The sequence below is a fragment of the Phyllostomus hastatus genome, unplaced genomic scaffold (assembly GCF_019186645.2).
Source record: "Phyllostomus hastatus isolate PE091 unplaced genomic scaffold, TTU_PhHast_1.1 phas_scaffold_216, whole genome shotgun sequence".
Lineage (NCBI taxonomy): Eukaryota > Metazoa > Chordata > Mammalia > Chiroptera > Phyllostomidae > Phyllostomus > Phyllostomus hastatus.
Genome location: NW_025334018.1, coordinates 5,160,255 through 5,304,433, shown reverse-complemented (window position 1 = coordinate 5,304,433; position 144,179 = coordinate 5,160,255). Strand labels below are relative to the sequence as shown.

At 44.5% G+C, this 144,179-nt stretch overlaps 3 protein-coding genes and 2 pseudogenes across 6 annotated transcripts in view; 1 reads left to right on the top strand and 4 right to left on the bottom strand.

The window, feature by feature from the left end:
- The window catches only part of SNX27 (sorting nexin 27), an 85,188-nt gene extending 66,377 nt beyond the window's left edge, over window positions 1–18,811 (bottom strand). Inside the window, exon 1 of the mRNA XM_045816647.1 lies at window positions 18,408–18,811. Within this exon, the coding sequence (XP_045672603.1) occupies window positions 18,408–18,715 (308 nt within the window). The 5' untranslated portion in view covers window positions 18,716–18,811. The remainder of the gene's footprint in view (window positions 1–18,407) is intronic.
- Window positions 18,812–48,409: 29,598 nt separating this feature from the next.
- Window positions 48,410–83,266, bottom strand: TUFT1 (tuftelin 1). 3 transcript variants are annotated; one of them, XM_045817305.1, is made up of 13 exons: window positions 83,119–83,258; window positions 67,314–67,388; window positions 66,832–66,933; window positions 63,561–63,647; window positions 62,923–63,012; window positions 61,352–61,417; window positions 58,944–59,057; window positions 55,528–55,656; window positions 54,647–54,741; window positions 52,654–52,759; window positions 51,680–51,763; window positions 50,669–50,769; window positions 48,410–49,887 (listed from the first exon to the last, which is right to left on the bottom strand). In XM_045817305.1, the coding sequence occupies exons 1-13, from the start codon at window positions 83,176–83,178 to the stop codon at window positions 49,824–49,826; spliced, it is 1,173 nt and encodes a 390-aa protein (XP_045673261.1). In that variant the 5' UTR covers window positions 83,179–83,258; the 3' UTR covers window positions 48,410–49,823. The 3 variants fall into 3 exon arrangements, with proteins under 3 accessions (XP_045673261.1, XP_045673262.1, XP_045673263.1); XM_045817306.1 differs by lacking the exon at window positions 67,314–67,388 and having other exon boundaries at window positions 83,119–83,266; XM_045817307.1 differs by lacking the exon at window positions 62,923–63,012 and having other exon boundaries at window positions 83,119–83,259.
- Window positions 83,267–84,482: 1,216 nt separating this feature from the next.
- CGN (cingulin) lies at window positions 84,483–107,344 on the bottom strand. Of its 2 annotated transcripts, none has more exons than XM_045816695.1 (21): window positions 107,240–107,344; window positions 100,708–101,588; window positions 99,982–100,082; window positions 99,796–99,865; window positions 99,586–99,681; window positions 98,017–98,144; window positions 97,237–97,369; window positions 96,736–96,948; window positions 96,178–96,326; window positions 95,800–95,932; window positions 93,189–93,389; window positions 92,640–92,846; window positions 92,021–92,278; window positions 90,944–91,114; window positions 90,262–90,423; window positions 88,946–89,035; window positions 88,386–88,469; window positions 88,154–88,272; window positions 87,714–87,822; window positions 87,163–87,326; window positions 84,483–86,233 (listed from the first exon to the last, which is right to left on the bottom strand). In XM_045816695.1, exons 2-21 carry the CDS (start codon window positions 101,572–101,574, stop codon window positions 86,092–86,094), a joined length of 3,597 nt encoding a protein of 1,198 aa, XP_045672651.1. In that variant the 5' UTR covers window positions 101,575–101,588; window positions 107,240–107,344; the 3' UTR covers window positions 84,483–86,091. The 2 variants fall into 2 exon arrangements, with proteins under 2 accessions (XP_045672651.1, XP_045672650.1); XM_045816694.1 differs by lacking the exon at window positions 107,240–107,344 and adding an exon at window positions 106,743–106,900.
- A 10,314-nt stretch (window positions 107,345–117,658) lies between these two features.
- LOC123804717 lies at window positions 117,659–117,850 on the bottom strand (annotated as a pseudogene).
- Window positions 117,851–119,847: 1,997 nt separating this feature from the next.
- LOC123804588 lies at window positions 119,848–120,563 on the top strand (annotated as a pseudogene).
- The last annotated feature ends 23,616 nt before the right edge of the window (window positions 120,564–144,179 follow it).

The window sequence follows — 144,179 nt, the reverse complement described above, 5'->3', positions numbered from 1 at the left end:
CATGGAAAGGCTGACAAGCTGTCATAGCCAAGATGAGCCTACGGAGACCTGGCAACCAAATGTAATGTTATCCTGGATGGGATCCTGGAACAGAAAGACATTACAAAGGATAAAAACTAAGGAAATCCCAATAAACTAAGGGCTTAGTTAATAATTGTCAACATTATTGTGTATGGTATGAGTGGCAAAGGAATATATGGGAACTCTCTGTACCATCTGTTCGATTTTTCTGTAAATCTAAAACTGTTCTAGAAAATAAAATCAATTTTTAAAAATTAGATTATAAGTTATATATAAAAGTATGACTTTAAAGAACCAACCATTTGGGAAAACATATTTGCCAATGATACCTCAGACAAGGGTTTAATCTCCAAAATATGTAAAGAACTTATACGACTTCACTCTAAGAAGACAAGCAACCCAATTGAAAAATGGGCAAAGAACTTAAACAGACGCTTCTCCAAGAAGGACATACAGAGGACCCAGAGACAAACGAAAAGTTGCTCAGGTATCGCTAGCTATTAGAGAGATGCAGATTAAAACCACAATGAGATACCACTTCACACTGGTCAGAATGGACATCATAAACAAAGCAACAAACAACAAGTGTTGGAGAGGTTGTAGAGAAAAGGAAACCCTAATGCACTGTTGGTGGGAATGCAGACTGGTGCAACCACTATGGAAAACAGGATGGAATTTTCTCAGAAAACTAAAAATGGATCTTTTCGACCCAGCAATTCCACTGCTAGCATTATATCCTATGAACCCTGAAACACCAATCCAAAAGAACCTATGCACCCCAATGTTTATAGCAGCACAATTTACAATAGCTGAGTGTTGGAAGCAACCTAGGTGCCCATCAGTAAATGAATGGATCAAAAAACTATGGCACATTTACACAACAGAATTCTATGCAGCAGAAAGAAAGAAAAGAAAGAAAGGAAAGGAAAGGAAAAGGAAAGGAAAGGGGAAGGAAAGGGGAAGGGAAGGGAAGGGAAGGGAAGGGAAGGGAAGGGAAGGGAAGGGAAGGGAAGGGAAGGGAAGGGAAGGGAAGGGAAGGGAAGGGAAGGGAAGGGAAGGAACTCCTACTCTTTGCAACAGCTTGGATGGAACTGGAAAATATTATGCTAAGCAAAATAAGCCAGGCAGTGAGAGACAAATACCATATGATCTCACCTTTAACAGGAACCTAAACAACAAAACAAACAAACAAGCAAAATATAACCAAAGACACTGAAATAGAGAACAGGCTGACAGTGACCAGAGGAGAGAGGGAAGGGAATTTCAAGGAAAAAGTGGAATGGTTTACAGGAACAAGTATAAAGGACACATGGACAAAAACTAGGGGCGGGGGGTGGGGTGGGGTGGGTGGGCATGGAAATGGGAGAGAGGTGGGGAAGGTGGGGGGGGCTGGGATGGGAGTAAAAGAAAACTGTACTTGAACAACATTTAAAATAAAATTAAATAAATAAATAAATAAATAAATAAATATGACTTCAACTTCATAAAAAATGTGTAAATAAGCCCTGGCTGACGTAGCTCAGTGGATTGAGTACGGGCTGCAAACCAAAGTGTCGCAGGTTCGATTCCCAGCCAGGGTACATGCCTGGGTTGAAGGCCATAACCCCCAGCAACCGCATATTGATGTTTCTCTCTCTCTCTATCTCCCTCCCTCCCTCCCTCCCCTCTCTAAAAATAAATAAATAAAATCTTAAAAAAAAGAAGCTTTAAAAAATGTGTAAATAAAAGACAGCCAAAACACCAAAAGTAGTTGTGTTGTGGTGATAAGACGACAGGTGAATATTCTTTTCCTTTTCCTTGGTCTCCAAATTTTCTCTAACATATTTATATTACTTTTATAACTTAAAAAATGAATTTTATACCACCACACACCTATTAGAATGGCCAAAATCCAGAACAATGACAGCACCAAATGCTGACAAGGATACAGATTAAAAGTAAATGTCATTCATTGCTGGTAGGAACGTAAAATGGCACAGTCACTTTGGAAGACAATCTAACAGTTTCTTACAAAATTTACATACTCTTGCCACATGATCCAGCAATAATACTCCTCGGTATTTAGCCAAAGGAATTGAAAACATGTTCACACAAAAACCTGCACACAGATGTTTACAGCAGCTTTATTCAAATTGCTGAAACTTGAAAGCAACCAAGATGTTCTTCAGTAGGTGAATGAATAAAGGACCTGTGGCAGATCCAGACAATGGTGCATTATCCAGCACTAGAAAGAAATGAGCTATCAAGCCATGAGAATACACGAAGGAAACTTAAATGTGTATTACCAAGTTACAGAAGACAGTTTGAAAAGGCCATACACTTTATGATTTCAACTATATGACAATCTGGGGGAGGCAATATTAGGGAGACGGTAAACAGATCTGTGGTAGCCAGGGTTTGGGGAGGAGAAGGAACGAATAAGCAGAGCACTGGAAATTTTTATAACAGTGAAACGACTCTGTGTACTATAATGGTGGGTACATGTCATTATAAATTCATCCACAAAGAATGTATAATACCATGAAAAAACCCTAAAGTAAACTACAGACTCTAGATGACAATGATGTGTCATTGTAGGTTCATCAATGATAATAAATGTACCCCTCTGGGAGGGGATATTTATAATGGGAGAGGCAATGCATGTTGAGGGGGCCGGAGGTATGTGGGAAACCTCTGTGCCTTTTGCTTAATTTTGCTGTGAACCTAAAACTACTCTAAAAAAAGAAAGGCTGTCAAATTTTTCATGTATTGTAAAAATTAAAAAGGAAATATATATATATACACACGTGTGTATGTATACTTCAAAGGGGATCTACCTGTTGTCAGACACTAAAATTCATGATTCCTTAGTGAACAGTTCAAAACAAGATAAAGCTGTTTTTCTGCCATGAAAATCAAACCAAGATCTGAAATCTTCAAATCAGAAAAATGCCATAGCTTTAAACAGTTAAATAGTACCTTATTTTCACTTAGGAAACTAGATTCACAAAATAATTTCACTAATTGCCATTTATCCCCATTTCTTTCCCTGTCCACCAACTAAAAAAAAAAAAACAAGAAATACCTGGCCTCTCTTCAGGTATGATTTAATGTAACCATTTTCTAGCCTGAACAAATGCTAAATAAATACAATTGAGCAGAAAACTATTAAAGTTGTATGTTCTCAAAATTACAAATAGTTTGCTTTCTCTTCTTGGTTTTTTAAGACCATTGTCATATATTGTAAAAATTCTGACAGACTATTCTTTACCAGAAAAAGAGAATATAAAAAAATAAAGTGTCTTGACTGAAACTATAGCCAAAAAATAAAAATGAAAAAAATTTCATCTTATTCTAAGCCTCATCTTTAGCAAATGAAGGGAAACAAATGTCAACTACATGTATAGACCAGATTAAATTTTTTCCAGCCGTAGTTCACAAATCTTCCAGTGACTTCTTTTAAGCTATCATCTCCTTCAGGGCAGGAAGAGCTCTCATCATTGACCTCCAGTGACTTCTTTTAAATATCAAAAGCAAAATCAATGTTTATACCAATATTTAAACCACCTACATCCAAAAATTTAACACTGAGCAAAAGACAGTATTAATGACAATGAAGTACGGCCCTGGCAGGGCTGAAAGATTGCAGAACTATGTCAATTAGTTTCTGATCTTCCCCAAGAGGAAAAAAGGAATAAATAACTTGTCAAAAGAGCTGCTTACCATCACTCCAACTTGTTACCCTTGGCTGGGTGTTCTAGTGACAAAGAATGCTGCCCAAGGCAGGAAAAGTAGGAACAGGCTTATCTGTCTTTCAACCTGAATACCTCCAGCTAGAAGCAACAAGGGTTTATTACTTGGGCAGAAGGAGTGCTAGGTTCCCCAAACCTTTAATTCCAAGGCAATCAGTTTACAAATATAATCTACACAGGTAGATTTACTTCTAAATAAATGAATCATATTTGTCATTCAGGAAAAAAGTGTACTAAGGCTTAAGGCTTTAAATTTTAAAAAATAAATATAAAATTATATTCAACTATTTAGAAGAAAAGTCCACTTGTTTTAATCATCTGTAAAGCCAAAGTAACCACTGGTCACCAAGAATAAAAACAAACTTGTTCATCTCCCTCCTAATAGAATACAAAATTCCAGTCTTAGCATGCTTTTTCAAACAGCCTGCCATATTAAAATTAATAAGGCTATAAACCTGTGTTCCAGGGTGCCAGGGCACACCTAGTTTATACCTGTTGTCCTGGCATAATTAACAGGCCCCTTTCATTTTCAGAAGTGTCAATAAACTACACAGTCCTCCTAGTTTTAGTACATTTTGTGTCTGGAAGATTTCTGTTAGGATGTACATAGTCCCTGGGCACTTGCATTTACTAGTGTAGATAACTAAGGGCAAAGAAGTGCTTAGGGGACTTGGAGAATTGCTCTAAGTTTATTCATCCAGTGGGGTCGGGGAGCTGGGTACCATCTTCATTATCTCACCCTCCCCTGGGTCTACTCCAATACTGACATGGGCTGTTATCTGCTGGACTCCCCACCAAATCATAAATTTCCCAAGGGCAAGGGCTACTACATATCATTCAGCTTTCCATCCCCGGTGTCCAATCCTGCATTGGTCATGTCGTAAGCACTCATTACATATTTTCCCTGAATGAATGAAAAAACATTAAGGCTAGCAAACAAACATAATAATGGTTTCTCCTCATGCACTTGCATAATCTCATTCCTCATTTTTAATGTTTATACTAGTGTCACTATTTAAAGGGAAATATTAAAAACATCATGTAAGCTCTACATTTTCAAACTTTACTATTAGTGATCATTTTGCTTTCTATTATGGGAAATAGCAGAAATAATGCTTACAAGTAAAATTTGGCACTTAATTATGTAAGCAATTTCAAAGTAAAGTATGTTTCTTATTCAAATATATTGGAAAGTATATTGTTTCATTAATTTTTATAAATAACACTAATTCCAAGGATAGTAAGAAATAAATATGTTGACATTTAAAAAGCAAGTCTTTATTTCAAGTGAATTTTGGGAGTAATCTATTGTAATTACACAGTTTCATACCATGAAAACTAAACACACCACACTTAATGAAAAAATGTAAGCACAGTGGATTTCCTCATATGATAGAGGCTAAAGAATTACCAGTAAGGTCTTACAAGGTTCTGTTACTAAAACTATAACAATATTGACTTATTTTGTTTTGATAAGATTTATTTTTCAATTTTTGACTTTAAAACTTGATCAGCATATAACGACTCTATGGTTCTATTCAAATGTAAGGCTGGATGTGAAAATGGGTTACTTTATACTGTGGGATAATAAATGTTAATTATGGGTAAGAGAGTTGCTTATAGCCATAATGGTTTCCGTAACCTGTCTTACTTCCCTCTTATGTACAACCTTAGTTGGCAAGTTCGGTAAATTACCAAAGAAGAAATTTCACTTTCTAAATTTCTATTTCCCTACTATTTCTGAAGTACTATATAATGTGATTAAAAGAATGATTCCTTGTGTGATCCGGTAAGTTTGTTCTGGGGTGACAGCCTGTACCCTGAATCTCAATACCCATTTCCTAAATATTCGTTTAGCCTCTGGAGGTATTATAAACTAGTGTGAAGACAACTGTTAATCTATCGCTACTACTTAAAAAAAAAAGCAAAACCTAACAAACCAGTTCAAAATACCATCCTCTGTGAAAGACAGTCTATAAAAATTAATAACAAGAGATATACTTTTGAAGGGATATGGTCCTTTGTCAATCAGATATCATCCTTTAATTCAAATGTGGGCAATTTCTTTTGGAGGTAAGGAACAAAGACTGCAGTTTCTGTAAATTGTAGTCTATTTCAACATGCTAAACAAGAAGAAAAGTACATAAAACCTTTTCTGAATCCCCAATATAAAGGACAAACTGGATAGGACAGAGAAACGTAGAATAATCTATCAGTACATAACACATAAAGGAAAACTTCAGTGTCCTATCTCTTTAGATTCAAAACACCAGGTAAAGAAACTCATTGCCAGTCCTGGCTGGTATGGCTTACTTGGTTGGAGCATCTTCCCATAAACTGAAAGGTCGCAGGTTCAATTCCCAGTGCATATGCCTGGGTTCTGAGTTCGGTTGGGTTTGGTCCCTGGTTAGGGTACCTACAGTTGCAGCAATCAATGTATCTCTCCCTGCTTTTGGGGGGGGGGGGTAGCTCCACCCACAGAGGGCCTCTCCACCCTCCATGGATGAGAGTAATTCTACCAAGACATGATCTGCTTGGGGAGGAAAGGTGGCCAGTCTCTCAAAGGAGAAGCACCTTGAGCCTGTTCCTCAGTGGGCTTTTATTGGGTTCAATGTGCACAGGAATACAGGTAAAACTCATCAACCATTGTCAGTAAAGATCAAACAATAGATGACATTCAAAGAGCTATGAGGGCTTATTCTGAGTCAGGGTCAGATAGCTAAGGGCCATAAAACTTTGGGAAACAAACTCATTGTATGCGTGGACCCGTAGCAGAAAACTGAGGGCATTCTTAGCAAAGCAGGTTTCACAATATTTTATGCATTCTTTCTTAGGCCTGATTGCCTAGGAAACTGCCTGTTCCAGCACAGGGCCACACCTGCCTCCAGCATTGTTTTAGGATTAAGTCAGGTGGGGGAAGTAAGGCAGCCATGAGATTAGGAGACTTCTTATAGACAGAATGAAGACTCAGGCTATCTTAAAGCCGAAGGGTGAGAGTACATTACCCCCTTTTTCTATAGCTCCCCTAAGTCCTTCCCTGAGGGCCCCATCGTGACTGTGCCTGTCTTAGGTCAACCCTCCCTTGAGGAATCTTACCTGAAATTGGTTAACCAGTCATTCGCCTGGGGCCAAGCAGGGTGAGTTAAAGGAGGCAGAGGCAGTGCCCCTGCCGGAAAGATAAGCTTTGTCTCCTGAGTGGCTTATGGTCCCAAGGTCTTTTTACTCAGCCTTAGTCATGGGGGGTTACAGCTTATGAAACCAGGCAGGGCAGTTCCCAACATCTCTCTCTCTCTCCCTCCCTTCCCCTCTCTCTAAAATCAATAAGCATGCCCTTGGGTGAGGAGAAAAAAAACAAGGAAAAAAAAAAAGAAATTCACTGCCCTTTCCAAGTAAAGACAAATGCAGGTTACATATCTTGAGAAAACAGGCCCCAAAAGTAGTTTTTTAACCCTACCAAAATCAAAATGACCATAATACTGGATGAAAAGAATTAAGTAACCCTGCAATGGTATATTTAGTAGACAAACTACACTGATGACAAATTACAAACATAAGGGATGATTAAACGGATTAGGAAAATGGAAGAAATTTCCAAAACTTTCACAGAGCTCATCACATTTTCCAAGATCTCTAAATATTAAGTTAATCAATCTCCCAACTTTTAAAACATATTACAACTAGACATAGCTACAACTAGACAAACACATGGATATAATAGTATTGTAGTATTGGGGGGCTGGGGGGACAACTTCCTGGTTATTCTCACTGAATAGTTCCGTAGGAGTAATCAGCCTTCTGAACGCAGCTGGGAGAATTTCCACACAAGCAACTGACTCTCTGCAGACCGCTCTGTTACTTTTCCAAAAAGAAGTAAATTAATTACTTGTGTTTCAAAGTCCACAGAATACATAGATTTGTCATACTAGTCTTCATTGAAGACATTAGAATCTGCAGTTTCAGATAGTTTAAGCAAAAACAAATCTTTTTTTTTTTCTTTTGGAGGGACTGGTTCTTTATTTTAAAAAACGCTTGTCAATTTTCAGTATCAAAATAGCTGCATTGTTGGTTTCTCTTTCTCTCAATCGGCCCCCAAAGAGACCACACCAAAGGAGAGGACATTTTAAGCCAGGAAGCTGCAGGATGTGAACCTAACAGACCTCACAGAAACCTCACCAATAACGGGAAGGGTGGGGGGGGTACTGGGTAAGGAAAGAAACTTAAAGATCAGCACACTGCCAGCCAGAGTTTTCACATCCAGATGGAGTGGCCAGTGCGTCCCAACCCCAAAGAAGCAAAGTTTCAAAATAATACAAAATTTAAAAAGTTTTGTATATGAACTATTCAAGCTTTCTCCAGCACTAACTGATGTAAAGCACAACGAGATGGCACTTTTAGACACAGCACCTTCAGAGGTGTCACCACCCAGAAAAGGGTGATGACATGATTTCATATGGCCAAATCAGTGGCAAAAACATAATTTTCTTTCCTTCAAGGAGGCAGGAGGCAAACAACTGGTCACTTCAACACAAGGGGCATGCGATCCATTTTGTGAACCACTGAGAAGGGGGTAAAGATAGGGCAAGGACTTGGTGTCACACAGAGGTCTCACCATTTTAATTTGTTTGGTCACTTCTGATTTTTTTTTTAAAAAATTGCTCCCAAACACCTTAAAGCTAAAACCTGAATATCACTTTTTTTTTTTTTAATTTTTATTTTTTGCTGGGGGGAGCAGGAGCTAACTTCTCCTGGAATCACCTTTCCAGTTTGGCAGGTACTCTGCACAAAGCAATGACCCCCCCCCATAGTGGAGTCTTTCTCTAGGCTCTGTTTGGCTCTCAATAAGGTAGGCCCTTCCCTATTTCCCTCCTCTATGGAGAGGGCAATATGGATGAAGTTGAAAAATTACCTTCAAAGAGTGAGAAAGGGATTAGACTGCTGCTTGAGAACTGTGGAATTATTTGGAATGAAAATCATTTTTTAGACTGCCAGCCAAGATGGAGGCATAGGTAGATACACTTTGCCTCCTTGTACAACCAAAAGAAGGACAACAACAAATTTAAGAACAAAAAAATAGCCAGAACTGCCAGAAAATCAAACTGTACAAAAATCTGACAACCAAGGAGTTAAAGAAGAAACATTCATTCAGACTGGTAGGAAGGGCAGAGACAGGCAGCTGGGAAGGAGAGGATGGATGCACAGCAAGGCAGTGGCTGGAGGACTGGCTGGTCTCACATTTGTATGTGGATAAACCAGGAGAACAACTAGGGAACAAGACAGACCATGCAACCCAGGAATCCAATGCCAGGTAATAAAGGCTAAAACCTCTGGCTGTAAAAACCAATGGGTATTGCTGTGGTAGAGAAACTCCCAGACTCACAGGGGAGTTTCTTAGAAAGACCCACAGGGTCGTACAATGTACACAAACCCACCCACCCAGGAATCAGCACCACAAGGGCCTAATTTGCTTGTGGGTAGTTAGGGAAGTGACTTAAAGCCAGCAAAGAGCTGAGCAAGAAGCATTGTTCCCTCTCGGGCCCCTCTCCCACATTACAGCACCATAATGCAGCAACCTGGATTGCCCTGCCCTGGCAAATACCTAAGGTTCTGCCACTTACAACATAACAGGTGAGCCAAAACAAAAAAAACGTGGCCCAAATGAAAGAACAGATCAAAACTCCACAAAAAGAACTAAGTGATGAAGAGAGAGTCAATCTATCAGATGCAGAGTTCAAAACACTGGTTATCAGGATGCTCACAGAAATGGTTAAGTATGGTCACAAAATAGAGGAAGAAGTGAAGGCTATGCAAAGTGAAATAAAGGAAAATAATACAGAGAATCAACAGTGACAGGAAGGAAACTGGAACTCTGGAACTCCAACGATTTGGAGCAGAAGGAAGAAATAAACAGTCACCCAGAAGAGAATGAAGAAACAAGAATTCAAAAAAATGAGGAGAGGCTTAGGAACCTCTGGGACAATTTTAAACATTTCAACATCTGAATGATAGGGCTGCCAGAAGGAAGAGGGGAAGAGCAAGAAATTGAAAACATAATGAAGGAGAACCTCTCCAATCTGGCAAAGGAAACAGACTTCCAGGAAACTCAAGAGAGTCACAAAAGAAGTTGGACCCAAGGAGCACACACCAAGGCACATCATAATTACATTACCCAAGATTAAAGATAAGGAGAGAATCTTAAAAGCAGCAAGAGAAAAGGAGAGTGTTACCTACAAAGGAGTTCCCATAAGGCTCTCAGCTGATTTCTCAAAAGAAACCTTGCAGGCAAGAAGGGGTTGGAAAGAAGTATTCTGAGTCATGAAAGGCAAAAGGACCTACACCCAAGATTACTCTATCCAGCAAAGCTTTCATTTAGAATGGAAGGGAAGATAAAGTGCTTCCCAGATGAGGTAAAGTTTTAAAGGAGTTCATCATCACCAAGCTCTTATTATATGAAATGTTAAAAGAACATATCTAAGAAAAAGAAGATCAAAACTATGAACAGAAAAATGACAACAAACTCACAACTCTCAACAACTGAACCTAAAAAAAAAAACAAAAACAAAACAAACTAGGCAAACAACTAGAACAGGAACGGAATCACAGAAATGGAGATCACATGGAGGGTTATCAGTGGGGAGGGGGAAGGGGGAGAATGAGGGAAAAGGTAATAAGGAAATAAGAATAAATTTTAGGTAGAAAATAGACAGGGGGAGGTTAAGAACAGTATAGGAAATTGAGAAGCCAAGGAACTTCTATGTACAACCCATGGATATGAACTAAGGAGGGGTGGAATGCTGGCAGGATTTGGGGTGGAGGGGAATAAAAGGGAGAAAAAAATGGGACAACTAGAATAGCATAATCAATAAAATATACTTTACTTGAACAACAATTAAAAAATATCAAAATGGCAATAAAAATCGTTGAATAAAAGAATTTGGGCAGTCAAATGTTTTAAAAATCATTTTTTAAAAGAAGTTGTTTTTTTTTTTAAGATTTTATTTATTTATTTTTAGGGAGGGAGGGAAGGAAGGGGGGGAGGGGGGGAGAGAGAGAGAGAGAGAGAGAGAGAGAGAGAGAAACATCAATGTGCGGTTGCTGGGGGTTATGGCCTGCAACCCAGGAATGTACCCTGGCTGGGAATCGAACCTGGGACACTTTGGTTCCCAGCCTGCGCTCAATCCACTGAGCTACGCCAGCCAGGGCTTAAAAGAAGTTTTTACTAACAATGGAAGTTTCTTGAAGAAGTTCACATAAAGGTACTCAAACATAGTTCCTTACTCTTCAACTTTTAATACCTTGCAAAGATGTGTATCTCCTCCATTATGAGAACATTATTTAGTTAGCAGAAAGCAATAAGTAATAAACCAAAGAGACTACATACATACTACCTAGTATTTGAGTAATATAATACCTCAAAAAAAATTTTATAGTACCCCTTATATTACTGAGAGGAAAGAAAAATTCAGTTTGTAGTCACCATCAATTCTTACTTATTTAAAGATCTTTGAAGGAATTTGGAAAGTAGACCACAGGTATAAAGCTTAGTACTATATTAAGTTCCCTGTCCTTAGGGCTGTATTAAGTTACTCCCAACTACATGCTGAATGCAGAAACAAAAAATATAAATTAAAGAAGGCATCTTCACATCAGAGGAGCAGACTTGGAAGAACGGACAGTTAAAACAGCACATCACAGGTAAGGGGTAGCACAAGGAGGCTTGCAGCATATCAAGATCCAACTTACCAACTGTAAAAACAACAGTAAGTTCAGCCATTTAAAAAATAAGAGAAAGAGCCCTGGCTGGTGTGGCTCACCAGCCACTGGTGTGGCTCAGTGGATTGAGTGCTGGCCTGTAACCAAAGTAGTTGGTTCGATTCCCAGTCAAGGCACATGCCTGGGTTGTAGTCCAGGTCCCCAGTGGAGGGTGCACAAGAGGCAACCACACATTGATGTTTCTCTCTCTTTCTCCCTCCTTTCCCCTTTCTCTAAAAATAAATATATAAAATCTTTTTTAAAAAAGGACTCTTTAAAAAATAAAAAATAATAATTTTAAAAACAATAAAAAATAAAAGAGAAAGGAACATTTCAGAAGCTGGATTGGGTTGTGAGGTAAAATACATATACAATGAAAGGCAGCCAGCCCCTCACCAGTTGTTCCCAGCTCTGGGTATTACAGCTCAGTTGTCCTTCATTCCCTTCTTTATATAGTACAAGACAGCCCAAGAGACTAGATGCTCTGAAATTCTTCTAACAGTAATTTTTCTTTGGCCTTGGAAAATATTCAACCTCTTTGGGTAAATAATTAAATAAAAGCTAATTTTTCACAGGGAGTCCTGGGTACTAATACACATACAACTATATTCTGAGCTCAGAAACAGAATAAAATCTGAACTTCTTAGCACTGCATTCAAAGTCCTTTTTGATCTAACCTCAAGCACAGTTGTCTACAAACAGCAATTTCAGGTTCCTTATAGGTATCCTAAGAACTTTTCCTCCCAGTTTCCTGAGCCAAAAATCCGCCCCCATTCTCTGCCTACTGAAATTATACTTGTCCTTCAATCACAGATTTAAAAGGCCTCTATGACCTATCTACCCATCAATTTTCTCAAGCATATTCACTCTTTCTTCTAAACTCCCATTGTTTTTCATTTATCTCCATTATTTCATTGCCTTCACACACAGTAAACTGCTTACACGTCCCTTCCCCACTGCAGTGTAAACTTCTTAAGGGCAGGGATGCAGGCAATCTGTGACTCGCACAAGCCCAACAGCACTTCACACAGTTTGTGCTTAATTGTGGGACCAGACTGAATATGCTGTGATATTAGTGGGCCAACAGCAGAAAAGTGAGGCCCTAAACCACTGTTTTTCAAACGGTGGATCACAACCTAATGAGTCATGAGATTCATGTAGTGGACCACCACCAGCATTCAAAAAAACAAAAACAAAACAAACCCCCCCGCAAACCACTAAACAGACTAAAAAATACCAGAGGGTATGTATGTTAGCAGTAAATAGTTTTGTGAAACTTGTTTCTGGTGCTTTTTGTATCCATATTGGGTTGTAATACAAAATGTATCTCTTACTGTGAATTGCAATTAAAAATATATTTTAAAACTGCCTGAATATTTTTTTCCAAATGTGAGGCTGGAATTGTGCCGCCCATATATAGGCTCTTACTGGACTGCCAAAGTGAGGCACAAAGAGGTCATCTATATAACTGACTGTTGAAGAAAAGAATGACCCTAACTGGCTCTAGCCTAAACCACCACAATATCCTTTGTGCCAGTAATACTGCCATTTAACAAATGAATTCACCACAGATCATGTTTCCAAAGTACTATCCAGTGATCACAAGTTATTTATTATACGTGTCTGCTTGTCAACTGAGTCTCTCTGCTTATCTACTAGATCATAACAATTATTCCCAAAGGGACTTACCTTAAAAATATAATTATCCTTGACAGCATGGTAACAAACCCTCACCTGCAACTAGTCAGTGGTGGACGGAAGAAGAATTGTTCTTCACAATAACTTATATGACCCAGTCAGATCTTCATATTACTAACAAAAGATCTTTTCCGTTCATAGCCATGCTGTAGAAGTGATTTCCAAGGAGATGATAATGGTATTTTCTTTCTTTTTTTTTTCTAGTCTCAAATTTAGTTTTATTTGTTTGCCACCACAACTACCTATGGAATTAAAAGATTTTCTTTGGGTTACAATTATGATTGTCATGCTCTCTTTGCCAATAACCAATAGATTAAAGATAGCAACAAGTAAGGGCAAAGAATGACTGCTTTGGTTCCCTATCACCCACTTAATTTAACAATAGAAGAGACAGGGTAAGTAAAGATGTAAGACGATTACACTTCACAGTAACAGAACCAAAGCTCAACTGCTATCCAAGCTAACAGAGATGTGACTGAATTTTAAGAATTTTAAGTGACTTAAATTCTTGATCATACAAATTCCTTGATCAAAAACCATGATTTCAAACCATTTCCAAAAACTACCTAGAAAATCTGAGCCAAATAGAATAGAATTCTGTTACAATTAAGAAAGTAGCTCTTCAGAAAGTACTTAGCAGTCAATGTTACATGAATCACACTTAACTCGTGAAAATACTTCTTATGGCAGCAACCTCTTTTTATTCAATCATTTTCAAGCTTCACATAAAGGAAGAAAAAAAGAATGCCCATGAGATATCTGTAAGTTATTAAAATTAACTTTCAATAGTCAAATACATGGTGATAGGAGACTAAACTTTGGGTGGTGAACACACAATGCAATAATCAGATGTTGTATTATAAAATTGTACACCTGAAACTTACAAGTTATTAACCAGTGCCACCCCAATAAATTTAATTTTTAAAAAACTCAATAAACAAATTTATTTACATATGTATGACTTTAGTTTTTCTTATGGTTTAATTTTAACAAGGTAAAGTTGATGGATATAGAGAAAAAAAGACATAGACTCTCTGACTAGCATAAATATAGTATCATAATTTTGAATGGTTGCAAGCCAATCTTAGGAGTCCATGCTTATGAAAGACCACAATACCCCAATGCCAAAGAGACAAATAAACCAGCCAACAGACAAATCTAATCCCTCAAAAATATACAGTACCATATCCATAACCACTGCATACTTAAACCCTCCTAAGGGCATCACTCTAGAAATCAGTCAAGAGCCCTTGGAACTGCTTTAACCTTAGGAAAATTAACCTGAAGTTAAATGTTACTTCACATACTATATAATTAGTGCAAAGATATACTTATTTTGGTTCTATTTGTTAAAAGCATCCTTCACTCATTAGCCTCCAGGTACATACACATCAAAAGGAAGACACTCAATATATGTTACACTGGGGAGAATTACAAGGTGGAAACTAACATTGCTAGTCAAGAAACATTCCATGTGCAGTAAATTTAGTGCCCAGGGCGCCTGTTCTTACTCCAGTACCAAGCCCTCCAACATGACTCTTTCCCAAACGAGTCGGTATCTAGTCAGTTTGGAAGGGAGAAAGGACAAACCGAACCATACTGAATTTAGTTTAACAACTGTTCCAAGAATCAATGAGGACAGGACCTTGGTAAAGACTTTGAAATACAAAGAAATTGATGCTCTTCCTTTTGCCTAAGCTTGTATTGTCTTAAATCTCAAGTTACTCTGCTTTTTCACACCTCTACAGTTGTCCAAACAACTGCAATATATGAAAAATTGGAATAAAATTATTTGTGCACAGGAGGAAAACATCCAAAATAGGAAAGAGTCTTGGTTAAAAAGGCAATTATCAAGGTCCATACCTTTGACTTCATACAAACTACATCTACATAACAATAATCTAACTATGCCAAACCCTGACCCCACTTAGCACTTAATCAACTTAGAGAACTTTCCTGGGACAAAAGAGGTTAATTTAAGGAACTTGGGTGAGAGAGAAAAAAGCTCTAAGGAATGCTGCCTAAAGAATGCTTTAGGAAAATTAGTATCAACCTCACCAAGATCAACAAGTAGCGGACACAGATATCCCTGAAGAATCAACCATGTCTGTTTGCTTGCTGATTTCCTTCTCTCACTTGAAAACCTAAGGAAAAGATGCAGACTTTGTTTGGAAGAAGGGAAGGAAAGAAACTGTATGCAGCTGACCCCTGAAGGTAGAGGGTAAGGGAACCGACCTCTGAGTATTCGAAAATCCACATTTAACTTTCAACTTGCCAAGAACTTAAGTTTTCCCTCAGCATCCTTGGGAGTTTGGTTCCAGAACCCTCCTCCCCGCACAGATGTTAAAATCTGAGGATGCTCAAGTCCCCTGTATAAAATAGTGCGGGTCAATGAATGCAGTCGGCCCTCCACATCTGCAGATCCCAATGGCAGAATGAAAACAGTACAAGTACTTATTGCATATAAATGGACCTATGCAGTTCAAACCCTGATGTTCGGGGTCAACAGTAGTTGAGGTCTCAGGGAATTCAACAACTAGCTTGGTTTTGTATTGCAACTCTCACTATTTCCACTACAGTAGCAGAGAAACTTCAAAGTTTTAGAAATCAAAATACAGTTGGAAGGTGAGTAACCAATGTCAAGAAGATCATTACGACCTCCCACAGAAAGAAGCAAAAAGTGCTCTCTTTTGCCCTGCCCAATAAAAGAAACAAAGTTCTCTACTCGCCACCAAGGATGTGTCAAAATGCAATGTTTTTCCCTGTGAAAAGGAACAGACCTAGGCTGGAACCTGGGCCTGAGCAAGCCCTGTCTTAGAGGGTTATCTGAGCAAGCCCTTTACAGCACCTAGTGTACATCTGGACTCTGCTGCAAAAACCACAATAAAGGCAAGAAGCCAGCAACTATGTTAGTTGATATAGATATATTATATATATATATATATGAATGAAATTATCAATCACGTTAGCTGTAGTCGTCTACAAAATTGTTTTAGTTTAGTTCCTTTAGCCCCTGCAAAGTGTAGTAATTTTATATTTTAAATAAATATTTTATTTTTATTCTCACCTAAGGACATGCTTATTCATTTTAGAGAGGGAGAGGGAGGGAAAGAAACATCGATGTCAGAGAGAAACTTCGATCACTTGCCTATCACACGCTCCTGGATCAGGGACTGAACCCACAACCTAGACATATGCCTTGACCAGGGATTGAACCTGCAGCCTTTCAGTTTACAGGACAACACTCTAACCAAGTGAGCAACACCAGCCAGGGCAATAAAAATAAAAAGCTGGATCCAAAGTTAACTCTCAAAAGGAAAGGAAAATGACAGTTCCAAGTGATTCTATCAGAAGAAAGTATCAGCCATAGAATTTGAGTTATTTAGAAAGAAAAGAATTAGATGCCCCAGTACAAAGCAAAAGGTCACTATTGTACTCTATATCTGAATGCCCTTACCACCAAAAGATTAAGAACATTCTATTAAAGTAGGACATTAAGAGAAAGAGAAAGCATCTATTTACAGGAGGATAGAGGAAAGTTAGACTAAAACTCCAAACACTTGCTTTTGTGAGCTACTCTTTTTTGAGGTGGAACGTAAGAGGAAATAGAGTGAGTGGATACCACAGAATAAGATCGTCAAGGATAAGGGCAGGAGGGGGCATAGGTGAGTAAGAAAGTATGAGCTCTTCCATATGCTCATCTTCAAGATCCTATTCTCCTTGAAACCTCGAGCAAACCTGCTGTTTTACTAGAGGAAAGTCTACAGGTTGTGAAAATCATAATTAAAATAACATTTACAGAAAATGAGGAGGACTTCAGGAGAGCACTGAGGAAGAGGGCAGAAGAGTGAGAAAGAATACACAAGATAGGTTCAGTAAGGAGAGAGATGTGACACTGAAGACTACTGAGAGGAAGATGATGAGAGCATACACCACCTACCAGCCAACCAGCAGTCACTATGTACATTTTAATACGATGTACAAAAACACAAATGTAGCTCCTGGATGAAGGTTGTGGAGAAGGTCTGCACAGAAACCAGAGACAAGGCAGCATCTTGCCCCAGCGTTAAGGGATGCAGTGGGCAAGTAAGGATGAAGGAGCACACAGGGGTAGGGACTGAGTAGACAAGAGGATGGATTATAGCAGCAGAAGGAAGCTAAGACGGGCAGGAAGAAAAAGCTACCCAGAGGCGAGAAAGAACAGGATAAAAGTCAGGCGTGGGACCACAAGAGGATAGAGTAGGACATGGAATGGCAACAGCACGCCCAAAAACGTGGGGAGGTCAAAGACCCAAACGGGGATTGTAATTGTAGACTGAAACAAAAGTATGCGTGTGGCGCAGGAGTGAACACAGGGGACAAGAGGGATGCTCTCGGAGGGGTGTGATGAAGACACTAGATCCAACATCATGGTGTAATATGGAGACTACTGTGAAGACAAACTACAGTGTCAAAGACCCCACCACCACCACCACCGCCACCACCGCCGCCACCAAAACAAAACAAAACAAAACAAAAAACCCCCGCAAGAGTCTGCAAAGAAGGTATACTAGCAGAATGAATACAAAAAGGGAGGGAGGAAAGGGGCACGCTGAAGGACAGAAAAATGTATAGGGGGTGCTTAACCGTAAGGAGAGGGTAACTAGGGAAAGAAAAGGAGTGCAGTGTGGAGGTTTCCGGAGGGAAAGCAGGAGACCACCGGAGGTTCTGCCTACTCGGGCCAGCGCGTAGAGGACGGTCCCCAGGGGCTGAAGGGGTGGTGGGGAACAACTCTGCTGCTGCAGATGAGGACTTGGGGATGACACACGGGGACGGGTCGGAAGGAGGTGCTGTCAGTGGGCAGCGGAAGGTTTATCTAGAGCAAAGCGAGGGGCGGCGAGGAGCGGTAAGCCAAATGCCCAAGGGGGAGGCAAAGGGGTAGAAAAGACGCCAAAGGACTGCGGGCGGGGGTAACAGCAGTAGGGGCGCAGAGAGAGACACCACTGAAGACTGACGGGAGCGAGGTGGGAGGTGCGGAGGGCCGGGGTGTGGGAGGTGAAAGGGTCAGCCCCAGGCGGTGCAAGGCCTGAGGCAGCCGGGGTCCCGAGGGCAGGTTCAGGGTTGGGGGAGGTGCGGCCTGAGGGTGACAGGGGTAGAGGGGACGTGCGCGGACAAGCAGAGGGGACAGGACCGGGTGGGGTGGGGCGGCGGGCAGCCCCGGATACTCACACTTCCAGAATGCGGTCCCCCTTGCGCACCCCGGCGCGATCGGCCGCCCCCCCGGGCAGCACAGCGCTCACATGCTGCAGCGGCGCGTACAGCTCCCCGTTGATGCTCCGCAGCTGCCCGCCCTCGCTCACTTGGCCCCGCACGTTGAAGCCGTAGCCGGACTCGGACTTGACGATGCGCACCACCCGTGGGCCACCGCCTCCTCCACCGTTCCCGGCGCAGTGGAGCCCAGAGCCCCCACCACCACCGCCACCTCCGTTCCTGTGAGGGGCTGAGGGGTGAATCCCTTCCCCGTCCTCGTCCGCCATCTTGGAACAGGCGAGCTGTGTCCCCGCCCCCCTACGCCTCCACTGCCCCCCCCCCTCGTGCGCTCTGGCCCTTCTCGGCAGCTCACGCTCCGCCGGCCGCTGGGTCCGCGAGTGGGCCGGGGAGCTGCCGGCAGGGGTAAAGGGAAGGCAGGGGGCGGAGGGAAAGTGGACGGTGCACTGTGGGGCCTCCTGGGAGATGTAGTCGTGGACCGTGGGGGCCGGGTGGGTGCAGGGCCAGCGGAGCTGAGGTTTCCTGACGCGGTTCTGGAGCAACGCCTGCTGGAAGTTGTAGTTTGTCGTTTAAATTCTTAGGTGTTCAATTTGTTGGGTGGTGAGAGTGTGGCAGACTGATTTAGCGGTTGATGTGGTGCACCTTCCCACCCCCCTTATTTTATAGCCTCTAAAACAATAATATTAGGACAGGTGAACATCTGTGATTCAGTACAATTGTAAATTATAACGAATGATTTGCTCAGTACCTTGTTCACATACATTATTTTATTTCATGGCCCCATCAATCTCGTGAGACTACTGGATCACGAATTAGTTTCTCTAATTCTTACATTAGGAAACTGAACCTTAGAATGCCCAAAGTCATCCAGTTATTACGTAACAGGAACTAAGGACCAGTTATGTTTGTGCAACTTTCTTTTCCTGTATTGCAACTACATAAAAACTATGCCCCAAATATACAAAAAAGATATATAGAAGACCTATGATCTCAGTGATTTAAAACTAGGTATTAGAATAGCCATATAATTTCATTTGAGCAATGATTTTTGAAGTTACCTTTATTTCTAATTCATTTTGTTTTCCCCAACACCATAGTAGAATAACTTGGAAATGGCAGCAATTCATGTATTTTCACTACTTACTCAAACACAAACTTAACAGATACTGCCCAAAATGCCTGGGAAAAGCAAGTAAGAAGTGCAAGAGCAAGTGCAAAAATAATGTAAATATCTTAAGGATTAATACTCAAGACTGGTATTTGATTTTACCCTAGTGGCAGTCCAATAAACTAGTCTGTTACTGTTTCATGGGTGTTGATAAAAGACACAAGAATCTTGGGGCAGAGACAAAGGACTCATAACACCAGAAGCAACATAACCTTCAGAATGTTTGTGTCAATTCCTCTTGCCCCTAAAGTTTCACAGGGATGACACAAAGGGCTCAGATAAATGCTTTGCCCTTAGTAGATTTGCGTCATGGCTAAGGAACACTGAACTTTGGGAGCCTGCCCTTTTATAGGATGAAGTAAGCAAACCTGTTCTTTGCCCTGGAGGAAGACATTACTTCATCCTCAGTTGCTCACTATAAACACAACCCTAAGCAATGACCCTAGAAAAGAGAAGCCTTGAATTCTTGGCATTCCCAGGAAGATAGGTAGAAGCATGAAAGACCCTTGAAGGACCATCTGCCTCATTATTACCATGTGCCAAACACTATACTAAGCCTTTGACATATGTAATCTCATTTAATCCTCACAACCCAATAACATCCCTATTTTACAAATGTATAGATAAGCATAGGGAGGTCACACAGCCAATAAGCAATGAATCGAGAAGAAGCAACAGGGATACAAAGTTAAAAGACAGTAAAAGTTAACTTACAGAGGTCTCATGACTTACAAAAACAACAAGAAGCCCCCCTGAAAAGAATTTGTGAACTATGGAAGGATTTTCAGGAATTGCTCAGGGAAAGGGGAAAAAAAAACAACAAACAGTAGAATAATTAAGGCATTTCACAAAATGAGGGATGAGGACTCAATGTTATTATATTAGAACATAAAAATTGCTCAGTGGATTGAGCATGGACTGCAAATCAAAGGGTCACTGGCTCCATTCCCAGTCAGGGCACATGCCTGAGTTGTGGGCCAGGTCCCCCCGTGGGGGCTACACGAGAGGCAACCACTCATTGATGTTTCTCTCCCACTCTTTCTCCCTCCCTTCCCCTCTCTTTAAAAATAAAATTTTTAAAAAAGAATATAAAAATTAATGTGACCTTATAACCAACCTAATGAAGGATTTTGATTAATCCACAAATATGGGAATTAATAAAAGTTGGAATAAGAATTGTGCTCCAAAATAATGACATTTTGGTTGAACATGAATCATTTGGTTTGAACTTACCCACTAAAGCACAACATCAGAAAAAGGAAAAAATGAGCTTCCACTAAAATTTGTGTATTTGACAAAAATGTACTGAATGCCTGCTCTGTTTTAGGGTTTCCAATAGTATCTAGGGATTCAAACATCAGTAAGATGATATCTACGTACTCCAAGAAGGGCAATGTGACATGGTGACACTTAATGTATTTTTTGGGCTTATAGCACTCCCCCCCCCAAATTTGGGAGGAAAATGGGGGTGTGTCTTATAGTCCAAACACAGCTTACCTGGCTCACTGTGGGGGCACAGGGGCGGCCCATGTTATTTATGTTATAAATATTTACCGCATTTTTTGCTTCAAAATTTTTTTCCCTAATTTCCTCCTCTAAAACCTAGGTGTGTCTTACAGTCTGAAAAATTCAGTAAGTGAATTCATATACTTCTCAATCTAGGGGTTCCACTTTCAGGAGTTCATCCTACTCTCACACTTGCACATGTGCGAGATGACCTTTTTGTGAAGTTAGTAATTGCAGTATTGTTTGTATTCACAGAAGATTGGAAGGAACCAATGTTCATTGGTTAAATTATGATACATCCCCAACAAAAACGGAATAACTAAATAAAGAATAAAGAAGCTGTTTATGTACTGAAATGGAATGGCCACAAGGATACTGTATGTAATTAAGTGACAAGGAAGTGCAGCACAATCTGTAGGACACGGTACTGTCTTTGTATGAAAGGGGGACCATAGTTATGTTTGTGTCTGTGGAAATATTAACAAGAAACTGGTAACTTTGTCTCTGGGGTAGAGAACTGGACAGCAGAAAATGGGATGAAGTGGAAGGGAGATTTTTTGTAATTTCTGAATGTTTGGACAGATGAATATGTTGCCTATTCAAAAAATAAAATATATAAAAGCATTTAGAAAGGATCAGATTGGAAGAAAAGGTGATCAGAGTGTCTATGTCAGAAAGTAAGCCCTGGCTGGTGTGGCTCAGTGGGCTGAATGCTGGACTGGGAACCAAAGGGTCAACAGTTCCATTCCCAGTCAGGGCACATGCCTGGGTTGTGGGCCAGATCCCCAGTAGATGGTGCACAAGGGGCAACAACACATTGATGTTTCTCTCCTTCTCTTTCTCTCTCCCTCCCCCTCTTTCTAAAAATAGATAAAGTAAAAGCTTTTTTAAAAAAGAAGACATCGTGACGGGTCTTGGGAACTCACAATCTAGCAAGAGAGTCAGCAGGAAAAAACGCAATTATAATACAGACCTTGGCACTCCTGAGTAATGAGAACTGTGATAGAAGCCTCCATAAGTGACTAAGAGTGTGCTTAGGAGGGGTCTTCAAGGTGAAACAGCTAGGCTGAGTAATCATCAATGAGAAGAGTTAGTAAGGCAGAGAAGGATAGTGGTAGAAGGGCATTTCTGACAAGGGGAACAGTGTATTCACACTGAGATGTGGAACAATGTGATGTGGGGTGAAAATAGCAAGTGGTTCAGTAGGACTGGAGCAACAGGAATGGGAGGAAGTGGGCAGGGGAGTGGACGGGGAGGTGGGCAAGAATCAGATCTGAAGATATTCAATATCATGCCTAGGAGTTTGAATTTCATTCCTATTAGGCACTTCTAAATACTTTTAAGCAAAACAGCGGTATTATCAAATTTGTGCTTCAGAAAGTTCATTCTGCAGTAAACTTGGAGAACAAAATTAGATAGAAAGACCAGTTAAGAAGCAATTGCAGTGATTCAGATGAGAATTGATGAGATTCAAACTAGGGCAGTAGTGATGGGAGGGGAATTCCTGGAGAGAAAGGACATAGCCACCACTTAGATCTCAGGCATGAGGGTGGAGAGGAAAGAAATGTCAGACAATTCCTGACTTGATCTGTGGTTTCCCCAAGACCAGGCCTGGAAAGGAAGAGGAAGAGGTTTGCTAAGAGGATAATGAGTTCAGTTTTGGGTATGTTGGATTTGAGGGTCCTACAGGAGATCCAAGACGAAATCAGCAATGGGTCAGACACATGGGAGAAAGGGGAATGGGCCAGAACATAGAATCTGAGAGCCATTGGCTCTGGGTTATATGCAGGGCAGATGAGAGTCCCAAGGCAGAGTGTGTAGTGAGATGACAGGAATGCCAAGGCCAGATCCCAGAGAATGCCCCCTCCCTCCATTGAGGAGACTTTAAGAGAAAATGGGTCAGGTGAAAGAGGGGTCAGAGAGCTGGGAGACCCAGAGAGAGGGAGGTCTTGGAAGGTGGTGAAGCTGCTTTTGGAAATAGAACCTGGAGAGTTAGCAGAGCATGTCCCATCCAGGAGCTTATTTAGTCCTCACAATAACATGTAGATAGAAGCATTCACAAGAAGCTAGGCTCAGATAACCAGCAGGCCCCAATCATACTGCTAGTTAGTAGCACAACCGAACCTTGAACCCAAATCTTTTGACACCAGGCCAAGACTATCTCCATTACGAAGCTTCCTTTCAGTTAAAGAAAAAAGTTTCTCCTACCCTTTGTCATGTATGAAGTCAGCAGGTTTCAATGGCCTTTTTGTGTAGGAATTATTTAGGTGAGAACTCCCTCCCTGCACCTTTGCTCATGTCCTTTGGTTCTAGATGTCTTGTCTCCTCTCATTCACTCTTTGCTGGTCTAAATTCTACTCATTCTTTAAACTCTAGCTTTAAAAGCCTGTACGTAAAGCCTCCCATGAGGATTCTACTTCACTCTGACATTCCTCTTTTCTAAATTCCTTCAGCAAATACACCTTCCAGTGACACCCCCCAACAAACCCTCAGGCATGTCATGTGTAATCTCCTCCCTTGAGTCTGGGCAAGACTTGTGACTTGCTTCTAGGCAATAGAACATGGCAAAGGTGATGATGTGTCACTCACATGATTACAGTCGCATTATATTACACTCCCTAGCAGAATGGAGCAAGAGAGTCTCCTGCTGGCCTTTAGAAAGAAAGCTGCCATGTGAACGCCTATGGAGAAGCCTCCAGCAACTGAGAGTTGCCCCCAGCTGACAGCAAGAAAGTAGGACCCTCAGTCCTACACCTGCAAGAAATTCTGCCCCAAAACACATGAACTTGGAGGAGGATACTGGGCTCCACTAAGAAACACAGCTCAGCCAACACCTTGATTGCAGGATTGTGAGACCCTGCAGACAGCCCAGCTAAACTGAACCTAGCCCTAGCCAGGCAACTCAGTTGGTTGGAACACCATCCCACACACCAAAAGGTCATGGGTTCAACTGCAGTCAAGGTACAAGGTTGTGGGTTTGATCCACAGTTGGGGTGCATACAGGAGGCGATAGATGTTTCTCTCACTTTTTCTCCTTCTCCTCCCCACCCCACCCCTTCCTCTCTCTCTAAAGTCAATAAATATATCCTTGGGTGAGGATTAAAAAACAAAACAAAACAAAACTGAGCCCAGACTCCTGACCCACAGACACTGAGATAATCAGTGTGTGTTGTTTTAAGCTGCTAAATTGGTAGTAGTTTGCTACATGGCAATACAAAACGAATGTAACTTCTATTGCAGTTATGGTCAGTGCCACTCCATTTAGACCATAACAACTCAATAGTTTTACTTTTCCAATCTCAGCATAAGCGTCTTGAAAATGAGGAACTTGACACGTGTGACTTGTGCCTTCCAAGTGTATGAGAAGCACAAGGGAAGGAGTTCAACAAATGCCAACAGGATGTTAGTCCTGCAAAGGACCATAAAGTGGCTAATAACACCTGCTGCATAGGAACATTGTGGGGATCAAATGAGTTATGTGGAAAACACCTAACATAATGCATAGCACCTAACTTTTAATAATACTTATTAAATAAACATCACATATAGACCTATTCCCTCATTGTGCTGATAAAGAAATAGCTCCCTCCACACCACCATGCAAGAGAAGGTCATATACATAAAAGAAAGCTTGCTGGGTAGACTATAAAGAATAGCTGCTATAGGGCTCTGGCCAAGATGGAGGTGTAGGCGAAAACACTTCACTTCCTCACACAACTGAAAGAAGGATAACAACCAATCTAAAAACAAAGAACAACCAGAACTGCCAGAAAATCATTTGCATGGAACTCCAACAATCAAGGAATTAAAGAAACATTCATCCAGACTGGTGGCCAGGATGGAGAGGACATGTGGCATGGCGGCGGACCACGTGGATGATCCCACATTCATTCGCAGATAAGCCAGAAGGAAAAACTGGGGAGTAAGACAGACCAGGAAACCCAGGGTTTCAGCATGGGGACCTAAAGACTCAAAACCCCTGGCTGTAAAGTATCTGTAGGGGTTGCAGTGACAGAAACTCCCAGTCACACATGAGAGCCTGTTGGAAAGGCCCACAGGGTCCTAAAACATACACAAATCCACCCACCTGTGAATCAGCACCTGAAAGGGCACAATCTGCTTGTGGGAAGCAATGGAAGTGAGAGAAAGTGAGACAAGAGCTGAGCAAGCAGCATTGTTCCCTCTCTGGCCCCTCCCCCACAGACAACGCCACAACACAATGATGTGAGTTGCCCTGCCCTGGTGAATACCTAAGGCTCCACCCCTTATATGTAACAGGTGTGCCAACACAAAGAACTATGGCCCAAATGAAAGAACAGATCAAAGCTCCAAAAATAGAACTAAGTGATGAAGAGATAGACAACCTATCAGATGCAGAGTTCAAAACAGGGTAATCAGGATGCTCACAGAATTGATTGAGCTCAATAACAAAATGAAGGAAGAAATGAAGGCTACACAGAGTGAAATAAAGGAAAATATACAGGGAACCAGCAGTGAAGAGAAGGAAACCAGTACTCAAATCAATGATTTCAAACAAAAGGAAGAAATAAACACCAACTGGAACACAATGAAGAAACAAGAATTAAAAAAAAAAGAAGAGATACTTAGGAACCTCAGGGACAACCTCAAACACTCCAACATCTGAATCATAGGGGTGCCAGAATGAGAAGAGGAAGAACAAGAAATGGAAAAGCTATTCAAACAAATAATGAAGGAAAAGTTCCCCAATCTGGTAAAGGAAATAGACTTCCAGGAAGTCCAGGAAGCCCAGAGTTCGAAAGAAGTTAGATCCCAAAAGGAACACACCAAGGCACATCATAATTAAATTACCCAAGATTAAAGATGAGAGAATCTTAAAAGCAGGAAGAAGAAAGGAGTTACCTACAAAGAAGTTCCCATAAGGCTATCAGCTGATTTCTCAAAAGAAACCTTGCAGGCAAGAAGGGACTGGAGAGAAGTATTCAAAATCATGAAAGGCAGGGACTTACATCCAAGATTCCTGTATCCAGCAAAGCTATCATTTAGAATGGGAGGGCAGATAAAGTGCTTCCCAGATAAGGTCAAGTTAAAGGAGTTCATCATCACCAAGCTCTTATTATATGAAATGCTAAAGGGACTTACCTAAGAAATAGAAGATCAAAAACTATGAACAGTAAAATGACAACAAACTCACAACTCTCAACAACTGAACCTAAATAAAAACAAAAACAAACTAATCAAACAACTAGAACAAGAACAGAATCACAGAAATGGAGATCACATGGAGGGATATCAGTGGGGAGGAGGAGGAGAAGAGGGGGACAAGGTACAGGGAATAAGAAGCATAAATCGTAGGCACAAAATAGACAGGGGGCAGGTAAGAATAGAATAGGAAATGGAGAAGCCGAAGAGCTTATATGTATGACCCATGGACATGAACTAAGGGGGGCAGGGAATGCTGGAGGGGGGTAGGTGCAGGGCAGAGGGGCATAAAAGGGAGAAAAAAATGGGACAATTGTAGTAGCATAATCAATAAAACATTTTTAAAAAGAATAGCTTCTATAGCCTTGGCTGCGTGGCTCAGTTGGTTATGGCATCATCCCACTGTGCCAAAGTTGTAGGTTCGATCTCCAGTGAGGACACACACAGGAAGCAACCAATGAATGCATAAATAAGTGGAACAGCAAATATTCACCTCAAAATCAATCAATAAATTAATTTTTAAAAAAGAATAGCTAGTATAATCTACCACAGGTTTAACCTAAGTGAGCATTTATATCTGCTTAGTGTGTAGTTATAATTATGTCAGTTTCCTATCAGCATTCTGTAGTTGTAGAATTTCAAAGCCCTTCATCTCATCATCTGCATCTCACGTCCTTGTCTCGCACTTGGCCACACACCACTTCTCTGACTTTGGCTGGGTTTCCCCTTGGGAAGAGGATCTCTGGCTCTTACAACTACACTGGCTGGCTTTTTTCTGTCACTCCCTTCCTCTACACTTTGCTGTCATGTTTCAAAGGGCCATTCCCAACTGATGTTTTTCACTCTCCTTCCAGTTGTGAATCCCTAGGCAATTGTCCCTCTGTGAGTCATCTGTATCACTCTTCATTTTTCTCCATGCCCACCTTTTTCCCCTCAAAATCAAACTCAGTTTTCCATGGGTCTTGTCCTAGAAGTTACCTCTCAGAGCTAACAGTTCAGAAACAATGCAGTAGGTTGGGAGATCTACTATATGAGATCTACTCATGACAAAAAAAAAAAATAGGGATTCCATGTCATTAGCATCATCCAGTGGAAAGAGGTGGGAGACTTGGATCCTCTGCATTGGTTCCTGTTTAGCTTTAATTCTTAATGTGTCTTTTAATATGCGTTTGGCTGCAAGTACAGAAAATTCAGAAGCATTTTAAACAATAAGGAAATTATGATCTCACATAAGTAGCAAGATTAAAAGTGGGCATTCCAGAGTTAGTTAATTCACCAACTCGTTCATACCATAAAGGATCCAGATTTCTTCCATCTCTATCCTCTGCCATCTTCACTGTATTATTTGGGTTGTTTGGATAGTTCTTCTCATGGCGGCGAGGTGGCTGCTGAGATCCAGGCATCACCCACACACGGCCACCACATTGAAAAGCAGGAAATAACAAGTTTCTTCTTGTGTCTGTTTGTAAAAGCAGAGAAACCCTTTTTATTTTTATTCTATTTTCTTTTTTAATTTATTGTTGTTCAGTTACAGTTGTTCTGCCTTTTTCCCTATTACTCACCCCTACCCCAGACCCCCTACTCCCATTATCCATGCCCATGAGCCCTCTATTCGTGTTCCTTTGCTTGCCCCTTCCTCTTCTTTCCCCCATTATCCTCCTCCCCCTGCCCCTCAGGTCACTGTCAGTTTGTTTTTTATTTCCAAATCTCTGGTACTATTTTGCTTATTTGTTTTGTGGATTAGGTTCCACTTACAGGTGAGATCATATGGTATTTTTCTTTCACTGTGCATAATGCTCTCCAGATCCATCCATGCTGTTGTGAAAGGTAGGAGTTCCTTCTTTCTGCTGCTAGTATTTCATTGTGTAAATGTACCACAGTTTTTTTATCCATTCATTTGCTGATGGGCACTTAGGCTTTTTCCAGCACTTGGCTATTGTAAATAACACTGCTATGAACATTGGGGTGCATAGATTCTTTTGAATTAATGATACAGGATTCTTAAAGTATAGGCCCAGCAGTGGGATCACTGGATCAAAAGGCAGTTCCATCTTTAATTTTTTGAGGAAATTCCATGCTGTTTTCCACAGTGGCTGTACCAGTCTGCATTCCCACCAACAGCGTATTAAAGTTCCCTTTTCTCCACAGCCTCGACAGCACTTGTTTGTTGATTTCTTAACAATGGCCATTCTGACTGGTGTGAAGTGGTATCTCATTGTGGTTTTAATTTGCATCTCTATAATGGCTAGTGATGCTGAGCATCTTTTCATATGTCTCTGGGCCATATGTATGTCCTCCTTGGAGAACTGTCTGTTCAGGTCTTTTGCCCATTTTTTAATTGGATTGTTTGTCTTCCTGGAGTGGAGTCATGTGAGTTCTTTATATATTTTGGAGATCAAACCCTTTCTGAGGTATCAATGGCAACTATGTTTTCCCATACAGTTGGCTCCCTTTCCAGTTTGTTGATGCTTTCTTTAGCTGTGCAGAAGGTTTTTAGTGAGAAACCCTTTTTAGAAGCCTTGCATCAGTCTTCTCTCATGTCTCATGCATCAAAAGTGTACCCCCTGCTGATCCTCTAAACCAGTCATTGACAAAGGAACTGAAATCACTATGGTTGATTCAAACTAATCAACACTCCTCAAGCTAAGAGTAGCCATTTCCCTATGTGCATAGCTCACCAGTGAATCAAAAACAAAACTGGGGCTCTTCCAAAAGAAAGAAGGGGTTCGGGGGGAGGGGGTACAGGGAGGATAAATTTGGATTAAGCAGCCAATTGTATCTGATGCACTTACTTTTCTTCAACTTGGTTTCTCCAACTATAGCCTAGAGATGGTGACACCTACTTCATGTATCTGTGGAGATACTTCAAGAAATAAGATTCTGAAGGGCACACTTATGAAAATATTTTAATTAGACAACAGTGAGGCAAATGCTATAGCATGGATGGACCTTGAAAAGACATTATGTTAAGTGAAATGAGTTGGCCACAGAAGGACAAATATTGTGTTCCTTCTACATGAGGTTCCTGGAGTAGTCAGATTCATACAGAAAGTAGAATGGTGGTTGTGGGGGGCTGGGAGGAGGAGGAAATGGGTAGTTGTTGTTTAATAGGGACAGGGTTTCAGTTGGAGAATATGAAAAAGTTCTGGAGACAGATGACAATGATGGTCACACAACAGTGTGAATGTACTTAATGCTATAGAATTGTACTCTTAAAATTGGTTAAAATGATTTCACGTTGTGAAAATTTCATCACCACAAAAAAATTAAATTAAACAGTGAGGCTATTTCAGATATAGTGAAAAGGAATGGTGCTAAACTTGAAAAGTGTACAATATAAACTTACGGTTCCAGTAACTATAACGTCAAACTTTCATCCACGTTAACTTGTGGATGGTAACTCCTTCCAGCCTCAGCTGTCACTTCTTTCCCAGGCGTGTGCCATCTCCCGCTTGCTCCTTAAACCCATTGTAACAGGGTGCAGCCAAGGGGGGCGCCCAAATAGGGATTTGGAATGGGATTCAGAACTTGGTGTCCAGGAAATATTAGAAATATATATATATTTCTAATATTCATATATTAGAAATTTCATATATTCTAATTTCATATATATATATATAAATATATATATATGTATATATATATGTGTGTGTATATATATATATATATATATATATATATATATATATATATATATATATATATATATGATGTCCTCACCCCCACAAGTCAGCTGGAGGATGGGATGCATGGAGCAGGGCCATTGACAGTTGTTTTTGAATAGCAACAGTTTCGCAGATAACGTCTACAATGGTCATTTAACATATCTATAACCTTTAACTGGTTTCGTGGATATGTTAAACAGCTGTGGCCATGCTCTGAGTCAAGGGAATGGGAGTGACTTCAACCCAGGATGTGACTGGGAGGCAACTCCCCCTGGTTACAGAGCCTGTGTAAGAGCTTGGAGATGATTGGCTCCACACCACAGGGCCACACCTGCCGGCGTCACAGGTGGGCACAGGTAACCAGGTTCTTGGTAATCGGGACAAAGAATTGAACCAAACACCCGGAGTTTATAGCAGAGAACATGGGAGCAGGCCAACTCCAAGCAGACATTGACCTCATGGGCTGGGGGGGACTCTATTCTTATAGAGCAGATCCTTCCTGGCTAGTTTCAGTGGGCTTTTATTGCACATGTACAAGTAATAGTATTACTTTAAAGCTACTGCACATGTGGTATCCCATGATTTCCCTGATTGGCCACCAGGGAAGAGGGTCCCACAATGCTACTGAATTGATCCCCCTTTTTCCTGGGGTCCCCCTGGACTAGGTTCACCTTTCCCTAAGCCAGAGAATTATAGCTCTCCATGTTAGAGATTGGTGAAAAGGAAAGAAATTATTTATTCAAGTTATACAGACTTAAGAGTAATGACTTAATGTCTTCATCAAAATCCCAAAGTCCCTTAAAACACCCACACACACACAGTCCTTCCTTCCCCCCTTTGCCCAGTCTGGGGTACCGTATCTCAGGAAAATAGAAGTTCATGGCTCAGGCAGTCCCCAGTTCTTCCCAGTAATCCATGCTCGGCTGGTAGGCCTCCCTTGGTTTCCGGCACCATCAGCTGTGTTGCCGGGATCTCCAGCTAAAGCCGAGTGGTGGTTCTCCGCTGAAGCCGCGTGGTGATTCTCTGCTGAAGCTGTGTGGTGATTCTTTGCCAAAGCTGCATGGTGATTCCTCTCATGGCTGCGGGGGGGTGGGGGGGTGTTGGGTCCCCACTCTGCCAAAAGCTTGTGGTTCTCCTCACTGCCACAGCCACACAGTCCTCTGTGCACAATGGGTAGCTGCAGCCATGTACTTCTCTTCAATGGCTGCCAAGTCCGGGTTTAAATCCCTGCACCAGTCTTCCTGTGCAGCCCCATTTCCGACTCCTCCCACAATTGGCTACACTTGCCAGCACTCCCATATCCTTCCAGCTTTACTGGGCTGCCATCATGAGTCTGGGCAGGGGTGGCCCCATGTCGTGGAGCCAGTCATCTCCAAGCTCTCACGCAGGCGCTGTAACTAGGAGGAGTTGCCTCCCAGTTACATCTTGGGGGGGAAGTTCCTTCCATTCCCCTGGCTCAGAGCACGGCCACAGCTATTTAACATATCTATGCAACCAGTTAAAGGTTATAGATGTGTTAAATGACCAGGCCAGAGGTTGGCTGCAAAGCTGTTGCTATGCAAAACAGTTCTGAATGGCCCTGCTCCATGTGTCCCTTCCCCCAACTCACACCTGTGGTGGAGGGTGAGGACATCCTATATATATCTTTCTAATATTTCCTGGACACCTTGGGTTCTGGACCCCATTATGAATCCTTCTTTGGGGGGCCCCCTGGCTGCACCCTCCTACACCGGGACTTACTATGGCAGCCCAGTAATTTTTCCAGTAAGCTGGAAAAAAAAATACAGTAATGCTGGCAGCTGTGGCCAATTATGGGAGGAGGCGGAAATGGTGCTGTTACAGGGTGCAGCCAAGAGGGGGGATCCCAAATAGGCATTTGAAATGGGGTCCAGAACTCAAGGTGTCCAGGAGATTTTAAGGTGTCTTCACCCCTTTCCCCACAGGTGTGAGTTGGGGGAAGGGGCACACAGAGCAAGAACATGTAGGGCAGCTTTGCAGCTAATCCATGGCATGGTCATTTAGCATACCTATAGCCTTTGGCTGGTCACTTAGATATGCTAAATAGCTATGGCCATGCTCAAGGCCAGGGGGATGGAAAGGGACCTCCCCCCCAAGATGGGACCTGGGAGGCAGGTCCCCTGAGTTACAGTGCCTGCGTGGGAGCTGGGAGAAGATTGGCTCCATGACATGGGGTGACACCTGCCCAGACCCACAATGGCGACCAGAAAAGCTGGAGAAGACAGCAGATTGAGGGCAAGTGTGCCCAAGTGTAGGAGGAGTCGGAAATGGGGCTGCAGAAGAAGATTGGCGCAGGGGATTTAAACCCAGACACGGCAGCCATTGAGGGAGAACCACGTGGCCTTAACAGAGTGGGGACTCTCCCTTCCCGCAGCCCTGAGAGAGGGAGAACCACGCGGCCTGGACAGAGTGGGGACCCCCACAGCTTTAGAAGGGGAACCACCACCTGGTTTTAGCAGAGGTCCCGGCGACTCAGCTGAGGTTGCCAGGAACCCAGGGAGGTCTCCCAGTAGAGATGGAGGACTAACTGAGAAGAACCAGAGGACTGCCTGAGCCATGGACTTCTATTTCCTTTCCTGAGATACGGTACTCTGGACTGGGCAAAGGGGGGAAGGAAGGAAGGACTGTGTGTGTTTAGGGGTGTTTTAAGGGACTTTGAGATTTTGGTGAAGACATTAGGTCACTACTTTAAGTTTGTATAGCATTAAATAAACATTTCCTTTCCTTTTCACAAATCTCTGGCATTGAGAGACATCTTTCCTAGGGTGGCGGACATGATGGACCTGGGGACTTTTTAAATAATAGTATATCGTCCCAGGCCCCCCTTGCTGTGTGTTCTGTTACAGTGCAGCAGAGGAAGATAGGCGCTGGGATTTAAACCCAGGTGCAGCACTCACACGTTGTCTTTTTGGGGACCACGCAGCTTGGGCAGAGAAGAACCGAGGATCTTTTTGGGACCATGCAGCATATTTTTGGTACCACATGGCTTGGGCAGAGAAGAACCTTGGACTTCTACTTCTTTTTAGAGAGATACAGTACCCTGAACTGGGCAGAGGGGAAATGAAGGACTGTGTGTTTGTGGGTATTCTAAAAGACTGTGGGATCTCAATGAAGACATTAAGTTATCACTCTTAAGTTTGTATAACTCTTTAAAGAAATAATCCCTTTCCTTTCACCAATCCCTGGCATTGAGAGACATCTTTCCCTGGTGGCAGGCAAGGTGAAACTAGTACAGGGTGGGGGACCCCTGGAGCACAAGGGTGGGTCCATTCGGTAATAGTATATTGTGCACCTCCCCCTCCACTGGTCTATTCTGTAACACCATGATTGTTTTGACCAAAGTGCAGAGCAAGACATTCCACCCCCCAAAATGCCCTGCAAAGGAACCCTCTGCGCAGAATAGAATCAACTGCCACTCCCAGTGACATTCCTCTTGAAGGTTACCTGCAGTTGTCTTTGTTTCTATAGGGTAAGTGGAGGCAGTCTGGCTTCCTCAAGCAGGTGTCTGGGTAGCTCAGGGAAGCAGTGTTTCCATAGCCTGGGAGGGGCCTGATAACCAGTGTTCTCACCACCTCAAGATGGGTCTGATAAACTCTTCCCATAACATAAAGTGGGCTTGCATATGCAGAATTATGTTATGTAATGTTCTGGCAGTTTGCCAGCTTTGTTCCCCTCTAGTACTTAAAGAGGTAGGGACTCCCTGCTGGGGGCGATGATGATGAGAGAGAGACACACAAGGGGACCAGTGTCACAATGGGTGCCACACTGGGGTGCAGGGGTCACGACATGACACATGCAGATAAACTCACAGCTTCCAGCATGCATGCCTCGCCCACCCGTGAATAAAGGCATCCCAGATATCCCAACAGCTCTGTGAATATTTTTCCATCTGCACGAACACCATGAACCTGCCTGCCCTTGAAGGGTGGCAACACAGTTTCCTAGTCCTCTTTCAGTACAGCTGGCTCTCCCACTTCCATGCCATGAGCCCTGGGGGCAAGGAGGCAGACAGGAGACTAAGAGCCAGAGAGAAGCACAAGCACCAGCGGGTGTTGGCAGCTTTTGCAAAGTCTATTTACTGACAACACATATGTACTAATATTTACCGATCCCTCAGATGTTTGCAAATGAGGCAAAGCTGTGAGGAGCTGTGCAGAGAAGTGGCAACTGTGTGTCCAACACCAGCACCCCTGTTCCGTGGGCCAGGTCACTCCATCTGAAGCTACCAAAGTCCCCCCTGCCCATGTTTGGCGCCCAGTGCAGAGTTCTTTCACATAAACTTGAAATCAGGGGTCTCTATTCATATTTAATCTCCTCATTCCAGTCTATTCCAAATGATATCATGGGTTATAAATATCTTTAACATGGAACACCCAGCACTCCCCTGAATTTACATCCTAGGGTTAGTCACACTATCTCCAAGTTTCTCCTTACATTTGACCTTCGGTGATTAAAACAGAGTCTGGGCAGATGGTGTCCAACGAGAATGATGTGTGGCCTCCAATGCACAAACACTGCATGTTGGCAACCAGGCACTCACTTTCAATTTCTGACACGAGGCAAGAGCCCCAGGGCTCCCGCCAGAAACGATTTTCTTTTGTTCAGTGATCCTGGTCAATCACCTTGCAAAACACCCTGCTGTTTACAGAAAAAGGAATCCATTTTTGTCCAGGCGGCATTCACTTAGTACCCACCACGGGCCAGGCACTGGGCTGGCCCTGGGGACACAAGATAAAACCTCAGCCCCTGCTCTTTAGGAATTCTTGGGTCTGGGGGGAGAGGCAGATGAGAAAACAGTTACTCTACAGTGTGGTAAGTTTTGTACCAGCTGCTTTGGGAGCACTGATGAGTAATAATTAACTTTAGGGGGAAGACTTCACCAAACAGTGTCATCTGAGTGGGTTTTGAAGGATGAGCAAGAGCTTGCTAGAAGGGTAAGGCAGGGGAAACAATTCCAGGCAGAGGGAACAGCATATACAAAGGCAGAGAGGTAAGGAAGTTAATGGTGTGTTTTGCAAACAACTGGCAATGTGTCAAGAGGTCCAGAAATGGGGCCGAGGGGTAAGACAGTGAGCAGCTTAATCCCAATCATCACCTCTCCATGGCCCTGGGGGAGAGGGGCAAAACGGAGTGAAGCTCTAGCTTTCTTGCTGGTGAGTCACTACATCTTTCTACATAAAGTCTTTGTTCTATGCGTGTTCCAGATCTTTTGCAAGATTATAATCTACTAATGGAAACTGTCTTCTCAAGCAATCAAGGTTGTTTTTTTTTATTAGAAAAGGCCCTTGGACAGGTCACCTGGAACCTTTGGGCCATTGTGTGACCTGAAATGTGGTGTTTACTGATTAGAACTCTGAGGAGCCTGACATTTGATAGAGGAGGGAACGGGGCTGGGAGAGGTGAAGGGCGCACTCCGTCTCATCACGGCAGGATGAGCCAGGCCTGCGGCCAGCCCTCCTTCCCACCCTCACTGAGCCCCCTCTCCTTCCTTTCATACCCCTTAAGGTGCCCAGGCTGCTGCTCTTCACTCAGTAAATATATGATAATTCTGGTTATTTCATCCTCTCCAGGGAAAAAAAATTAGCATATGGCTTGTCTGAGCTTTCTGGAAACTTCCAGAACCAATTCTCTCCAGAGCAAGGGCTTATTAAACAGGAGCAAAATGAACTGAAACTTGTCAAGGAACTCTAGGAAACGCCAGTCTAACACAGGAGGCTTACAAATGAGTTTTTAAAATAATCTCTCAGCCTGCCTGTAGGCAACTTAAACTAAGACAGGGATATATTTTTCAATTTTTTTCATAACATATTTACTCTCCTACAATCCAATTTCTTTTTAGTTCTGGTCTTTTACCTTTCTGGTACTAGACTTAATTTACAAAACTGCTTCCCTGTCTCAACCCACCCAACCTGGCTTGGCTGCCCTTTGCCAAAGAATTGAGTTTGTGGCCCTGGCTGGTGTAGCTCAGTGGCTTGAGTGCCAGCCTGTGAACCAAAGGGTTCTCAGTTTGATTCCCAGTCAGGGCACATGTGAGAGGCAACCACACATTGATGTTTCTTTCCCTCTCTTTCTCCCTCCCTTCCCCTCTCACTAAATAAATAGAATCTTTAAAAAAGAAGAAGAAAAAGTGAGTTTGTGACTGACAACAGGAAAACTCCAGGGACCCAGGCCAGGTGTGAGAAGAGAGCCTTCTTGTCTTTTTGGGGCCGCTTGGCCACCTGGCCAGGTGCTTGAGGGCCTGCTGCCCTCTTGTGGCTGCAACCTGTGGTGCAGTAGTTCTTAGCAAATTTTTAAAAACCCTCTTGTTTTCAGGTTCACTGGCTGACTAAATGTGCTCCGGTCTTAGGCAACGCAGTCCCAGAGCTTCACTCTCAACACTGTGACCTATAACCTCACAGGGGTGGCGATGGTCAACACAGAGCCTGTGTGAGGGTCACATACAGCATGTCCGGGACACAGCAGACACTGGCAATGCTAATTATTGGTTGGAAATATTTTTGAGCATCTAATTTGCTAAAGGTATAAGTTAGGTTCCCCCACACTTGCCCCCCCCCCAGACCCAAGTCATTTTAGAGCTGAAAGAGACCTTATCCAACCCCATATTTTGGCTATTTTTTTTCTAAGAGAAGGAACACAAGGATCAAAGAGATTAAGTCTTGTAGCTGAGGATATACCCTAGTTAGAGAAGTAGCCTGGAATGGAGCCCCCTCGTCCTCCTGAGAAAACAGGGAAGGGAGAGGAAGAGGCAGTTGTCACTTGAAATTTAGAGACACAATGGCTCTAAAGTGTGACAGACTGGGTAAGGCAGGTGAGCCGAGGGTTTCTGGCGGAATGGTGGGCTTCTCTCCATCAGTCAGTGGCCCCTCCGTCTTCTGCTTCCCAGGGAGAGCTGCCTTAGCAGTCCACACAGGCCTTGGGTAAGGACCATCTCTTTGCCTTTTTGAACACCTTCTCGTGCCAACAACGCACCTCTGCAGTGTAGGAGATCTAGATTCGTGCCCAAGCTTCAATCCTGAGTAACTGGTCCTCTCATCCTCACTTTTGGGCCCCAGTGTTTTCATCTGTAAAGTGAGGGAGTGGAATTGGATGCTCTCTAAGGTTTCTCTTAGCAGTAATAATCTACGATCGTTTTCTCTTGGCCTACAAATATTTGTTGGCACTATCAGAAGGCACAACTTGAGGGTGGAGTCTGTAGCTTTTTCTCTTTACATTCCTTTAACAAATTAGATGCTTGAAAATATTTCCTACCAATAATTAGCATTGTCGGCGTCTGCTGTGTGCCAGACATGCTGTATGTAAACCCTCACACATGGCTCTGTGTTGACCATCGCCACCCCTGTGAGATTAAGGGTCATGGCACTGAGAGTGAGGTCCCAGGCTCTGGGACTGGGTTACCTGTGACCAGGCCCTGTTTCTTCTGTGCTTCCTACCTGTGCACCCTTACTCGCTCCAGGTATTAATTTCCACATCCGTGAATGGGAATTAAATGGCAGTGCCTGGCACACTGTAAGTACACAGTAAGTGTTGTTATTAGGGAGACGTTATTACCTTCATTTTATGGAAGTGGACATTGAAGAGGAGAGAGATTAAATAACTTTTCCAAACCAGCAAGGGTGGTAAATGACAGATCTAAGATTATAAGCAAGATCCAAGCCCATGCTGACTCTGTAAGCTCAATGCTACACCACCTCCCTATTGTTGAATGGCTAACTAAATGCAAGAACGAATGACTAACTGAACGAAATTCTTCATTGCTGATGGCAGTGCTAATAGTTGGCATTTGACTCTTACGAGGGGAGGATGTTACTACTGAGGATCTGCCTCTTCCTCACTTTCTGGAACAAACTGAGTAGATTAGGACAATTCCTAAAAAGAAACAGAGGTAAGTACCCTCTTCAGCAAAGAAAAATATGGGTTTGTTCTAAAACAATGAGGGCTTACTGAGCATGCTCTTTGTGGCAGTACTAGTGCCGGGCACCCTGACCTTTAAATGCTTGCAACCTAGTTAGGGAGAAAAATATGCAGTGCCTTGATTGTGTTAAAACTATTGCATCCTAAAACAGAGTGAAACAAATTATTTGTGTTAGTTGAGTTCAGAAAGGAAACACACACCACAGGCTTGGGAATTCTGGGGAGGCTTCCTGGAAGAGGAATTCAAGCTGTCTTTTTTTTAAATATATTTTATTGATTGTGCTATTACAGTTGTCCCATTACTCCCCCTTCATTCCCCTCCACCCTGCACACCAAGCATGAGTAACTTTCTTTGATGTTATTTTTCATACTTTTCTCTCCATCTCCTACATCCAATTGGTCACTCACAAAAGCCTATCTGTTCTTTCTAAACAACTCTCACACCAGCCCTTTACTTTCAAGTCCAGTGGCCATTACCCTAGCTCAGTGCCTCATTACTTCTTACCTAGAAGCATCCTAACAGCCTATTAACTCTTTAAAATCGTCTCTTTGTCCATAGCCTTTGTTTTTTTTTTCAGTATATACTATCCTCCTCTTTTGATTAGCCTTCTTAGTTTATCATGTCACTCCTATGATTCATTAATTCCTCCTTTCAACTAATATTTTTGAGCATTTACTGTGTGCCAGGTACCATTCTTCTATGTACTAAGGATGCAGTGTTGAGCAAGACAGGCAAGGACAATCCCTGCCCCCTGAAACTTACATACTAGTTTCAAAACACTCCGCTGGAGACCTGCTGCTTTCAAGATTAGAGTCCAGACTCCCCTGGCAAGGCCCACCTTTTTCGTCTCCCCCTCCCCGTAACTTCCCACCGCTTTCCAGCAGAATTCTTCAGCTGGGCTCACTGTCCTCCACACATACCACCGTTTTCTCCATCTCCTTAGGCTGACCTGCCCAAACCCTTCAGGGCCTAATTAGAGCTCCTGGTCCTCCCCGCCTTCCTCTGACCTCCTCTGACAGCACTCTTTGCCTCTTTCCTGTTAGCATTTTACATGCTACATTGTCATTCACCTATTCTACCTGGTGGTATTTTCCTCCCACCCACCTGACAAGATTGCAAGCTGCTAGAGGGCTGCAACACAGTTCTATATTTTTCTTTAAAATTTTTTAAAAATATGTTTATTGATTTTTAGAGAGAGAAGGGAGAGAAAGAAACATTGATATGAGAAAGAAACATCAATTGGTTGCCTCCCATAAGCGCTCTGACCAGGAATTGAACCTCCACCTTTTGGTGTACGGGATGATGCTCCAGCCAGCTGAGACACACCAGCAAGTGTCGTTCTATATTTTTCCATCCTGACCTGCCCTAGCACCTGGCACAATATTGTGCAAATAAGAGGGTTTTTTTCTCCTTTCCTCCTCCCCCTCTTCTTTGTTTCTTCCTAACAATAACTACTAACATCTGTGAAGCCCTTTACAAAGTGTTTTCATGAACATTATCTTTCTACATGCAGCACAATACCCTTGTATCAATTATCAATGAATATTTAATGGGTGAATAGGTCAAAAAAGAATGGCATTTCAGGTGAAGGACAGAACACCAGCAAACATACAAATACAGAAGTGATCCCAGCATGAACAGTGTGGGAGCACAGCCCTGCAGGAAAGAGGAGAGTGAACCCTGGAGTGAATTTGGAAAATGAAGAATAAAGGAAACAAAAATCGAACAGAAAAACACATCCCGACTCATTAACGTGGTTAGCAGTTAGATGCCTGCCTTTCTCTTTCTTCCTTTTTCTTTCTTTCTTTCTTTCTTTCTTTCTTTCTTTCTTTCTTTCTTTCTTTCTTTCTTTCTTTCTTTCTTTCTTTCCCTTCCTTCCTTCCTTCCCTCTTTCTAAAATATGTTATTGATTTATATAAATACAGTCATTGGCTTCTTATTCCAGCAGTTTGAAAATTAAATAATTTTACTTTATTAAAATGTAGTTGACATACAATATTTTACTTACTAGTTTCAGGTGTATGACAGTGATTCCACATTTATAAACCCTGTTAAGTGATCCCGCAATAAGTTTAGTGACCATCTATCACTGTACAAAGTTACTATGTTATTGACTATGTTGTACCTCTTAATCCCCTTCACCCTTTTTAAAAAAGATTTTATTTATTCATTTTTAGAGAGAGTGGAGAGACAGTGGAAAGGAAGGAGAAAGAGAGGGAGAGAAACATCAATGCGTGGTTGCCTCTCCTGCGTCCCTACTGGGAACCTGGCCCACAACCCAGGCATGTGCCCTGACTGGGAATCGAACAGGTAAACCTTTGGTTTGCAGGCTGGCACTCAATCCACTGAGCTACACCAGCCAGGGCCACTTTACCTTTTTACCCATCCTCTCATCCCTTCCCTAGTGGCAAACATCAGTGTGTTCTCTGTATCTAGGAGTCTGTTTCTGTTTTGTTTTGTTTTGTTTTTTTAGATTCCACATATAGGTAAAATCATATGGTATTTGTCTCTGACTTATTTCACTTAGGATTATATACTCTAGGTCCATCCATGTTGTTGCAAATGGCAGATTTCACTTTTTTATTGCTGAATAACATTCCATTGTGTATAGATACAACATCTTCTTTTTCCAGTCAACCGTTGATGGACACCTAGGTTGCTTCCATATCTTGGCTATTGTAAATAATGCTGCAGTGATCATAGGGCTACATATATTTTTTCAAATTAGTGTTTTCATTTTCTTTGGATAAATACCCAGAAATGGAATTGCTGGGTCATATGGCTTGCAACCTACTTTATTCCACCTAATGCAAAGGCCCCAAAGGCAGGACCACACATGTCTCGCTCACTGTCATAACACTACCTAAATCCTCAGTCCAAGGCAGAGCAGCCTGTACAGAGTAGGCGCTTAATAAATATGTGCAGAAAAAAAGTATATGAATTTGAGGAACTTCCGGCCAAGATGGAGGCATAGGTAGACACACTGTACCTCCTCGCACAACCAAGATAGGGACAACAACAATTTAGAAACAGAATAACAACCAGAACTGACAGAAAATTGAACTGTATGGAAGTTGGACAACCAAGAAGTTAAAATAGACACGTTCATCCAGACTGGCAGAAGGGGCGGAGTTGGGCAGCTGGGCACGGGTCACGGCACGGAGAGCAGAGTGTTGGGACCGGGTGTGTAAGGCATCTTGGGCGCTCAAGACCACAGCAGACCGACCTTGAGTGCACAAGCAGCAGCTGGCAGACCCCGGCCAAGGGGTGGCAACCAGCAGACCCAGCGAGGTGTCAATCGTGAAGCAAGGCACTGTGTGCAACCCAGGATCACAGCACTGGGAAATAGAGCCCTGGGGCACTGATTAAAAACACCTGTGGGGGTTGAGGTGCAGGGAGAGACTCCCAGCCTCACAGGAGAGGTTTTTGGAAAGTCCCATGGTGTGCACAAGCCCACCCACACAAGAACTGGCACCAGAGTGGTCCAATTTGCTCAGGGAAAGTGGCAGAAAGGACTGAGGTCCCATGGAGAGTGGAGCAAGCACCATTGTTCCCTCTCGGATCCCGCACCCACATACAATGTCACAACCCAGCGACTGAGGTGCCCCGCCCTGGTGAACACCTAAGGCTCCGCCCCTCATACATAACAGGCGCGACCAGACCAAAGGGGGAAAAAAAAAAGATGGCTCAAACAGAATGAAAGTCCTAGAGTCAGTACTTTTAAGCGACCGAGAGATAGCCAACCTATCAGATGCACACTTCAAAGCACTGGTGATCAGGATGCTCACAGAAGTGGTTGATTTTGGTCACAAATTAGGTGAAAAACTGAAGACTACAATAAGTGAAATGTAGAAAAATGCACAGGGAACCAACAGTGATAGAATGAAAGCTGGGTCTCACATCAATAGAGTGGACCAGAAGGAAGAAAAAACATACAATCAGAAAAGAATGAAGAAATAAGAACTACATTTTTTTAAACATTTCAAAAAAATGAGAGGCTTAGGAACCTCCAGGACATCTTTAAACGTTCCAACATCCGAATTATAGGGGTACCAGAAGAAGAAGAGGAAGAGCAACAAGTGGAAAAGTTATTTGAATAATAAAGGAGAACTTCCCCATTCTGGCAAAGGAAATAGACTTCTAGGAAGTCCAGAAAGCTCAGAGAGTCCCAAAGAAGTTGGACCCAAGAAGGAACACACCAAGGCACATCATAATTACATTAGCCAAGGTAAAAATGAAGGAGAGAATCCTAGAAGCAGCAAGAGATAAGGAGACGGTAACCTACAAAGGAATTCCCATCAGACTGTCAGCTGATTTCTCAAAAGAGACTTTGCAGGCAAGAAGGGGCTGGAAAGAAGTATTCCAAGTCATGAAAGGCAAGGATCTACATCCAAGATTGCTCTATCCAGCAAAGCTTTCATTTAGAATGGAAGGGCAGATAAAGTGCTTCTCAGATAAGGTCAAGTTAAAGGAGTTCATCATCACCAAGCCCTTATTATATGAAATGTTAAAGGGACTTATCTTAGAAAAAGAAGATAAAAAACATGTATAGTAAAATGACAGCAAACTCACAATTATTAACAACCATACCTAAAACAAAACCAAAAGAAACTAAGCAAACAACTAGAACAGGAACAGAACCACATAAATGGAGATCACATGGAGGGTTAGCAACAGGGGAGTGGGAGGAGGAGAGAGGGGAAAAGGTACGGAGAATAAATAGCATAGATGGTAGGTAGAAAATAGACAGGAGGAGGGCAAGAATAGTATGGGAAATGTAGAAGTTAAAAAACTTATGACACATGGACATGAACTAAAGGGGGGAATGTGGTGGGAGAGGGTGTGCAAGGTGGAAGGGAATGAAGGGGGGTAATGGGACAACTGTAATAGCATAATCAACAAAGTATATATTTTTAAAAAGTATATGAACTCTTATCTTGACAGTTATCTAGAAGTAATTTAGTATTTTTATCAATTTGTTTGAGCTTTCCAATAAAAATGTTCCCTCTTCCTCATATTTGCCACTGATTCCTTATTCTTTTGGCTTTCTTTAGTTTTTTAATGCAGAAATTTCACATTTTTATGAACTAAAATATTTTCCTTTATGACCTTTATTTTTTATTATTAATTCTTCTAAAATGTATTTATTTATTTTTAGAGAGAGGGGGAGGAAAGCAGAAAGACAGGGAGAAAAACACTAATGTGAGAGAGATACATTGATCGGCTGCCTCTTGCAAGTGCCTGGACCGGGAACTGAACCCTGAACCCAGGCATGTGCCCTAACCAGGAATTGAACCGGCAGCCTTTTGTTTTGCCAGATGATGTTTAACCAACTGAGCCACACTGGTCAGGGAAGTTTATTTTTTTATTGAGATATAATTGACACATACCTTCATGATCTTCAGAATACTAAAATTCTGAATGGATCTTCTCTCAGAGTTGATATTCAATTGTATTTTCTGTTTTTTCTAGTTAAGTTGTAATATGTAATTTACCAGAATTTATTTTAGGTGTATGGTTTGAGGTTTGAGGTTTTTGGTTTTTGTGTTTAACATTTTACCCCATTGGTTGCAATGCTCCCTTTGTCCTTTAAACATATTTCTATGAAATTGGCTCTGTTTTGCCTAGCCAGTGTGTTAAACTGATGTATAAGTTTTATAATGTTTTACTCCTGTCAAGGCTAATAATACTCCTCCCAATTAAACTGCCTTCAAAAAAAGTTTCCCATCTCTCCTATTTATTTTTCCAGATGAATTTTAAAAAAATTATATCTAATTTTAAGGGGACTCTATTGGGATTTTTACTGTAATTACACAAAGCCTTAAAATAAATTAAGGAGGAATTTTTAATTTACAATTTTAACTTTGCCATCCAGGGAAGTTTTTCTTCATATTTCTCAACATGAATTACTTTCTTCATGTAGCTCATTTACCCTCAAATAAAGCTTATTTCTAGGTATCTTATATTTTAGGTTGTTTTCTAATTGGGATTTTGTGGATGGTATTGTTTTGCTTTTGAGCTGTCTCCCTACAAGCACCACCCGCAGGTCTGAGCCGCTCCCTCTGGAGCCGGACAAGTGAAAACCGCTCCTTCCTCACGGCAAATGTTCATCTCTACGGAGACTGCTGTGCTGTTTCCCATCAGCCTCCCTCGGGTGCCGGCTAAACAACCCGCTGATAGGATGAAAACTGTAGCTGGGAAGGCTTCGAATGACGCGGTGAGGAGGGCAGGTTTGGGGCAGGTTAGAGGAGGGGGCGGGCCGCTGAGAACTGGCTTCTGCGGTAATCCAGGTTTAACGACTGGCTACAGTGAGTCTGTGAACACGGAAAGGGGAAAGTCTGAGACAGGTTTCAAAAGAGGAAACATTGGGACATGTTGACAAACGGGATGCAAGGGATAAAGGCATGGAAAGAAGAGTCGAAGGTGACTTTAAAATTTCTAGCTTGAATCACTGAAGAGAGTGATTTCTATCCACCAAGAGGAAGTGAGAGAGATCGACTGTGGGAGATAGTTCAGGAGTCAGTCCACTTAGGTTCTCCTGAGATGACTCCTGACCCTGAGATGACCATATATCCGAGGAGAGAGGTCTGTGCTGCAGATCAGTTTTGAGATCATGAAATATACATATATATGTGAATGAGGGGGGACCCCCCCAAAACAGAATTATCTTCTATAGGGTGGGCCCCTTGTAGTACAGGGTTCCCCTGCTGTGGGAAAGTTCTAGGAACCCACCTGTATCAGTGTACCAGCTGGCGTTGTGAGAGGCTGCACTGGGTCTCAATGAATTTTTCTGAAGACTCTTTCAATATGTCTGCCCATTTCATTGCGGGCAATTCACCAGCACACCTGCCCACACTGCATAAGTATTCAGCAGTTTTGACCAAAAACGGCATGACCTCTGTGCCCCACCTTCCCTGTTCACCTGACCTCATCCTGCATGACTTTTTTTTTGTTTCCCCTGATGAAAAAAGTCCTCAAAGGGAAACAGTTTGCCGATGTGGAAGAGGTGAAACAAAAAATGGCGGACTCACTGAAAGGCATCAAAATCGGCAAGTTCAAAAACTGTTTTGAGCAGTGGAAAAGTCTCAATAGGTGTATTGCATCAAATGGAGAGTACTTTGAAGGTGTCTGAAATTTAAGCCTGAAAGAATAAACACATTTTCATAAATGAATTCCAGGTTGTTTTTTTTTATTCCCCCTTGTATATTTTGGTCTCTGCCCCTAGTTCCTAGCACAGAGTTCCTAAAGCACTTGTAATTTCCTACGTGACAAGAACACTTGGAGCATCTTTTGTTCTAATGAGCAGACTCCGGGGAGGGTCCTGGATGGGGGCTGGTCACCCAAAAGACCAGGTCATGAGCAGAACCTTGGAATGTTTAGCCCTACGTGCCCCATTCTCCAGAAAGGGGAGAGGTGCTAGAAACCGAGTTTCTAATAGATCGTACCTACACGAGGAGGCCTTTCTGAAATCCCAATAGTATGAGGTTCAGGCAGCTTCCGAGCTGATGAACCACAGCGGGGAGGTGACACATCCACGTCCACAGGGACAGAAGCTCCTGCATTCAGGATACTCCCAAATTTTACCTTATTTATCTCTTCATCTAGATGTTCACCTGTATCCATTAACACAGCCTTAATGAACTGGTAACTGTGTTTCCCTGAGTTCTGTGAGCAAATTAATCAAAGTCAGGGGAAGGGAGGGTCACAGGAACTTCTGATTTGTAGCCAAGTCGGCTGGAAGTTGTTGGTAACCTGGTGATTTTCTACTCGCAACTGGCACCTGAACGGGGGGTGGGGTGCAGCCTTGTGGGACCGAGCCCTCAACCTGTGGGGTTGACACGGTCTCCAGGTAGACAGTGTCAGAATCAGTGTCAATTGTAAGACACCCAGCTGGCATCACAGAGAATGGTGTGGTGTGGGGGGGGGGAGACCCACAAACATTTGGTGACCAGATGTGCCAGATGTGTTCCGTGTGAGTCAAAGGTACAGGAGGCACACAGGTAGGAAACCAAGTTTTTTCTAAACACCAATGTTTTTCAAATTTTTCCCCCCACAATAATATGTTTTACACATCTGGCCAGTTGACACACAGACATGCAGATAGATATAAAACAGAGAGAAGGGGCCCCAAACTCGTGCAGACAAACACAAGTGAGAGGGGGAAAGGCCTAGGTGTATGATCAGCACTGAACTGATAAAATCGTGAGGATGAACGACTTTCACCCCTGCCCCCAGCTGTCTGAGGTTCTGTGGTCTGAGACTGGGTGACGAACGCCCTGTCATGAAATTAATTACCCTGCCACCATCTACCCTCGGTCCCATGTGCCACTGGGATTGAGGGGAAGATTCCAGCAGAAAAGCCACACACGTTTTAGAGATGAAAATTGGTCTCCCTGCCAACCCCAAAGAGCACAAGGAGCTAGAAATTGCTCACCTTTGAAAAACATTTCCTTTATCCTCGGCCCGGATAAGAATTTTCCTTGGAGAAGGTCGGTGGCAGGGGGTGGGGCAGAGGGTGTTCAGAGTATTTAGGTGTCCAACTTTGAACTGGAGTGGGGAAGATAGGAAGTAATTTCTCCATGCAAAGCTGGAGTCCTAAATTAAAGTGCAGAAAAGAGGCCAAGGGCCCTGGGCTAACAACATCTGCTGGCGGGTCGGAGCCTGAACTAGCTCAGGCCCCAGCTCCACCGCGCTTGGCTCCGAGGAGCTCAGGAGCTCAGGGGATTATCAGAGGCCCCACGAAAAACAGCAACACAACTGGAAGAGCTGATTAAAGAGGAATGCCGCTTTTCTTTCCCTGGGGACGTTACCTCCTCAGTCAAATGATCATGTCAGAGCATCTTTCCAGAGTAAACCTTGGAACGGTTCATGGTGAAAGGTTCTTTTACATAGAGATGAACGTGAGCAAATCAACTTTGGTTTTAGAAACTTAGTTTTTAAATGTCCCAATACACCGCCTGGTTGAAATACCATATCCCTGGCAGGATTTTTCTGTCAGGGGAAAGGACAAAAGAAGAGGTAGGAGGCCAAGGGTGGTTGTTTGGGAGGCGAGGAGTGTTCCAGCAAGCTGGTTTTCCTAGGGCTGGTGTCCCGGGTCACAGGAGGCTGCTGAGGGCCGCGTGTCTGGGCAGCTCTCAACACCCAGCTCAAAGACACTGGCCTTCATCTGACACTGGGCCAAGGTCCCAGCGTGTCAGACTCCATCTCCCCTCCCCAAAACATTCAAGAGGCACAGAAGAGTTGGCTTACAAATGACATAACACAGGCAATAAATAGGCCACAGGAGTCAGGAGCAGCTTACTTACCACACCCTCTTGGGCCCAGTGCCTCTTCCCATTCTGCTCTGGTCCTCCTCCCCCCATCCTACTCCTCTGATTGAAAAGGTCCTTTCCCTCGACTATATTCTCCTCCCAGAGACCCTCCTTAGCCTCTGTGGCAAGCTCCTGCTCCTTTTGGGGGTGAAACAACTAAACTCTGGGAAATACACACCAGAGGCATTTTTTGGTCCAAGGAAGCGCTCCGTGCCCTTGTTCGTCTCCAGAACACTTCACTATCTCCAACTGGAATCTCTGCTTATCCCATCAACGAGGCCCAGGTCGAGAGCCTCCCCTTCCTGCAGGGCAGCACACTCACTCCTGTCTCCCTCCAGCCTGGCAAGTCTTGGCACCTGAGGCAACCCCACCCTGCTTCCACCCTCTTCACATTCTGAAAACAAGCCCACTCTAGATATACCCAGGCCAAGCAAGACTGCCAGGGAAAGAGAACCCAGGACTGTCAGAAGACAAACCCAGGTCTGGATCCGGGTTTCTAATGCATTCTGAAACCTGGGTGTGAATTCCCTGGGGAGTAGAAAGGGAAAGTTATGGGAAAATTTTACACTGTTTCAATTGAGAAAGGGGGCTAGAAAGGAAACGGCCAGGGATGAAGGGCGTTGAAGTTCTAGTTTCTTTGGTCCAGAGAGGATTCGTGTAAATTCAGCTATGTCCCTGTTAGGCCCTGCAGTAAACATACTTGGCAGAAAGAAAAAGATCACTGGACTACTTGAATGATGTCCAGAGACAGCTCAAAACTAAACCCTTAGGTAGTTGTAGTCAGCATTTCCAGAGAGCTGTTCATTTCTTCAGAGGACGTGGAGTTGCTCAGCTGCCTCTGGTGTTGATTAGTAAATCTCTCATCACAGGATCTCCACCTCCGACCAATTCTCCCCCTTCCCTGAGGACACACACTGGCCAAGCTCAGGGACCCCACAAGGCCACCACACCAGATGGGTCAAAGCTCAAGTTAGGGGCTACCTCCTTCAACGACACTGAGCTGCTTGGGCCACGACGCTGAGCTGCTTAACGGGGACATTCTAACTCCTCTGAGTGCTACAGGGTCCTCACCCCACAGTGCTGGGATATCTGGACCCCATTTCCCAGCAGTGGACAGCAAGGCGCCCATCCTCAAGGGGCACTAAAATGATGTTCTTTCATCCTTTCTGAAAAGTGAAAAGAAACCAGACCAGGCCAGGAGCTCAAAGAGAAACATTAACAAATTTATTAAATTTATCATACAAAGAATATAGTACAGGAAAAAATATCAGAACTGGAAAGGTCTGTGGAGATCAACTGGTCTGAACCCTGGTTCAGAAGCTGCATGAAGAAATCAGAACACTGTCACACAGACAAAGCCAGAACGTGATGCACAAACACCCAGACTTAAGGCTTCCGGTCTCGAACACAATAGAACCTGAAGACTTCTGGGTCCTATGGCACCACATTCTGATGCTTTTCTCTCTCTCGGGGCTACAGGAAGAGCCATCAAGAGCATGCTATGAGTAACAGGGTCAGCTGGAGCCAGGACAACAGGCCCACGAGGAAGCAGAGGGGTGCAGAGGAGTTAGGAGAATTCAATTCTCCCCAAGAATCCTGATCGCCCTCTTCCCCCAAACATACAATGTCTCAGGGCAAATATACTTGCCTTCCTGAGGTACCGATCAGGTATGGAAGAGGAAGGGAAAGAAGTAGAGGAAAGAGAGAGAAAGATTTAGAACAGTGTTGTTCTGAAATGAAGTCCTGTGGGAACACTCTTCTCCCAGTGTCAAGAAAATCCCAGCACGGCAAGAGGAGGGTGTAGAACTCTGGTACTGAATCAGTTGTGAGATATAAGCAAAAATGCCAATAACTTAGCAAAATAAATACAAGGAGAGTTTCACTGACACTGATGTAACCCAGTGAAAACAGTTTTCAGGCTTTGAGTTGGTCAAGATGACTAAGGTGCACTTGTACTGCATCTTAGGGGAATCCCTAAGAGATGCTGGGAGTCGTCACAGCGGAGAAGTCACACTAACTGTGGCCCTGCATGATCTTCTGCTCAAAGCTACTCCCGGAGTGACGTTCTCCTCCCCCCAAAACAGGGACTGGCCAGTCAGGGCTGAGGGAACCTGTTGTCTCTCTTTCTGAAAAAGACCCAGGTCAGCATGAGCAGAGGGTGGAGCCAGCAGAAAAACAGTTTGTTGCTAAGAACCGAGCTGTGTTTTTGGAAGGAACGTTGTTCCCCCAGGACACTCTCCAATCACTGTGGACATCTGTGTCTCCATCTTCTAGGGCTGAGGCCAATGTTGTCATCTCTTCACTTCTGACTGGATGAGGGCCTGGAGCAGCTGAACTCCTGGCTACATCGGAAGGGAGGCTCTGCTAAGATAAAACCAGTAACTACAGGGATAAGGGTGGGGCCCTGGCTCCTGCCAGCAGGATACTGTCCGCCAAGGGCTGCAGTGTCCAGAGGAGGCACTCATCCTCCATTCACCCAGCAGGCCGAGGACAGGAGTTCGGAACCAGGGCACACAAACCCCATGCCCTGGGGACCGGTCAGGAGGTTAAAGTCAGCGCTAACAGCCTACAGGGGTGACGAGCTTCCGCAGCAAAAGCAGCATCCGTCTCCTCAGCTCATGTTTCCACCACCCGGATGAGAGGCATGGGCTTGGGGTTGGGGGGCTTGGCTATCCGAACGCTGAAAAGAAAATTGGAAACCTGAGTCCTGAGTTGTTGCCCACCCTCCACAGGGCCACCCCTCTGAGTCCGTCTCTGGAATTGTACACTTTAGGGCTGGCTAAGCTCTTGGGTTCCAAATGCTCTGAAACAGTCATTGTCAGTGACATCCAAGGGAAGGCTTGGGGGCGGGACTAGTCTGGTGGCAGGGGTGATGAGAAGAGAGGGAGCAGTTAAACAACTGTGAAGTGGGTGTGGCTGTGATTCTTGTTTTTTTTCAAAGTCTTAGACCTTGTTGTGAATTTCTTGAGGCAAAAAAGGACCTCTTCCTGGAAATATGCACATACTACACATGCATGATTTTTGGATACAATTTCAGAGGGTTCATACACCTCTGTTAGCTGTTGATGGGCCTCCTGGGGGAGTGGTAGCATGCCCTGGCCTAACCTGGTGAGAGAATGGTTTGGGTAGAGAGTGGGGAGGTCAGAGGCTGAGAGATAAACTTGGATTTAAAAGAGCATGGCCTTGCCCTGGCTGGCGTAGCTCAGTGGATTGAGCATGGGCTGTGAACCAGGTATCGCAGGTTCGATTCCCAGTCAGGGCACATGCCTTGGTTGCAGGCCACGGCCCCCAGCAACCGCACATTGATGTCTCTCTCTCTCTCTTTTTCTCCCTCCCTTCCCTCTCTAAAAATAAATGAATTAAAAAAAAAAGAGTCACGGCCTTGGCATCAGCACTAAAGGTTTGCCACAGCTCTTTCCTTCGCTTGCTCCCTTGGCCCCACTCCACACACATGCGCTTACCTGCCCAGGTTCTCGGTCTTGGCCCAGGTCTGGGTGCTGAAGTTGGCATGACTGACTTGTTTCTCGATCAGGTGTTCCAGCCGGTCGTGCATCTCTAAATTCTGCAGCACCAGTGCTAAGGTTACAATTGGCCTCTGGCTTTCCATTTGTCACATTTAACTGCTCATTCTGGTCTCTCCACCTCTGTGCCTGCACTGCTGCCACCGCGCCCCCACCCTGCGTGCCTCTGCCAGGACACCCTCACCCCTCGTCTTCCCCAGTCCAGCTCGCTCTCGTCCCCCAGTAGCTGCTGCACCCCCCTCCCTGAGAAGTGTTCTCTCAACAGCTCTGTGCAACGCCACTCATTTCCTGTATATCTAATTTCCTGGAGTCAGTTGAGTTATTTATATGCCCTTGTTAATAAGCTATTCCATAAGTATTCTTAGGTCACTTTTTTAAATGTATTTTATCCCTAACTCTAGACTAACAACTCCCTGAAGATCAACAACCCCGTCTTCCACTTCTTTTTATCTCCCCAGCCACAAGGAAATTTCACATGTGGCTGCAAAGCCATCTTCAGGTAGTCAATGGAGAGGAAGGGCTCTGAGGTAAGGCGGAAATCAGCCGAGAAATAACTCATTAGCAATCAAGCCCATTGCCTTGGCCATGGGAGACTCCGCCTCTACGGAATGCCTTCTCCTTCAAAGTCCAGCTCTGTGGTCAGCTCCTCTGCTAAGCCCATAGGCAGAATTAAGGACTCGCCTCCACAGTTCCAGGGCACGGGGCTTGTACCACGATGACATGGCTAGCTCTTTAGAGTGGGGGCAGGTCTTACCATTGTTAGCAACCCCCTGAAGGTTCTCAGACGACGTTCATTCAGCTGAACTGAAGATCAACCAGCCATCCCACATACTCACTTCTGAGCAGCAGTTGGACAAGTTGAGGCCCCTGCCCCCCGGAACCTCTCCCTGCCTCATGCCCTGTCTTCTCTTTGGGAGTCTGTTCCCTCCCCAGGCTACCCAGCACACGCACCTCTGCTTCTAGGTAGGCTATTTTCTCCTTGAGCTCCTGGATGGTGCTGTCCTTTGACTGGATCACAGCCTTCGAATTCTGGAGCTGCAAAGATATGGGAGACACCTGAGCTCATTTTGAAATGACTCATTCACACTCATCAAACTTCACCCTGCTGCCAGGGAGCCAGCAGAGACTAAAGGCCAAGTCTGCACCACCCACATGCCTTGCTTAGCTTTTCTGTGAAAGCCTCACTTCCGTCAATATTAAACTCTGGATCATCCCAGGTATGAGGTAAGGGGTGAGAGGGAAACACCACCCTGATAATCCCAAATAATAGATGATTCTGAAACCATTCCATTTGACTTTGTGAAATACAACTTTTTTATTCATTTAAGAAATAGTTGCTCTGGCTGGTGTAGCTCAGTGGACTGAGTGTGGGCTGCAAACCAAAACATCACAGGTTCGATTCCCAGTCAGGGCACATGCCTGGGTTGCAGGCCACGGCCCCCAGCCATCGCACATTGATGTTTCTCTCTCTCTCTCTTCCTCCCTCCCTTTCCTCTCCAAAAATAAATAAATAAAATGTTAAAAAAGTAGTTATTGAGAGCTTACTATATGATAGACTCTGTTCTAGACAATGGGAAACAGCAGTGAACAAAACAGAAAAATCCGGGCTCTCACAGAGCTGACATGCAGCGAACATGCCCTGTCACTCAGGAGTCTTAAGTTCTCAAAACAATTCTGCAAACCAGCCTACCCTGAGCATGCTACCCTTGAGCGCAGGTGGGGGAAAGCAGAAAATCTGCTATGAGGTGCAGGGTCCATAATCTGCACACAGATAAGTGAATTTATTGTGACTTGGTATGCAAATACAAGCCAAGCTCCCCAGGAGAATAAACAGAAGCGTAGGCTGGACAGGGAAACAGCACTAACTCAATGCAGTGACTTCCAGCGGGGGCAACCCATGGCAGGGGACATCCGACCCTGCTTACCTGCTCTATCATCTGCCTGACTTTCCGCTGCTGGCTCTTTAGCATGTCATCCAAGTGGTGGATCTTCTCCCGCAACCCAGCCACTTCCTTTTCCAGGTTAGCGGCCCTGGGGATACAGAGCAGCAGACTAAGGCAAGGGGTAAAGATGCTTTGTGTCCCCAGTCCCAGGAAGAGGCTTGGGCTCAGGGCTTCCATCTAGTGTGATTCACTCTGCCCAGTTCCCCAGTGGTTTGCCCTAAGATGTGGGGGGACACATTAGAACATCACAATGGAGGCATTGATAGAGATCCGGTGGTCCAAATGAGGAAAATGCGGCTCAGAAAGGTGAGACATGGTCATTCTGGAAAGCTTTAGAGGGCAGAACTAGAACACGTAGGTAGGTGTTCCAGGGAAGCGGTTCTCATGTAAACGCAGGAAGACCGTCTCGTGTTCAAGCTGCCGGATGTGGTCTGCCTTGTGTGCAGGGAGCTCCTCACTCCTGAAGAATTGAGCAAGAGCTGGGACTGTGACACCCGCCACAACCAAGCTGGTGGCAGGATTTTTTATCAAGAGGGAGATCAGACTTGAGGACCCTTAAAGCCTTTTCACACAAGCCTATTTTTAAGTCTCCTGATCCCTAGACACTGCTGTCTCCTTTTTGTCTCCTAAGCAAACTGGGCCCAAATCCCTGAAGGTCAGGTGGCTGGGGAGGGTGTCCTGGAGTGCAAGACCTCTGAAGAATTCTGGTACCCATTCCTCTCCAGTTTCACCAGAGGAAGCTGCCAAGTGCCTGCCGTTAGAAAGGTGAGGGGGTGGGGTACAAATGAAATCTCAGCACCCCGACATCCTCCCTAAGCTTCAAACGTTCCCACCCTCAGCTCCCCAGGCACCTCTCACTCTCCTTTCATTTAGGAAATCGACACTGGTGAGGCATAGCTATCACCTGCCACCCCCAAGCCTCAGTTTTAGATTAGCTGGCTTTTTTTGTTTCTCCTGTTCATTCCTCCCTGTCACTTGCACATGAGCACCCACTTTTAAGGAACCAGGAGTGTGAGTAATTTAAAGCAATTCTTGCTATGGAGTCCAGTCAGAAAGGAGGCTACATGTCTGCATTTTCCGTGCCAGGCAGGCCTAGATCGTGGTTATTCCAAAGGAGAGAAAATGCTCCCAGCAGACTGAGGGGTCCGAGAAGGCAAGGATCATGTCGTGTCTGTTCATCTTTGAAATTCCTTAGAGGGCCTTTCAGGTCATGTCTGTTGAACTTGAAAAGGTCCAATTGATACAATAAAGGTCAGACTCAATACGCTGATGTTAAATTTGATCTATCATTTGAGATCTTATTTATCAATTGCCAAGGGCACAAAGAACTTACAAATTCTTGAAGGTCCAGAATGGCCCAGTATTTGCTCTGTAGGTTTCCCTGGTCTGGGGCCTCTGATCCCCTCTGACCAGAGGGAATATGCAAAACCCTCTAACCTCGAAGTGGAAAGGATCTCAGAAATCCCCTATATGCTGACAGGTGGTTCTCAGTTTCCGAGGTGCTTCACGTGAAAGGAAGATCATTATCTCTTCACGAAGCTGCCAACTGTATTTTTCATCAGCAAAACTGGTGAGGAAGTTACTGGATTTCACTTTCAAACAGTTTACAGTTAGTTGTTGTTTTGAGGGACAGGAAACCGGTGTAATAATCCTGCACCCACATCCAGGGAAACAACCTGTGGGATGATGTGCCGCAACGGCAGATGCTTTTCCAGCTCTTGACCTTGGCTCTTAAAATAAAACCCTTTTCTCAAAGTTATTACTCCACGGAAAATGAACTCCCCGGAGGTGGCAGCTCCCCAAACAGTATCTCCCTGGGCGGGGCCCCACCCTGAGCAGACACACTGACTCAGAGCTGGAAGATCTGACGACAGCACTAGCCTCTTCCCCAGGGCTGGCCACCCTGAGAGCTGCAGGCTGCATGGCCCGCCCTCCCCTCCCTGCACCCCAGCTGCACGGCAGACAGGGCCCTTACTTTTCTTGTTCTGCTCGGCAGTCGGCATTCTTGCTCCGAAGTTCCTCCAGGGCCGTCTCCCCTTCCCTGACCTTCTCCAGTAAGGCCTGATGCTCCTGGAGGAGACAAAGGAAAGAAAATCCAGAATAAGAAGACGGTAACAGATTCTGTATTCAGGGTGAGGTGGCCGGTAGGGCTGGGGCTCAACCCCGACTGGGCCTGGGACAGCTGCCAAAGAGCAGCAGGCCAAGCTGGTTTGATGGGGTGTCCTCCCCTGTCAGGGAGAACCCTTCCCACCCTCCGTACACAGAAACTTCCCAGCCTCACCCAGATGCCCAGACGGAGAGCCTGGCCCTGCATCACCCAGGCCCACCTGCCAGCTATGGCTGCAATCCCTCAGAAACCAGTCCGAGTGGCTCCTTAATAGTTCAAAAGCCCATAAAGAGCAGCTATATAAGAATCCAGCTAAAATGGCCCTGGCTGGTGTAGCTCAGTGGATTGAGCATAGGCCTGTGAACCAAAGGATCGCGGTTCAATTCCCAGTCAGGGCACATGCCTGGGTTGCAGGCCAGTTCCCAGCAGGGGGCACATGAGAGGCACAATACATTGATATTTCTCCCCCTCTCTCCTTCCCTTCCCCTCTAAAGATAAATAAATAAATAAAGATAAAGATAAATAAAATCTTAAAAAAAAAAAAAAAGAATCCAGTTAAAATGGAAATGGACTCCACTCTAGTTAGCAAGGGCTGGAGCTAGATGACAGAAAGGCCTTTCCTTCCTTAAAGGCTAAAATATACTAGATGTGGAGCTGCTCAGAAGAGGAGAGTCTCCACAAGCGTCTCGGTGGACCCCGGGCTCCACCAGCCCAGAGTCTGTGCTCTGAAGGGCAGGGCTCCCCGTTACCGTCTCCATCCCCAGCAGGTGCCTCTGCAGCTCTCCGACTTCCATCTCTTTCTGCTCTGCTCTGTCCTCCGCTCTCTCAAGGGCCAGGTGACTCTGCTCTGCTTCTCTCTGGTACCGGCTGAGTGTGACCTAAGACAAGATGGGGACGTATAAAACAGGGGACAAAAAGACCAAACGTGGATAAAAACCTTAGAAAAGGACCTAGGAACCTAGGCGCGGTGATGGGAGGAGGGGGGCAACCCTGATGAGCATGCAGCCATCTCCCACTCACTGTCCTAGGACCACTTGGGGGACCAGCACACTAACTCCATTTCCGGGGCTCAATGACACGCAGTTGGCTGAGCTCTACTTTAGAGTGACACCTGGAAAGTAAGCACCACTTTCCAACGGCTGACTTCTTCAACATCCCCACAGGCCCTTGATGCCAACCAAGGTCACCCAGCACTGTGGTTTTCAGGTCAGAGAATCCAGGGGAGGATATCTCCACGTCACTCCTTCTGTTCCCCAACTCTTCTTCGCCCTCCCTTCAAGCCATACTGCAGCCTGCACACAAAGGCCAAAGGTACTAAGCACCAGGAAGAATCTGGTTTCTTATCTAAGATGACAAACTAATTTGGAAAGGATAGAAGCGGAATTTTAGAATGAAAAGTAAAGTAGGAATTGCTTCCTTCCCTCCCACATGCACTTTGCCAAACCCTAACTGTCCTTCAGGTCTCAGCTTAGACACCCCTGCTTCCGGGGAGCCGCCGAGCCTGGGTGAGACACCACAGAGGACACACTGCCCTCCCCTCATCGAGAGCAGATTTCGCCCAGTCACTCATGTGCACCCCGCAGCAGACCATCAGCTTCGTGATGGCCGAGACCTTGAACACCATTACATTTCCAGAGTTCAGCACAGTACCCATCACAGTCATTGCTCAGTAAAATCACTCATAGAACTAACTGATGTTCATCTAGTCCAACCCTCTCCTTTCCCAACTAAAGGCCAGATGACCTCGTCGAGATTACACAGCTAGAACCCGGTTACTTCACCATCCATTTCAGTAGCTTCCCAGTTACCCCACACTGACTCCCCAATCAGTTAAGAGAACTCAGGAAACCTCTGGAGAGCATGACCAGCCCTGGGAAATGGAACAGCAGCAGCCAGTTTGTCCAGCTCCTCCTGAAGTCAGAGCAGGGAGGAGAAAGCAAAGTGCAGGATGATGTGTGATGGGACGTGTCGCTGCTGCACACCGGCCCTGTCCCGAGCAAGCTCACTGCAAATCCTTCCTGACAGCCAGCAGCCAGTAGAACGAGAAACCAGGCTTAGTGGCAGGTTGTTTTCATGGTAATTGACAACCTTGCCCTTTCTACCCCCAGGTTCAGAAAAGCAGATCCCAGAGTCTAATTCATTAGGAGACACTGAGAATATGCCACATGAGCCGGAAACAGGCCAGCCCCATGGGCAGGAACGTAAAAACAAGGTCTCTCCCGCTCACTCTGACCAGCGTGGCTCAGTGAACTGGGTGCCATCCTGCAAACCAAAAGGTCACCTATTCGATTCCTGAGTGTGGGCCAGGTCCCTGGTTGGGGGAGGTGCAAAAGGCAAGGGATCGATGTTTCTCTCTTCTCTTTCTCCCTCCCTTTCCCTCTCTCTAAAGATAAATCTTAAAAAAAAAGTTTCTCATTTCTGTACATCAACACTGCGCCCGGGTTGGTGCGTGCTCAGGGCATAGCGTTAACAGGCCCAGGACCCTCCTACCCCACTGTCAGATCAAGAAGGAGAAAGAAAACCAGCATGCTCCCCTGCTGCGCGTGTCCCTGTAACTCTAGCCAACCTGGCCTTAGAAACCTCTTCATCACAACAGTGTGCCAACCTACCCCAACAGTGGCACCAACCCAAGGAGTACCTCCTATTTGCTGGTGGGTGCTGTGTACCACGGGGTTAAAGAGCAGTCCCTTCTAAGAAACTGCGGGCGTGTAGCTAAAGCAGTCAGGGTCCTTCTGGCCGCTGGCTCTCACTCAGGATGCTTTTGCTCAAGCTTTGAAACCCAGGGCTAACAGAGCCCTCTATGTGATGCCGAAACCGACGAGGACTTCACAGCGCCTCTCAGTGCAGAAACTGCTCTCCCAAATGCACAGTCTGGTCAGCACTGCAGCCTCACTCTCCCCTTCCTCCTGTTCTATTCCAGGAAAGCAGGGAACAGCTAGTCACCAAACTAACACATCACCAGCCACATTATCCAAATTGTGGCATCTGAATACATGTGGCAAAGTGCTTTACTGCACAGCTACTTTGTTCTAAGACTGAACTAATCTCAGCATTGCCCTAAGTCCAAACTATTTGGGAGAGGAAAACCCTTTAGAGTAATAAATATGTACATATTATTATCAAACTCAATCCATACAGGAAACATATTTTACGACCACTTTTTTACCAAAGTTGAAACTGAGGCTTAGAGAGGCTAACTCCTTGCTCCAACAACACGTCAGCTGGACCAGAGGCAGTCAGTCGTTCTCAATGCCCTTCTTGCTCCTACTCAGTCCACCCCTTAGATCCCTCAGTCTCATGAAAGAGGAGAGTCTGGGTGGCCTTCCTCTTTCCACCAGCTCTCGGCATGCCTGGGCAGGCTGTAATCCTATCATTACATATTAATGACATAAACACCTTACGTGTGGATGAACAATAGCAGATAGCAGATGGTTCATCTCACATAGGCTAGTTAAAAAAACTATCGAGTATTTGCCCAAAATTCTTCAGATTATACTCAAAGAACTTTCTGGAAAATATGGAAGACCTCATACACTTTTAACAGTAGGAGGCTTTCACTTTCTATTTATAGACTTGTATTTAAAAAATCTGTAATAACCTAGTATTACTTTTATAATAATTACTGAGATATTCATTCAAGATCACAAAGCTTTGCATAATAATAAGGCCAAGACTACAGCCAAAGTCCTCTCACTCCATGGGCACAGTTCCTTCTACGACCACAAAGGTTTGCCCACGCATCCAGACTATGCAGACGAGGAGCCCACCCCCTGTAGGTATTGTGCCAGGTGCTGGGGTTGCCGCGGTGAGCCTGACAGCTACTGTCCTTGCCTACATGGTACCAAGAGCCCAGTAACTCTGGTCATGGCACTTAGTGAAACAGCTTCTGAATGACCTGGATCCCAGACCAGCACCGCCGCTCAACTTCAACAGAGAAGAGAACCAAGAGCTGACCTTTGAACTAGGGGCTAGCCTTGGACAGCAAAAACGGTAAATATCCAGGAGAGGGAGAAGCAGACAGCAAGTGCCCCAGGCCTCATAGCTAACCTTTCCAGTTGATGGCACTCGGCCAGAAAGACATTACGTCCATACCGGGAAAGTTGCTGGTGCCTGTACCCAGCAGCCCAACCCTTGGGGCATCTTCTCCCCAAATCCCAAATCTCACCTCAAAACCCACACGTTCTGACTGGTGCTGCCGCTCAGCCTCCTGCAGCTTGGCCAGCAAGTCCCGCACGGTCTTCCTCAAGCTGTCGACATCTTCACTTACACAGATGTCCACCTACGGCCAGAGCAAGGAAGGGAAGGGGAGACACTATGCTTGTGACTCTCTACGAGAAGGTCCTCCCCCAACACACACTCGTCCGGACCATCTTGTCCAGACCACCCTCACAAAAGAATTCACATCACACAAGGGGTGAGTCAGTTTAAAGCCCCCAGGGGTTCTGAGTCATTCATGACACACTCTCTCCATACCCTAAAAACGTCAACTAGCCTCCCAACGTTCAACTGATTATTTTAGGGGATAGTAATTTTTATACGTGTATCAGCTGACCGACAGCAGTGTTTAGGCCGCCCTCACGTGTGCATCCTGTCTCCATCAGACAAGCTCTCTGGGAGCAGATACCTGGTTCCTCTCTGGACTACAGTTTCCTAAGGCAAGGACTGTGCCGCACCCACCACAAGGGGTGAGTCCCAGAGGCACAGCTTTCGTTGTTCTCTGCGCCTAGCACAGATCGGTGTATAAAGGGTTACTGATGGATGGGCAGGGTTACGGCAAAGGCACCCGATAAGCCCCAGAATCTGAATCCTCAAAGGAAAAGGTGTCTCAGTGGTTTTACTATAAGTCTCTCCTGCAGACACACCCAAGTGTGGGTTGGTGGTTCGGGCTGAGCTGGCGTGTAGGGTCTCGCCCCCATCTCTGCAGCACAAGCATCAGACACCTCAGCTGCCAGCTCCTGTGAGTCTGACAGAAAAACTGCTCCGCGGCTTGCACTGTGGGGAGCAGCAGCACCTTCAAAGCAAAGCACAGTTGGGAGGAGGGCAGCTGGGTCCCAGCTGCGGCGTTATTACTGGGTCCCATGGGCCTTCATTTCTCTACCTGTGAATCAGTCAGAAGACTCCTTGCCACGCCCTACCTTACAGGCTGCCTCAAAAACAAGATAATATCTGGTAGGACTTGGACCTCGTGAGAAGAAACAGGCTGAATAGATACCGGGTGTCATTATAACTTGTTGCCAATAGCATATTTACCAACTATGGTGAGTGACTCAGAGGAAGAGAAAAATCCAAGCTGCACCTCTGAGGTGAGTGCCAGAATTACAGCACTCCAAATCTAGTGCTCAGCGAGTGATACCTGCTCCATTCCCCGTAGTGGGGCCTAGGCTGCGCGGCAGATGAGAGCAATTTAAATAGCTCCTGGAGCAGAATTATGATGTGTTTCGTTCCAATGGAGTTCTCAGAATTTGATTCAACAACATGGGAAATTTTCATGAAGAGAAAACTTTAAAAAAGGGAATTAGAAACCTTTATATGTAGGAGTTAGAAACAACCAACTAGATTTTAACAAAGCCAAGGGAACAGATCTAAAGTACGGTGTCAGGTAAAAAGGAAAACACAGAAACAGCACAAGTCCATCATGAAAACTGAAAACACATTCACTAGGCATATGTAAATCACGTATTGAACATATTAGAGTGAGAGCAGCCAAGGGAGGAAATACTTTGCTGTTATTCAAAAGCATGAGGTAGATCTACCTGTGCTAACACGAAAAAAAAAAGCTATATTATAGTCTTCAGTTTAAAAAATAAAAAGGAATTGTTGTTTATCATGACCCTGTATTTGTGAAAAGTACATATTATATACATACACATATACACAGCACATGTGTATATAATATATACACACATGTGTTTATATACATGTATCTATATAATAACACACACACAGGCATATATATGATAGTTAAATATGGTAGTCTGTATTTTTTAAACACTCTAGAACAGCGGTCCCCAACCTTTTCGGCACCAGGCACCGGTTTTTCTACAGACTGGTGGGGAGGGGGGCAGAAGGTGGAGCTCAGTGAGCTTCCCTCACAGCCTGGGTCCTAACAGGCCATGGACCGGTACCAGTCCACGGCCTAGGGGTTGGGGACCCCTGCTCTAGAACACTGGTACTCACCTCCGGCTAAACATTACAATAACCTGAAGAGCATGTAAAAGTCCTGATGCCAGATCACATCTCAGACCAACTGAATTATAACCTCTACGGATGGCAAACACACTACACGTCTTTTAAAGCTCCCAAGGTCATTCCAACAGGCAGTTAAGACTGAGAAGCACTGCTCTACAAGGACCCACACATTTCAATCTGTTAACAGCAGACACTTCCAAGGAGTGGAATTGAGGAAGAAATTGTTCTGTTTTATATGTTTCTCCATTGTTTCAATTTTTACAGCAAGTAAGTTCTACTCTTATATGTAGTGAGAGAGAAAAAGCAATAAATAAGGGCATCAGGGAGGAGGGTACCTTGCCTCCTGGCTAAGCAGCAGTTAGCATTGTTTTCCTTGTCACCTACCTCAGGTGGGCTGCTGTACAGGGTCGTGGGACTTGGACTAAAACCATTTGGCTTCTCTAGCACCATCTTTTCAAAAAAATAAATAAATAAAATGGTAGTTAAAACAATCCCAAGCAATAGACTTCTAAACATTCTTCTAAGATCTCAAATCATAGATAGATGATAGATAGATGATAGATAGATAGATAGATAGACAGATAGACAGACAGACAGACAGACAGACAGACAGACAAGGAGGTTGGGGCGGGGAGAAGAGGAAGAGAAGGAAAGGGAAAAGGAAGAGGAAGAAAAGGCTCCCAGTGCTGTGCAGAAAATGGAAAGGACAGGAGTGGAGAAAGGTGTGCCACCTTCAGAAGAAATAGTCAAGCCTTGTAGGGAGGATGAAGGAAGCTTCAGGCTAAAACTTTTCAACAGACTGGGAAATACGCAGGCCCACTCCCTGCAGCTCAGGGAATCCAAGCAGCTGCCTGCCACAAACAAAGATGCTCCCATGCCCCTGAGGGGTCCTGACAGGGTTTGACAAAACATAAATCAAAAGGGGAAGCAGTACGTGCTGCGATTCTTTCCAACCCAAAACCTTATTATTCAGCACATGAATTCTGGCTGTGCAAACAAGAGGCCTGGCCTTTGGGCCATTCTCTGAGCAATGGGTTCTTCAGTCACCTGACAAAGCACCTCGCACCAACCAGATGTGAGCTCGGGCAGTCAAAGTCCCACCTTCAGCCAAAGCGAAATGCATTAGGGGGTCCTGGCCACACAGCCAGTGCATACCCAAGCCAAAGAGGAACTTGGCTGGCACTAGGTTCTAGGTCATGCTTCCCCTCGGGAAAATGAGGGCAGGGGCTGCTGGAAAAGACCACCCTGCCCAAACCACATGCAAGTGAAGAAGAGACAACTCAGAATTTAATGGGGGATGAGAATCAAGTCATGGAAGAGACAGTTCTACTTTCCTGAGGACATTTCTGTGCTCAAATTTTAGAAAAGCTGACAAGCAGGAACCCAGGAGTGCCTGTCCCAAGAAGTCTTCTCCAATTAGTCCAGTTGAATCAACATCTACTGATGACTTTCTGCACCCCAGCCGCTGCGTGGCGTGTGGGGATGCGGAGACGAGGTGAATCCTAACCTCGAGGAGCTTCCCCTCCCAGTGCAGAAGCAACGATATACACAGATAAATAACAGGGACCGGAACTCCCAATTTACACTCCAGGTGTTACCCAGATGAGTAAGGTCGACTTGGTGACTGTCTGCTTTGTAAGACTTTGTATTACAAGAAGATGGATCACAGGATCCTTATAGATAACAGGTCCTGCCAATAACTGAACAATACTTTTATTTATATAAACCCAATTTTTGGACAGTGCTTTAGGAACAGGCATCCTATCCCTGGGCTGAGGTGTGTGAATGCCAGTGCCCCTCTGCTGGCTCGCCTTCACACGGCTGAGTGCTTGCAGAGGCCAGCATCACCTTGATTCTCTCCTTTCATGGCAGTGGTGTTAGATTAGGCACCATGGGATGATGGGCACAACCCCCCCTCCTCCGCAGGGACCCAACCAAGGACCATTTCCTATTACCTGTATCTCCTGTCGATGGTGAGACTCTCCTAGATCTCTGTCAAGCTTACTACTTATATCCTCCCGTAGCTTCTGCAGGCAGTTCCTGGCCTGGGAGGGGAGGACAAGGAGCTTCAGCTTTGGGATAGGGAAGGAGAGCACATCAACTCACCCACCTTTGTGTCCATCCCTGACTGTACCCCTAGGAGTCAGGTGCTGTTCTAGGTACTGGCTGGGGGAAGGAGGGTCCCTAGTCCCTCCTGCACAAACAACAAAACAAGCAAAACCCCTGCCCCGGGGTTCTTGTTGGGGAGACACACAACACAAAAGACAAATAAGTAATACATGTAGTAATACATGTATTACAAGTAATACATTATATGGCAACAGGGTGCGGGTTAGGACAAGCTGGGGAAGCAAAGCTGGCAATTTTAGACAGAATGGCTGGGGACTACTGCTGAGCACATAGTATTTAATAAGCTTTGCGGATTAATGGATGGGTCAGAAATTATATTTAACACATGACAGGGCACGGTGGCACTTTGGAGATATGAAGGGGGCAAAAGAGAGAAAATCAGAACCCACAAAAGAAGGGAGACAAAACAATGTGAGTCAGAGAAATGACAAAGGTCATTTCCACAGAGAGAAAGGGTGCCCACCTCCTGGATGTACTGGACCTCACTCTTCAGCTGGTTAATACTCTTCTCATGGGTCATCTTGTCTCCAGACCTCCCCTTCAAGTACACCTGCAAAGAGGAAAACAATACTCGTCAGTTAAGAAAACTCCAGTTAAAACGTTCCACACAGGCAGCCTCATACACTGCTGATAGGAGTGTAAAAAGCGTTACCGCTTTCTGGGTGGCAACTTGGTGATTCAGATGAGAAGACTTACAACTATATTTACTCTTCCACCTACCAAATCCACTTCTGGAAATTTATCCTAATGGAATAAATTTGGCTAAACTGGCAAAACTTTTACACACACACACACACACACACACACACACTCAAGGAAAGAGGGTTGTAAAGGGAATTTACACATTTTTCTCTGTATATACAATGCTTGAATCTTTTATAATTGAGAAAGTGTTTCTTTATTATTTGTGTTATACAGGACATGTTATTAAGTTAATAACAGGTTCAGCAAAATACTGTTTATGGCTGCAAAAAGAGAAACAGACAAATGTCTGACAATGGGGGATTACGTAAATAAATTATGGTATCCCTATAATAGAATACTATGAAGCCGTTAGAATGCCAGATGGACACAGCTATTATAAACTACAATTAAATTGGTGGGGGGGGCAAGCAAATTATAGAATAAAGTATATAATACAATTACATTTTTTGAAAAAAAAAATACATATGTATAGAAAAAAGTCTGGGACAATATATAATAAAGTGTTTGTTAACAGTGATTACATTGATAGAATTATTGGGTAGTTTTATTTTTTTTAAGGACCATGCAATGACTTTGAGTAAGAAAAATAAATTAATTAAAGGCACCCAGATATTTGCCATGATTATGTACACAAAAATACCGCCCTGGCTGGCATAGCTCAGTGGATTGAGCATGGGCTGAGAACCAAAGCATCGCAGGTTCGATTCCCAGTCAGGGCACATGCCTGGGTTGCAGGCCACAGCCCCCAGCAACCATACATTGATGTTTCTCTCTCTCTCTCTCTCTTTCTCCCTCCCTTCCCTCTCTAAAAAAAAATTTTAATTAATTTAAAAAAAAAAAGAATACCCAAAGGAATTCACTAAAAACCTACTAGAACAAATAAAGGAATGCAGAAAGGTTGTAGGATACCAGATCAATATACAAAAATTAACTAGTTGTATTTCTACACACTAGCAATGAACAATCCAAAAATGAAGTTAAGAAAACAATTCTATTTACAATAGCAACAACAAAAAAGATTTAGTCAATTAAACAAAGTTTAAGATTTGTATTCTGAAAATTATAAAACATGGTTGAAAGAAATACAGGATCTTAAAAAATGAACTCACATCTTCTTTTTATGGATTGGAAAACAATATTGTTAAGACAGCAATATTCCCCAAATCCATCTATAGATTCAATATAGTTTCTATCAAAATCTAAGCTGGCTTCTTTGCAGCAACTAACAAACATCCTAAAATTCATATGGAAATGCAAAGGACTCTGAATAGCTAAAATAATCTTGAAAAAGAATAAAATTACTACAAAGCCACAGAAACCAGAGTGAGTGCAGTGGCACAGGGATAGACATGTAGACCAATGGACTACAACAGTACAGTAAGAATACGCTCAACTGACTTTGACAAGGGTGACGGGACAATTCAACAGGAGAGAACAGTCTTTTCAACAAATGATGTTTGTAAAAAGAGAGAGCCACATACAAAAGAGTGAAGTTGGACCCCTTCCTCACACCATCCAAAAATTAACCCAACATGAGTCACAGACCTATTTATAAGAGCTAAAACTATAATTCTTTGAAGAAAAATGGAGAAATAAATCTTTGTGGCCTTGGGTTAGCCAAAGCCTTCTTAGATACACCACCAAAAGCACAAGTGACAAAAATATATATATATATATATATAAAGAAGATTTCAACAAATTAAAACCTTTTGTTTCAAAGGATATCGTTGACAAAATGTAAAAACAAATATCACAGAATAGGAAAATATTTTAATATTTCCAAATCATATACCTGATAAGAGTCTAGCCTTCAGAATATTATACAGAACGTCTTTATGCAATCTTTGTTCCACCTCAACAATTAAAACCAACGGAATTTTTACATGGACAAAGGATTTGAGAAAATATTTCTCCAAAAAAAATATACAAATGGGCAGTGAGGATATGAAAAGATGTCATTAAAGAAATGCAAGTTACAACCACAGCAAGATACCACTTCATAGCCTTTAGGATGGCTGTAATCAAAAAGATGGATAATAACAAGTGTTCGTAAGGATGCAGACAAATTGGAACCCTCATACATGGCTGGTGTGCATGTTCAATGAAGCAGATACTTTGGGAAAAATCTGGTAGTTCCTCAAAAGAATAAATGTAGAGTCACCATATGATCTAGCAATTCCACTCCTAGATATACACCAAGAGAACTGAAAATATGCTCACATGAATATTCAAGTAGTACATGAATATTCATACAGCCTTACTCATAATAGACAGAAAGTAGAAACTACCAGTATTCAAGTGTCTACCAATTAATGGATGGGTAACAAAATATGATATAGATAGCTATGTAAGGGAATATTACCAGCCATTAAAAGGAATAAATATTGACACATTATAACATGGCTGAACCTCGAAAACATGCTAAATGAAAGAAGCCAGGCACAAAAGGACACATATTATATGATCCCATTTACATGAAATGTCTAGAAGAGGCAAATCCATAGAGACAGAAAGTGGATGGGTGATTGGCAGGAGCTGGAATGACCAAAAATGTCTTGGTGTTAATAGTGGTGTTGGTTGCTCAACTCTGAATATATTAAAAACCACTGAACTGTATATACTTTAACTAAGTTGATTGTATGGTATGTAAACTGCATTTCAAAAAGTTGTTTTTTAAAAGAAATCCTAAAAATTGTTTTAATTTTTAAAACTAAATTTCATTAACACACCTCCCAGTTGTCTCCATGACCTCAGCACCTAAACATGGACAGTGAACAGACACCTAGAGAGGCCACCCTGCCCATCCCCCAAGCCTGGGGCCAGGTCGGGTCACACCAAAGTCAGTACAGATGGACTGGACTGTGTTCTCCTGTTGTTCAGATTTTTCCAGAGATAGTCAGGAACTAGCATCACAGGTCTGGTTGTTCTCGTCAAACCATAAGCTCCCTTTGGCAAAGTCAGCCACTCCCTCTCACATGCAGTCTAGAGAAAGAATGAAGGGAGAAAAGGTGGAGGTGAACTAAGCTTACCTTAATGATTTCCTCATGTCCATCGTTGGACTCCACCAGTTCTGAGGCCAGAGAATGACTGGTTGAGTAGCCAGACGCCACTGAACAGGTCTTTCTGCCCACCTGAGAGAGGGAAAGAGAGAGAAAAGTGGCTCGGGACTCATATGACAAGCACAGAACTTCTGCACCTTGACCTTTGCAGAAACCCTCTCCTCCAAAGACTTGAAGGATTCATTAGATGTTCCCTCCAAAAATTCATTTCAGAGCCTGTACCAAAAGCCACATAGCAGCAAGAACACCAGACAGGGAAAATTAGTAGAAACTGCAGGTTAGTTTTAACTTTAGTGGGAGTCTCCCATCCTCCAAAGCAGTGCACCATGCTGAGGTCAGCTGGGTGTGCCTGAAAAGAAATGCTCCCCAACAGCAGCCCTGGGATGGGGGTCCACGGCAGGGAAGGAGACCTGGCTAAGGGGAGGAGGACACCTCACCAGGAACCTCCATACCTTCTGGGCTATGTGTTCAAGTTCATCTCCTATCAGTTCACTCTGGAGAGTCAGTCTGAGAATGTCCACGCTGCCCTAATAATGACAATGACAGCAACAATAACCCTTACCTTTAGTCCACTACTGGTGCAGGTGCACTTTTGCCAGCCCTGTGGAGTGGGCCTTATTATCATCACTTCACAGACAAGAAAAGCTGAAGTCTGGAGAGGTGACATTAGCTTGCCAGAGGTCCAGCCACTCCTGGGTGGCAGGATGTCTCTGGAGCCTCTTTACACTGCACCAGAGACCACACAGCACCCTGCTCCATGCAGCTGCAGAGGGACCACCTTGGTCCCCAGATGGCAGAAAGCACATTGCATGGGCTCCCCTTGCCCCAGCCCTGGAGAGGGCACCCTGAACTGGTCAGCCCCAATCCAGGATTTCCATGCCTAACAGCCAACCAAGAAGTTACTACTGATACACTTTACAAGACTAGGATTCTTTCCTGAATCAAACTGTAGGAAGGTAGCTGAATCCAAACCCCTATTTCTATGAGCCACACAGAAATTATCCAAATGAAAGCAGGCAAGACAATAGGTATTTATTTATCTAGAGATCAGCCCAATTTCATAGGAAGAAGCAGACTTTCTTTTAGAGCTCAAAGAAGGTTTAAAAACCACACTGTGGGGACAATAGAATGCCTGAGGGAAAAACCATGTGGTAAGAGGGAAAGTAGGGACTGGATATTTGGGGACAGAATAACATTGAGAGATGGTCAGTAAGGCAGAATGGACCAAACCCGGCCTAAAACCTGTGTTATGTGTCCACGAAGACGAGAGGCTTAGCCACTCTGGGCCTCTGGTTCCAACCAGAAAAATCAGATGATGTGCTAAGTATCCCTAAGGACTCTTTCACCTTCCATACCCATACCGTGAGAGCAGGAAGGAGGAGTATACGCTCCAGGCCATAAAGAGCAGGTGCTGAGCTACCCAAGGATCAAAGTGACCTGAGGTCGTCTGGTCATCCCCTGCCTTGAAATCCAGAAGTATAAATGCCACCTTTGTCTCGACAGATTTGGAGGCACCCTCTTAACCTTCCAAATGTCTGTGGGGAGGAAACAAGAAGGAAAAAATGGAGTCTGCCCAAGGAGATGGGAGAAGTGTCTGTGGGGGAGCAACAGTTCTTCTTACACAGGAAAGAGCAACTTGGAGAAGCAATCAGCCTCTGTGGCCACTTGACTGCCAGTGTTCTCACTGTGACATGAGGACACTGCCATCCACCTGAGGGTCGTTTCTGAAAATTAACTGAAAATGTGTGGAAGCTGTTCTCTGCCACATGAGATGGAGGTACTTGAGTATTAGCCTCCTCCTGCTTCTTGGAATAAACCCAAACTTAGGAAAGAACGCAAAGACACTCCCACATGACCCTTAAGCCTTCCCAATGCTGTCAATGTAGCTGGTTTTACAAAAGCATTTAATTACTACACATAAAAGCCAGATCTTCATGTGGCACCGAGGGCTGCCCACGGTCTGGGCCGATCCGCCTCTTCTGCTAGCGCTCCTCAGTGCCCCGCCAGTGCGTGCTTCCCGGCTTCAGTGACTTTGCTCTCCGCACACCTTTTGTGTCTTACGGCCTTTCTTCCAGTTTTCAGCTGGGGCATCAGCAAGGCCCTCAAGACTTCACATTCAAATGCCACATCGTCCCAGATGCTTCCTTCCCTCCCTGAGCTCGCAGGGCCTCCTGTGGCACCTGCCTCTGCCTCTTAGTTATTTGTGTTCCATGAGCAACTGCCCCTTCTGTTAACCCCTTGTGGGTGGTCAAAGGCACAGTGAGTGCTCCATGGAAGCTAGATCAAGAGAATATTACAAAAGGAAAGAGAGAAGATGATTTCAAAAGAGCCAGAGTGGCCGTCAACTTTTCCACAGGAGACAGGCGTGCACTTTGATTAAAATGCCATCTCCTCACACCTGGAGGCAGTGGGAAAAACTGGGGCAGCCCAGCCTGTACATGAGTGTTTATAGCAGCTTTATTCCTAACACTCTAAAACTAGAAACAACCCAGATATCCTTTGGTAGGTGAATGATTATACAAACTGTGGTACATCTGTATCATGGAATACTTACCAATAAAACTATTAATTCCTTTTAGCCCTGGCTGGTGCGGCTCAGTGGAATGAAAGCAGGCCTGCGAACCAGGTCCCTGGTTGGGGGCGTGTAACAGACAACCACATGTTGATGTTTCTCTCCCCCTTTTTCTCCCTTCCCCTCTCTAAAAATAAATACATAAAATCTTTTTTAAAAGTATTAAGTACTTTTAATAAAACGGACAAATTCCTGATACATGCAACAACAATTTCCAGAGAATTATGCTAAGTGAAGGATGCCAATTACAAGCAGTTACATGCTGTAGAATTCCATTTCAGTAAGATTCTTGAAATCCCAAAATTACAGAAATGGAGAACAGAGTGGTGGTTGCCAGGAGTTTAGGAGAAGATGGCGGGTGGGAAGGAGGCGGGTGTGGCTCTACAATGGCACCTGAAGTATCTTTGTGGTGAGGGAAATACTCTATATCTTGACTGTATTGATGCCACTATCCTGGTTGTGACAATGACATAGTTTTGCAAGATGTTACCACTGAGGAAAACTAAGTAACAGGTGCAAGAGATCCCTACTATTTCTTACAACTGCACCTACAATTACCTAGGGGGAAAAATGAATACTTTCAAGGACAAAAATTAAAAATATAACAAAGAAAATAAATACTGATAATCCCTATTACCCCAAAATATGCACTCTTAAAATGTCAGTGTTCTTTACAATTTTTCTGTGTATATTTTTAAAAGGCATACCACTGTACACAGTTATATATTTGCTTTTTTCCCCTCTTACTGTTTCATCATTAATTTCCATCACATTAGACATTCTTCAAAAGTGGCTTTTAATGGGTCCTAGTATTCCATTGAATAGATTAAGATAATTTATTCAACCTACCCCCTCATGAAGGTGATTATCAGTTTCTTTTTTCTTAATTCTTATATATATTTTTTATTTTAGAAATATATTTTACTTTGATAGAATGAGGTGATACACAACAGTAGCTAGATCACTACCAGATTTATTGCCTGGCCCATTATCTGAAAAGCCCAACTTGACTTTCTTTCATCTTCACAGAAAAAGAATAGCATTTGGAACACTTTGACCTTGGTTCAAGTACTGGCTCTGGCTTTCCTTTGTTCTGTATAGAGATCTTATTCTGCCTCAACCTTAGTTTATTATCTGGTAAAATAGAATGTGATGCTTCAGTGAGAACACAGTGACTCACATAAAAGTCACTGGTATACAAAAATGCCAGTTCCTCAAAATTTGAAATAATGTCCCCCTTCAAAATATTTTCCAAAAGAATTTCTTACATGCTTATAGGTTAATGTAAAATGCCTTGCTATGAAAAAGACATATATTAACTCATACCTCATACTATACACAAATGTCAATCCAAGTGGATTGCTGAGTTAAATGTAAAAAGCAAAACAATAAAGGTTTTATAGGGAAACACAGAACATCTTTATGACCTTGACAGAGGCACAGATTTTCTTAAATGTGGCACAAAAAATCCTTCCCAGAAAATAAACAGAACTGTATTAAAATTTAAAACTTTTGTTCATCAAGACACCACTAAGAGAGTACATGGCAACCACAGAGCAGAAGATATTCTTTCTACATATATCTAACAAAGGATATTCAGACCATAAAAAGAATGTTCACAAGACAAAAAATAAAAATAAAAAGCTAAATACAATGTGGTATCCTGGACTGGATCCTGGATCAGAAAAAGGACATTAGTGGAAAACTGGTGAAACTTAAATAAAGGCTGTAATTTAGTCCGTACTGTGTCAGCATCAATGCATGAATTTCTTAGTTATGACGTACAGATCATGGTGATTATATAAGATGTTAATATTGGGGGAAACTAGGTGAAGAACATACAAGAATGCCCTGTACTATCTTTGCAATTTTTCTGTAAATTTAAAATGATTCCAAAATCTAAAAAAGAAAAAAAAAGTACTTTAAAAAAGAAAGAGAAAGGGGAAGGAATGAGAAAGGGGAGGGAAGGAGAGAAAATGAGCAAGAGAGCATACCCAGCAGAGAAGTGGACAGAAAAACCCTCAGTAAACACAGCACATATGAGGATATCTGAATGGCCAATAAAAGTAACAAAAGGGTTCAACCTCATTGGTCATCACATAAAAAAACTAGCACTGCAAAGTAACAGTACAAATACACATCAGACTGAAAACAAACAAACAACCTCCAGTGGTGGGGGATTTGGAATCATCGAAACTCATACACTGTCAGTGGGACAGATTTTCCAAGGTCCCACTAGAAGTTGAACACATGCATGCCCTCTGACACAGCAATTTGACTCCTAGCAATCAACCCATATGTTGTTTTCCACAAAAACATACACCAGTATGGTCATAACAGCACTTTAATAGCCTCAAACTAGAAATCACCCAAATGGCCATCAGAAGTAGACTGGATGACTGTGCACAGCCACACAGTGGAATGTCACACACAAAAATAATGAGCATGCAAAAGAGAAAAGCTCACAAAAATACTAAGCAAAAGAATTCAGATGAAAAAATTCAGTATATGCTGGTACAACCACTATGGAAACAGTATGGAATTTTCTCAGAAAACTAAAAATGGATCTGCCTTTTGACCCAGCAATTCCACTGCTAGGATTATATCCTAAGAATCCTGAAACACCAATCTAAAAGAACCTATGCACCCCAATGTTCATGCACCTCATGCACCTCAATGTTTTGCTTTTTACAATAGCCGAGTGTTGGAAGCAACCTAGGTGCCCATCAGTAAATGAATGGATCAAAAAACTACAGTAAATTTACACAATGGAATTCTATTCAGCAGAAAGAAAGAAGGAGCTCCTACCCTTTGCAACTGCATGGATGGAACTGGAAAACATTATGCTAAGCGAAATAAGTCAGGCAGTGAAAGACAAATACCATATGATCTTACCTTTAACAGGAACCTAAACAACAAAACAAAGAAACAAGCAAAATATAACCAAAGACACTTAGAGAACAGGCTGACAGTGTTCAGAGGAGAGAGGGGAGTGAATTTCAGGGGAATTTCAGGGAAAAGGGGAAGGGTTTACAGGAACAAGTATAAAGGACACATGGACAAAAACTGGGGGGGGGGATGGAAATGAGAGGGAGGTGGAGAGGGCTGTGTGGGTGGGCTGGGATGGGAGTAAAAGATAGAAAATTCTATTTGAACGACAAAATAAAAATTTTAAAAACACCACTACAATAGATGATTCCACAAATAATAGTATAAAGACAAGCAAAACTAACATTTGTTTTAGAAGTCAGGAGAGTAGCCACCCTTCAGGGTGGAGGGCAGGTGATGCCAATAATGGGACAAGTGGGGCTGCCGTGCTGCTGGTCCTGGCATGTTTCTTACCGGGGAGCTGGTTAAAGGAGTGCAGCCAGTTTACGCAAACTGCTTGACCGTGCATTTAAGTTACATTTACTTTTATGGATGCACATTATTGTTAAATAGAATGTTTTTTGAAAAGGCAAAAAAATAAAAAACTAATTGTGCCACTGAAGTTCCCTCATCTATACCACATAGTCTTGGCTCCCACCAGTACCCCACCTGTACCCTGCTCCCTAACTTTCCTAACGCAAAGTTCTCCTTCTGAAAGGCACCCAACCCAAAGTTCTCCTTCTGTTCACCAGTCTTCTCATACAATACATGCTCCCACTGCCCCACTGGTGCACACATTGTTTTCTCCCTCGGGTCACCCTCCCCTCCCTTGCCTCCTTGGAAAATTCCCACTCAGCTTTCAAGGCTTAGCTTAGGCATCCTTTCTCTGAGTGTCCTATTCCAGGACCCCTAAGTCAGAGCCCACTCCCTGCACACCACACATCCTATACTATTTTTTTATTTTAATTTTTTTATTTTAGGGAGAGGAACAGAGGGAGAGAGAGACAGACAGACAGACAGACAGACATCAATTTGATGTTCCACTTATTTATGTATTCATTGGTTGATTCTTGTATATGCCCTGACCAGGGATCGAACCCACAACTTTAGCATCTTAGGACAATGCTCTAATCAGCTGAGCCACCCGGCCAAGGCCTACATATCCTACACTGTTAGCACTGACCCACCCCCATTTCTCCATAACTACGTGTTCATTCATCCCCCCCAATAAAATCATGAGCTCCATGACAACACTGAGAGCTTACTTAGCACACACTTGGCCTAGAGTAGGTGCTCAAAAAATGTGTTGCATGAATTGGGGTCAGGCATTTCCCCAATTCCCTTCCTTTTGAGAGACTCAGACTCCTCCGTGTACAAAAGCAGTACGGAAAACTGAAAAAATGCAGACATGAAAAGGAGAGGAAGTAAGGAGGGAAATAAGCAAAGGCCAAGAAAGGCAACTCTAAGAAGAAATAAAGGTGACTAATGAATATATATATATATGGTGCTCCATCTCACCAGTAATCAGAAAAATGCAAGTTAAAACAATAATGAGTTATCACTGGGAGTGGGGGGGGGAGAGGATTTTATTAAACTTATAGATTTAAGAAGTGTCAAAATAAGGCACGTAGAAGTATGCTCACAGTGGCATTGCTCGCAATGGCAAAACACTGGAAACAACCCAGATGGACCACTGACAAGTAAATGCATGAACAGACTCTGGCACATTAGTCTAGGACATACAGCTGTGAAAATAAATGAACAGCTACACACATTGGCATAAATGAATTCAAAATTAATGTTCAGTGAAAGAGTAAGCTATAGAATAGAGATGATACCACATATATAAAGCTAAATATATGTCAAATTAAGCAATATATTACTTGGGCATGTAGTAAATATAATAAAAAGGAAATAAACAGAAAATTCAAGACATTCATCACTTCTGGGCAGGAAGCAGGTTAGAATCTAGAAGGGACCCCAGGGGCTTCAGAACTCTTGGCAAACTGGGCCTTCACTATACAGGTGTCCATACAGGTGAGTCTTCTTTGCTGCTTTTCAGTAAAGCAACTGGCTTTTCTTCATGTAAATCCTGCAAAAATAGCATTTTTAGACCAACTGATATTGGTCTAAAAATATCTTTTTTGGCAAAAAAGATATTGATAATACCCAAGCATGGTGAGAATAAAGGGAAAATGACTAATCTCATGTATTGTTGGAGACAGTGTTAGTTTGTAGAAGTATGTTTGGAAGTTAATTTGGGAATATTAATGGAGTTTTCATATTTTGAAAACCCCTTGACCCAGTAATTTCACGTTCAGGAAATATGCCCTGTGAAAATCCATGTACCTCTGACCAAAGATATATGTGTAAAACTGTTGACTGCAATACTGTGTACAACAGTCAAAACTGGAAAGAACATAAATACCCTCTAGAAAGTGAGTGAGTGAGTGAACAAACTAGTATGGCAACATCGATACTGTGGAGTACTATACTGCTGATAGATAAACCTCTACAGTCAACAGGAGGAGATCTTCAAGATATGTTAAGTGCATAAAGGCAAGTTGCAAATTAATTTTAAAAGTATGACTTCTCATTTAAGTATCTATACTTAAGTACACATATATTTTTCATAGCAGTGGTATTTGCCAACTCCTATATATACAGCAATTGCTATGTGCTGAGCCCTATTGGTTCCTGTTCTAAATGCTTGACATATATTAACTCACTGAATCCTCCTAACAATACTATATGGTAGGTATTGTTATCAATATCCCCATTTTACAGATGAGGAAACTGAGGCACAGAAGTGAAGTATCTTGCCCAAGGTCATATAACTAGTAAGGAGCAGCACCAAGATTCAAACCCAGGCCCTGTGGCTCCAGAGTCTGTGCTGCTAACCATCACACCACATGGCATTTCTTGAAAGTAAGCGCATAGAAAAAGCACCAAACTTCCATACTCTAGAGAAGGGCAGAAGAATAAAGAGACTTTCATCCCATATACTTCCACAGTGTTTTAAACTTGAACAACAAAAATGTATTCATGCCACACTCCTATAATAAAATATATATAGAGAAAAACTACTAAACTCAGAGTCAGAGGTGAGGTCTTAGTCCAGCTGACAGCTAGTCATCCTTCAGCAAATCACTTTCTCTCAGTTTTCTGTCTGCAAAATGGGAATGATGATAACTACCCTGCCTTAGGGTAAAAGTGCTTTGCAAACCATAAATCACTTCACAAAGGTGAGACAGCATTATTTTCCCACGGAGCTCTGGGAGGACTGCAAGGGAGGAGAGTAAATGAGACAAACTGTCTAAATGGAGCCTATGAACAAATCTAGGGTTCTCTCTGGCACCTCATGCTCCACAATCAGAGAACCCAGTCACCGAGGTCAGAGACTTCACCCAACCATCCCAACCCACAGCTCAGGAGGGAAATGGGCACCTCTCTGCTTGGTGCCACTGGCTGTTTTCTGGAGCAAGAGTGACCTCATGGCTGTTAGTGGGCTCCAGAGAGCTTTCCAAATACCCCGAAATGTCTAGCAGAGTGGTCCCCACTGGGGACTCTCAGCAAGGCAAGATACAAAGTGGAGCATTCTTCTCCAGGGGAAAAAAAAGGATCAGAGCTAATCACAAGGTAAGCAGCCTCTAACCCCATAAATAGTCTCGGGGAGAAGCCCAGCCACCTTCAAATTATAGGCAGCCTCTCACTCTGTTCAAACAAATCTCCAGCTGTGTGACTCACTTGGCAGAGCGGCAGAGCGAGCAGGGAGGGAGGGGTAAACACATAGCTGAGGGTTAGAGATCTAGACGCTAGGGAGATAAACAGGGAGGCCCCAGAGGTTCTCCTATCACAGGTTCATGTGAACAGGGGAAGATCTATGGGAAAAGCCCAGGCTTCCCCAAATCCCACTCCCCAGACTTCTGGGGGCGGGGGGGGGGGGGCATGAGGACTGGGAGGTAGAAAAGGGCCAAGAGTCTTCCATAGAGAAAATAAGGGATGTGGAGACTGCCCCTGAGCTGGAAAGGAGCATCCTTAATTCATCTTCACCCAGTAACCCGCTCCTCCATTGCTTTGTCCCTGACTTGTCCCATCCGAATATAGGTGGTTTCTCAAGCTACTGCAGTAACAGCCACCTCAACTGTCCCCCTCTGAGAAATGGGAATAGCTAACCACTTAAAACACTGGCTCCAAAGAGGCCAGGGGGAGGAAAGCCCCAATAAAGTCAAAGAAGAGGGCCGGATGGGGTGTTGGGGGCCTACCGGCTCTCTGCTAAGACTCTCAACCCACTTGGCTTGCAGGTGTCAGGTGCCCAGGTCCTGCCTTCTGCAGAGCACTCTGGGCCAGAAATGGCCCTTTATTGAGAATGACACAAAGAATCATTCCCTCTCCTTCCCATGGATTAGCCAACAAAACAGGTGTTTGCCTTTTGTCTGGCTCCCTGCCCAATACCCTGGGCTGGACATCCCCTATGCAGAGGGCTGACAGGTGGCTGGGAGGTGAAATGAGAAGGAAGGATTTAGGGTGGCACCCTAAGCAGGGCAGGCCTTCTCATCACCTAGAGCTGGGGCCTGGCAGGGAGAGTGTGGACACAGAGGAAGGTGGGCTCCCACATTCTCAGCTCTGAAGGAGACACCCATTTGCTGAGCCAGTCTCTCTCCAGGAATCTGCCTAGTGGCCAGCCACTGTGCATGAAGGGGAGATCCTCAGTGCCCCCTCCCCTCAAAGGGCTGGCACCAGTGACCCTGCCCTCTCTAGTTGCCATCTTGTTTGTGATATTTTGCTTTTGTGCCCCCCATTTCCTTTTTCTTTCTTCATCTACCCATTCCCATCCTGCCCTACATTTTCTTTCCTCTTCCTGCCCCTGCAGGCCAGGCTTAAATGCGGGCCACCAGCCTCCCTAGTACATAATCATTTCCCCAACTAAACCTCCTCACCCCTAGGAAAGAAATGTATTTCATAAGACTCTGCATAAACCAAAGAGGCACACAGCAGAGTAACAGCAGGCAGGGAAGCTCATCCCACCTGCTCTGAGCACACGTGTCTGGAACCGAAACCATTTGGGTACACACACACACCCTGGAGAAATGTGGGCCAATACTGGTGCCAAATGCATGGTGATTGAGTAAGCCTCCTCTTCCAGATCCTCAGGCAGAGCCCAGGATCCCCCAAATTCCTGGTAGGCTTGGAGGCGTCAGCTGCAGTGCTCCTGAAAGTCAGAATCTGGCAATGAATGAGGGAGATGAAATGGTGTGAGGAGGAATTTATGGTGTGAGCATGGGGCAGGTGTCATGAGTGGAAGGAAGAGCCAGTCACCAAACTTGAAAGGTTCCTCTGCCAGGAGTTTCTTCCCCACCCAGGTGTCACCCAGCCATGGCTTCCACCATTTCAGAATTCATTTGTTCGTTTGGTGTAAGCATCAAGGACTCAAGATGAGTCCGATTTTAAAATGCACATATTCTGACCCAGCAGTTCCACTCTTGGGTATTTCTCTCTGAGAGAAATGAAAACAAAGGTCAGCACAAAGATGTGTCAACAAATGTTCATGGCAGCATTGTTCCCCACCCAGATGTAGAAATAACTCAAATGTCCAACAACACTTATCCATGATGAATGCATGTGATAACATATCCATATGATAGAACATTATTCAGTCATAAAAAGTAATGAACTACATATTGATTCATGCTGCAGCATGAATCAACCTTAAAAACACCATGCTAATTGGAAGAAGCCAGTCACAAAGAATCACACATAAAATCTCTGGGATAGGCAAATCCACAAAGAAAGCAGACTGGTGGTTGGGTAGGGTCTGGGGCAGCAGGTGACCACTACCAAATCAGGCTTCCCTGGTGGGGTGAGGGAAATGGTCTGAAATCAATGGTGCTAGCGACTCTGCAACTCTGCAAATATACGGAAAACCCCTGAATTATAATATATCTTAAATGGGTGTTTTGTACTGTATGTAAATCCTCGTACTGTATGTAAATCCTATCTCAATAAAGCTGTTATAAAGAATGAGGTGCAGGGTAAGCCTTCAACAAATCACAAATTTAGGTACATGCATATATTTGAAAAAAAAAGTTTGGGGCTCAGCAAAGACTTGGTGTTAGACAAAGTCAGCTTTCTGAGGTCCTAAAGGAAGAACGCCTACTCCAGGGTGAAGGCAGAGGTTCTGACTGCAGCAGGTAAAGAAACCCCAAATCCAGCACGGCACTGAGAGAACCTCTCTGACTAAGACTGATCAAGATACAAAATTAGAGAGAATGAAAAAAGTGCATCTATCTAAGGAAGGAAAACACTGATAGACTATTTAAAGGGAATCACCTTATCAAAGAGCCCATCACAGGACACCAGCTGCCTTGCCGGTGGTCAGAAAAAGGAGGAGGAGGAAGGGCCCAGAGAGGAATGCCAAAATACGAACCTTGACCATTACTCCGTCCAAGCCTGGCTGAGCTGGGGCTAGCAAAGGTCACTGGGGTCCTCGCCCTGGGTCTACCTACAGGAGCCTTCTTATCTTCAGGTGTCTCCTTCCTCCACTGTCAGAGGAAAGGAGACAGGAACAGAAAAGAGCAGACAAATGTCAGCCTAATGAGATGGAGCTGACCTTGACCAGACCATCAAGTTCCCAGACTCTTCCTCTATCCCTCGGCCGAGGGTCTGTGGGGAGGCTACGACAGCGTTGTCTAAGCCAGTAAGTAGCAAACAGAAAACAATTGCTAATGCCTGAGCATTTTACCACCGGCCAGAAACCATGCTTAATGTTTCCCATGTATTACCTTATTTAATTCTTACATCCTTATGAGAAGGGTGTAATTATGATGCCAGTTTTACAGCTGAGGAAAATGAGACTGAAGAGATTAAGTCATTCACCGAAGTGATCTTGGGCAAAGCCAGCACCGAAGCCTGGACAGCACACTGGGTCTGAGTCCCAAAACCAGGCTTTTAACCACCTGCTATTAACAGAAGTCACAGTTTAGCCAAAAACTGGGACGTAATTACATTAGGAGCCTGGGAGAAGAAAAGGACAGGCTGTAAGGAGTGGGAGTATAAACTTTCCCATAATGCCTACAGCAGGAAATCAATGGATGTCTAAAACCGATAGATTCATAAGTATCACTATAAGCATATTATTTAGAAACATGTGGTAAACACCAGACAAAAGAGCTAAAAGTGCTGAAAGTGGTTACTTCCGTGGAGAGAATTTGGGGCAGGGAACTGCTTGCTAGTTTTCTTCTAAAAGCCTTTTGCTATTAGACCATTTTTAAATCATGCCTATTTTTTCCTTTGAAAAGTGATTTTAAAAGAAAAAGAAAGAAACTCAAGAGATATGCCAACCAAAGTCTAAGGCAGTGAACACCCGCTGCTTTTGCCACACAGCTTCCATCCTCCACTCAGGTTTTGCTTTGGAGAATCTCCCTCCTTCACTGGTTAATTTGTGTCATCCAGGAACCCCTTGCCCTCTGCCAAGGGGGTCAGGGAGCCAACGGCACCCTCCTCCTGGAGTCCTAAGCAGAATGGCAAAAAGACCTAAAACAGCTGGCACTAATTCACCTAAAAGTAGGAACCCTCCATTAGTTCCTTCCACCCTCACAGGCCCCAGGACTCCCTCGGTTCAGACTTTTTAAGCTTTCCCTTAAATTCTTTGAGATGCCCATTTCCTTCTAATAAATTCTTCTCCTGCTTAAGTTAGCTGGAGTCACTCTGTTGCTTATGACCTAAGAAACTTAATGGAAATATCTAATGTTTGAGGTTGACTTGGGCTTTTATTTGCCAGTGTAACTATAGTTGTTTGCAAACTTCTAACCTAAAAAAATACGTTTTACATCACAATCCAATACACACATACGCACACATACATATTATGTATACATATACATAGCTGAAATGAAAGTTCTGTCGAAAATGTCTACCCTAACACTCTGAGAGTGTTTATTCTATTTTTAAGACGATTTTTTAAAGAGCAGTTTTAAGGTTTACAACAAAATCGATGGGAAGGTACAGAGATTTCCCACATACCTCCGACCCCCACATGCACAGCCTCCTGTTATCAACATCACTCAGCAGGATGTACTTTTTTTTTTTAACCAAGGATGAACCTACCCTGACACATCATCACCCAAAGCAGATACCTCCCCTTAAGGTTCACTCTAATGAAGTGAATGGTGTTAAACGTCCTTTCTATAGGTTTGGACAAAAGTATAAGGACACATATCCATCTTTATATCATAGAGGATTTTCACAGCCCTAAAAAGTCCTCTGTGTTCTACCCATTATTCACCCCCCAAACTCCTGGCAACTACTGATCTTTTTACTGTCTCCACAGTTTTGTTTTTGCCATAATGTCATACAGTTGAAATCTATTTCTTTTCTAATATTGGTCCTACCCTACTAAGTTGATTTCAGACCTGCTGGTGCCTATGATCTGCAGTTTGAAATACACTGGCTCCTTACACCTGCTGCATCTGTCCCCAACAATTAAAAACAACCCAGAGAGTGCACAAGCCACATCTCCATGTGCATGGGTGGTATGCTACAGTGCACGGCCTGGCTGGTGAGGAGACACCAACAGAGTCCCAGGGTCCCAGCTCCCACTGGAGCACACCAATCGGCTAAACTATCTGCATTGCTGACAGCAGCAGAATTGTGTGTTCGTTAACTTACTCATTTGCTCATGCGCTGAGCACTCATTCAATGGTATGAATATGTGCCAGTTCATTGGGACTGTTCAGAGCCATAAATTCTATCTGCCATCTGGCTCAGAGGAGAGGAATCTGGGACAAAGCCTGTACCATGATGGAGTGAATGTTTATCATCTTGTCCTGCTTAAGAGCTCGGAATGTCTCCAAGATCAGATCTGAGCAATGATTGTTTCATTCCCACCTTTGAAGTAAAACAACTTTTAAGTCCAGCCTAGGAAGAAGGAATACAAGTGATTTTCTGTCTCCTTTGTTACAGAGGTCTCTTGTTAGCTTCAAACTATGGTTAGAATTCCTTGCTCGTGATTTTACTACCAACTTCCTGCCCCACTGGACAAGCAGCAAAACATCAAGGGATGAAAGAGGGTGTCAATTCATTCAAATTCATCCTAAGATCCCAATGTCTTGGGATCTTAGGACCTTTCTGGATGTCTTTTCTACAGCAAGCAAAAAGGAACACAAATGCCCTCTCCTTTATTTTCCTCATACCCATTGCACTGCCTCAACCATACCAAAACAGTGAGCAACCATACCAAAACAGTGAGCAAGAGCATGGTGTAGGACTTGGGCATGACACGATGGGGAATGGATGTTTCCCATCCTGCAGCATCCCACAGCTGGGGAGTGGCATCCCACAGTGGGGAGCTGGGGAGTAGCTACAGAGACTAGGGACTGGGGGTCTGTGGTTGGGAAGTAGCAAGACCTATATTGTAAGGTCTTGGGCAGAAATTGGAGAGGGGACTATGAACAGTGGTCATCTCTACCCTAACTTGAAATGAGAAACTATTCTGTAAATATATTTTTTAATCCTCACCTGAGGACATTTTTTTTTCATCACTTTTAGAAAGAGAGGAAGGGGGAGAGAGAAAAAGAAACATCAATCATCTGCCCTCTCACACTCGCCTCTATCGCTCGGGTCGTCGGAAGGATGCTCCAACCGACTGAGCAGGCTGTATAAGTAGTCTTGGAAGAAGAGCCAATCTAGGGGCAGTTGTGTTAGCTACCTCAGGGGCTTGCTGAGGCAGGAAAGGGGGACGGGAATCAGATACGGAGTGGAGAGAGGGATACAAACTCCCCATCACGCTGGCTCCCATTTCACTCTCACCCACCGCAGCCTGGAAATCGATGAAATAGTACACACACCATTTGGGGTTAAGTTACGCAGCAGAGCCTTGAAACCCTCAGCCACAAATTACCTTCTTCTGCCTCTCTGAGGGCAAAATCCAAAAGTTCAGCTAGGGCGGGGAGAAGGACGGCGACAGGGAGACACGGAGACGGGGGGTGATGAGAGCCGGGCAGATCGGTTAGCACCCAAGAACTCCCCTCTTTCCCCCACCCTCAGCCCGTCCAGAAAGGTCACTCGCGGAGATCACTTCCCTCCCCTTCTCAGCCCAGGTTCCGGCATGTCCTTGCACCGGGCTCGGATGCTGGAAACGGAAGTAAAACCAACAAACCGTCCCAGGAAGCTATCAGTTGACCGACGGGGGAAGGGAGCAGGAGAACCGCAAGGGGGAAGGAGAAATCCGAGCAGAGAGGAGACCCCTCCAGCAGGCAGCCCTATTCCTCCCGGCCACTCTCGGCGTACTGGGAGCCCTACTCGCCCCCATCCCTTAGTCCACGCCTTAGGATTTCACTCTCTACCCTTTGTCTTGTTACTAATCACCCAAAGTACCTAGAAGTTCTTTGAAGGGCTGCTGAAATCACCAGGACCCACAGAAAAGCCTAATCGCCCCTCGTCGGGACCCAAACTCCAAAAGAGCGCAGGGATATCGTCGCTGGAGCTGATTCTCCCACAACCCAATCAACAGCCTACACGACGCTTGAGTAGTGCGCCCCGAGACCCGCGCCGAGTCTCGGCTTCGTGTCCTCCCCAAGAGCAGGAACGCCTAGAGTCCTCGAGCCTCAGAAAAATCCTATCCCGCGACTGCCCAAGAATCCCACCGCCCGCCGAGGGGCGGGAGAAGAGAAAAAAGAACCGCCGCGAGGAGCTGACCGCACCGAGCGCAGCACCAGGTGATGTCAGCGAACTAGCCGCGGGGCTCCAGAGCCGCGGAATTGGAAACGAAATGTACCCAGCAGGGGAGGCAGTGAGGCGGCGACGCCACTTTTTCTTACCTCGGTCTGCCCTTCCGGGGGCACGTCCACCAGGGTACACCAGCCCCGCGTCCCGTTCATCTTCCTCCCGCGTGGGCAGCAAATTCGAGCCCACGGTCCAGCTGTCCGGCTCCAACGAGGCGGCGCGCGCGGAGCTACCTCTTGTATAGGTGCGTCAGGGGCGGGGACTGGAGACAGGACACGCCCCTAAGGCGCTGTTCCCCACCGTGAAGGAAAATGTGAGATGGGCGTGGCCTAGAGGCTTCAGGGCACGCCCATCTGCGCTAGCTCAGATTTACATAGAGGTGGGGCTTGGGTGCTACCTGAGGCTACTGTACTCAAGTTTTGTCTATCGTGTGTTTGTACCTCAAACTTTATTAGTTTGGCTGTGTCCTTTCAACTCCAAGACCAGTATTGGTAAGAGAGAATCACCCTGCCTGGCCCTACATAATGAGTTGGAAAAAAGCTTCCAGACATTCTCTTCTCCCCGCTTATAGGCCAGTCTGCAGGCTTTTGGAAGCTGAGCAAATTTCCTCTACCTGCGTAGAAACGCAGGCACCAAGGGCCAGCTCACTCAGACTGGCCTAAGCCAGTCTGGCAGGTGCCCTTCCCTGGCAGGAGGCCCAGGCCAAAGTCAAAGCCAGCTTGGCTCTGGGTGGGGCTTGTTTTACAGAAGCTATACCAAAGCTGCCTTTATATGGTTGGGAGAGGTGGGACACCAGTCCTTAAAAGGAATTTGTCTTCTTGTATAAGGATGGCCTCCATTTCTCCAGTGGTGTTTGCTCCAGGGTTTGAAAGGGAGGTGGCCAAGCAAGCCCTTGGAGCCTCTTCCCAGCCCAGCTGCTTTCTGCAGGTGGCTGCTTCACTGGCTTACAGTCCACATGGAAGGTAGGCAAGAAAAGGTCTGACACTCTTGAGTGGGCAGTGCCCCTGAATCCAGCAATAGGCTCTGGTGAACAGCTAGCTTTCTCTTCAAGACAACACAAGGGCAGAGATGACTGAAGCTTCCCTCTCCCAGGTAGTGACTGGATCTGTGCCAGGCAGGAATGGATGCGTCTTTGTACCTAGGAGGTGAATGCTGGGGATATCCCTATGCCCCAAGGGAATAAAACCCAGTTCTGGTGTCTCCTCTAACCCTCAAAGAAGGCATTTACTGGCCCTGCTATTCCCAGGAGCTTGTTTAGGAGAAAATGGAGGTGTATAAACACTTCCCAGGTCCCTAGGTTCCATCTGATCTGTTGTAAAGGGTTTCTAAAAAGTGGGTAAAGAAAACTCAGCTTCAGCCTCTACCTTGTGCAGTTAAAATAGTTTCTTCATACTATGTGGCCCTCCCAATAAGCTAGGAAAAAGAATGAAAAAAGAAAAAAAAACAACCAAGTCAAGGATTTCAGTATAGATATAATTTTAATATTTAATTTAAAATAAAAATCAAGGCTGGATTGGTTTGGAAGAAAATATCTGATTTGCAGAGAATTTTCTTAAATCAAAATCACAGGTCATTGGTGAGAACAGCCTTCTTCATCCCCCAGGCTCCTCACAGAGTTTGCTTAGGAAATGAGGTGAATCATCTCCCTTACGTTTTCCCCACCAGGGCTTGGCTCTCCCCAAAACCCAAAGGAGGAATAAACCCTGCTTTGCTTCTTCCCATTTCTACCAAGAGTCCGCCTCTAGGCCCTGTTAGGAAGCCCTGTATCAAGTCCAAGCTTCTGAGATGAGGGTCCTTCAGTTCCTCACTGAGGATGGGCACACTGGTCAGAGAAGTCACAAGAAAGGATAGTCAGGGAGGGACTGAAATCTTTGCTTTTCTTTTTCTTCTTTTAAAGATTTTATTTATTTATTTTTAGAGACAGGGGAAAGGAGAGAGAAAGAGAACGAGAGAAACATCGATGTATGAGAGAAACATTGATCAGTTGCCTCTTGAACACTCCTAGCTGGGGGCCTGGCACATAATCCAGGCATGTGCCCTGACTAGGAATTGAGCCAGTGACATTTCAGTTTGCAGGGTGATGCCAAACCCACTGAACCATACCACTAAGGGCTGAAATCTCTGCTTTTCAACTTGTGTAGACAGTTGTCAGCATTCTCAGATACAACCACCTTGTAAACACATCCACAGTCACAGAGGGAGGAGGAAGGACGGAAACCCTGAGCAGAACCAGGCCCCACCACCTCATCATGGCACTACCAAAGTCCGTCTCCCAGAGGCTCATCAGCAGAGAACCCAGTAGCTTTCTCCATCAGTTACTGGGGCCACAGGAAAGGCTGAGGGCCCTGGATGGGAAAAGGCTGGACCTTGGAGAGGTATGAATGTGTAGGTATAAAAGGCAAGAAGAGCATCCTTACTCCTCACCATGGCTAAGGCAGAGAGGAAATAAGGAATTTAGGAATGGTAAAGATGCAAAGGGGAGGAGAAAGGGTCTCCTGGATCCACTTGCTTGAGAAAGACAAAAAATAGGATTGGAGGTGGGTGGGGACTACCACATAGGCCCCATGACTGTGCAAAGAGGAGCATTGAGGAGCAGGTGGAGCCACGCCAGCGTGTCCATTACCCATAACACCCTCCTCACCCTGCTCCGGAGTGGGAGGGAAGCAAGTTGCAGGAGTTAAGGGAGCAGAATCATCTGGGGTACTTCCCTGAGCCTGAGGGTTAAGGACTAAAGAAATAAAGCTTTACATACATGGCAATCTCTCTCCCCTCCTGTCCTGCTCAATTCCCTCGCCTATATGCTGACCATGCTGCTGCTGTGAGGGAGAAGAGGGAGGGCTCGGCACTTACATGCTCAGGTGGCCCAACAAAATACCCACTCCTGAAGAGGAAAAGGAAAGTCTGCCACCTTAGTGCTGATACCCTTTTATCACCATCACTCACACCCTCCCTGTCTCAGGTCTAAATGATTCGGTCCTCCACAGGAATGAGGAACCTGAGACAGGGTAGAGCAGGGCTGGCCAGGATAGGCTTCAAACTGTGGTTTCTGGGCTCTTGTGGACAGCAAGCTAACAGGAACTGGTCTGCAGGTTGCTCTCCGTAATCAATGATGCGATGGAGGAAGGATCGTACACACGGTCGAATTCCTCATCTGAGCTCAGCCCTTCGTGTTGGAGGCTTGACTCAGCAGCTGAGCGAGAAGCTTTGCGCCTGAGTCAGAGAAAGGAATACCAGTAATGGAGGTAGAAAAATTTAGGTAGCCATCCTTTTCATGCTAAAGAGACTTCCAATTCTTCTAAGACTTAAAGCTATTCAAAAGATCCCCCACTAATCAGAGATGTGGGGAGATGGGGTATAGAATGGGGGCTGAGATACTAAAAGGTAATCAATCATATTGGCTTCCACCCAGAAAAAAGTAACTTTGAAGTCCCATCTGAGAGATCCTCCTCAGGGGGACTTCGGCCAGCAAGGTCCCCCAGGGGGCCACCATAGGATGGAAATAATGAGTTGTCCAGGCCGCAATCTTGTTGCTCCGGCAGGAAAAGGGGTAGCGATTCCCTCTAGTGGAGGATGCCCCAGCCCTTCTCCTACCCGGCTTTTATTAGGATTGGGAAGTGCAAGGGGATATAGCACACGTGCACAGCTTATCAATCAATGTCCAATAGGCTAAAGGCGTAAAAAACTAACCCTATCTATAGATAACAATTAAAGAAACACCGAAATCTTTTCAGGATGGTGTCTGAGAGACATGCAGGTGCCAGATGGCTGTAAAGGCCTATATCACAAAGTAGGGAGTTTCACTCCTTATGCCTTGAGCTCAAGCATCTGGGTTATACTAACAGTGCTTATCGTTGAGCAGAGCCAGCTTCAGAGGACAAAAATGTACATTTCAGGCCTGATTCCCACGGGACCCTCGGTGTTAGAATTGAGTCATGTCTGCCACCTGCATTATGACCTGGTTTTCCAGGGAGACTTACTAGCCCCTTTCAGAGCTTGCTCTCGTGGGGCTACAACCTCCAAAACCACACCGAGAGATCCCCAACTTCCTCCTCTCCATAAACATCAACCAGGACCGCTCATCCCCTTCCTGCTCCACTGTCCCAATGGGGCAGGGGCAGGGGCAGAAAAACAGCCCATACCAGGAGTCCTTCTCCAGAGCTTTGATCCGTGCCTGGAGCTGTTCGTTGACCTCATGCTGCTCCTCCAGCTCACGCTGGGCCTTCTTCCTCAGGCTGTCCAGTCGCTCAATTTCCTCTTCTGCTTCATCCACCTGCCGCTTCAAAGCCTTCACCCTCAGGCTTAGCTGGGGAAGGGTATCAAGTCCCCACATTAGAAAAGCATCTGCTGCCACCATGGCCTGGGATCCTCCCCTGTGGCAATCTTGACAAGGGATCACTTCCCCTAGAAAAATGTGGACCATGGGCCAGTTCCCTAACCTCACAGGTTTGTCTTGGGGATTAAATGAGTTTATACATGAGTAACACTTAAGAAAGAAAAGCTAGTACATCACAGGTACTCACTACATGTGCTTTCTATGACTCCTCTAATCCAGTCCTTTCAGTCAAGTCTCTGTCCTTACACGAGGAAAGTCTAGGTCTGGAAGACCTATGAGGTGAAGCCAACCTTGGCCTTCATGCAAGTGCAGTATGTACCGACCAAATGGTCGCTTGGGCCCGGCTGTGGTCCTTACCTGGTCTTTCTGGTCATTGACATGCTGCCGCTCATCATCAATCTGGATGGACAGCTCTTTAACCCTCCGCTCCAGCTTTCGGTTGGTGGACTGCAGAACTGTCTTCTCCCTGAGACGGTGGAGTAGGGGCAGGTCTGTGGCTGCCACTATTTCTAAAGGAAACCCTACTTGGCCTCTAGTGCCTCCAAAACCTCAAAACCTCTCTCAGTCATGAGCCCCACAGTTAGACTGGGGAGGATTCAGGGCAAATCCAAAGAACTGGGGAGATAAACATCACTCATATTTTAGAATTTCTGTAACTCTCTCTCTCTGCTCTCTGTCAAGAGAGAAGTTCTCCAGGTTGAAGATCAGGCCAGGTTGGCCACGTCCGAGGTAGATGAGGGAGGGTGCCCCAGCGGCGGAAAGCCCAGAGGCAGAGAGGAAATATGGGCTCATCTCACCTCTCTTCAGCCTGCAGCCGCTCCTGCAACTCCCGATTCTGGGATTCAAGCTGAGAGAGGCTGCTGTTGGGCTTCTGGAAGCCTTCTGAGCTGGCCAGCCGGTTCTTCAGGTCCTTGTTCTGAGAGGGACAGGAAGCCTCCACAGTGAGCACTCTTCTTCTGGTCCCTTCCGTGGTCATTCTACCCACCCCCCCATGATCAATCCCCAAGACTCCCCACGGCTCCCCCTCACCTGTCTCTCCAGGGAGATTTTGTCACACTCCAGGTCCTGCCGAGCGGACCTCTCCTGCATGAGCTCTGTGCGCAGCTGGTCTACCTAGGGGATGGGTGAGAGGAACCAGACTTGGGGAGGGCTGACAATAAACCATGAGGCTGAACCAAGCGAGGCAGAATACCTCTAGGATGCTCTCTGAACCCTGAAACCCTAAGTTCCCAGGTAACTAAGAAATCACAGCCTATTCAAATGGGAGGAGCCAGAGAATTTTAATAGGGTCTCCTCAGTCCCACCAGGAACTAACATCCGTTCTGAATGGAAGCAGCCCAGACTCAGGTCAGAGACTAGCCCAGGTCACCAGGGTTGCTTCCTCCACTCAAATCCCTGGCTTCTGTCCACCTGAGGAAACCTGCCAGCCCTTCCCGAAGCAGGGGAGACCCTGAAGCAAAGCCAGCCATGCACAGGTCTGCAGCCAGAACTCCCCAGACTATGAAAGCTGGAAGGGGACGTTGTTTCTGAGAGGGTCCAGAGATTCTGTCATCAGGGGCAGATGCAGCTGTGGGGTGAGGAAGGATTACCTGGTCCCGGCCGCGATTCACCCGGTCAGTCAGCAGCTCCACAGTGTTCCTCTCCTCGTCTAACTCTGCCTCCAGCCGGGTGACTTTCTCCTGTGGAGGAAGAACAACAGGTTAATTCTGCCCCAAATGCTGGACACCAGAATGCCAAACTCCAATCACGACCCTCTCAAAGACAGGCCTCCAGACTTTTCTCTCGCACATCCCCATAACCTGTTGGTCCTTGCCTGTGCCTAGAGCCACCATGGAGCTCGTGCCCTGTGCTGACCAGGTGTGGCGTCAAGGGGAAAGAGTGGGGCCTGCACTGGTCTTAGCCCTTTGGCAGAATGACACACCTGAGTCTCTCTCTCCTCAGGGGGGCAGCCCTACCTCCCTAATGGGAAAACAGAGACACCCAAGTGCCCAAGCCAACGCTGAGCTGGAGAAAGCCAGACCCAGATGCACCAGGGTACAGACTCGGGGAGCACACTCGAGCCAGGCAGTACCACACAGAGGCTCGGAGTATGGGCTCAGGGCCAGCCAGCCTGGGCATGCAAATCAGATATACCACTTCCCAGCAGAGTGGCCATGGAGTTGCTCAACCTCTCTGTGTCTCAGTTTTCTCCTCCTACAACACAGAGAAAACAAGACTCCCTAACCCACAGGGGTATTCTGAGGATGAAATGGGTCTTAAGTTCTCAGCACAGAGCATGATACAGAAGTGTTTGCTGCTGCTGCGATTGCTATTATTGTTATTATTATTGGCAAACACGGTAAACTGAAGACCACTGCTTACTCTCAAGGGGAGAGGCCGCTGCTGGGCACTGCTGCACTGCTGCCGTGTAGAAAACTCGGGGCTCAAAGGTCAGTGTTACCATATTTTCCAAATGTATTTTAAAAAGCCAGAGCCAAATCTTTGTGTGACATCCACAAGTTTCCAAACATTGGCACTTGATTCAAAGTTCTTAAAAACACTGCAGTCATGTACAAAGGACCCATGGACAAGGACAGTGGGGTGGGGACTGTCTTTGGGAGCAGAGGTTGGACAGGACAGGGAAGAGCAACTGGGGGACAAATGGAGACAACAGTAACTGAACAACAACAAAAAATAAAGTAATAGAATAAATAAAATAGTAACATTAAAACCTCAAAAAAAAACCAAAAACACCCAACACTGCAGTCAAATAAAATCCATCAGCTGTGAGCTGCCAGTTTTTGATCCCTCGCAGAGAAGGAAGCTTGGAGTGTCCTGGCTCCTTTGCCCACAGAAGTCCCATCTGTCCCAAGCCCCAGGCCCCGACCCTCTTCCACCACCACAGGCCACCACACAATGTCCCCACCTCAAGGCCCTTGAGTTGCCGGCTCCTGTCGTCCTGGGAGCGTTTTTTGTTTTCCGCCTCTTGCTCCAGCTCCTGCAGCCGCTGCGCTAGCAGCTCCTTGTCCAGACGGGCTGCATCTCGATCGGCCTGGGAATCCTGCAGGGCCTGCCGCAGCCTCTGGGTCTGGGCAGAAGAGAAAATGCAACAGCTCAAAGAAGAAGGTGGGGATAGAGGGCAGAAGCAGTCTGCCCCTTCAGGGAGAATCAGTTCACCATGGGCATTGTTTAGAATTGCCAGCACATGGTGATAATAAAAAGCAGACTGACTTTTAGTCCATTTTCTTTATTGTTTAAAAATTCCCTGCACAAACTGGGACCACCTGAGGCGATTTTAGACTACTGATCCCCAAGGATGATGATTTAAATAGTACAAGATGCAGCTTGGGCACTGGAATTTTTTAAAATCTTCCCAGGTAGCTCTAATGTGCAGGTGAGTTTGAAATCCCTGTTCTACAGACAATGTCTATATCTAGAGTGGACTACTCCCTCCCCCCACCCCCACTTAGTATGTCACTTGAGGTGGTTAGGCCTAAACCCAGGTCTCCCAGGATCCCTGGACCACAGGTTTAGTTAAGAGGCAATGACCTTCATTCAAATCAAGGACACTGGGAAGGTTTCCACCTTCCTGTCACTTAAGCACCTACCTCATCCTGAAGCCGGCTCAGCCCCCCAGAGGTCTTCTCAGCTTCACTGGCCCACTCCTTGGCCTGGCGCTGGGCATCTGCCACCTCCCGCCGGGCCTTTTCCTTGTAATCCTCCAGCTGGGCCTGAAGCTGCTGTAGGGCTTGCTTAGAGTCGTCCCCAATGTGCTCCAGCTGAGACACAGAGACACCCATGTCTTTAACAGATAGCTCTGCTCTTTCTCTGGGCCCAGGCTCCCAAGACTTGCCCAGAGCCTCCTTCCTGCCAAAGCAGCCCTCTCTTGCTCAGTCCTGGGCCTAGGACCTTAGTATGGCTACTAGTAATGTACAGCTTGCCTGGGTTCAAATCCTGGCTCTACCACTTACTAACTGTGTGACCAAAGGCAAGTTACTTATCCTCTCTCGGTCTCAGTTCCCCATCCGTAAAATGGGATAATAATAGTACCTACATTATAAAGTTGTTGGGAGAATTACATTAGTTAATTATGCAAAGTACTTACAACAGTGCCTAATACAAAGTAAACTTTAAATGACCTTATTTCAGCAAACCCAAAATACTAATGATTATAAGGTATACCACTAAGAAAAATTTGCCAGCTGAACTACAATATATCATCAATTATAAGCCAAAACTCAACTTCAGAGATGATAAAATGTACATTTTAGAATGGATGAACTACACTAAGTGTTAGCTAAAGAAGCAGATTAGGAAGACAACCTTAGCCGAAAACGAGCAATTTATTTCTTTTTCCTTTCTTCTTCCCCTACCCCAAATATAAAATTCTCCCATTGAGGATTCTTACATTTAAGTCTTACTGATTTCCAAGGGAGAATTCCAGGAGATATTTCCAAGGGTCAAGACCATGAGGGAACAGGATATTGGGGGAAGGGAAAAACCACTTCAGGGAGGGAGGAAGGAAGGATGCCACTCTTTGAAGATTTGACCTTGGTCTCCCCAGAAATGTACTGGGGGAAAGGAAACAGCACACACACACTCTGACCCACATCCACCCCGTCTCCCCAGGCAAGCTTCTGAACGAGCTGGGCCTCCTCCTGAGCCCAGGCCGCCCCCTGTCCCACCTCCTTGTTCAGTCGGTCCACAGTCCTGTCCAGCAAGCGTTTCTGCTCTTCCAGCTCAGCCTTGCCCCGCCGGAGCGCCTCCCGCTGCTTCGCCTCCTCCTCAAGGGCCCGGTTCAGCGCCTGCTGCTCCTGCCCCATGCGGGCCAGCCCCCGCTGGGCCTCGTCCAGCCGTACTTCCAGTGCCCGCTTGGCTGCTGCCAGGCTCCCTTCCTCTTCCTGAGCAGCGTTCAGGGCTTCCTCCAGCCGCTGCTTCTCTGCCTGGGACGGGGGTTGGACCGAGAGAAGGCAAAGCTTGAGCTCTAGCCATTTGGAGGTGAGTAGATAGGAGAGACGAGGAAGGAAAGGGTGAGCAATGAAAACAGGTTCAGAGGAAGTAGCAAAAAAATTAAGACACACAACATGCAAAAGTTGGGATATAAGAGACAACAATACCAGTGCAATGCTTGGGACGTTCATACCGAAGCACACTCCGGGAAATAAATCCAAGGTGAACAGAGGGTTTGGAGGCAAACAGAAACGCAGTAAAGGCAAAATAAAAGTGTGGGTGAGTATTTAGCCATCGGGACTAGAGGAGAGAGGGCCTGGAGGAGCCAGCCTTGAGGTCACCAGGAGCACTGACCTCTAGCCGCTGCACCTTGTCCCGAAGCCGAGCCTCCGCCACTTCCCCACCCTCCGCCAGGCCTCGAGCCTCCTTCAGCTGCTGCTCCAGACCCAGGATGCGCCGTCGGAATTCGTCATTTTCCTCCTGGGTCTCCCGAAGCGTCGTTTCCACTGTTGTCCGACGCTGCCCCAGCACTGCTGCCTCTGCCTCCGCTGCCATCTGAGCCTGCGGCCGTTCAGAGTGGCGGCTCAGACCCCAGGGCTCAAGGTTCCCGACCACTCCCGGGAAAACCACCCCCGAAAGAGGCCACATGAACTGGACTTAAAGTGGGGTAGTGCCGCCAACCAGAGGCTTCCCTGAGAACCCCGCCCCTACAGGGATGCTGTGGGTGTCACCAGGTACAGCCCAGCCTCCCGCTGCCAAATCCTGGCTGCTTGAACCACACACCTAGGACCAAGGATCTGGTCTGTACATACCCATGACAGGTAACTTTCCACGCCCTCTGGCTCCTCAGCCCTCCAGACCCCTCAGCCTCCACCTCCTAAGCCCTGTGCCCACTCCCCTTGCCTTGGAAGCCTCTTCACAGTCCTGTCTCAGTTGCTGGAGGGTCTTTTGTAGCTGAGCATTCTGCTGTTCCAGCCCCCGGGCTCGATCAGCCTCGAGCCTCAGCTGCTTGTCCAACTCCCGCTCCCGCTGTCGCCCGGCCACGTCCTGGCTCTGCCGCTCTGCCCGCAGCTCCTTAAGTTCCTCTTGTGTCCGGCGCAGCTCCTAGAAGGGAAGGGGAATGGCGACAGGACAGAGGGCCAGCCTGGGATACCAGAATGAGGAGAAACGGAACTCTCATACATTGCTGGAAGGACTATAAAGTGGTGTGGTGACCTGGGAAAGTGGTGTACCGTTTCTCAAAAAGTTAACCGCGGAGTTACCACATGACCCAGCAATTCCACTCCTTGGTATGTGCTCAAGAGAACTGAAGACAGCCCTGGCAAGGGAGCTAGGTTGGGCGAGTCAACCCATGAGTGCGTAACTAGGAGGAATAACAAATTGGTCTCTCTCCCTCTCTGTCTCACAGAAATCAATAAATAAAAAGTAAAAACAAAACAAAACAAAACTTGTACATGAATGTTCATAGCAGCATTGCTCATTATTGCTAAACTGGAGGAATGACCCAAATGACCCAATTGGTGAACAGATAAACAAAATGTGGTATATCCATATAACGAGATATTACTCAGCCATAAATAATAAAGTACTGATAATTGTGACAACATGAGTAAACCCTGAATGATTTTATGCTAAGTGAAAGAAGTGGACATAAAAAAAATCCCATGTTATAGGGGTCCGTGTAAATGCAACATCCAGAAAGGGAAAATCCGCAGACAAAGAGAGTGGACCAGCGGTTGCTGGGGGCAGGGAGGGTGGCCGCTTGTGGATGTGGGGATCTTTCTGTGGTGACGAAAATGTCTTCTGATTCAATAGTGGTGGTGGTTGTGCGGCTTTGTTAATGTACTTAAAACCACCAACTTACTTACACTCTTTATAAGAGTGAGTGTTATGGCATATATGAAATAAATCTCCATTAAAAAATTATGTGGAGTGAGAGTCGATGACGGTATGGATAAAAAAAGGATTGGCTGTTTAAAAAAAATGTTTTGGAAACCAGAATATGTGGCACAATAAATACTGGTGCTGCTATGCTTCCATATTTTTTTTTAATTTAAATATGAGTTCTGATTCTAATTCTTTAGCTCTTAGCTACTTCTGGAATTCATAAAGTTACCATAATTTGTCTGAAAGGTTATATAATATAGTAAGTCTTCCACGTGAGAAACTAACAAGTAATTACAAGAAAAAGAAAAACAGCACAGTGTATGGGCTAGATCACACTGGGTTAGTCTGTACCCCTAATGTGCATTTTGTTTATTGACTAAGTACTTGATAAAATACACTTCGAGTACAGATATATGGAACACCAGTTACCACTGTGTAGCTTTATCCAGCATAACGCATCAACTGTGGCTGTCGAAACAAATGTCCGGGCTCACTATGCAACCAATACAGTGAAGAGATTTCAGACTGTCCTTGATATTTGTTCTTTGTAACAATATTGTAATTAAATATCTTAACATTTTAAGAGTGCTCTTGATTTCATAACCACCAAAGTATATTTGGTTAACATTTATTATGTTTTTCTCCACCAAATATTTTGTTGTAAGCTCAGGCTTTTACATATGTGGAAAATCATTATATAGACCTGTATTTCTTTACTCATTTAAAAGTGTGATTACCTTGATTACAACTAGGCAGTCTTACCGTAAAGGCATGATAAATGAGCACTGATTAATTAACACTCGTTAACTGAGCACCTCCTACATACAGCACTGGGAGCCAGCTCAGCCAATCGGAGAAAGAGAGACCTAGAAGGGTGCTCAGGAGGCCACAGATGCCAGTCTCTAAGATTCAAGGAGGTATTTTCTGAGTGTCCACATCTCCCAAAACAATTAGTTGTTTTTCTGTCCTTTATCAATTAAACCTAGGAATATGAAGAAATTCTTTGTGTGTTCACTTCAATTTTATGCCCTTAACAGTTTTAAGATATTCATGTCTGATAAAGCATTTAATTCTGTGTCTAGACTCTACACTGTCTAAGCAGCTTTCAGATTACTACCTGACTTCCCATGTAGGTGCCCTGGCCATGCCAGTGCAAGCACCTCAGGCCACGATGACAGTCCTCATTGTGAGTGAATAAACTGGCATTCTAACTGAACATTTGTTTGATAAATGTAGTTAATAAGTATCCCCTGAGAGACAGAGCAACTCTTATGTGACCAAGTTAGGTTCCCAAGCTTGCAAAAAATGACCTTGGTGTTTCACAAATCCACCTAAAAGTCACTACCCATGAGGTTTCTTGGGAAGCAGCCAGCAACCTCTGGATATATTATTCAACCTGGCCACAGAGAGGCCTCTCCACTAGGAACCTCTACTGAAGAGACCAGCCCTCAGTCCTGCTGGGGGCAAAGACTGTGTGCTGGAGAGAGGTAAGGCTGAGCAGGCAGCGTGAGGCCTGCAAACCAACGAGCACGAGAAAGGCAGCCACACTTGTGTGGGGGCCCCATGGACAGGTGAGGTAGGCACCCACCACCCCAGCCTGCTCTTCTCTCCCCCATCTCCCAAATACCTTCTTGAGCTCCTCCACCTGGCGAGAATCTCCAGCAAAAGCTCGGGCCTGCCCTAATTCCCTTTGCAAGATCTCTATCTTCTCCCCAAGCTCCTCTTCCATCTCCTCCTTCTCCATCCGCAGCTGCAGCATTCTGAGACCATACAGGTGAATGAAAAGGGACAGGGTCAGGCCACCTGCCTAGAGAGGTTAGCAGAACAATAAAAACCACCTCCCTGGAGGCTAACACACTGGGTACCCAGTCTCAGGGGAGGAAGGTGGGTATAAAAGAGTAGACTGAGAAATGGGGGAGCAGAGAGCACAGCATGGATGGAAAGGAAGCAGGATATGTGTAAGAATCATGGTTAAGTATTCCTGGGAGAGGGTCAAGGTCCTTACTCTTGCTTGGTGGCTCTAAGCTCCTCCTTGTTCTTCTGGAACATGCTCTGCCAATGCCCGGTCTCCTCAGAGCTCTCCTCCAGCTCCCTCTGCAGCCCCCGCAACAGGATTGACATCCTCTGCTTCTCAGCCTCTAATGCTGCATGGTCCTAGGGAAGGGTGAGTCCGGGGACCAGGAGGCTCAGAGGGGAGAGCTCACTTCAAACCAAAGTATGAGTATGCAGAAGGGGAGGCTCAGGCCCAGCGGCAACAGCTGCACGCCCTGACACCCGGTGGGACCTGGTTGGATGCTAACAGAAAGCTCTCCCCACAAGTCCCAGTCCACCCCTCCATTATCTGTAGGACGCCTTCCCCCATTATTTCCCCATGGGGCTAGATTATACACCCTCTGGTACTTCTGGCCTGCATCCCCTCCTCTGCCCTTGTAGGTTTCCTGACCAAAGTTTCATTACATCTCACAAATGTCTTTTAGGGGAAGTTCCAGTTATAACCATGAAAAGTCTGAAAATACGAAGACCTCAGGGCAGTCCCCTTCCCAGCCGCGCTCTTGTCACATGCCTGGGTTGCGTCTTGCATGCTCCTGCGGAGCTGCTCTGCATCTCTCTGGTACTGCTGCCGGACACTCTCCACCTCCTGGTCACGGGAGGCCACCTCTTCCTTTAGGGCCCCCTTCAGGGCCGTCAGCTCTCGCTCCCTCAGCCTCAGCTGCTCCTCTATCCGCTGTTTCCCCTCCAAGACCTCTTCAAGAAGTTCTCGGGTTTCTAACAGGTCCTGAGAAAGTTAAGGTGCCAGTACAGAGGTGACCACCTATTAAGATCCACCTGTGTAGTCATTCATTCAGTCAGCCAATCAAAAAATATTTATTGAGCACTTTGTAATCTGTTAGGCATAGTACCAGGTGTTCTCTGCCCTCTAACATGCCTTGTTAGGATAAAGGAAACCCACCATTCTGGGCTGTACTGGGCCTGTCTGAAAGCACCCTAAGGGGTACTCCCCATACTTTGAAGATACTCTTGCAGAATGGAAGCAGAGGACGGGGTACCAAATGAAGCTCCCTACCTTCCTTAACACTTCCTTAGCTGGCTCTGGACTCTGAACCTTCTTTAGCTTGTCCTGCAGCTCCATCACCTGGGTCTCCAGCCCATGTCGTGCCCTTTCACCCTGGTCCAGGAGGAGCTTCATGCTCTGGAGCCTAATAATTAGCAACAGACAACTTTATTGAGCAACATGAGTCAGGAGGTTTTGTAAACACTTTATACATATCAATTCATTTAAACCTCCTTCAAGCCTTTGTTCAAATCTTAGTAAGCCTTCCCCTGACTATGCTATTTATTTTAACACTGGAACCTGCTCCCCCACAACTTGGACCTCCTGATCTACTACAGCTTACCCCCTTTTCACATTTGAGAAATATACTTAAGAACGTTTATTGCCTACAGCCTGTCCCCCTCACTTGAAACCGTGCTCCTGAAGAGCAGCGTCCTTCATCTGTACGGTTCACCATGTACCCCAGGGACTGTAGATCAGCGCCTCACACATGGCATTCATTGCAAAAACATCTGCCGAATGAAAGATCAAATCCTCACAACAATCCTCTGAGGCAGGTACTATCATTAACCCCAATTTACAGATAAAACCTGAGGTACAGAGGCAAACCTGGGAGCCCAACTCCTGCACCATCACCATTACTGATGGAGAAGGTGAAGAGAGAGGCCCTGTCTTTGAACCACCTGTCTGCCCCTTTCAGCTTCTGGGAGCTTCCTGTCTCCCTTGGCCTTGGGCAGCCTCTAACTCTGACAGGCCCCATGCAGCCCCACAGGCTCTGTCAGCGGCACTCACTCCTTAGTGCTCTGCTGGGCCTCCCCCACCCTCCTCTCCAGAAGCTCCTGCAGCCGGCTGCACTCTTCCGCCTTCTCCTGCAGCCGCCGCTCCAGCTCAGCCCGGAATGGCTCTATCTTCTGCCGTTTCTGGAAAAAAGAAATAGAAAACAGAGAGTAGAGAGAACCTCTGAGAAGGGCCAGGAATAATGGGAATTCTACCATTTATCGACACTCACTATATGACAGGTATTATACTAGGGAACTTGACAGATTATCCGCATTTAACCCTCATAATAACCTTGGTATATGTGATAGTTTAAAATACATCCACAAACTCTTTGACAATCCTTTCAAAAGGTGAAGCCTCTCCCTTTAAGTATGGGCTGTACTTCTAACAAATAGAAAAAGGGGGAAATGACATGTAGCTTCTGAAACTAGGTTATAAAAAGGCATTGCAGCTTCCTCCTTACTTTCTCTCTCATTTCACTCACTCTGCGGGAAGGTAGCTGCCATATTGTGGGGGACACTCAAGCAGCCCTATGAAGAGGCCCACACAGCAAGGACCTGAGGCCTCCAACCAACAGCCACTGAATAAGCCATTTTAGAAGTACATCCTCCAATTCCAGTCAAGTCTCCCAATGACTGTGGCCCCAGCTAACCCCTTGACCAGAACCTCATGGAGACCCTGAGCCTGAACTGCCCAGCTTAGCTGCTCCCGAAATCTGGGCCTCCAGACACTGGGAAGTTTGCAGACACTGGAAGCTATTTAGTGTTGAGGTAATTGTTACGCAGCAATAGATAACTAATACAATTCAATTATTATCCCTAGTTTACAATCAAGGAAACTGAAGCTTAGAACAGTTAAGAACTTACCCAAGATGTTACAAAGCCCACAACTAAGGGTATTAGGATTTGGACTGTTAATTTCATTCAAAGCTCCCATGTAACTAGTACACCACACTACTTTCCAGGAAACAAAAGGGAGTTACAATTCAACACTTACTGAGCACCAACAACACACAGGCAACAGTGTAAGAGCTGGAAGCAGGGAGGAGTACATAGGCTTTAGAATAAGACTGACCTGAATTTTTCCATTTCTTCTCTGCAACTTGCTATCTTGAACAATTCACTTAACCTCTCTGATTTTCAATCTTCTCATCATCAAAAAAAAAGTTCAGGATGCCTACTTTACAGGGTCCCTATAATTATTACATAGTATCCAGGGCAGAATCTACCACAGAAATTATACCCAATAAATGACAGCTACTATTATTGCCATCATTATTATAATGATTAAAAGAATTGAATTACACATTTTTCTCAAGATTTATACATCTAATAAGTGGCAGAGCCAAGATGGGAACTGCCAAAAAAAAAAAAAAGGAATGAAAAGCAACCGGACTCCTGATGAACGTGCTCCTCCTATCTAAGCTCCAGCAAAGCCCAGAAGTCCTCGCCGGGACTAGCGTGTCCTCTTGTCTCGTAGGACACTTGAGTGCTCCTTCCATTGCTTGGAGAAACCAGCTCAGGCCAAAGTTCTTTTCCCCTGTGGTTCTTTATCCCCCCTGTGCCTCTAACCTCTCCTCACCTTCACCTCTTCATCCAACTTTTGCTGTAGCTCCTCCACTTTTCGGGTGAGTTCGCCCTGCCCTGCCAGGGCCTTAGCAGAACCAGGAGAAGCCATCTGCCAGAGACATGGGGTCGGGGGTGGAGGGGAGGAAGAGTTCACATCCAGATCCTGAGGCCCCAAAAAGACCCTAACCCTGCGCCTTGCTCTCACTAGGAGAAGACCACTCACCACTAGAGGCTGCATCTGATCCAGCACCAAGCTGACCTTCCTCCTCACAGAGGTTTCACTTTCTGGGCTTCTGGAGGATAAAGGGACAGAAGCAAAGCTTAGTGGAGGACAGAGGTAGCCGAAATGAGGGAAGTTAGGGTAGAGTATGGAGGATGGGAAAGGAAGGAAAAGGAGTCCCCTACGCACCCGTCCCTCAGGATGCCGTAAATGGTGGCCTTCACATGGTCCACACTGCCTGGTGGAGCTGCCTCCTGCTGGTCTCGAAGAAGGTCTGGGGTTGATTTGAACTGCAAAAAAATAAACCCAAAGAAATAGGAAAATTAAGCCCCTTCAAGCACAATGAATAAGCCTGAAGGGGGATCAGGAGGCAGCACTGCTGAGCCCTGAGCTACAGATCGAAATTTCCTCAAACAAGCAAATCTCAACCAGCTGTGAGCTGTGTCACAAGTAATTCTGCAATACTGACAGATACATATTAGGGTTTGTAGGTGATTTACCACTAGAATGGGCTTAACTTTGTCTCAGGGGAGAATCACTCCTCCACTTATTTGCATTCCTGAGTGGGAGACAAAGTGGGAGTTTTGGCAAGAGAACCAGGAAGCTGCTCATATCCTCCAAGCCTGCCTTGTGGATGCTACGGACCTAGCAAGCACTAGTGACCGGGGCACCGTTAATGGTTGGGAAAGGACAAGTAACTGTCCACGCTTGTGGATGGAGATTCTATAGTTCGTTCCATTTCTTTTGCAATGTTGCCCATGGAAATCCTGTCCATATTGATGGAAAAAGTGAAAGACAAAAGGTAGAGACTTTCTATCCTTGACTATTTGAACCAGCACGGGGTCCCAGGGCTGGTGGGTCAGGGCTGACAAGAAGGGTCCAGGGTTTGAAAGCTGCGGAGGGCTGTGGTCTGACCTGCAGCAGGGCAGGGTCCTGCGTTCTCCCTCGTGGCTCCTCAAAACTCTGCAGGACCCAGTCCTGGGTCTGACGGGAACGGCTAAAGCCACCGGGAGGGCTCTGGCTCGGTGCCGGTTGTTTTGAGCTGCCCACGTTGCTGTCATGTTTTGTGCTGGGGCTCCAGTGACTGGAGGACAGGCGTTCCCGTTCCTCAACGGTGTCTCGTGGGAGCCGGTTGTCCAGGCTCTGGCTCCGCTTACGCTGTTCAGGGGGCAGTGAACGCATGCGGCGGCCAGTCCGGCCCCGGGCCTGGCCCCCACGGTGACCGTCAAACTTGTTGATGAGTGAGTCCACTGAAGACAAGGGAGCAGTGTCAATGGTACTCCCTGGGGAAGCTCCTTGCGGGGCCAGCTCCAGCAGGCTGGTGCTCCGGTTGCCTAGACCCGCATGGGCAGGGCCCGTCAGGGAGGCCTGGGACTGGGAGCGGAGGAGCCGACCGCTCCAGTGGGCCCCAGGCTCCTCATCAGACATGCTGTCCTGCAGGGGGCCAGAAAACTCCTTGGCCTGAGAGTAGGAGCTCTCAGGGAGATCTGAGTCAGAGCTCAGAGCTCCCGAGGCCCCTCGGTTGTTGGGACCCTTGATTTGGACCCCAAAGGAGTCGCCACCCTTCTCCCCACTGTTGAGCACCACAAAGGGCTGTCCAGCGATGCCCTGCACACGCACGGCGACCCCGTAGGTATTGGCTCTTGCATCCTTAGCCGGGCGTCGGCCCCCATGACGCAGAGTGCCCATCTCTGTAGTTCCCGTTGGCTCTGTGATGAAACGAATCTGGACTCCGTGGTCTACAGGGCCCCGGGTCTCAGCCATGGTGAATGCCTGCTCCATGGGCAGGAGGGGTCCTAGGAGATGAAGAAAAGAGGGCAAACTGAGAAACTGGAAGCAGCAATGTAGAAATCTCCCCTGCCCAGCTTTGGTGATTGCCTTGTCAGTACCTTTACGTACAATAGTGGTTCTCATACCAGATCTGAGCAGCAGAAGCATCCCCAGAACCCATTAAAAGACATACTGCTGGACCCACCCCCAGAGTGTCTGAGCCAGTAGCCTGAAGTGAGGCCTGAGGATTTCCATTTCTAACAAGCTCCCAGATGGTGCTGATGCTTGCTGGTCCAGGGAACACACTTGGAAACCTAATGACACAGAAGAATCTTTTCCCTCTGGTACATTCCTGGAAGCTTGGCTTTGTCAAGAGTTTAAAGACTTTGCTTGATATTCACATGTAGACACATACCACCACGTGCCTCCCCCACCCCAGCAAGGCAGAACCCAAGCCCTGCCTATCAGACACCTCCACCTCAGTAGAGCAAAGGGGCCTCCACTCCCACAGCTCATTCCAAATACAGAAGACCCCAAGTTATTCCATCCCATTTCTGGGAGGATACTCAAACTGACAGCAGCGATGCCTCTGGATTGGGATAACTGAGGGGTAGGGACAGGGATGGAGAAGTGACTGGCTTTCTTTTATGCATCTTGTTGTCTCTTTTGAATTTGGGAACCATGCAGGTGTATTGCCTATTCAAGAAAAAGATGTAAATGATGAATAAAAGTGCCAGTCCAGGGGCCCTGGGACAGGCAGACTTGCCCCTGAGGACCAGAGCCGAGACTACCCACAGGCCAACTCCCCAGGACTACATTGCCCAAGCCTAGTGCTAGCAAATGGAATGTGTGGCAGGTGTGCTCTGACTCCAAGAACTTGCGGGGAGTGGTTCTCCTCCAAGCAAATAAGAACTCAGCTTCTGCTAATCTCCACCAGAGCCTAGCACCAAACTGGAGGAGGAGCCTTTAACATACCAGAGACACAAACATACTCAGCTCAACCTCCCTGTGGAGCTCTGGGCCAAGGAAACTCAGCCAGGGCCCTTTCAGGGACTGTGGAAGTGCTAGGAAGCCCAGGAAACTGGTGAGAGGGGAAGGTAGGGCCAAGCTCCAGGTGAGAAAAAGCTTGGTGGGAGTCTCCTGCTGGAGAAAGAGCATTCCTAGCATTCCAGGCCCTTGCCTCCAGGGAGGGAGGAGCACCTTACTGGAAAAAAACAAAACAAAACAGAACAAAACGAACAAAAAATACCCCTCAATACCTTGTTCCGAGGTTGAGGCTCCATAGAGAACACGATGAAAGCAATGTACCCTCCTCCTGGGAGACAGCCCACTCAAACTTTACCGCAGAATCTCAAGAGGTTCACATGAACACCTTAAAGCCCACCTATGAGCCCAAGAGCCCCTCTCTTCCACTATTTAGGCACTGGGGAAGACCTTAACCAACTTCTGACTCAGATACAAAGGAGCAGGCTATTCAGTTGGCAGGGCCCTGTTGGAATTCAAGTAAGAAATGGAACCAGAAAAGATGCCACAAGACAAAGGGGTAAGTTTTCCAAACCACTCATCCAGTAGAAAAGGTACAAGACTAGAGTCAGAATCTGGCTTGGAACCCTAGCTCTGCTCTTCACCTGCTGTGTACAACCCTGGGCAAATCACAACTTTTCTGAGCCTCAGTTTCCTCATCTTTAAGGTGGGTATAAAGATAATACCTCATGAGGTAATAACCTGTGGGAATTAGACAAAAATTACATGGTTGTATCCAACTGTAAAAATTTATCATCATACACAATATTTTTGCACTTTATTTACTTATGGTATACTTTAATAAAAATTACAAGATATTAAATATGAATGTAGCTAGCAGTGTACACCTGTCACAAAGCTGACAACATGTTACCCCACAAAGCTGACAACATGTTACTTCCAACAGGACCTTCCTAGCTTCATCTGGTTCATAGAAGGATGTCACCTCCTCAGAGAAGCCTTCCCCAACCACTCCTCACAAACTAGGTCAGAACAGTGTAATATGCTATACAGTTATCCTTCAGGGAGTCTGCCTCAGCTTAACTTCATATATTTATCACAGTGATAACTTGTTTCCTGTCTGTCTCCCCCACTAGATTATAAGCTCCTAGAGGATAAAAGACCGTGCATGCACGGCTTTCAGCTGCCTCCTGTGTCCCTAGGACCTGCCACATGGTAGATGTGGATAAACACTTGTTAAAAGTTGTATCTTGAACCAAGGCAGCCTCGCACAGCAGTGGAGAGATTTGCCCAAAAAGTCCTCATAGCCATTTCTTGTTTGTCCTAGTAACCAGACCTCTTCCTGGCCTGGACTCCTTGCCCTACTCAGTCAATTTTGGAACCAGATGTGCCTAGACTACCAACTCTCAGAAGTCACATTATTCATTCATGATGCAGCTCTATGCTGTCGGTATATCTACTGATCTCCAAGATCCAGGTCAAGAGGTTCCCAGACTTGGCTCAGCTGAGTACACAGCACCTTGCTCACCCAAGAGCACCAGGTTGTTCTGAGGCAGCCTTGAATGTACCACTAGGACCCAGTGACTCCCTAACCTCAACCACCTTCAGTCCTAGGACATGTGGGTCAGGGGCCAGGACGGCTGAAGGAATCTTTAGGGTGGGTCAGAAAGCAGAGTTCTAAATGATTCAACATGGAAAACCCGAAACCTATCCTCCTTCGGTTACAGAGGACAGTGAGGCGGGGCTGGGGAGCAGGACAGCTCCAAGGCCGGCCTTGCGTAAGTCCCAGAGGCAGGTAAACAGTGATCCAGCACAAGGCAACATGGAGTCCAGAGCCTTCACTCTCACCAGATGCCTGACCCTGCTTTTCCCCTCCACTGGCATGTGCCCAAGCCGCTCCTCACCAACTGTACTCTGGCCACAAGTTAATTCAGCTTCATTGGTCTGCCTCTGCCATTCCTGCCTGCAAGGAGGGGAAGGACACTGAACCTAGACCAAACAGCCACTTCTCCCTGAGTTACTCATTAGCCTGCCCTGCCCCAATTCCATCAACTCTGGCCCAGCCATACTGTCTGGCTCCCAACTAGGAGTGACAAGGTCTCTGTACTCCTGGCAGGAAGTAGGGGTGGGGTGGTTTGGGGTGTCCAGAAGAACTGATACACCAGGACTGAGGAGTATGCTAATGCTACATAATTGGCAGATTTAGAAAATGGGAGAACTAGAATAGAGATTAGACTCCCCTCAGAGGCAACAAGAAAAGCAAATGGTCCAAATACAAAAGGACAGCTCAGTGACCTTGATCATTCAGCTCCTATTTTCTCATAGTTACAGGGATAAGAAGGTTCACTGTGGATCCAAAAAGAACCCCTCAAGTGGATTTCTGGCTTCGTCCACTGGAAAAAAAAAAAAGCCGAAACCTGAGAGCCAGGCTAGAGCTGCTTGGCCAGTGGGGGAAAAAACACAATGAGGAACTGGGCCCCTGCAAACTGGCTGGACTGGTTTGAGAAGCAAGGGGAAGGGGAGGGCCAGGGACACTCCACTGGCAGCTAGTAAAGCAGAGATATTCCATACCACAGAGGAGGCTGAGGGGCAAAGGCATGAGGAGGGACTCTGTCTAGTCTAGATGCCAAGGCCAAGGCTCTGAAAGAGGCGGAAGGTAGAGAGGGAACAGGCAGGAGGAGCAAATGCACAAAGAACCTGGCAAGTGACTGACCAGTCTGTGGCAGGAAGACTATACTCCTCCCTCTCAAGTTCCCAAAGATGCATTCCTGATCCCACACTTCCTGGGCCACCTCCCTGGACCTTAACTCCCCTCCCCCACACAAAGAAAAGCAGCCCTAGCGCCTTCTCATTTCCCACAGAGGTGAAGGCATGCAGGTCAGCCTGGGAAAGGCAGGAAGGGCTCTAGGAAGCCAGAATCCTCTTAGGGTCAGGCAAATCTCTGGGTTAGCAGTCCCCTAGTGCCAGCCCCCCAATCCCAAATATCCAGGATGAAAGAAGAGGTGCAGAGGCAGGTGTAGGCAGCCAGTGGACAAGGTAGCGGTTGCTAATTATTCCCCAGTTACAACTTTCCTCAGGCAGGGCATCAAAGGGGCCAAGCTAAGGCTGGCTCTTAACTGCCTAAGGCAAGGGAATCTGCCTCGGAAGTCTTGCTGAGCCCCAGTGTGCGCCAGTCATCCAGCTGGACTTGGAGGTGCTAACCTCCCTAGTCTTGTGGTCTCCTGAAGAGTCCTGCCTATTTCCTGCATCGCTAGTGCCTGCTGCCAGTCTGACAGCCAACATGGTGCAGGAATCAGGGATGCCTGGAGGGGTTTCAGGGAATAGTGGGGATCTTCTGAGAGGCATCAAGGAAATTGATTAGGCTCCCAACCATCACCCAACGGCCTTACCAAACAGCACAGAAGAAAGTAGCTGTGCTTGGGGGAAGTGTTTGACATTAGCCCCAGAAAGAGGCCTCATTAGAAAGAAGGAATTCTAGATATTTTGTAGGCCTAGGGACCTTGCTTCCTCATATCCCTATCTAGAGTAAGAAGAAAAAAATTCTCCCTAGCATGAAAGCAAAGAGGACAGAAACTGAAAGCCTTAAACAGTTTCACACCTAGCAAAGAGGTGCGGGTGTCCTCTTGTCCTACCCCTCAGTGTTTCTTATTTGCGACTCTCTTCACCTGTAGGTGACTGGTTAGAGAAAGTTCCACACCTCAGAGCCATCTCAAAGCTAGCGAGAGGTGTCTGCAGCAGCTAGACTGGCAGTCAGAGGACAGGAACCTCAGGGAAACAGCACCTCTCCATGCCCTCCCCCTTCGTCTCTGAACCTGGCAGCAGTTCCCTTTGCCCAACTGAGACGAACTCCTTCCCCCCACCACCCCCGACTCGCAGAGAAATTCTGCCCCTGGGACTGGCATCTGACCTTCAGAAAGATCCTGGCCCTGAAACGCTGTCATGCCCTGGGAGTAAACTCAGCCTCAGGTGCCCCTCACCTGGCATCTTCCCTGGCACCTGCCTCTGGCACCCTTAGAGTGGGAACCAGCTCTTGATCAGTACTCCCACCCCACCTTGACCTCCCCTCCTGCGGTCTCCAATTCAGCACCAGCGCCCTGCAGGGTCATATCACTGATCGCCGCGCGCCGCGCCCCGCTGGGATACACCTGAGGGCCCGCTCGCCTCTCAGGTGCCCGTACCCCGCGCGGTTCACTCACCCCAGCCGGCCTCGGCGCTCTCAGGCTTGGGCTTGGGCTTGGGCTCGGGCTTGGGCTAGGGCTCCGGCAGAGGTGCACGCTCGGCTCTGGGCCCCCAGCCCCTCAATCCCTGGGCAATCCCTCCGGCTTTCTCTCCCTCCCACCAACCTGTTACTCCCCTCCGCAGCCCCACCCCCATTGGCCATCACCACCCGCCCTACCCCTCCTGCGGTTGGTCGGCTTCCCGCGAGGGGCGGGGCCACCGCCGCGGAGACCCGGACCAGGGGTCGCCAGCCCGGGCGAGCCGGGGGTGCGCGCGGGGTCACGTGGGCAGGCGGGCGGGGCGGCCAGGGGCCGCGGGAGGCCATTTTGGGGGCCACGCGAGACCGCCGCCCTCGGGCTGCGGCCCCGGGAGCCGCCTGCCAGAGCATCCTCGGGGCTCAGCGGGAGAATCGCTCTCGGCCTCCGGTGTTCTCCGCCGGAATCTCTGACCAAACCCCTTCCTGCCCTTCACCTACTTCGCAAAAACCAGGTTATTCTCCCGTCGCCTTCGCGGAGATCCCCCCGGCCCCGCCGTCAGAGCCTCCTGCGCCTGAGCGCGTCTCCCCGTTCCCCGGCCCGAGGCCAGAGCTGCAGTCCAGGGTTCTCCTCCCGGCCCCTGGCTCCAACAAAGCACTCTCCAGCGTTGTTCCTTTCACTGTAGTGTTGATCCGCCTCCAAATTTATGTTAATTTCAGAAATCACAGGCACCGTTTGTCTTTCGCCCTACGGTAGTCCATCCAGAGCAAGGATCTCTTGTTTTGTTCGCTGTTTCATCCCAAACGTCTACAAGGAATGTCACAAATTAGACGCTTACTAAGTATCTGCTGAATGGACTGGAATGAGGGGTGGACTTGACTTTGAAGGGGGATGTAAATTTACGTCAAATAGGAGTGATCCTCACTCTAAACAGAAGAGGACTCACCCTGATTTTAAATCTCCTTTTTAAAAAGTGGGGAAATTTATTTCAGGGGAGTAAAGTCAGGGGCGGGGGGACTCAGCAAACGAGGCACTGCTAATACACCAGCTGTGGTTAAACTGTGGCTCTTTAAGTTGGCTTCCTAGATGGTAACCGCTGAGATGTGTAAAAAAGAGATTGATTTAGCTTACATCTCTGGGCTCTGGATATTCTCGCTTTTCTATTCAACAAATATTTACTGTGTAGTATTTAGGGTTGAGTTGGATCTTAAATGCAGCTGACAGTCCGGTTTATTCTCGGGAGCTGCTTCCTTCCCCTCCCCCCATCCTTTGGAGGCTAGGTGTGGGTCCTGGCGGGTAAAGTCCACCTACCAGCTCCTCTGCAAGGATGCAAAGTCCCTGCATTCCAAAGGAAGCTTTATGTAAGGTTCGAGTAATCAAACCGGCCCAAGCGCAGGGAAGGAACAACAAAAACCGTGTGGGGGTGGGGCTCCGAAGACGAAGTGTCCCTCTGAGACGGCTCTTATCTCCTGACGAGGGTGGGGGGTGGGGAGAGTGTTTTTCTGAAATATGAGACTGTTGAATTGACACAGATACTGGAAACGTGGAAACGCCCAATCTCTCCTGGGTAACAGCTTAATAATTAGGATATTGAGCGTAGTTGTGGTAAATAAAAAGTGAGGATGGTAAAGGAGACATCCCACCCCAGCACTCTGAACAGGGACTGCAAGGAAAAAAGCCCTGGAGCCCTCTGAGTCACCACCAAGTCATCCGTTCCTCAGGCGAGTGCTCAATCTCAGGAGGGCGCCACCAGGCACCGGGGGTGAAGGCACACCAAGGTCTTTTTCCGGAGTTTGTCATGCTCTTCTTAAGAAACGTTACAACTGGGCAAAAATGGCCAGTTTGTAAATACAGCAAAGGTAGAAAATTAAACGAAATACAATATTAAGAAAGAAGAAAAAGATAACATTGATATTCAACAGGGTAGCTTTACTTTTGTGAAACAGTGTAAGGAAAAACATTTTAGGTAAATTGGAGGTTTCATCGAAGTGAATTTGGAGCCCAATTCCTGTTTTACAATGCTCTCTTCACTTCTGTCCTGAGTTCTCCAAGATTGTCCCCAGGACCAGTAACAACCCTATTCAAATTGTTATTTCAAAAATCACCTGTTAATCTGTGTCCAGTTCCTAAATGGAGCATCAGGGAAGGCTACAAGAAAATTAATTAAAGATAAATAATGGAAAAGAGGTGATGTCATTGGCTAAGATTCAAAGGGCCGGAGACAGAAGGTTTTTGGAAGGATCTAGAAAGTGAAGAATGTAATAAATTAACTTTGGAGATTGCCATTTTGGAAAAGGAGGCAGGGTACACACTTAAGTCTAGGAAACAACTGGAAATGAAGTTTAAAAGAGACTTTAGGGATAGAGACAGATCTGAGAATCATCCTCATAAATGTGGAAGTTTTATATATATATATATATATATTTTTTTTTTTTAAATTTTAATCATTGTTCAAGTACAGTTTTCTGTCTGACCTGGAAGTTTTCAAAGAGGACCAAAAAACAAACCTTGAGAAATAGGAACAGATGGGAAAAAAAATGATGAAATATTCTGAGAGATAGATGAAAAAGTCCATGAAAGAGAAGTAGTCCAGTAGAGAAAGATCCTGAAATTTGGTGTTTGGAAGTTATGGCTGATCTTGCAGACGTCAGTTTCAGCAGAGTGGTAGCTCCTCTGCTCAGGCTGCAACAAGAAAATATCAAGAAAAGAGAAAAAGAAAGCGTCCTTTGACTTAAGACAAGGGAAGTTTTATATTTGTTTTGTTTTTAGAAAGGAGAGTCTTGGTTATATTTTGAGAATAAGCCAGAAGAGTGAGCAAGAGTCAAAAAATAAAAGGGAGAGAGAGAACAGTAAAGTCTGGACCAACAGGAAAAGGTAAATCTGTGTTCTAGAACTTAAATTGGAAGACCAGGCTGGAAGGAATGATGACTTGAGGAAGTTGAATCAGATAAGATCGCTGGACCTGCCAGGATAAAAGCGACTCCTAGGGCAGGAGACTTTGTAAACAAGTTTTGGAACTGGGGAATCACCTCCAAGAGGGATATAAATTGCCCAATGAAAGGCAAAAATGTCCTGGCTGGCGTAGCTCAGTGGATTGAGCGCAGGCTGCGAACGAAAGTGTCACAGGTTTGATTCCCAGTCAGGGCACATGCCTGGGTTGCAGGCCATGACCCCCAGCAACCGCACATTGATGTTTCTCTTTTTCTCTCTCTCTCTCTCCCTCCCTTCCCTCTCTAAAATTAATAAATAAAATCTTAAAAAAAAAAAAGAAAGGCAAAAATGAAAATGCTGCTGGAAAGTCTCCCTTTCAGCTGGAATAGGGTGATATCTAATCTGGGCCTTGAAAAAAACATAGTTAAAAGCAAAAGAAGAATGAAGTCAAGAAAACATGCAGAGGTTCTTGGGACGAGGTCTGTTGTGGGAACTAGAAGGAGCGCTTACAAGCTGAGCAAAAGGACAGAGTAATGGAAAGTAAGTCTGGAAAGGTAGACTCTGGGATAGATTACATAAGGCCTTGAATGTCAGGATAAGAAATGTGGGCTTCATTGGGAGGTAATGGAGAGCCATTGAAGGTTTTTGAGCAAGAAGGTGGCAGTACTTCAAAAGGCTAATCTAGGTTAATATGATAAATACAGTGACAGGGTGTTGGCAAAGGGAGGGAAATGAAAGGAACCATCCACCCTGATGTCCTTAGCATATCACTCATCATTGCTTTCTCAAGCTTTGTTTATAGATACTTTACTCTTCAACAGCAATAATATGTAATTATACTATCAATTGAGGCTTTTCTTTGTTGACTAAAATTTCTACTATGGGTGTTGTTAGGGAAAATAATAAGAAATACCCACTTTATATTCTCATTTGACATACTTTGTGTACTCACTTGATTCTGGGTTCAGAATCTCCAAGATTCCCCAAAAGATATTTTATTCTTTTTGACCATCATCCTCCACTCTTTCCTCAGTCTGACTAGGGAGGTAGAGTCACAGAGATTCCTTGAGTGCAAGCCACTGATGTAGAACACTGAGTTGGGGGTAAGAGACATATTCTAATTTTATTTTTGGGAAAGCTGCAATTCTAACCAAGTTTCCTAAAATCTCTGGGATTCAGGTTTTTTTCCTGAGAAATTAAGAAGTTGGTCCCAGATTTCATAATTATATTGTTTCCTTTGGACTTCTGGGGCAGAGGGGAGACAGTCATGTTCTGTCTTCCCTTTTAGCATTAGCTGGGAACATGAATAAGTGTAACCAAATCTGATACACAACTGGTGACTGGGACAAAGAATTCCAGGCAACCTTTTTAGCCTAATGAGTCACTTTCTGATAAGGAAAGGACTCATCCCCAAGCTCCTCAAGTCTCCACACAGCCTCTAACTCCTTTACCATCTCAGCTGCCCCACCTCTAATGCTGTGAGGAACTAAGTTCCAGTATGTTCAAAGTCTGCAGTATACATTGCAAAATGGGAGTATCCTTTAAAAGAAAAAGGGGAAAAAAAAGAGCAAGAAGGCTACATATTTCCAATTCCAATGGAAACCAAAAGGAACAGATTCTTTCCACGTACTTTTTCCCCGTGAGTTGTTAAAACGCCGCACTGAGGAGAGAGCCAGCCTTCCTCTACACACCCAAACAACAGCTGATTCCACCTCGCCTCTTACTTTCCTTTCCTCGTCAGTGAAGGAGACAGAAGCTTGGCAGTTTAAACTTATACACACATTCCCAAAGCCCCACATTCTCTCACAGGCCACTGTGACAAAGTGTTTCAGCAGACTCCCACTAATTGCCTGATTTCCCCAGCTTCTTTATCTGAATTTTTTTTCAAAGTAATGTCTCAAATACAGAAGCAAGATGATATATGGACATAGTACTGGACTCGAAGACAAAATACCTGATACGGCAGCCATGGAGATGTGCAGCTCAGATCTCCTTTAAGAAATAATCTGCCATTCAACTGCCAAAGTGCAGTTAGCGATCAGTCTCCAGCTATATCACTGTGGGATCCATTACAGTGTCAGAGTTAAGACCTCACTCTACCTGAGTGGCCATCAGCCTGTGATTAGGCACAGGATGGGTTTTAGGGCCAGACCATTTCTGCCCTCTGTTGGACTCCTTTACAGAATACTCTGCTCTGGAGCTTTCTATTGGGTTGAGTGCAACTTGGAAGGATGGGCATCATGGCTTGAGGTTTTCCTTGTCCAATTCGGCTACTTACATCCTTTCCTTTCACAGGTATCAAATCTGCATCACTATGTGAAGGCTTTCTCTACCCAGTCCTCCTCCTTTCCCCCTTATCTTTCACAGGCGCTACCACCCCATGAACTGCTTGCACTCCTAATTTCTTGTCAGCATCTGCTTCCCAGACCACCTGAATGGACTCAGGAGTGGTCTGAAAAAGCAGGCAGTAAGTTAAGGTTTGGAATATGCATTACTCCCTACCTGGCTTGTAATAAGAACCTCTCCTGTGTAAGAATGTGGGCTACAGATAGTCTCTGGGACAAAATGGGGACCCACTTGCTAAAACTTTCACTGATGGTGAAGTGGGACAATGTTCCTATGGTGCAGTACTTCAAGCATATTAGGTAGGCAGAGAGGGAGCCATGAATATAGGGACAACAGAATTGGTTGGCTGTTATTAAGTTGTCTTGAACACTGCCAAGAGATAATGAAAAAGTGAGAGCAGTTACCAAACATTAAGAATTAACTGTGAAGGCCAAAGAGCCTTTTATGGATTACAAAGAGGCATTTATCTATAGCAGTGGAAGAACAAAAATGTCTGGAGGTCAAATTTAGGATTTAAGAGAGATCCAGGAGGCAGATCTGTAACCAAGGTCAAGGCTTCAGGTTTGGAAAACTCAAGACCCTGCTATATGGAATGGAGATCTAGGTGGAACCCCCAAAGATTTTGGCTCCCTACATCCCTCTGTACCCTCAGACCTTAAGAGGTGGCCCATCCCTCCCTATTAAGAGCTAGCACTCCCTCCATGTGGAAAGACACTGCAGGGGTCTCTTCCCCTCAGAATTTGCCTCTGCCTCCTGTCCTGACTGCCAGGATCTTAATTCTGATCAAGTTACAACATAGTCCAGAGAAAATATGCTGGTCCTGATGAGGGGCCCAAAGTACCTGCAAGAACTAACCAACATGTACCGGTAAGAGCTGGGGAATGCCTGTGGGATTGGACTTTGATGGTGCTTAATCAAGGGGCTAAAATATAAGACTGAATAAGGGAGAGTTTATTGACTGGGGCTCACTCTCTTGGAATAGGATTTAACTTTCTGGTAAGGACCTGCCCCAATGACTCCTAGAAATATGGAGGAAATGATAACCTTTACTGAGTGAAGTTCAACTGCCTGAATTGCCACAGCAATTGGGGGAAGGATTAAATGGCTCAGTGACATGGGCAAGCTAAAGTAGTTAATTATAAGAGGCCAGAGGCCCTACCAAAGGCTGTGCTACAGGTGCAGGAACCCCACTTACCAAGGTCATCAGGAATGGGCTAGTTAGAGGAGTGCCAACCTCACTGAGCAGCTTTTTCCTGAAAGCCAGAGATAACAAGAGGAGATGCTGCCATAGTTTGGTTCTTTTACAGCAACAGGGATAGTGGGGCCCCAAAGCAATAAAGGCCGAGTGTCAACACTTAATTGCCAGAAACCTGGGGGTGACAATTATAATAACTGGCAAGGTCAGAGGGGCAGCTCTGAGAGCTTGCCACAAAGAATTATAAAGATGGTTAATACAACATGGAATCCCTTAGGGCAAAATAGATGTGTAGTCAAAACAAGTGTATTGCTAAAACAATAGAAATTAATAAACCAAACAACAACAAAGAACAGGGTATTGCTGAATATATGTGATTGAAAGAAAGCATAGATATATGGGTGGGAACCTAGTAAAAAATGATCCCTTGTCATGAGTCAGTCCCTCAACCTAAGTCAGTTTTTATACCCAAACTTCATTGGTTAAAGAGGTGGCCAGGCCTTGTCTGGTGTGGCTCAGTTGGTTGGGCAGTGTCCTGCAAAGCAAAAGGTTCCCAGTTTGATTCTTGGTCAGTGTACATGGCTAGGTTACCTACAAGAAGCAACCAATAGATATTTCTCTCTCATTGATGCTTCTCTCCCACACTGTTGTTTCTCTCCCTCTCTCTTTACCTCTTTTCCCTTCTCTAAAAATAGATTTTAAAAAAGAGGTGACCTGATGTCCAAAACTGGCAATACCATGGTAAGTATACACTGTAATGATCCCCCAGTTCTTCCAGAAAGGGACTTATATTTACTCAGGTAACCATCAGTAGATGAGGAGAACACACGGGCATTGATTTAGTTTAGTGTTTGTTTGTTTGTTTGTTTGTTTGTTTTGGTAATCACATGGCTTTTCTTAAAGATTTTATTTATTTTTAATAAGATTTTATTTATTTATTTTTAATAAATAAATAAGGAGGGAGGGAAAGGGAGGGAGAAAGAGAGGAAGAAAAACATCAATGTGTGGTTGCCTCTAGTGCGCCCCCAACTATGGACCTGGCCTGCAACCCAGGCATGTACCCTGACTGGGAAATGAATGGGGACCCTTTGGTTTGCAGGCTGGTACTCAATCCACTGAGCCACACCAGCCAGGGCCAAATGATCTTTCATTGAAATATTTTCCTTTGTAATTCTCAACTAGCTGAGCATTCTACTACACCACTGTTTATTTTTTTTTAATTTAATTTAATTTATTTTATTTATTTTATTTTATTTATTTTTTTTACCCTCACCTAAGGACATGTTCATTCATTTTAGAGAGGGGGGAAGAGTGGGAGGGAGGGAGAGAGAGAGAAACGCTAATGTGAGAGAGAAACATTGATCCTGTACTGCCTTTCGCAGTACCCCAACTGAGGACCAAACCTGCAACCCAGGCATGTGCCCTGACCAGGAATTAAAACTGTGTCCTTTCAGTTTAAGGGACAATGCCCCAACCAACTGAGCCACATTGGCCAAGGCTGCATCACTGCTGATGTCATCTATGATGTCATGAGAGTGGTGGTCATCAACATTGCAGCCCACAGACTGAGCAGCCCCCAGGATCTCTTTGATGGTTCCAGAGAGTTCTCTAGCTAAAGACTGGTGCCACATCTGTTGGGCAATTTTGACAATCTAATCAAAAGTGATAATTCCACTGTGCTTAATGGTTTTTGTTTGTTTCTTTTTGCTTCTTTCTGTCTTGTGGCTGTTCTTTGAGGGCTTTGACGATCAGGCCAAAGGCAGAAAGCACTACCTTAGTCGGGGCCTGTCTATTCTGAATGGTCAGTGTCACTGGCCCTTCCAATCACCATTTTATTTGGCCATGTCATCACCAAGCTTTTTTGGAGAGAGGCCCAAGGAGCCCATCTTGGGCATCAGGGCAGATGTGGCACCAACTGCAACTCAGATATATGACATTGATCTTATTGGGGTCTAAGTTTGGCCCCAAACTTTGGTGGAGGCAGCTGGTATCTAATAAACTAGGATCAGGATGACCAAAGGAAGTTGCACCTATGCCACCTTTGAACCAAAAGCCAAAAGAACACCCAGGTGTTTTGAGGGCTGCTAGACACAGGATCAGAGTTGACACTGATACCTGCAGACTCAAAGCATCATCATCATACCCTTGTTGGAGTGGGAGCTAATGTGGGCAAGTAATAAATAGAGTGTTAGTCAAAGTCCAGTTTATAGTGGGTCCACCTCATCTAGTCAAAAGCAGTCTGGTCTGTTTGGACATCCTGCAGAACATCCCTTTGATCCATTACATTGATGACATCATGCTGATCAGTCAGGATGAGCAAGAGTAGTTAGCATGTAAGAAGCCTTGGTAAGACACATGTGCTCCAGAGTGTGGAAGATAAATCCCTACAAATAAAGTTTCAGGGGGCTACCACATCGGTAAAGTGTTTAGGAGTCCAGTGTTTAAGAGACATGCCAAGACGTCCCTTCCAAAGCAAAAGACAAGTTGCTGCATCTTCTGTCCTTACCACAGAGAAGGAATCACAGTACCAGGGAGATCTCTTCTGGGTGTGAAGGCAATACTTTCCTCACTGGGAGCACTGCTCTGGCCAATACCCTAAGTGACACAACAGACTGCCAGCTCTGAATGTGGCCTGGAGTGGGAAAGGAGTAGCACCACTGTTTTAGCTCATGCTGCTGTAATTAAACACCACTGACTGTGTAGATTTTAAACAACAAACATTTATTTCTCACAGTGCAAGAGGCTGGGAAGGTCAGGATCATGGTACCTGCAAAGCTGGTCTTTGGTAAGGGCTTCCTGGTTCGTAGATGGCTGTCTTTTCTCTGTGTCCTCAGGTGGCAGAGGGGAGGGAGGGATCTCTCGAGATTCTTTTACAAGGACACTAATCCCATTCATGAGGACTCCACCCTCATGACCTAATCACCTCAAGGCCCCGCCTCTTACATCATCACCTTGGGCATTAGGATTTCAACATATGAATTCTGGAGGGACACACTCAGACCATGGCGCCAACATACCAGCATTTTCAACAACCTTCTGGGGGAGTCTGTGCTTCCTGTTCCAGCAGCTCTGAGCTCGGTAGGGTTAGAACTTCAAATGCCCAAAGGAGCATACTCTTTCCACAGGGTCACATTAAATGACATGCCATGACTGCCAACTGGGCACTTTGGACTCCTTTTATATGGGGAACAGCAGGCCAAAAAAAAAAAAAAAATGACTGTGTTGTCAGGGGTAGTTTACCTTGATCAGAGAAGAAATAGGATTGTTGTTACAGTGTTACACAGCTGGGATAGGGAGGAATATGTGATTCGCCTGGGCACCTCTTGGTACTCCCTTGCCTGGTTGTGACCAAGAAAGGGCCTCATTCTGTCCTGAGAAAGGGCCTCAGACCCATGAGGACTTAGGGTTTGGGCCGCACCACCAGGTAAGCCACTGAGAGAGGTAGAAGTGACGGCCTGATGGTGAGGTGGATTTAGAGTGGAGGAAGGAAAAATGAGTACCAGTGGCCATCCTGGGACCAACTGCAGCAATGAGTGCTCTGCTTTTTTCCAATAACCTCCTTCATCCAAGTTTTTCCTCAGAAACAGAGTTCCATGGAACCCTTACCAAGTAGGTAAGAAGTGAATCCACGTAACACAAGGGGAAGATTGTAGCAGCCATGGAGTTTCCTCATTTGGATTTCCTCAAGAAGGTACCTTCTGTTCAGCTGCCAAGAGTGCAGTGAGCTTCCAGCTTCCAGCTACAGCACCTTCAGGATTCACTATTCATTCAAGTTGAGACCACACTCTTCCCAGGCAGCCCCCAGCCAATGACTGAGCATGATTTGGGCACTAGAACTGGCCATTTCTGCTCAACATGATTACCCCTAATTGGCAATCTTTGGCTGAGACTTTGTTAGCGCTGATCGTGACTTGAGGCTCTCCTTGTCCAATCCTGCTCGCTCTCTCTCTCACAGGCGTTAACCCCAATACACTTCTTAATTTTGTCTCAGCATCTGCTTTCCGAAGGATCCAAGCTGATACACCCAGGCAATAACATAATGTTAAACAGAAAAATAAAAACTACATATAATTCTACACACAAATATACACACACTACAATTACAAAGATATTTTAAATGTGAACGTATATAGATGAAACCTGAAAGAAGACATAAAAGAATAAAACTTGTTTATCCATTAGAGTAAAAGGATTGCGAACCAAATTTTTTTCCAGCATGAATACTTTTACATGTATTCATGTAAAAAGTATCGGGGAAATAAACCATAAATTTTGAAGATGAATCTGCTGAGAATAGTAAATTAAAAAAAAATTCTATAATCATGTGCCTATAGCATTTATATTAAAACACTTATAACTGAAGTTTTTAAAAAAATTTATACACAAAGAGCTAGCACTGTTTCTGTGGTAAGTCAGATTCTTGGATGACACATTCATGGGAGTTCACTTAGTCCAACTTAATGAAACTTGTATCCTTTGTGTACTGACGGAAAACTTAGTGGCACAGATTGAGGTCATATTTCCAGATCAGACCATGCGGGTTTGAGCAGATGTGACAAGAATGAGAACTCTGGCTGCATTTTCTTGCATGGCTTCAGTAGAGCTGCTGGTGACCCATGTTACTCTCTTGGATGCAGGGAAGCAAAAAGTGAATTAATTTTTTAAAAGATTTTATTTATTTATTTTTAGAGAGGGGGAAGGGAGGAAGAGAGGGAAAGAACCATGCACGTGCAAGAGAAACATCTTGCACATGGCGGGGTTGTCTCTCGCACACCCCCAACTAGGAAAAGTGGCCCACAATCCAGGCACATGCCTGGAAATTCTATTCCCAGACCAAATGGGAATAGAATTGGTGACATTTAGGTTCATGAATGATGCCCAACCCACTGAGCCAAACCAGTCAGGGCCAATGTTTTTTAACCCATCCTTTATAGTTGACATAGTGTTGTTTATATATTACACAAAAGTAAGGAGAAAATAATATTGGTTCTGAAACTACTTTCTGACCCTAAAAAGCTGAGGGACTTTGGGCAACTGAGTTTTAGTTTCCTTGTCTACAAAATTTTAATAATTGTGAAAATAAAATGATATTAAGAATATGAGCACATTTCATTATTGCATAACACTATAAAGTTGTAAAATATTATTGTTATTATCAGCTTGGATCCTAGATGTAAGAAAGTTGGTCAAGCAACAAATGTCTATTGAGTATCTGTTATGTGCCATGTACCATTTGTATTACTGGGTTGGCAAAAAAACCTGTTTAGTTTTTTCTGTAAAATAAAAGACATTTTTCATTTTTGCCAATAACTTTGTTGATTTGGATATTTTGAGTATGTCGGCTATCTCCCGCTATTGCCTTTTCATGAGTAGAGGCCAGGGGTGCTGCTAAACATCTTCCAGTGCATAATACAGCCCCACAGCAAATAATTATTTGGCCAAAATGTCAAAAGTACCAAGAAACTTCGCAAAGCCCTTTTGACACATTTGATCAGTCACAACACCTTCCTCATAAACTGCACAATTTTTTGCATTTCAGTTGGATTTTTACCTTTGTTGAAATAATAAAGCATAATATGCTGAAAATGTTGTGTATCTTCTTCCATCTTAAATATTTAAATGGCTGCACAAAAATTCACCAATTTTGAAAAATTTTTTAAATATGCATGCTGATATGACAGCTGTCACAATACAATCCAACAAAATTGTTTCAAATGAAGTTGAAGACATCTAAGCACTACTAGAGCCATCATATGGAAAAAAGTAAACAAACTTTTTGGCCAACCCAATAGTTTTCTATGGCTACTGTAACAAATTACCATATATTTGGTGGCTTAAAACAACACAAATTTATCATCTTACAGTTCTGGAGGTCATAAATCCTAAAATTAATTTGTCAGCAGGACTATGTTTCTTCTAAAGGTTCTAGGACAAAATCTGTTTCTTGGCCTTTTCCAGCTTCTAGAAGCTTTCTGTATTCCTTGGCTCATGACCCCTCTTCCATCTTTAAAGCCAGCAGCATAGCATTTTCAAACTTCTCTCCCACTTTTTAAAAAATATTTATTTATTTATTTATTTATTTTTTAGAGAGGGGGAAGGGAGGGAAAAAGAGAGGGAAAGAAACATCAATATGTGGTTGCCTATCATGTGCCCCTCACTGGGAAGCTGGCCTACAACCCAGGCGTGTGTCCTGACTGGGAATTGAACTGGTGACCCTTTGGTTTGCAGGCTGGCACTCAATCCACTGAGCCACATCAGCCATGGTTCTCTCCCACTTTCTGCCCACTGCTTCTGTTGTCACATCTCCTTCTCCACTCTGATCCTACTACCTCTCTCTTATGAGGACCCTTGTGATCACCCGTATAATCTAGTATACTCTCCCCCTTTTACAATCCTTAATCACATCTGCTAAAAACCTCATGAGGTAACATATTCAGGAGTTCCTAAGATTAGGAGGTGGCCATCTTTGGGAAACCATTAATCTGCATTATTGTGGTGATACAGTGGTGAACACAGAAGGTAAGATCCTGCACCCAAGGAGAGTATTTTGATGCAGGAGGGACAGAAAATAAACAGGTAAGTTAATTGATAGGATGTTGATAAGTGTCATGAAGATAATTTTAAAAAGGCATCACAATGGTGACTAGGTATGAAGAGTGGTCAGTGAAGTCACTCTTAGGAGGCTTTTGAGCCAAGCCTGAAGGCAATTACTGGCACCCTTGGCTCTGTTTCCCTAGAGTCTTTTGGAGATTTTTGGAAAATCTGGGGCCTGTTAGTTCTGGAAGTAGCTGACGGTTACCCTCCCCACTTATGAATGAGCTCTATTAAGCAGACCAGTTCCAACCCACACAGTAAATATTAATTTGTTACCACCATCCTAGGGATTTTAGTCTCTTGTGTTTCTAAATTTCAAGTCAAGGTCAAGAACCAACCTTGTGCACAATACCTCATGCACTTTGTTTCCAACTTGGGCCTGGCGTAACGGATCCCACATAGAAGGGTGGCAAGAAGAAGAAAGACTGTTCTGCCGTCAGCAAGGTGACCAGAGAGTACACCGTCCACATTCACAAGTGAATTCATGGAGTGGGTTTCAAGAAGTGTACCCTCAGGCACTCAGAGAGATCCAGAAATTTGCCACAAAGATGGGAACTCCAGATGTGTACACTGACAGCAGGCTCAACAAAGCTGTTTGGGCCAAAGCAATAAGCAGTGTCCCATACCATGCCCAAGTGTGGTTGCCCAGAAAATGTAATGAGGATGAAGATTCACCAAACAAGCTCTATATATTGGTCACCTCCATACCTGTCACCACTTTCAAAAATCTATAGACAGTTAATGTGGATGAGAACTAACTGCTGATTGTAAAATTAAGTTGTAAAACTGCCAAAATAAAAAAGAAAGAAAGAACTGACCTTGTCGCTTTAGGATTAAGAACAGCCCCGGCACTGTTTTATGCACATTGTCTAGCATAAGAGCCCTACAGCTGCAATGCAGTGGCAGAGACTGAACTGGGTATGAGTTAAATCCTTCGGAAATAATTTCCAAAACCTTTTTGGAAAAGTTAAAAGTGGACTGGCCTCAGCCAGGGTCTGGCTCATTGCTGAATCCTGGGGCAGAGAAACCAGGCCCTGGATCCACCCATTTGGTGGGCTGGACTGGGTCTCTGAAGTTTTGCAGCACACGAAGACAAAGAACTGGACCTTAGGATCAGCACAGCAACCGGCTTCCCTGGCAGAAAGCCATCTTTTCCTGCAGGCTGTGGAAGGGAGGGGACAGGGAGAGAGTCAGCCGACTAAATAAGGCATTACAAAAAGTTTACAAAAAGAACAAAACATTCTCACCCCAGCTAACCAAAGACTAACTCCTCTTCATTCTCCTCCCAGGAGAGGGTGTGGCTAATTTATCCTGGTGTGTGCCTGGGAATCCTACAATGATGCTCTTGTATTTTGTCTCCTGAGTTGTCCTTTGTTTTCCCAAAATCATTACTTTATTTTATTTCAAAATAACCTTCTCTTTGATTGTAAAGATAAATTAGGCCAATTTATATATGCAAAAGTAAATGTATATAAATTAAATATCCAAATTATGTGATCATAAATATTTTACATATAAGATCCTTCTTTTCCTTTTTCTTAACAGCTTTACTGAGGTACGTGACATACAGCAAAGTGCACAAATGTAAATGTACAATTTGACAGTTGTGACATACATATATATGTCACAGTCAAGATAGTGAACACAGCCATCCACCAGAAATTGGGGTAAGGGTGGGGTTGGATGTGTTCTCCCTGGGTTTTAACCTCTTGTTATCAGCTCACAAATTTGTACTCTGAGTAATGAGACAAGATGAATCATTCATAAAAATTTTTTGTGCAAAAGTGGGAAGAAAGAAAAACAACTTCCCACACACTTGGCAGGTAATCAGTAGTTCATTAACCTAAATCATGTCACTGCACACCCTTTCTTCATTGTGCGCAGGACTCAGCTGGAATGTACAGGGCTGGGAAAGGCGCCCAGCTGGAGTCCCAGGCCACCTCCTGGCTGCCCTGTGTCGGGTAGGAGGGGATTCTGGCCCTCAGTTCCCTAACAGGCCTGCCTTCCTACAGTTCGTTCTCACTGGGTACTCATTGAGAATGGGTACTTCACATGGGTACTTCAGCCCAGGGCCTCAGGCATGAGTCCAGTTCCTTCCCCATCTATAACTCCTCAATCTTCCCTGTGGTCTAAGAGGAGAAGGTGCTTATGTATCCTTCATTCCAAAGCCAGCCTCTCCTCCTAGTGTCTAGACTTAATACTTCCTACTCTTCTCCACTATTCAGCAATATTTTTTTATATACCTACCAGGTGACAGGCACTGTTCTAGTTTCCTGGAATATAGCAGAAGTTAAAACAGTAATCCCTGCCTTTGTGAGTTTACATGCTAGCTAAGCAGGGAAACTAAAAACTATACCCTAACTTCCACCAGTCTTTCTTCTCTATAGTTTTCAATAAGTTGCTCTCTGAGTTACTTTCCTTCTGCTCTCAAAGATGCATAGGAGAATATTATCCTCATCTTCTTCCAACTTGTAGCTGCTCTCCTATTCCTTTCCTTTCTATTCACCATTGATTGAATGAAACAGTTTATACCCCATGGTTCAAGTCCTCTTGTCCCTCCTCTGCAGCTGAACTCAGAAATTGAAGACCTTCTCCAGTCCTCCCTCTGCTGAATGTCCCTTGTTCCTCTGCACCCTGGTTTCCACACTTTCTTCCTTGGGTTTCTACACTACTGCTTTGTCTCTGATCCTCCACAGCTCCAGCTCCTCCCTGTCTCCTCCATGGGTACTTCTTCCCCAGTCCTTGACTATGGACAAGGTTCCTTCTGCTGCCCTCTCCTCTTCTCCCTCACTCTCCTACTTTCTATTGTCACCTCCAAGGCTAGACAACTCTCAGATCTCTATTTAAGCACTGACTTCCCATTGGTGTACAAAAGCTGGATATCGAACTTTCTTCAGGACTTCTGCACCTGTGCATCTCACCCTTACTTAGGACACATAAAAACCAGGTGTGTTAACTTCCTCAGTCCACCAGCATTCCATCCCAACTTCCTTGTCTCGACAACAATAGTCCTTAATCCTTCCAATACCAGAATGAACAATTCCTTGCTTAGAATTGTGCTGAGACACTAATTATCAAGAAAACCAGCCAGCTCACTGAGTAAGGGAAAATTTAGTTAATCGGTCAATTAAGTGTAGGGGATAAGCATAACCTCGGGTAAAGAAGGCTAGAGAGCAGCCTTTGGCTTCAAAGGAAGACTTACCATTGCTAGGTTGAATTCCGCACAGCACTAGAGTGGACTAGGGGAAGAGAAGAGTGCCTGGAGCCTCAAAGAAAGGGGATTGGAGGCAGGAGGGAGAGGAAGGGTAAGGGGTTAGAGTCAGCTATTCGCCTATTCTGTATCCTGGGCATGGCTACTTCAACAGAGTTTTGCTCCCCATTAGTCAGCGAATTGATGTGGGATGACAATGATAAAAAGCAGGAAACTCTTATTACTAATACATATTAAATGGTACCCTGGAAGGGATCCTGGAACAGAAAAAGGATATGAGACTAAAAACTAAGGAAATCTGAATAACATATGAACTTTAGCTCATAATATTGTATCAATATTGGCTCATTAATTGTGATAAATGTACCAATCTAAAGTAAGATGTTAATAACGGAAAACTAGGTGTAGGGTATATGAGAGAACCCCTCTGTAGTTACTATCATTGCAATTTTTCTGTAAATATGAAACTATTCCTACATCATTCATTAAAAAATAAAAAGAGTAAATTCTAATGAATTCTTGATTTGAAACTTTGGCTCCCTAAGCTCAAGGGGAAGGACCTATCACTGGGAGAAGCCGTGCTGAAGGGACTGGCAAGGGCACTATTGTTATTCCCCAAACCTAGAAACACTGGTGTTATCTTTGATGTCATCCTCTCCCAAGCCCTCTACATCTAAACTGTCAGCAAGTGCTGTTGATCGAAATGTAAAATAATGTATCTCTCATCTATCAATTTCAGTGTATGGCATTAAAAGCTTTGTTTCTGAGCCCTGGCTGACATAGCTCAGTGGATTGAGCGCGGGCTGGGAACCAAAGTGTCCCAGGTTCGATTCCCAGCCAGGGTACATTCCTGGGTTGCAGGCCAGAAACCCCAGCAACCGCACATTGATGTTTCTCTCTCTCTCTCTCTCCCTTCCTTTCCCTCCCTTCCCTCTCTAAAAATAAATAAATAAAATCTTTTAAAAAAAATTTAAAAAAAAAGAAAAGACAAATTATACTGTCAACTGCTAAAAAAAAAGCTTTGTTTCTGTATAGGAAAAAAATGCTGCAAATAAAATCAAAAGACTTATGAGTCAGGAACAATATTTATAATTCAAATAATAAGCAAAAGGCTGATTAATTTATATGAAGAAATACTAAAGATAAGCAGACTAAAGGGAAAATAAAAACTGAATGGCAACAGGCAATGCACAAAAAGAGAAAAAGAAAAATGACTAACAAACACAAAGAAAAAATGTTCAACTTTACACATGATCAAATGAATGCAAATTAAAACAACTACGTGGGGGGGACCCAAGAAAACCCAGAATTTATTTATTAAAAATTGTGTATTTATTCTCACATGTTTAAACTTCAGTCAGCTTCAAAGTACTTTCCATTTGATGAAATACACCTATGGAGACATTTTTTCCACTGCTCAAAACAGTTTTTGAATTTGTCGATTTTGATGCTTTTTAGTGCTTCTAGCATTGTTTGGTTTCACCTCCTCCATGTCAACAAAAGGTTTCCCTTTGAGGGCTCTTTTTATCCGGGGAAAGCAAAAAAAAATGCACTCAGGGGATGAGACTGGGTGGATAGGAAGAGTGGGGCATGGGGGTCTTGCCACTTTTTGGTCAAGGACTGCTGGACACACAGCACAGTATGGGTGGGTGTGCTCGTAAGTCATCCATCATGAAATGGGCAAAAGAGTTGAGAGTCTTCAAAAAAATTCACGAAAGCCAAATGCAGTCTCTCACAATGCCAGCTGGTACAATGATATAGAGGGGTTCCTAGAACACTCACCTAGAGGGGGAGGCCTGTACTACAAGGGGCCCACCCTCCAGAAGTTAATTTCAGGTTTTTTTGGTAACCTCTCATACAAGATGCCATTTTTTCTGCTAATCAGATTGGCAAAATTTTTAATGTTTGGAAATTTATGGAGTTGGCAAGCTGTAAAAAAAAATAGGCTTTCTCAAATATTCTTGGTATTCTTGGTAAAAGTGAAAATCAATACAAACTTTTTGGAGAGCAACAGGCAATAACAATCATTACTTGAAATACAAATATCCTTTGACTTAGCAGCAATTCTGCTAGTGCAGTGTATGAATATAATTTCAAGATATGCCAAAGTATGTGTATGTATGTGTGTGTGTGTATATCTGTATCTACATTACAAGGATGGTCTATTCAGCATAATTTCTAAAAGTAAAATCCAAAGTAATGTCCATAAAAAAGACACTCAAAAAATAAATTATAATACATCTATACTATAGATGTTAAAAGGAAGTAGGTTTGAGGCCCTGGCTAGCGTAGCTCAGTGGATTGAGTGCAGGCTGCAAACCAAAGTGTCGCAGGTTCAATTCCCAGTCAGGGCACATGCCTGGGTGGCAGGCCATGACCCCCAGCAACCACACATTGATGTTTCTCTCTCTCTATCTCCCTCCCTTCCCTCTCTAAAAATAAATAAAATCTTAAAAAAAAAGGAAGTAGGTTTGTATATGTCAATATGAAAAGATCTCCCAAGATAGAATATTGAGTTTTTAAAAAGGAAAATATGAGGAAGGAAGGAAGGAAGGAAGGAAGGAAGTTAGGAAGGGCAGAACAATATAATATGACCTCATTTACAAAATTAAAAATACATACACACAAACATAGAGGGCCAGTTACACAATTAGTAGCCCAGTAGCACAAGATGAAAATGATGTGGGGGCTCTCGTTCAAAAGTGAAGACTTTCAAGTCACAACAGCAGGGCTTTAAACCAGCCCTTCTGAATGCAGGGCTCCGTGCACAGGCCATAGGCCGTGAAGTTGGTCCTCTCCCTCTCCATACAATTCATCCTCATTATTTACAGGTTTTATATTTGCCGGTTCTCCTACTTGCTAAGATTTATTTGTAACCCCCAGATCAGTACTGCTCACAACACTTTCATGGTCATCCACAGACATGCAGAGAGCAGCGAACGATTCGAATAACAGGGATAGGCACATTGGCAGCTGAAGTCAAGCCAAGTGATGCCCTGCCTTTTTGTTCCTGTTTTCATACAGTAAATGAGTATTCTGTTTGTGGTCTAGTTTTTTTGCATTTTTTTGCCAAGATTTTTGCATTTTGTGTGCTTTTTGTTGGTGCTTTTGCTATTTAAAATAGCCCCCAAATGTAGGGCTGCAGTGCTGTTTAGTGTTCCTAAGAAGGCTGTGATGTGCCTTACAGAGAAAATGCATGTTAGATGGGCTTCCTTCAGGAACAAGTCATAGTGCTGTCGATCATGAGTTCCACGATAATGAATCAACAATGTATTAAATAAGGTGTCTTTAAGAAGAAACACACAAAAAAGCAAGGTTATATGTTGATCCGTTGAAAATGTTAGGATCAGAGGCTTACAGGAACCTAACCCTCTATTTCCTCCAGGAGCAATGGTTGAGTATGTGCTAATTCAGTGTTCAAGGCCAGCTTATAGAACAGAACTATCAAGAAAAACAATCAACCATGTGTATGACTCGTCATATATATTATACATATATTTACATATATATTGTACTTAAAAGTTTACTTGAAAGGCACAAGAAACTTTAAGAGTGGTTACTTTTGTGGAGCCAGACTAGGGTCAGGGAAGAGAAGGGGAGACTCTTGTTTTTCACTTTTTTACCTTTATATACTATTCAGTTTTTTAAAACTCTAAGCATATCTTATTTACATTTTCAGAAAATAAGTTTAAAACCATGTATCTCTCAAATTCCCCTCATCTCCTCCATGTCTAATGCAATGTTAAATTAGGTCCTCACTACCTCAAGCCTAAATTATTGTGATGACCTCCTGCCCTTTCTTCTTCTAATCTTTTCTCTTCTCCAGTCTTTCCAGAAAACCACTGACAGATGGATCTTCCTAAGACACCACTTTCAGCATATCATTTCCCTCTGAAAAGTCTCAACAATTCTCCACTGCCTATTATAGCAAGTCATTTTCAGAGTCTTATGTAGTCAGGTCTCAACTTGAGCTCTCCCTGCTCCCCAATTCCAACTCTACTCTGTAGCCATCTCTTCTCACTCTGCACCTCATCTGCCCCCGTGCCATGCCAGTTTCTCCTCCCTACTTTTGCCTGTTGATCTCCGGATCTGGGCCACACCTCTGTCGAAATCTTGCCTACTATGTAGTTTCACTACCAGTGAAACCTTTCTTCATTTCTTTTTTCTTGTAATTTTTCCACTTATGATTTTTGGGGGGGCTAAACCACACAATGAGTGCTTCATTTATATGTTATTTATGATGCTCTAATTGTATATTTATTTAAAAACCACTTAAGCACTTACTACATGCCAGACACTATTCCAATTACTTTACAAATATTACCTCATTTAATTTTCATGGCGGCCTTATGAAGTAGGTAGTATTACTACCCCTATTTTAAGGGTGGAAACTGAAGCACAGACTAAATTAATAAGTTGCCCAAGGTCACTCAGCAGAGCTGGAGCGCACACCCCAGCAGTCTGACACTAGAGTCAGGCTCTTAACTATAAAAATTCTGCCAGCTGATTGTTCAAATGAATGAATTATATGACAAGCTTCTTGAAAGAGGGGACTATATCTCTCATTTCTTGTCTTGAGAGCCCCATATCATGCTTAAGAAAGTCTTATCACCTGCTTTCCTGGGCCTCATTTTTATGGGAGGCTGACACTCCTAGCCCTGGGAATGGACTTGAGACTGGGGAAGTAGGCATTAACCTAAGCACGGTTCTCTTGAACTTGTGAGCTGCCTCCCGCCTCCTTGAATACCCCATCTTTCTCCCATAGAGGGGTGAGCCAAGCCTTTACTTACTTAGCCACCCACTTCTGGCTTTCTCATCCTCCTCCTTCTCCTCGCCAAGAGCTCAGTGAGTCCTGTGGCCACAAGGAGGCCAGATGGTATGATTGTCTAACCACTACGCTGACATCTAAAACTAATACAAAATAATATTGAATATAAACTGTAATTGAAAAAAATAAAAATTTTAAAAAAGAAGGTGAGATGGATGTCAACTCCAATGGGAAGATTCACTGAGTCGCTGGAGAGCTAGGGGCGTGATTTTCCTCATCCAGCCAGCTTCTGGCCTTTCTACCCTGTAGTCTACTCACATTGGGTCCTTCCAGGGTGAAGGGGGGAAAGTCACTGTTTTAGGATTCACGTGAGGCTGGGTCTGAGTCTTGGCTCTACCACATACTGTTCAACTGCTTTCTGAGCTGCAGTCAGGCCTCTAAATTTAATTATGCTGTTGCTAACACAGTAATGGCTGACAGTGAGCACCTGCTATATGCCAAGCACAGTCCTAAGTACTTTACATATATGAACTTGTCCAATCATTAAACTCTATGAGGATGTGCTATTATTGTTTTCATTTTACTTTTTAAAATATGTATGTATGTATGTATGTATGTATTTTTTAGGGAGAGGGAGGGAGAAACAGAGGGAAAGAAATATCAATGTGAAAGAGAAACATCAATTAGCTGCCTTTTGTACATGCAGGGACTGAACCCTCAACCTAGGCACATGCCCCAACTGGGAATCAAACCCTGTACCTTTTGGTTTCTGGGACGATGCCCAACCAACTGAGCCACCCTGGCCAAGGCTATTGTCTTCATTTTACAGAGGAGGGAACTCAGACACACAGAAGTGAAGTTACTTTCCCAATGACACATAGCTAGCAAGGAGCAATCTGGCAATCTTTAGAGCATTATCATGAAGATTTTTTTAAAAGGTACTATATATAAATTAGCTGACATATGAAGGCTACATAAAACAGAAAATCTACATAAGACTGATTTAAAGAAATTAAGATTTATTTCTCTCTTATATGGAAGAAGTTCAAAATAGGCAAAACAGGACTGGTAGGGCAGCGCCATCCCATGAGGGACTTGGGCTCCTTCTACATCTCTTCTTTGCTACCCTTAGCTCATGTTTCCATCCTCAAGCTTGCCTCCTGGCAACAGGATTTGTAGCTGCAAATACCATACCCATATTCTAGGCAGCAGGACTAGAATGAGGCAAAGGTAAAAGGTGACACCTCTCAGCTAAGTGAGCTCCTTTTAAAGAGCTTTCCAAGACTTCTGGCCAAGATGGAGGCATAAGTAGACACACTGTGCCTCCTTGCACAACCAAAAGAAGGACAACAACAATTTAAAAATATGAAACAACCAGAACTGATAGAAAATCAAACTGTATGGAAGTTCGACAACCGAGGAGTTAAAGAGGGCACATCCATCCAGACTGGTAGGAGGGGTGAAGATAGACAGCTGGGCAGAGAGGACTCGAGGCAAGGCAGTGGCTGGAGGACCTGGGTGGGCAAGGCGGTGGCTGGCAGACCCAGGGAGGTGGTGGATTGTGGAGCAGGGAGTGCAAGGCTGCAGCTGGCCAGCAAGGCAGCAGCAGGTGGACTGGCAAGGCTCGGATTGCGGACTGGGTGGTCCCACATTCACATGCAAATAAGCCAGGAGAAACAACTGGGAAGCGGGATAGACTGTGCAACCCAGAGCCCTAGCTCCAGGAAATAAAGCCTCAAACCACTGATTGAAAACACCCATGGGAGTTGAGGAGGCAGGAGAAACTCCCAGCTCCATGGGAGAGTTCATTGGAGAGACCCACAGGGTCCTAGAATGTACACAAATCCACCCACATGGGAATCAGCACCAGAAGGGCCCACTTTGCTTGTGGGTAGCGGGGGAAGTGACTGAAATCTGGCAGAGAGCAGAGCAAGTGCCATTGTTCCCACTCGGACCCCCACACAACATCACAAAGCAGCCACGTGGGTTACCCCGCCCTGGTGAACACCTGAGGCTCTGCCCCTCGTTATGTAACAGGCATGTCAAGACAAAAAAAAAATGGCCTAAACAAAAGAACAGATCAAAGCTTCAGAAAAAATACAACTAAGTGATGAAGAGATAGCTAACCTATCAGATGCACAGTTCAAAACACTGGTAATCAGGATGCTCACAGAATTGCTTGAATTTGGTCACAAATTAGATGAAAAATGAAGGCTATGCTAAGTGAAATAAAGGAAAATGTACAGGGAACCATTAGTGATGGGAAGGAAACTGGGACTCAAATCAACGGTGTGGACTAGAAGGAAGAAAGAAACATCCAACCAGAAAAGAATGAAGAAATAAGAATTCAAAAAAAAATGAGGAGAGGCTTAGGAACCCCCAGGACATCTTTATTTATTCCAACATCCAAATTATAGGGGTACCAGAAGGAGAAGAGGAAGAGCAACAAGTGGAAAAGTTATTTGAACAAATACTAAAGGAGAACTTCCCCAATCTGACAAAGGAAATAGACTTCCAGGAAGTCCAGGAAGCTCAGAGAGTCCCAAAGAAGTTGGACTCAAGGAGGAACACACCAAGGCACATCATAATTACACTACCCAAGATTAAAATGAAGGAGAGAATCCTAGAAGCAGCAAGAGATAAGGAGACAGTAAGCTACAAAGGAGTTCCCATAGACTGTCAGCTGATTTCTCAAAAGAGACCTTACAGGCAAGAAGGGGCTGGAAAGAAGTATTCCAAATCATGAAAGGCAAAGGACCTACATCCAAGATTGCTCTATCCAGCAAAGCTTTCATTTAGAATGAAAGGGCAGATAAAGCACTTCTCAGATAAGGTCAAGTTAAAGGAGTTCATCGTCACCAAGCTCTTATTATATGAAATGTTAAAGGGACTTATCTAAGAAAAAGAAGATAAAAAATATGAACAGTAAAATGACAGCAAACTCACAATCATTGACAACCATACCGAAAACAAAAACAAAAGCAAACTAAGCAAACAACTAGAACAAGAACAGAAACACAGAAATGGAGATCACAAGGAGGGTTATCGGTGGGGGGAGTGGGAGGAGGAGAGAGGGGGAAAAGGGGGAAAGAGAATAAGTAGCATAGATGGTAGGTAGAAAATAGACAGGGGGAGGGTAAGAATAGTATAGGAAATGTAGAAGCCAAAGAACTTATATGTATGACCCATGGACATGAACGAAAAGGGGGGAATGTGCAGGTGGGAGGGGAGTGAAAGGGGAAAAATGGGACAACTGTAATAGCATAATCAACAAAATATATAAAAAATACCCTGGCTGGGGTAGCTCAGTGGATTGAGCGCGGGCTGGGAACCAAAGTGTCCCAGGTTCGATTCCCAGCCAGGGTACATTCCTGGGTTGCAGGCCATAACCCCCAGCAACCGCACATTGATGTTTCTCTCTCTCTCTCTCTCTCTCTCTCCCCCCTGCCTTCCCTCTCTAAAAATAAATAAATAAATAATCTTTAAAAAAAAATATATATATATATAAAAAATAAAACAAAAATAAATAGCTTTCCAAGAAGCCCTGTCTGAATGTTCCCACCCATAGCTCACTGCTTCTCCTATCTGAGGGAGCACATCACTACTATCAAAAACTTAAGGGCTCTGTTAGTAAGGAAGCACAGAGTATTGGATATTGAATAGGCAACTGGAAGTCTCCCTCCCCAGGCCTGGAGATGGCATCTCCAATCCTAGATGCCTACATTTCAGTGTCTTCTCATTTCACAGTCTTTCTGAAGTCTAACTTTAGTTTCTTCTTTTGTTGCCTCAGCTTCTTGTCCTGTTTTTGCTTAAACCCTTTATTTTAAAAAATATTTTTAAGTTTTTATTTATTTATTTTTAGACAGAGAGGGAGTGAGGGAGAGAGAGAGAAACATCAATGTGTGGTTGCCTCTGAGGTGGCTCCCACTGGGGACCTAGCCACTGGGGGCCTAGCCCGCAGCCCAGGCATGTGCCCTGACAGGGAATCGAACTGGCGACCCTTAGGTTTGCAGCCCATGCTCAATTCACTGAGCTACATCAGCCTGGGCTAAAACCCTTTATTTTTATACAGAAACAGACAAGAAGCAGAGTCTTCATCCTCTGGATGGTTCAAACATTGAAAACCATTCATTCATTCACTTGACAGATATTCACCAAATACCAATTATTAGCCAGAAATCACACAAGGCTCTTGAGATACATAAATTGAAAAAAAAGTGTTCAGAGGCCTCATCTGGCTTATAGTTAAAGGGGGAAAATATGTTTTTTTTTAGAGAGGTAACTGTTCTTTAACCAACAGTTATGATTCTCACAGAGGAAGGGTGCTTCACCAAGCTGAAGAGACGCGGGAGCAGGCCCAGTGAGGACACACAAGTCCAAGGCAAGGCGGCAGGATAGTGCATGCAGTGCCCCAGGAATGGCAAGGAGGTTTGTAACACCGGAGCACAGTCTTACAAAGTGCCCCAGTGTGAGAGAGTGCCCAGTGCTCAGGGGCAGGGGATGAGGCTGAAGAGATAGGAAAGAATGGAAGGGAGACCTCGTAGAATTTTTATGATAAACGTTTAACTGAAGCCTGTAAGTGATGGGGAACTATTGAAGAGTAACATGGTGAGATTCACATGTTAGGTGGGGAAGGAGGGGTGTGAGGCTAGAGGTAAGGACCTTTTGTGGGAGGCTATTTTGATAGTTTAAGAAACGATAAATTAGGGCATGGTGGGCAGAATGGAAAGAAAACTTAGAGAGTGAGAGAAATGAGCACCGTAAATAAAGACAACATTTATTGTCTTTAAAAAAAAGGACAACATTTCTCCTTCTCACCTGAGCAGCCAAAACCTTCTGGTTGTAACTAATGCCAGTGGCTGGAATTGGTCTCCAGAATGGATAAGAGTAGGAAGCCCATAGCTCAACCTCACCCTGGGGACTTATCCTTTCTCTCCCATTTCAAACTTCAGGCTGTGTTTCTGGGTGTGTGAGCTAAGGGTGCCAGAGGCTTCTAGTGCTCAGCAATATCCATATTCTCCCTGTTTTCCCTTTGCATAAGTGAGACCACACCTCTAGCCTCCACTATAGTTAGACTTGACCATGAGACAAAGTTCTAGCCGAAGGAATATGAGGGGAAGTAATGTGCACCAGTGCTTCTCAAACTATATGTGGCAAAAAGACAAGTTTTTTTTCCTTTCTAATCCATTGTAGACCAAAACTTTCATAAAATTCAATACAAATTAATTATTAGAAAATTAAATTTAAAAAGACATAACTTAAGTCCCAATTTTTTATTAAATTCAGCAGACAAGTAAAATTACTCTATCAAAATTGCTGTAAGACTGGCCTGGCTGATATGGCTCAGTGGACTGAGTGTCAGCTTGCAAACCCAAATGTTGCTAGTTTGAGTCCCAGTCAGTCACATGGCTGGGTTGTGGGCCAGGTTCCCAGTTGGGGGGGTGTGAGAGAGAAACATCAGCTTCTCTCTTGCATCTATGTTTCTCTCCCTCTCTATCTCCCTCCCTTCCCCTCTCTCTAAATATGAATAAATAAAATCTCTTTTAAAAATTGCAATAAGACTTTCTAAAGACTTTCCATTCCTGTATTTATCATGTCATGCACCATTAACGAATACTTTGCAAACTGACAACAGCCTGTGCAGCCCATCTGGGGGGAGGCACCTACTTCTAGGCCCATGAACCCACCGCCCCCGCCCCCCATGTGTGGTCCTCCGTGCTTTCTGCAGGCAGGCCTTCCTTCATTAACCTGGTTCCTGATGGCCACATGGAAGAGGGCTGCCCTGCCATCCAAGGAACAAGAAATAAGCTTCTATTGTAGTCGAGCCATTTTCCTAATTTATTATAGCTATTAGTCTGTTCTAACTAATACAACATGCTTCTACTATTTCTTTCACAAGAGTAATTCTGTTCAGAAAAAATGCTCGGTAAATGTTGGTAGTAAGAGGTTAAGAACCAGTGTTAGGATGGAATGTGGTCCATGCTCTCTGGTTGTTCGTGGAGCAATGGTCAACAGTAGGAAAAATGTTCTAGGTTGTGGAGGTACCTTAAAGTATTTCTGTAGTTGGTCTCACTCTGCAGGATCACATTTTAGGATAAAATTCCACTTGGGAAAAAAATCAAAGTTTTTTCTTAGGCTTAAATATGAAAATGGTTTAGTAGAAAGATGTCCATAAGCTGCCTTGGATGTAGCATCTATTGCCGGTTTTCATTTTCAATGCCCAAGCCTTTCTACATAAAAATAATTTTTCTAGGATGAAACTCTCCCTCACCTGTTTTGTGTTGGTGTCTACTCTGCCTTGACAGCAGGAATTATCCTTCTTGAATTATAACTTCCTTTCTACCTTCTATAGTTTCAGGGTCTCTCCTTGCTCACAGCAGGGGAGAAAGAGTGTTGGCCAGAAGGAGAGATCAGTACAGTACACAGATAGTCATAATCCACTTTCTCAAAAGTAAAAGGGAACAGCCCACATGCCTAGGTGGGCTGTTTCTTCAAGCAGGAAAATGGATCCCCCAAAGAAAGTGTGCAAAGCTAAAGACACAGCTAGCTCTCAGCACTCCTAAGGTGTATTTCATTAGGAAATTCATTCACTTATTGAACTGCACAGACATTTAATAATTAATTTGTTTCACTGTCCTACTATGAGGAGGTAGTAGCACTCTACCCAAGAGACAGGCTGTGGGCAGATACCTGGGTTCTTCCAACTTGTTTCAAATCACTAGATAATCCTGAGTAAGTAACTGCACCATTTTCTCCTGTTCAAAATGTGGAAGAGGATTATTTGCCTCCCAGAAGAAGATGGCATATAATTTTCTATAGAAGCTCTCTAATCTACAAGAAAAGTTAACCGAAGACTGTTCTGAAACAAAAAGCATCTTAATTTAATCCTGATACAAGGTCAAGTTCTTCCGATTTTTAAATGAAGAATTTGAGCCATTTACTTACCATGGAAGTAAATAACTATAGCACAAAAATTTACACCTATTTAAACTCTCTATTATAATAAATTAGAGCAGGAAGGAGAGAAAGTAAAGAAAAAATAAAAGAAAATGGAAAGAAAGTGGAAGTCATAAGAAGAAATTCAGATGATAAAGACTGACAGAAGACAAGAGGAAGGAGAGGGTGAGAGGCACAGAGGCAGAAACAAGAGAGTGAAAGAGAGAAATGGGAAGAATTAAACTTAGTGAGGAGAGCTCTGTGCCAGGTGCTTTACGTCCATCACTGCACATTTGTTCAATGCATATCCATCATATAAAGTTTCAAGCAGGGGAGTGACATGACTGATGTCCACATTTAAAAGATCATTCTAGCCCTGACTGGTGTGGCTCTGTGGATTGAGTGTCAGCCTGTGAACTGAAAGGTCGCTGGTTCGATTCCCGGGAGGAGCACATGCCTGGGTTGTGGGCCAGGTCCCCAGTTGGAAGACCTGCAAGGGACAACTGGTCGATGTCTCTCTTACACATTGATGTTTCTCTTTCTCCCTTCCTTCCTTCTTTCTAAAAATAAATAAAATCTACAAAATATAAAAGAAGATCACTCTAAATGTGGGTAGACAATTTCAGAGGCTGTTGTGGAAGTCTGGGAAAATGATGCTGGCTTGGATTAGAATGGTGGTAGATATGCAGGGAAGAGAAACAGTTATGGAATTTTTTTTTTAGGAGTAAGAACTGTAGGAACTAAGCCCTTTTAATATGTTTGCATTGTACCTTATACTTTTCTCATCATAGCTTTATTATATTTTATTGAAATTGACTGTTTACTCGTCTGCCTTTTCTTCTGACCTGGGCTGGTCAGTACTGTAACCACCAACCACATGTGGCTTTGAGTTCCTGAAACATGGCTAGTGCATCGTGAGATGTGTTCTAAGTGTACAATAAACACCACATTAGAAAAACTTAACTTGAAACAAAGAATGTAAAGTATTTTATTAATAATTTATATTGATTACATATTAAGTGATAATATTTTAGATATATTTGGTGGAAAATTATTAAAATTAATTTTCTTGGTTTCTTTTAAATGTCTTAGTGTATCTACTAGAAAAGTCAAAATTACAGGTGACTCAAATTATATTCCTATTTAACAGCACTATGACAGACTATTAGAAATGAGGTATCTCCAAGGCCTAGCACTTAATAAACATGCATTGAATGAATAACTCAATTATACTCAGCTGGGTGCAGTCGATCTCTAACCACAGGTGTGTATCAACAACGATAGCTTTTAGCTTTAACGTTGGCTGACAGTGTCAACAATGCTGATATCACCACTGGCTGGAAAAAGTTGTACTTTCTAAACCAGCTAGACCCAAACATTGCCCAGAATTTGGCCAAAAAATTTTAGAATACTTCTGCAATTCATTACTTGTCTCAAAAATCCCAGGGATATGTAATATTGACATGTGTTATGTTATGGACATAGTTCGCTCCAGAAACTGAGTGGCACAGATATGACTCTGTAATGGAAAACCATCTAAAGGTGTGAGCTCTTAGCAACAACTAAAGCATGAAACATAACACCTACACATCAAAATTTGTGAAGCTCTTCTAAAGTCGTGACTTAGTTTTAACCAAAAAGTTCAGCACCTTGCCAAAGTCTGTGTTTCTACTGAACTCAGGTGCTTGAGGAAAAGGAAATTTGACTCGTCGCAGCCAGTTCCAGTGGAACACTTGCATGTCTTTGAACACATCAGCATTGCTCTTGTTTTATTCCCCTGCAGCTTTACATGCACTGTGCCCAGCTGTCACATCACATCCATCAGAAAGAACAATTTTATGAGCCAGTAGGGGTCTGGCATGTTGTATCTAAGAATCCTTTTAATTAATTCACTTCAGTCTTTAATCTAAGGAAACAGTTCAGTAAATCCCTTCCACAAGTTTCCACCATTCCGCAGACTGACAGTATTAAAATAAACTAGATCTTCATGTTCTGCTTTAGTCTTTTCCAAACATACTAAAAAGCAAATATGGCTAAGGGCAGAAACACAAAGAAAATTCAGTCTTAATTCCTCCATCAAATCACATGACTTGGAGCTCCCCGCCCACACTCTCCTAACAATGATGCAATGGGAGCTGGGCCCACTAATCGCTTTGGACAAGAATAACTTAAATAATGTGTAGAAACTTTTTTTCCCCTGATCAGTGCCAAGAGAGCTTAGCTTCTCCATATTTAAACAAACTTTTCAAGTTCCATACTGACAAGAGGTTAGGCCTTACCAGTTAAATTGAGCACACTTCTTTTTCCCCTGAAACTTTAAGTGTCCACACTCCAAGGTCAAGAGAGCCTGAATCTGATACAAGGGCTGTAGGAGACACCTCCACACTAAGCTTTTTTGATGAAATGAAGTCATTGTGCCACAGGGTCCCCATCCTGGTATTTTCCCTGTGAGATATGGCATGTTCATTCATTCAACCAATATTTACTGAGTGTTTGCCATGTGGAAAGCACTTTGGAGGATATCAAGATAAATGGTACTAATAGCTATCATTTAATGAGTCCCTGTTATATTCTAGGGCCTTTAAAATGCACAACACTGCAAGGAGATTAACTGTTTCACTGAAGAGTAAAACAGGCCCCTATAGGCATTTACATTTCACAGATTTCTGGTATATAGCATGGTATAGAATGCATGTATATGAAATCCTAAATGCTATTTCCTTTTTAAAAAAATTTTATTGATTGATTTAGAGAGAGAGACAGAGATGGAGAGAAGCATCTATTTGTGGTTCCACTCATTTATGCATTCACTGGTTGATTCTTGTATGTGCCCTGACCGGGGCTCAAACATGCAACTTTGGTGTATCAGGATGACATTCTTACCAACTGAACTAACAGGCCAAGCAAGGCCTAAGTGCTGTTTCTAATGAAATTAACAGGTATGTCAGATTGTTTAATCTGTAGTACCCAGCGGTATCCTGAACTAAGCTCTTCCCAAATGTTTGTTGACAGTGCCAACCAGGAGAGAGAGGAACAGGCTGCTTTCTCTCCACACTAAGAACAACATGGCAAAAGATACTTACCATGCATGTAGCAATAAAGCAAAAAATCCCTAAATTCGAATAGGGATAAACTAGGTAGATTACCTACCATTGAGATTTAAAAACATAATCTGAATTAAACCTGGACTGAATTTGGTACATAGAGTCTTACCCCACTCTAAGTAGAAACATGTAGCCCTGGCTGGTGTGGCTCAGTGGATGAAGGGCTGGCTTGCAAGCCAGGGGGTCACTGGTTCGATTCCAGGGTCAGGGGGCATATCTGGGTTGCTGGCCAGGTCGGGTCCCCAGTGGGTGGTGCGTGTGGGGCAACCACACGTGGATGTTTCTCTTCCTCTTTCTTCCTCCCTTCCCCTCTAAAATATATGAATAAAATCTTAAAAAAGAAAAGTAGAAACATGTATTAGAATAAAGTGACACAGTAACTCAAAGACATCACCGTGGAAATGTTCATTACTTACCAGGGTGATGTTTTGGGGAGTTGACCTCCACTTGGGCAAATTACCATCACACCAAAAGCTTATTCTAAGTGCCAGGTGAGAGCAGAAGACAGAGCCTTGGAGCTTGCTCTTCGGGCCTCTCAAGACGTAATTTACATCTAAATTAATTTCAGAGAGAAAAAGTAGGTAAAATTGTACTTTTTAAAATTGCCTTTTAATTTTTTTCTCCAGGCCATCTCATTTTCTGCACTCTTAATATGGCTCCCTTAACAGTCTGAGCCCAAGAGATCATGGTAACAAAAAGAAGTTATCAATGAGACAAGATCACACAAGCCCACTACAGGGTTCACAAGACCTCGGCCCCATCCTACACTCCCCGGCCGCCAGCGCCCCCTCCCGGGTGGCGGGCGCATCACACAGGAGCTCTGGCCGACACTGCTCTCCCTGGACTTCGGCGCTTTTTTTCTGTCCACCCTCCCGTCCCGCCCCCGCCGCCCCGCGCCTCTGCACCCACGCGCTGTCCCGCCCAGGGCTACCGTGGTTACCACAGTCCCGGCCAGGACTGCCCACCCACCCGTACGTAAAACGCTCTCTTTTCCCCTGAAAAGTTTCTAGACGGTAGGGACTATTTTCTTCTAATGTAACCTTCCACCAAACTGGAGGGAAAAGTTACCCGAGGCCGGAGGAGGGCCGGGCTGTGGAGGAACCCGGGGGAGCCTGGCTTTTTAAAAGATGTCTTTTTTTCATGAAAATGAGTAATTGGGCTCCCCCCCACCCCAAACAAGAGTTTTTGTTGTTGGGGTAATTGTAAAAGGCTCATGGTGATGCTAAATATTTAAGATGAGCATTTAAAAAATTAATATATAAGAGATTCCACTAGACAAATGGCCCTTGTGTTCAGAAATGATTCGTTCTATCGATTCTCGCGTTATCTGACCCTTCCTCCTCGAGCTCCCCAATCCTGTCTCTGCTATCGGAGAACAAGGCCCCCTGGGAATGACTTCTCAAATCCTGGAGACAAAAGTCAGAGAAACCACCTTTTGGGGCAGAATAGGTAAACTAGCCTGCAGAAATATTTAATAATTAGGAAACCCCACTAGACCTGTATTTTTTCAATTTGTAACTGGAAAAAAATCAGTTTGACAAGGCATTCTAGGGAGGGAGGGAGGGAGGGAGGAACTCAGGGAAGGGAGTCAGAATAAAAGGCTAGAAAAATATTACATAGTAAAACATATTCTTTCGTGAATATTCTCTCTGGGTCATGAGAGAATAACATGTGTCTTTGCAAATACCGAGTTAAGATGTGTATTTCTTACTGTAGGTTGCTGTAAAAAAATGTGTAAAAACCACTGCTCTAGACAGTGGGCTTATTTTAGGATGCTTCATTGGAAAGGTTTGAAAGTTATCTAATTTATTCCTCCATACTTAGTATTTCATTTAAAGAATAGTGTAGACTTTAATTATCTTTCTTATCATCTTCCCATCTCAACATCGGCAAATAATGATTTGTGAATAATTTATCTCTCTAAAGCTGTTATTTCCATAAAGAAAGCTGTAATAAAGTATGAAGGCAAATCTGCCAAACTCCCCTTTTCTCAATGGCTCCTCTTTTACCCTCTGTCCCTAGAGCCACGGACATATTCCAAATGTGTCCGAAAGAGCTGTCTCTAGTGCATTGGCGGGAAGCCTTGGTTGCTGATATATGTAATCAAGTATTCCTGTGGATCTATTTTATTTATATTTATTATAGTTGACCCTTAATGCCAACTCTAGGTGAGGAGCACTGACCCTGTGCAGTGGAAAAGTCATGCATATCTTTTGACTTTCCAGTTGTCCTTCATTATCCTGAGGGATTGGTTCCAGGACCCCTGTGGATACCCAAATCTGAAGATGCTCAAGTCCCTTTTATAAAATGGCCTAGACGAATGCATCCAGTCATATTCCCAACTAGGAAAATACTGTTTTGGATCCACAGTCAGTTGAATCCACAGATGAGAAACCCTCAAATACTGAGGACCAACTGTACATTTTCTGGAAAAAAAAATCTACTTATAAGTAGAGCTGCACGGTTCTAACTCATGGTGTTCAAGACTTAACTATATCCCTGACTGGTGTGGCTCAGCAGATTGAGTGCTGACCTGTGAACCACAGGGTTGCTGGTTCAGTTCCCAGTCAGGGGCACATGCCTGGGTGTGGGCCAGGTCCCCAGTTGGGGGTGCACCAGTGACAACACACATTGATGTTTTCCTCTTTGTTTTCCCTCCCTTCTCCTTTCTCTAAAAATAAATAAATAAAATATTTTTTAAAAGAGTCAACTGTAAACTTTTTCTCTTTTTACTTAGTGCTTATTTTAAAAATTTTATCTTTCTGAATAGGTAATATGAAAGCCTGAAGTGCTTGGATTTGACTTCATCGCTTCTCAGTCAGGAAAGCTCTCTTTCATGCTAACCAGGGCCGCAGTCTGTGACTGAATTTTCTATTTTTATTTCTCCCATATCTCCATTGCCTACACTCACTTCATTCTTGTGGTTTTCATTAGTTCAACAGCTACATCAGAAAGCCCAAGTGTATGTGTCGGTGAGGGTGCTGACAGTGGAGGAAATATTCTTCATTGTCAGTAGTGGGCCACAGACCCAACAACAATAATATAATTATTATTATTCACAGTTATATTAGTAGATAACATTTACTCAATACTTTTTTGTACTAGGCATCAGGTCAGTGAAGTCTAATAACTCCATCTCATAATTGGAGAAACTGCACTTAGACAAGGTTCAGTAGTGTGCCAGTGAAGGCTTGGCGGGACTCCATCAGCTGCCAGGCTTTCCTTCGCTTTTTTTCACTCACTTCCTGAATATTGGGCCTGAGCATTTCCCTCCGCAGACCTCCTGCCTAAATGGCAGTTGTGATATCAATGAGATATTTTATGTTGCTTGAAGTCATGCCTTATTAACTGGCATCTGCGGTGCACCAGGCACACTCTACAGATCTCCCTACCAGGCAGGAGGGGTCACTGCAAACGTGGACTGAAGATGATAAAATGTTCACAAAAGCTGTACACACACCTACCCTGGGAGAGGGCAAAAGCAAACACTGAGAACTTACTTAACTGGTTTTATTTCTTTGGCGTATTCATCATGGGTCAGGGCTGCTATTCAGCTAGTTGTTCCACATATTGAATATCAACCTGGCAATAAATCTTGGAGTTTGACCTATAGGGGTCATGGGCAGTTGTTGGAGATCTATGAAGGAGAGGAACAGGGAATGGGGAGAATTTTAATGCAATTAGAAAAGTAATATTTTTGCTGTGGCTGGTGTGGCTCAGTGTACTGAGTGCCAGCCTGCAAACCAGAAAAGTAATATTGTGAAAAATGGCATGCTTTCCTTTTTTCCTTTCTGACTTTAACCTTAGTTGGTTGGCCTTTGGCTTCCACCTGCCTGAGGGAGATGAGGATTTGTTACAGAAGGAGGGGGGTGGTGCTGGGGGATGTGAATCCTGAGGTATTTAGCTTCTGCCATTCATAATAGGATTTTACAGCAAGACAAGAACTTTCTAAGCCAGGTTAGTGGCTTGAAAGAAGATTTCTTAAATTCCTTTTCAGATTTTAAAAAAATTCTGTAACTCCCTCAAGAGTCCAGCTTGGAGGACTTAATTCAGGGAGTTCTTATTTGGTAAGGCTGCCGGGCCCCAATGCCTGCTGCCACGTGAGAGAAGACACGGAGTGGAGGAAGGTGGAGAAACCTGTGTTTTCTGGTCCTGGAGGTAATGGGAAGGAGAAGGGGGAAAGGGAGAACAGTCATTTTTCCTTTCCAGGCTTCTGTCTAGAGATGACAGATGTCAGATAAATGGAGGGAATATCAGGACCTACTCCTCTTAGGGCCCTGTAAGGAGGCACAGGATGCTCTGTGTCCACCTCTGGAGTAGCACATCAGGTAAAAACACGAGCAAACTGTAGTCAGGCAGGACACCCTGACATCTGACTTTCTCGGGGTGCTGTCAGAGGGGGCCACAGTGCCTGAATGTCTGGCTGAGGAGCTTGCTGGAGGGTGACCTTAGTGGGGTGAGGCGTCACAGGAGTGAGGACTACAGAGTGAACCATGCCCACCACCTTCCCAGGGTCAAGGTCAAATAGGCCTCATAGACACACCGTAATGGGACCTGTAGAGCTAGAGAGCTGAGGGGAGTTTGAAGGAGAGCTATGAGGCCTAAGCAACCTAAGGGAAGCCAACTCATAAGTTATACCTACAAGTTCTCAAACCACAAACTTCAGCTGCAAATACCAGCAGGGCAAGCTATGGCCAGATAGGTGAAGAAGTACATTGCCCCCAAAGCTAGAGGAATCAAAGAACCCTGTACTTGGAGGGCTCTGGACTCTCTCCCTCATCATGTGGTTGCATAAGCCATGCTTATCTCCTGATATACTTGGAGAAAAGCTGGGGAAAAGGGGAAAAGTCTAAGAACGCTGAGAAAACTGGGCGTTACTTTCCTAAAAAGAATCAGTGTTACTTGAAGGGATTGTTTATTTTTTAAAAAGATTTTAAAATTTATTTTTAGGGAGAGGGGAGGGGAGGGAAAAAGAGAGGGAGAAAAACATAGATATGAAAGAGAAATATCAGTTTGTTGGCTCTCACACACCCCTAACCAGGGACCTGGCCCTCAAGGCATGTGCCTTGACTGGCGACCTTTCAGTTCATAGGCCGGCACCCAAGCCACTGAGCCACACCAGCCAAGGCAGAAGATTGTTTAAATTACTTGATGAGACTTAATTTTTTCTTTTTGCTTTTCTTTAAATTATTTTAAAAAATGATTATGAAATATTCAAGAACCACTGAAATAAGAAGCAATATAAGGAACCTATATACCTACCACTCAGTGTAAAAAATAAAACCTTACCAACACAGTTGAAACTTCCAGGGTATCAACCCACAAATGCCACTTTTAGTAGGTTAAACAATGTGAAATTGCCAATATTAGAATTTTTTTTTTTACCTACAATCCCTGCCCCAGCAATTTTATATCATTGAACCTAATATTTCATTTTGATCAGTACCTGGGTCATTCTGTTGCCCACTTGGAGTGCCTTCCTTCCTCTCCCTCATTTATCTACATCCTTCAAGACAAGATCCGAACCATACTACTTTCAAGAAGTTTTCACTGAAGACTTGAGCATCCATGGAGCTGAGCTTTCTCTTTCCAGAATGTACTTTCTGTCTCACACGGTTAGCATTGTTTTACATGTCATATTCTTTAATTGTCTGAACCACTTAAATTAGCATTGGGCAATATTATGTTATCTTTTATTTTGTTAATTAACGTGTAGAAGAAATAACATGCTTTTACTAAATATTTGTCTGATTAAAGGCAATAATTTACCTATTTCTGGGAAGTTATTACTTCCAGCACTTTTATAAAAGATGCTTGAACCCAAGACCCACCCATTTAGAAGAGATATGCTAAGGTGAGCTATCTGGGGAAGAATCAGAATAGGGAGCCTGTCACCCATGAGTACAGTCAAATGTTATCATGTCCCATAAAATACTTCCATTATGGGATAGGATATCTTAAGAACTAATAGTACAAGCCACCCTTTATGGCGTGATTAATATGAGCAAGCCACCATTATAGGCACTCGATGTATTCCGTCTCTGATACGATAGCCCTGCACTGGAGGCACTATCAAGCTTTATCCAGTTAAGCGTACTGACTCCCATTCTTAGCCATAAAAGTGTTCTGTGTAATTTCTTGTTTTAATCCAATCTTTATACCAATGTATTAGCATAGTTAGGCTGTGCTAAATTAACAAATTAATCCTGGAATTTCAGTGGCCTGGCATAATGAAGTTTTGCTGTTGTTATTCTGGTAAAGTCCATTGTATACTGGGCAGCTCACTAACTAGTTCAGCTCTGCTCCCTGGGGTGACTTGGCCATCTATGCTGTTCCCATCTTGTGGTTCTACCAT

Bases quoted from the DNA above. Each gene is read 5' to 3' on its own strand.
- TUFT1 (XM_045817305.1), bottom strand. From the start codon at position 83,178: ATGAACGGGACGCGGGGCTGGTGTACCCTGGTGGACGTGCCCCCGGAA. The intron at 67,389-83,118 runs GTAAGAAAAAGT...TGTCATTATTAG, and splicing joins CCCCGGAAGGGCAGACCGAG to GGCAGCGTGGACATTCTCAG. The intron at 63,013-63,560 runs GTGGGCACCCTT...CTCCCCTCCCAG, and splicing joins AGGTCCAGTACATCCAGGAG to GCCAGGAACTGCCTGCAGAA.
- CGN (XM_045816695.1), bottom strand. From the start codon at position 101,574: ATGGAGCAGGCATTCACCATGGCTGAGACCCGGGGCCCTGTAGACCAC. The intron at 100,083-100,707 runs GTCAGACCACAG...ATTTTTTTGCAG, and splicing joins AGGACCCTGCCCTGCTGCAG to TTCAAATCAACCCCAGACCT. The intron at 99,866-99,981 runs GTGCGTAGGGGA...TTTATCCTCCAG, and splicing joins TACGGCATCCTGAGGGACGG to AAGCCCAGAAAGTGAAACCT.